Source organism: Tetrao urogallus (genome assembly GCF_951394365.1).
Source record: "Tetrao urogallus genome assembly, chromosome: 1".
Classification (NCBI taxonomy): Eukaryota; Metazoa; Chordata; class Aves; order Galliformes; family Phasianidae; genus Tetrao; species Tetrao urogallus.
Window position 1 is genome coordinate 165,135,555 of NC_136813.1, and position 144,179 is coordinate 165,279,733.

General features: G+C 37.0%; 1 protein-coding gene across 2 annotated transcripts; it reads right to left on the reverse strand.

Annotated features, from left to right (window-relative positions):
* Positions 1-12,599: 12,599 nt before the first annotated feature.
* On the reverse strand, positions 12,600-98,083 carry CNTN1 (contactin 1; the record flags this gene model as incomplete). 2 transcript variants are annotated; one of them, XM_079549502.1, is made up of 22 exons in its annotated part: positions 12,600-12,679; positions 26,115-26,271; positions 27,401-27,513; positions 28,740-28,926; positions 35,477-35,580; positions 39,125-39,359; positions 40,424-40,494; positions 43,986-44,135; positions 47,398-47,556; positions 51,382-51,502; positions 64,400-64,575; positions 67,179-67,306; positions 67,799-67,949; positions 69,607-69,724; positions 71,114-71,238; positions 72,657-72,838; positions 72,991-73,087; positions 74,324-74,530; positions 75,282-75,377; positions 78,748-78,920; positions 81,624-81,753; positions 97,981-98,083. In XM_079549502.1, 22 exons carry the CDS (start codon positions 98,033-98,035, stop codon positions 12,600-12,602), a joined length of 3,015 nt encoding a protein of 1,004 aa, XP_079405628.1. The 2 variants fall into 2 exon arrangements, with proteins under 2 accessions (XP_079405628.1, XP_079405627.1); XM_079549501.1 differs by having other exon boundaries at positions 81,624-81,771; positions 97,981-98,035.
* Positions 98,084-144,179: the final 46,096 nt, after the last annotated feature.

Genomic DNA, 144,179 nt, shown 5'->3' on the forward strand with positions numbered 1-144,179 from the left:
AGGAGAATGACTAAAGTAAGATCCCAAATGAGATATCAGATTGTTCTTTCATCTAGTTTTAAATAAATGAATACCTAAATCAATGTGAATGTTTATGTGTCTGGCTCCAATTAATAAGTACCCATCCTGTGCCCCAGGCTTCCTGACAAGCATCAGAATTAATAATTTTATACATGGAAGAATGGTAATCTTGTGGTTAAGTCAGAAAGTTGGTTTCAGTTCCTGGCTCTGCCATAGATTTCCTTTGTGACTCTGGGCAAGCCACTTAATCTCCTTGGCTGTGCACCTCAAAGGTATGTAGGAGCCTGATCCCACTAGTTAGGCGCCACTGATATCTTCAAAAAAACATTGCTCAGCTGTTACTTCAGCCAGTAGGTGTCTAATATATGTCAGTAGGCATAAACAGAAGGCTGCTGACATCATCCCACAGGCTAATGAGCCTCATAGAGGCCTTGTTCAAACTCCTGGGTCCCTGAAGCGTCACAGCAGTGAAAGCTGGCTCTTAGGTAATGGGACCCTGACGTGCAAAGGACATGCTTGCCTAGTTAGAAGGAAGGAGGCACTTTTGGCCGAGGAAAGCACTGTCTTTTCACAAGAACTTTGCCTCCTGTCAGCTTCTGGCTCAGCTGGAAGGTTATTTTCACATCCATCAGTTGTCTGGACCACTAATTCAATCCTGTACATTCCATTAGGTAGCAGGGAATGACAGTAGAGAAAAATATTCAGAGAAAGGACGGAGGGGACTGAAATCCTGATGACAATGTTGGCCCTGTCAGTACCCTGTTGAGTCACACATGGAGCTGAAGCTGGGATTTGCAGCTCCACAGAGCGCTTAAACAAAAAAAAAAAAAACAACAAAAAACACACCTTCATGACAGATTTGGAATGCATTCATTAACTAAGAGATAGGAAGATTCACTTATTCCCCTTGTCTGTCATTACTTGAGGAACATGTGGGGCACTTGGGCCCTGCTCATCTTTCCAGAGAGACTCCAGGACCTGGCTGGCAATGAATAAATGCAAACATGCTGTGAAAAGGAACAACCATAGGGAACTATCTCCACATTTTGCTGCTACTTTCCCAGATTTCTTTGGAGGAAGAGTTATGAAAGTTATGCTTTCAAGCTGTTGGGAGTTTTACACTTTGAGAACTGGATTTAAACGAGTCAATCTTGTTGTTCAGGTCTTTAGCATATGTGCTAAGCTCAGCTAGCTCTACTTCATCCAAAGAAAGAATAAAAAAAAATTTTACATGGCAGGATTGGGGTAAACAGAAAATATGGTGGTAAAATTAATGTTATTTAAGAAATTCTTCCAGCTCAAAACTTACTGTTAGATATCTTAAAACACTGCAAACAACCAAAGTGGTAGAGAAAATTGACTTTCCATACATGCTTTAATTCTTACCATAACAATATGTAGCTGCTAGATCATCACTTTTCTTAGGTATGGTTCATGAGATCTCCAAGCACAGCTCAAAGGCACTGAACTGCTATGATAAAAAGGTCTTGAGTAGGTGAAAATTATTTCCTGAAGTCAGTGTCCTTGTGGATGCGCAGAGTTGGTTCTGGTGCACACATCTGAGGGATAGTAGATCAGTGAGGAAACAACCTGGCACTTGTTTCTCCTCCTGCTGCAGGTGCAGACTTTCTTACTTTGTAGGCTCCTTTGCCTACAGAATTACTCAGCAAATCTCAGCTCTGCCTGGGAGGGCAAAAGCTTCCACAGCCCCGTAGGTCAGGCTCTGTGAGATTTCGACTGGGATCACAAGTCTCTTGACTGGATTTAATCAACCTGAAATGAAAGCCTGCTCTACAGAGTTCAGTGTAATTTCAGATACACCAAGATTTGACAAATGAACTCCCCTAACACTCATTACTGGATGGAAATCTAGTTCAGGGTGTTCCTACCCCTTCATATTACTGTGGAGTACAGCACTCACTGTGAATTAAATGAGAGCTTAGGAATTCCTTTCTAGCTTTTAAAGTTATTCAGCAGCACAGATTGTGACATGATGTAGCAAACAACAGAAGGCTAGAGATACATTGAAATATCACAATATTTAGAAAATAAGTATTTTAGAGAGGAAAGCAATTCTTCTATACCTCTGCTGCTGGCATCCTCCAGAAACAATCCTTCCAGATTGAGTCTGCAATATCATCAGTCATCATAGTCAGCACCTGCCATAAATACCTTTAGGCAGGATCAGATTTTCTGCTGTCCTGGATCCTATTTAAAATAGATAATATAGCAAAAATAAATATAAAAATGTATGCCATTTATCCGAATGACAACAAAGGTTGATCTCTTTGTCAGTTTATCTAGTGTACAGGAACTAGTTAAGTAAATAATGGATGTAGGCTTCACCAAGAAATGTATCTACCTGAGAGTGGAAGACTGACCTCAAAAAACTCTTAGACTATTATAGTCTGAAATGTTATTTTTCCTTCTCATTATCTCGTAGAGAACAGACTTTTATATAATGCATTTTCATTTAAAAACATGTATCCAGACGTTGGTCCACATGCTGTGGTTTAAAGGCCCATAAACAAGAAACACTTCATGAGCTTAGTCATTATTATACCTAATGATAATAATTTAGGAATATCTTATTAACATCTGGCAGTCATCAGCTTCTAATGAGTGGTAATTTTAATACATCCATTCCAGAAAATTAATTTTTGATGCTTAATGGCCTGAAGCATTAGCATCCATAACTGAAGGATTTTTTTTCAAAACATCTTAATTCCACATTTATTACTAGATTTCATGCTTATTGATTTTTTGTTTGTTTGTATTTTAAAATATGAATTACTTTCAATCTCTTATTGAATGTACACTTTATAAATAAAATCAATGGGGGCTTCCTGTTCTGAGTTAAAGAATGTCAGAAAGCCTTACAGATGGATACTTTACTGGGTATCTTTACAAATACACATAATGTTTTTTTTCATATGCCCCTAGTTAAGTGTACATTTGCATTATCTAGATTTTGCTAGCAGTTACAACACAGAAAAGCTTAATAACTGCATACTTGGAATAACTACTATTTAACCCCTTACATGGCTGTTTAAGCAAATTGAATGCAGACACTCTCAATTTTGGAACAGTACATAAAGTAGAACACAATGTTCACTTCTAGACCAGAGAAGAATTCACCTTGTAGTTAATAAAATCAATAGAAATAGCACAAACTGCTATGACTCAACAAATGCACTCAGCAGCTTGCTACAGGGCAGTTGAAATTTCAAAATGCCTACAGGTTCAAAAAGATAAATTATTTCTAATATGTGGCACTAGTAGTCTGGACGTAGTGGACTATTCCCATAGTCACTGAAGCAAGCCAGTGAAAATCATGAAGATGTCAAAACAACAGTAGGCATATTTAATAACATGATAAAAAGAACATGTGTATATTCTCACTGTTTTAAATGTTGAAGTGCATACAGAAAATGCAGAGCGACATTGTGAAAGACAAAGACAAAAAGACATTCACTGCACCATATTATATTGATAAACCTGTTCCATCCCTTCAGCTCATGAGTAAATCCATGAGGTGTGGGCACATTCTCTCACTGTATCTGCTTATTCTAGGCTGGGGTCTGCTCGTTGCTGACTTTTTGCAGCTCTATAATCTTTGATTTGTAGCAGTTTTTAATCATTTTGATGCAGAAAGTAATAAAACTTTCCAGAAGTACTTCATACTGCTTTCTCTATGGTTCCTAGCTTCACCGGCAGTAAGACACAATATAATGGAGATCTTTTTCCTTGTCTGTGATCACAATAGCATATTTGTGGAGACTTAGTATGGCAAGACTGCCTGCTTTTGCAGGTAGTGATAGCAGGAATAGAGATGTCACAGCCACAGCAGATCCCTGGATCCCTTACCAGCCACTTTGGCCCACTGCAAAGAAAAGTCCTTTCTGGACTGAGGGTGGCTCATTCTGCATTTTCTTCTTTGATCATTCCCAGTAGAGATTGGCTCTAGGAAAGAAGAGAAATCTTCAAAGGAAATAGATCTAGCCCGTTTTTGAACAGATCTGCAGAGTTTGCTGAGAGATGGCTATCTTGAGATATGCTCTTGCTTCCCACCTGCCACTCTTTCAAAGCCTCCTGCTCAGGTAAATCCATCTGCAATTAAAACGAGGAAACAAAACAAACCTCTCACAACAGATCCTGTTGCCTGAAATTGGCAAAGAACACTATCCCAGTGAAAAATTAATAGCTGTTAGGACAGGAATATGGAAATCAGAATCCACAGCACCACCTTTTAGAAATAAACATAGGGAGGGAAATGCTTCAAATGCTAATTACATATTTGTAATTTTAGCATAGGTTCTTCTAGTTTTCATGTTGTACATGTAGTTATAAAAGTATACTTTCTCATGAGATTTTTGCATCCTATATTTACTTGCACTTTTTAGAGGTCATAATTGGAGTTGGTTTGCTTTGAGTTTTGAGTTTATAAATTAATTCATGGTAAACATCACAGCTTCTGGCATAGCGTCAGTATGATTGTATTTTATAAGCAGTAATTCTCACAGTAAGTTCTAGCTCATTAATTTCTGAAAAGCTAATGCTGTCAACAACGCTTTGATTTTTAATGATATCATTAGAAATAATCTTTCTTCTTTACTGTTATTTCTCCAGTGGCACATTTCAGAGTACTGACTCTTCACTTTGGTTGCCCTGAGTTTCGTCTTTGCGAGGGTGGTTACAAAGTCTATTTCTCTTGAGCAGATGCCTCACGGGATTTTACTTGTGGTATCATAAAACTCAAGTATTTCACTGGTGTTTAAATTTTCCAGTATTTCGAGATCTTACTGCAGAAAATTGTGTGTTGTGCAGTTCTTATTTCTCACTTTTCTGAAAATGTTTGTCAGCAACAATATAATATAGAGTTACTACCTAAACTATCAAATTTTTTTGTCACTATACCGTTGGAAATAGATGCTTTTGAAGGAGGGATTTCCATGAATATTAGAATAATTCTTCTCCCATTGTAGAAAGTGATGGTCTTCACCAGGGAAATCTTGCTCGGTCAATAGTGGATGGATCCTATCTAGGCTCAGAGCAGAACACTGCTCTTAATGGAGAGCAATAGAAATGAGCAGAAGGTGCCCAGACTATCTGAGAGCTGAACAGCTCTTTGAGAAGTACCTAAACTGGCACACGTGGTTTTTGTAGTGGAGGTACCTGAGATGGGTTGCAGTAAAGTTGGCTATGCTGAGTAAATAATGAATGCAATAATCTGTTACCCAATGTGAAGCCAAATGTATTCTTTTTGCTGATTTTGCTATGCTGTATATTGGAATAAATGCTACTATCCCCCTATCTATCAGTTACACTATGAAATTAGAAGGGAAATTTTGTGTTAGTCACCACATAATGCAAAACACATAAAATTTTGCTTGAATTTCAGAGCACATGGTTTAAAATCCTTTAAGACAGCTGTGATTCTGATGCCAAGTCTTTTGAAACTACTGGATTATAACCTTATCCTCCAAATTCAATTCACATCTTTTGGAAGAAGCCTATGTAGTGCTTGAAAGAAATAAAAGTCACAGAGTTTTTATTTCTTTCTCATGTTAGAGTTTTTGGGGAAATTGAGTACCTCCAAAATCTCTTGAATACATAGCTAGTCTGTAAGTGACTGTTTTTCTTCAGAGATTGATCAGAGATTATATTTTTTGCCGACAGCTTTATACTATTGATGTTCAAATTCTTAGCTCTGATTTTCTTTTGAGAAATGGAAGAAAGAAGAAATGGAAGACAGAGGAAGAGAGAAAGAAGAAAAGGAGAAAAGAGAGAAAGAATGGAGACAGAAAAGAACAAAGAGAAAAAGATGAAGAAAGACAAAGAAACACAAAGGGAAAGTGTCTTAGTATTTTTGATCTTGAAAACGACTGTTTTAGTTTGCACTTGCCTGAGGTTTGTGCAGGAGTGAACATTGGTCAGAAGCCATCAGGTTATCACATCCCAGAAAGGATATTTTGAACCAAATAGGATAAGGAAATAAACTGTGTTAGCTAAGTTTATGCCCTCTGTGATCCCATGTTCCTGACACAATGAAGTTGTCTAGGTTGCTCAGTTTGCTGACTAAAAACAGATGAAGTTGGCCATCATGCTGTTTCTATTAAGAAAATCCAGTTTTTCTATGTTCTGGAATCAGTAAACTCCAAAGGTGAGTGTTATTGTGCTGCATATCAACATAGTTACTGAAATAAAGTATTTATGCTGTTTTCTAGGTCATTTTTATTAGCACATTTAGCTCCATATTGAGAGTTTGAACTAGTGATTCCTCCTTTGCTTAAACAGAACCATTCTCCCCTCTTTTCTCCTTTTCTACTGTCTATGTAATCACATCTGCAACACTACAGAAAGGTCAGTGCTGTAAGTTAATGATAGAAAACTCCGTTGAGCAGAACTGAATAGAATAATTTTGCCTACCTTTTTTTGGCTCTGTCAACCTGAAGTTTAAAAACGACCTCAAAAAACTGCTCAATTCTTTTGTTGTTATTGTTTGTTTACCTACCTGTACAAGGCTCACATTTACAGATCCAACCTTTTGCATCATTCCATCAGCTACTTTTTACTGGAAAGCAAACCAGAGAATGAGGTTGGCTGAAGATCCTTGGAATCTGGTGCCAGGAGATACATCATCTGGGCCTCAGCAGACATCTCGGAGGCCTGCAGTGGTAGTGTGGTGTTCTGGCAGGCAGAGGAGCTTCCTGGCAAATGGGCTGCTTTTTGACAGCTCATTGAGCTACAGGTCAATCCACAGAAAGTCTGTTATACATTAGAGTGTTCTGCCAGAATACAGTTAAACTATGATCTGTAATTAATTGCTTCAGAGTGTTGTCATTAAGGAGGTCTGACGGAAGCATATGCCTCAGTATTTATAGCAAAAGTCTTTCTGCACTGATGTAGTAGAGAAAGCTACATATGATTTCATTAATATTATTGGCTACGTGTGGACTCACAAGGCAAATGACAGCAGTTCAATTACAAGATTTAAGAGATGGATCAGCAAAGGTCTTGTCACACAGGGCCATGTCTTAAAGTCCTGTTCATGTCCCCGTACTGCTTTGAGGTTATACCATGCTCCATATGGTTGAACCATCACATTAACATGCTGACCCAGTCAGGATGCGTAAGCAGTTCAGTCAGGGGACAAAGCCTAACAAACTCAGTACCAGAGAGGAGCCCCAGGCAATACACTTACTAGTACAAAGCTGCTATGGCCACAGATACGTCATGTCCCTGCTACCGGCTCTGCAGAGAGGCTGATAGCAGGGAGCCACCTGAGCAAGATCAGTTCCTGAGTCTGAATGCCTCTGGAGACTGTGCTTTTCTACTTTCCTCCTGTGAGAATCAGAAGTGTACCTGCATGGGTAATCTGTATGCTGGGAGCAGGGCCTGTGCATTGGGGTTATGTGCTCCCCACCCTTTGCTGCCATCCATGCCTGCTGACACGGACAAGCTGCTGAACCCTACCAGCCATCTGTATAGTATGAGGCCCAGTCTTTGTATTCTTTGTCTACCTTTTTACCAGTGGCTGACCTTGCATGTTGTCATAGCACAGCTGAAGTTGGGTTTTCTTCTCCACCATTAGATAGCTAAGAATTAGATCTCTTTCACAGTGAGCAGGCATGTTTAGGGAAGTCATTTATTTATCCTATTTACTCATTCAGTACAGGATGAGATTTGAAGTGGGTGCAGAGAAGAGTTCTCTTTGGAAAACGTTATCTCCTACCATACTAGAGAAGGATGGAGAAGGAGAAGCCAAGTGGGTCTTTAATTCTCGTTTCTGCAGTCAATCCATTAGTGGTGTCCAGTAAAGGACACACTCCAGAGCATATGACACGGCTCCAGTTGGAGAGGTGTGCCTGTACAGTCTCTCCCAATCCTCTTGAGGCTTACCTCCTGATGGAAACCAGTCTTCAATGCAGTGCCTTTGCTGCCGTGCTGTTTAGTGCTTCCTCCTAGTGGGTGCAGAGTACTTCTAACAGACATTTTGCCAGTATAATTATTTTACTTTTATCACACAACACTAGCTAACCCTATGTCAGAACAGCTGCATGTATGCCAGAAATTAATCAAGAGAATAGATCATAGTCAAGGTAGTTGAAGTTAAGGCTTCTCATATGTCTTTTCAGACATCCTTTAGAGTGGAAGGAAAAGACAGTGCTGTTTGAGATACTTCATTGATGGCCTCAAGTTGTACCAGAGAAGGTTTAGGTTAGACATAAGGAAGAACTTTTCTCTCAGAGTGGTCAGGCACTGGAATGGCTGCCCAGGGAGGTGGTGGAGTCGCCGTCCCTGGCAGTGTTCAAGAGGCGTCTGGATGAGGAGCTATGAGATAGGGTTTAGTTTGTGGTAGCAGTGGTAATGGGAGGACGGTTGGACTAGATGATCTTACAGGTCATTTCCAACTTGTGATTCTACGATTCTATGATTTTTTGTCTTGCATTTATGTGGATTCTCATGCTTTCTATCATTTCTTCTGTTTTTGAAAATAGAAATACTGAAGTGACAAAGTAAAAGGAAACAGCGGCAGAAGAGCCACAGAAAATGAATAATCTGTGGAAGAAACAGAGAGGAACAAACTTTCTCTGATAATGTGATATATACAGGTGGTTCCCAAATAGTACCAATGTCCTAACATGGTGCAGAGATTCCACTGGATGATATATGTAAAGATGGACCATACACAAGTGCTGGAAGCTATAGAAATGCACACTGATGCCAACAGAATTTACTTAACTCATATTGTCATGATCCGAAAGACTGACATTTCAGTGATGTATTTAAATATACAGAATCTCCAAGCAAAAGCATTTGGAACATTTTCAAGATCTATACTGAAATGTATTCCCTAATGTCTGTCTTTTTTGTTTTAATTCCAATAGGAAATGTACTTTAATGTCATGCTGGGGCAGATTGAGACTGGAAGATCTGGTCTTCAGCCAGATATCTTCTATTTAAAGGCATATTTCTTATTACTTTCTGTAGCTAGAGGCCCCAAAGTCTGGAAACAAAGAAGTCTCACAAATAAAAACAAATTCATCTGGAAATTATGTTGACTAGAAATAATGAAACATTTTCTCTTATGGATGTATATTCTCTCCCCAAATCCTCCCCATGTTGCTGCAGCGATCTGTTTCCCTCTGTTACATTTAACTTCTACAATGCCATGTGTTCTGACTTCCTCCAGCATACGCTCACTCTGTGCTCACGCTCCGCAGGCCCTGGGCAAGGCAGGAGCAAAGCAAGCTGAGGTGTTTGCTGGCTGGGTGTCCAGAACAGGAAACACACTGACCTTGCTGCTGCCTGCTTGGTTGCAAATTTCTAATTTAAGTCTTCACTTTCTAATCAGGCTATGTATTTCTGTAGTATGAAGCTGTTTAATTCACCTGCCACTTTCCAATAGATTCAGAATTATTAGCAGGTAGTCAGAGAATAAAAAACTTAATTCTCTTAGAGACCAAGATAAAATACAAAACATACCAAATCAAACCTCTCATAATACCCCCTTCCCCAGCCTGATCTCTGTTGCAGTTGACAAGACAATCTTCAGGTGCAGGGCACAAAGGCCTTTTCCAACCAAAATGATTCCACGATTCTATGAAATGTATTCTGTCAACAGCTCTTCTCTTTTGGGATGTCTGAAGATAAATGAAACCAAGTTATGAAATATAATTGTGAGCTTCACCGACAGATAAACTTCTTTCATGCCACATTTGGTGCAGCTTAGGGTCTGAAAGTGATCCCTAATAGGCCAGCAGCCTCTCAGACTTTTGATGTAAGTAAGCCCTTGAAATTGTGATCATACAACGTATGAATCGGTACAGAGCTTAACACTTGGTTAACTTTTCCTCCCGAAAGCTCTGAAAAGTTCTCAGTCACGAAAATCTTTCAATCTACGCCACCTATAATCAAAGTGAAACAGCCACCCTTACCCCACAGAAGCTCTTTCAGTTCTGCTAAACTCATAAGAACGCAGGGAGGGATACAAAGGCTTTCATTCTAACCACATTCTTACTGCTACAGAGAACCGCATCATTATTGTGAAAGCAGAAAGCTCTAATTCAAAAGACAGTTATTATATCTTGAGTAACATTAATACATTTATTTAACTTTAATTTACTTTTCATTCATAAAAAGGACAAAGCACGGTCCTGCTCTATTCATTTGAAAAAGAAAAAAGAAGATAAAAAGTAACTAAAAAAACAGTTCAATATTCATCTGTATCAAATAATAGTAATATCAAGTTTCCTGAAATATAAAGAAACAACAAATATGTCTATCTATATAAACTTTAATTAAGAACCTTGCGTTTTAAAGCAGATGATACATTAGTTAGTTTTTCTTTACAGCAATTTGAAACTTCAGGTCCCAGTCGAATTTATACAATTATGTGAAACAATGAAAAACTTTGAACTATCTGATGAGTACGTGAGACCTACCTCATCTGTGCTGCTGATTTAAAAAAGGAAGTGGCTTTCTCTCCCAGGTCATTTTCATGCAAAAACTAACCAGTTTTGCTTTTTACACCATGTATTAGAAAAGTAAAAGGCAATCATGCATTTGGCAAAAGTTTTAGTTGTGGCTGTAGATTATATAAAAATGAGTCATACTGCAAAAGAACAAAACCAAATGAAATACAATAAAACACACTTCTTTTTGTACAGAAGGCTTACAGCATATTAGCTTCTCATGTATGAAGACAGATCATTTCTCTTTCAAATAATGATACAGTTTACGAAACAGAGTAGTGCTTGACACTTTGACATTCCTCTATAGGGAAGTTATCACTTTCACCTATTTAAAAAATTTTCATATTGTAACAAATAGTTAAAATTAAACTAAAACAGTATTATTGGTACTTCTTGATGAAGATTCTACACTTCTACATGTAAATATATAGTACAAAATTATACAAATTAAAGAAGGGGGTGAAAATCATTAATAGGCCTATTCTTGCTTCATGTAAATATTGTTATGGACCTCTACAGTATCAGTTCTAAAAAGATAAAATCTATTTCTAAGTAGCTAGCAAGGTTGTGCTAATAAAATATGATTCAAAGCTTATAATTCTTGAAGCATCAGACATTGCACTATTACTCGAGCCATCTGATTCAGTATCGCTGTGTTTCTTCAACATTCACACTCAAACTAATTCCCAGCATACCATGGAAAACATAAAGAACGTGTATTTCTTTAAAAACTTAAAAAAATAAAACAAACTCCAAAAAAAACCACTGAAACACGTTAGACACAGTCAGAACAAAAACATTCTCTATCTCTAATAGAATTCCCATTTTGCAAAGGTCATAGCAAACATTTAGTTTCAACTGACATTTGGGAGCTGACTTTCATGTATTAACACACAGTTGGACCATTCAGTTCTCTGTCAAACAGGGAAACAGTCCCAGAACTTTAAAACTCTTATTTACAACACTATGAATATTAGAATTATATCAAATTCTTGAAAAAGCATATAGTTCTCCCAAATGTACGCTTCACCACAGGAAGGTAACACCTGGCATCTGCAGCATAGAAATGTAAATATAATAATTTTTTAACTGTGCTACTCTGTTTGTGTCATTTACTGTATATCTATTTCTTTTTTTATATTTTAAATCTTTTTACTTTAAAAAATAACATAAGCATCCTACCATTTCATGGTCCATTTAGGTGATCTTAATACTATATCTTCAGTCTTCTATGTGTTATATTGCTACCTTAATAATAATAATAATACTAAATCAAAAGTGATATATTGTGCTGCTTCCCTGAACGCTGACATTTCACTCCTAAAATCGTCAACAATGACCGTAACAGAATTTTCAACAGAACTGTTTTAAGAAAAAAAATACAGTAAATCTAGTGTCAGTGAAGTACAGGTAAACTCCTTTGAGCTGAGCATACTATGAATGTCTCAGGTATTCTGAACATATTTAAAAGAAAATTTTTCTTGCCGTTGACATTTACTCCAAGTCCTTCAAATTGTATCCAATAGCCTCAAGAAATATAGCTGTGAAAATGAACAAAATGTTTTTGCTTTGACTGTCTCTCAAAAAACCAGTAATCCCAATGAATGATGATGGGGCCATTCAAAAATATGCAGTACACAAAACATATAGGATAGTACAGACAGACGTAGTACTCTTACATTTATCACATACAATCAACATTTCAATCTCTATTATATTTCACAATTTGTTATTCAAGTTAAAGCACCTACGTATGGTGATTTTACTTTCACTGTACAGCCTATGTTATTGGATTTTAACACTGTAACTTGCCCCATTGGACCGAATCATGCAACTGTCACAGATCAGCATAAGTGTTTTTATAAGGCATATTGGAACAAGTTAAAAATATTTCTTATCCTTTCAAAAGTTGATTTACTTAATGAAGGAGTTCCTGGATGCCTCAGTCCTTTTAAAGTCCATAGGAAATCGGTAGGGTAATTTATTTTAAAGTGTAATTTATTTGGCTTAGGATGGTGCCACAGGAATCAAGAGTTGCAGTCCTCCTCTTCAAAGGGAGTCCCTTGTGTTCAGGTGAGGACAAGGTAAATCCAGCTACATTCAGAATCCCGAGTAGGCAAGGACAGCGAGGGCCGGCAGCACCAGGCCCAGAAGCAGAGTCGGCACTCCAGCAGTGGCACCTGCACAGTGAACAGAGAACAACGTGATGTTGATTTTTCTTTAGCATTACTCAGAGTAGGGAAACAAAGCTGGATGTCAGCAAGAATGCAGGGTAAGAAGACTGGAAAACCAGCTGGCATATCTCAACACAGCTCCTACCTGTATGGATAATCTGAAACGGACAAAGAGACTTTCTACAGCACAGCAGAGGACTTGGTCTTTTGTTCTGCAAGAGTTGTTTATGCAGCGTGTTTATACAAGCAGCAAGGCCATTCAGAACACATCAGTGTATTTTGATTTGGATGGTCCAACAAGCCAGGAGGTTATAGCAGGAGGCAAAAGGTCAAAATAAATATTTAAGCATGTGAAAACAAAATTAATGGAGTCTTTGAAATGTGATGAAGCAAAGAGACACCTTTGGAAAAGTTAATGTTATTATGATCAGCAATAATCTGAGAGATGTCGAAGAGCCTGGTCCATTTGTTTACCTGCTTGATTACAAAGTCCAGATGGCTGGCTTCTAGCAGTGTGGCATTTACACATCTGTGTCTGTGCAAGTCACAAGGATCTTTCTAGAAAGACAGATCTGCAGGCTTTATGCGTCAGTCTAAGAAGTTTCTGTATCTTTTGTTCTCGAATATTCTGTTAATAAAGGGCTTTACTAATTAAAAGTCATCAAAATATGATAGTGAGTGTAAAAAAAACCATGATGATTTAAAGTGAGAATTTGACCAAATAAATTCTGGTAGGTTACCTTCAAGCATTTATTTCTTCCAGTATTTCCTACCCACAATCATAATGAGAAAGTAAGGAAACTAGACAGAAATGAAACTGACTGATAACAAAAAACTTTTTTCACGAAGTCAGCAGCCTGAGTACAAATCAGACAACTGCAGAGCTCACCAGTTCATTAGTTAATTGTGGATATACAAAAGCTGTATTTTTCAATTGTTTGTGGTTCCCACATACATAATTGCAGGAATGTTTGTTTGTTTGTTTGTTTGTTTATTTGATGGTGTTTTCATGATATGTCTCAACACAGTATGGGTTTGGCTTCTTTTTCATCAGTGACTATGATGCACTAAACATGTACTATTCGCAATTCCAGGACACAAGCTTTGCTCCATGAAGAAGTCTTCTAAGAATCATCACATGCAATCTTAATCTTTGTACTAGGCAGGGTTTTTCCTCTTTTCAGTCATTTAATGGAGACTTCAGCTGTAGTTCTCCATGTTCAGAGCACTATCTTCTTTTCTCCTTCAACTTCAAATAGCCCTCCGTCCAAATTCAGGCAGTTCTTTGGAAAGCCAGTTGAGAGCATATCTCAAGCTAAAGTGCTTCTTCTTCTTTCCTTCAACTCGCTTATTGCAGTACTTCCAACTCATTCCTGAATGTTGTCATAGTGGGAAGAATTATGTTCCACCATATATATATATAATACATGTGTATCACTGGAGCAAGTTGGGTCTAAAAACACCTTTAGCCAAAATCAAATGTGTGTCCTCTCCATCCCAGGAATGGAAGGAAGATGTTCCTATAGCTTGTCATACAGCAACTCATTTAACAGAAACAGGACCATGAGCTACTCGCAAACAGAAGGCTTGGCTTGTTTACAAGAGGCCTTAAGCAGTGAATTTTGAGTGCTATTAGAAAGGCAGATCTAAAAGGCAGTGTCTCCTGACTCATGGGGGTAGTTCTACACAGATCCCATCAGAGATTTGTCAGAAAACTGCCTCTGAGATGGAGCCAACTATTTCCCTTCCTGCTTCTGTCACAGGAGGAGGAAGCAAGCATTTTCACATCATCCTGGTTTCTCTGCTGTCCATCCAGGGACAAAGTCCACAGCATCTGCCACAAAATCAGAATTTCAGGTCTTTCCCCATATAACTTCTTTTCAACTTCAGCCATGTTCCTCTTATTCTGCTCCCTCTTTGTAAGTCTCTCACCCCATTCCTCTCGGCTCCGCTCCTCTCTCAAATGAAGGCGTTTGTGCTGCTCCACTCTCTTCTCTGTCCCCCATATTAAACTCCATCTGCTGCTTTCTCTTACTTCTGACCCCCTCAAAACTCTTCTCTGCTCCGACTTTTCCCCTTTCCCTTAGCACGGTGGGGTTCCTTTCTGTACAGCACAGTATAAGATAAAATTAAGGAAAATATTGAAAGGTTGCTTCGAAGTCCCCATAAATGGAGGAGATTTACACTTAAGATGTATACAAATGTATGTTCAGATATATTCTCATACATAACAAGTATATATTCTGACAATTGTGAAAAGTATAGGAGCATATTTATCTATACTTCTTAGTGATTTGTGAGGCACATCATTCTTTTTGTGTAGTCTTTATCCTCAAATATCAAAGTAGTAGCTTTTAATGAATGAGTTAATGGCCTTAGAAAACAAATTCTATATTATATGCTTAAGAATATCCACAAGAACATATTCTGCCTTTGTCAGAGTAGGAAAATGCAGTTGTAAAGACACAACTAAAGACATATTTTGAATGCTGCTGATTAAAGAAAACATGAGGAAAAAATGATGAGAAAATAAAAGGAAATTTCTATCTGCATGAAACTATTCTACAAAGAGAAAGCAATAATAAATCTTGTCCCATTACAGCCATTCCTTACAATGCATCAGACTAGCGGAACATTGTGAGCATAAATCCACGTTAAATTCATCTCCTGTTTTCATATATTTTTTTGTGTTATACTACCGACCCACGTGCCAGGAACATATTTTACTTGAATTACCATTCACCACTGCATGATGGCCTGTATTCTCCAGAAGCTCATAAACAGAAATCAGTGCACATTGTGCCCGAGTAACGATCACAGTTAATTCTGTGCAATAGAGTACTGCAGTTGTGATCTGCCAGTTTTAACAACCTCTCAAAAACTAGAGAAATGCCAGATAAAGACTTACAGAATGTGAAGAGATAAACATGTGGATTTAAATGAAAACAGAAGGGTTATTAAACTCCTCTTGAAGTCTAGCCAGGCATGAACAATTTAGCAATATAAAGCTTCATTCTCTCCTCAGTGCTACAACATTTATTCTGTTCTCCCAGTCAGCATCTTATGTATCCAGCACACATGCCATTGCAAGATACAGTCATGAAAGTAGAGGCCAAAATGAAATCACTGTCACATCACCTAATTACCACTCCAACCCATTATCTGTGGACATCAGATCAAGATTCCTCATTTCCTTCAAATAAACACACCATAAATTCTTTTTTTTCCCAACATCCCCAAACAAAAGAAGCCATGAAATCTTGTTTCTTGCTATATTCACATGAAAGCTTTACTACTGTCTGCTGTAGAGTTCCTATAGTTGCTATTTTTAAGCCAATGACTAAACTATCCACAGAAACATATGCCTTATTGAATACAATTTGCATTTGATGCATGAAATTATCATAACTTTTTCCTTCCTTCTTTTCTCAGCAGCCTTCTGGAATAGCTATCTCACGAACAGCTGCTTACCCGAGTAAATGAAGGGCACAATTGCTGGACAGGTTTGCGTCCAGCAAGAACTTTACCTACTACAGGAACTCCTGGTAAAGTCCTACTAATCCACAGCTTTCTATTTGTACTTTATATTCTTTGTTGCCAATTCAATCATGAGTCGAGAGTAAATTTTTTTATATTTCTGAATGGAGATTCCAAATCTTCAGCATATTGAACACTGTGCAACATGTTTTCCAATTATACTCAAAAGTAATGAAATTAATTTAAGGTCCAAATGAAAGAAGTTGAAACAATTCAGACTTCTGCGTATTTCCCAAAACTCTGCAATGACTTGTTATTAAAAACATGTCATAATTTTCTTTAAGTGTTACCTATCTTTAAGACAAGACATTTCTGGACCTTTTCCCAACATTAGTATCCTTTCCATATTGATTACAAAAAAAATGTAGAAGACAATTTAGAAATCTTACTTTCATCAGGTCTGCGAAACAGGAAATTAGTTCCTGATCATCTGTGAAACTGTCATATGTAAATAACTTCTCTTTCTCAGTGAGAAAGCATTTGCTCTGCCAACATACACAAATGTCAAGCTGTTCCTTGGCTGATCATGAACTGATCCTGTTGTAGCAAAACTCCTTCTTTGCTTTTGTTATCAAGAAATATTGTTGAAGAATTAATCTGTATTAAATTACATCAGTTTTCTTAGTTCCTGGGAACTGAACATTGCGGGGAATATCTACTTGAATGTTCTAGTTTGAGGAGTGTGATCTGAAGTATCTCAGCTGACCCACTTATTGGGCTTTATTTTGCACTGTGGAGCTGACTTAGACACACTGTGCAGGAACAGAAGAGACAGCATGCAAAGCAAAACCTGGCCTCAGCATACGTTGTGGAGCTGGATCCTCATTGTCAACTGTTTTTTTCTACTCATCCACCCTCTACTGTGCTGTACAAACCACTCAGGTAGACGCAGACTGACCATCTGAATGATACAGTAGATGCAACACATTTTCCTGACAAAACCTGTCATAAATTTATTACAAGTGAGTAAGGAAAACAGAATATTTCCTTATCAGAATTGAGATTTTATATGAATAATAATCAATTTAAGTTTATAGCAGAACAAAGTTTTACTCTTGTTATTTAATAAATGTATGTGCCTTTGCACCTATTTTCAAAAAATGGATTTTTTTTTTCTTGACAGAACTCCTATCTACTTTCCTGGAAACAATATGCTCCTTTTGGTCCAGTGCCCATGAAGCAATGTCCATCAGGGCTACCTGTTTCTATATTTCTCCTTTTTACTTTATGAAAGGTAAATGCAAAGCCTTCTCAAATTTTCTATCTCCTTGTTTGCAACTAAGCATGTTCACTTCTGTGGGAAATAACTGAGCCAACTGGAAAAATTATTTTTGGAAAAAGTATTTTTGCCTCCTCAGATTCTCTGAATACTGTTTGTTAGTTTCTTTAGCATCCCCTAGGCTCCATCAATATCTGTTTTGAGTGCATATTTACCCAGGCAGAACAGAAAAGTGGGAAGGGAGGAAATAAATTTTTTTTAGGTTAAACTACACAGCATAAAATAAGAGTTGATTTGTCATTCTGTGAACTGGTTTCTGAAAAGAAATATTACTTGTCTCAGCTGGAAATAGCATCTTCAAGAAGGGCTACTGCTACTAAGAAGAAATGGGAAATATCGGCAGACATGGTTTCAATTTTGCTATTCCTATTCATGGTAAATGGAAAATAATTGAACTAATTAAAATATGTTTATCTTGCATCGGTGACAACACTGCTCAGTCATAGTTCCAAATTTCCATTGTCTAGGATTACTTCTGTATAGGTATGAGGAAATTTTTTTTTCTTGTCTATGCCATAAACATTTCAAGAAAGGCTCCATAGAGTAATTCTGTGAAGTACAGTTTTGCAGCACAGTAGACATGTGATGGCAATAACGCTGCCTGTGCATTTCCCTGTGCTTAGTGCTGTGCTAATGTTTACTGCGTTGCTTTAGAACACTTTTAAACCTATTACAAGAACAAAAGAGACAGCATTAAAAACATGTTCAAAGGACTACTGATGGTCTGAGTGGTTTATTCACCCACTATTAGTTTGTCTTCTCCTACTTAAGAATCCGTAACAGAGCCAAACAAGCTTTTTGTTTTGTTCTGGCAACAGCACCTGGCTTGCTGGAAGCTGCATGGGCTACCTTTCTATTGACTCTGGCCCCGCTGGAGACGTGCACTGCCAAAATGACAAGATGCCTTAGACTCTGAGGAAAATGAGATAATATTCAGTTGGCAGACTATTATTAAATGTCAATAAATGTGAATTATTTCTCAGAATCTTCTTCCCCTTTACAGATTATCTTGCATGGATAGTTAATTAGAAGACCACACACAGTATTTTTAAAATGTACTTTTAAAGTGATATGCTCAACAAATAAGAGCAAGAGCAATCCGTGGAGGTCTGTCTGTGACCCAGATTTGTACTTTTTACCATTTTGTGAGATTCAGGCAAAGGCTTGTTATACCTTTCAGCATCTGCTCTCTCTTCACTTGTGAGCAATCACACCTGACAAACTGGCTTACAAGAAGCTCAAGCACTACTGCCAGACCAAGCAAGGCTGAATCATGTTTTCTGTTAAGAAGAGGTGTTCACTGCTGGAAATTGCCCGCTGAAGCAGCAGGAGGAGCTTGGAGCAAGTTTTAGTAGGTCATCCATGTAGAAAATCTCATCTGTGATTACAGAGATTGCCCGGTATGGCAAAACACTTGGCTGTGAATGTTCCGCACTGATATATTTTTCATGGCCTCAGAAATTATGGTTGATAACTTCTCAGAGGAAGTCAACTGTTTTCTCTGGCAGTCTCATTGACTCGGCCTAATTTTTCAGGAAAAAAAAAAGGGAGGCTAGAAAAGAAAGTTTAATCATAACCTAGAGAAGAATTTACAGCCACTTTTCTGGTTCTTCCGACTGGTCACTGGCTTGTCACACAGTACAACACGGGATGCCCTAGACTTCATGTCTTCTGATATCTGTCTTAAGAGACTCACTGTGGTTCTACATTGTCTTTTTCTGATTCAGTTTTTGGAATGCATACTGGAAGAACATTACATACCGTGAGAAAAATAAAATATACAGTCACAGCTATTTCTTCTCAGTGTGCATCATTTAAAGACCAAAAAGCACAGATTTGAAAAGGAAAAAAAAGAACATATATGTTAAGACTAATGTTTCTTAGATTCAAACTTCTGTGATGAATCCAGTCTCTAAAATCAAAGAACCAAAAGTTCACAGGTCAATCAAATTTTCATGCTGATTGAGAAAAAAAATTGTGACTGGCCTTCTTTCAGAATTTCTCAAATGATAAAGTTCTTACTTCAGTGACGCTATAGAAAAAAGCCACAAGCACCAAATTTGATACTCTGAACAACTCATTTGAATAGATATGAAAGATTCGTTTGAAATTTCCTACTTCGACAGCATTAATATTCCTCCTTCCCTTCCCCACTGGCTGAATATAACTGTTGTACAGGAACAGAAGACAAACAAGTACCTTGGTATCACTCTCACAAACCTTATTTATAGGACAAATCTATCTTCACCTCTCCATCTATTGCTTCTACGAAAAGGCTTTAGAATACGGTGAAAGTACAATATATGGCATTAACATTTAAAAGCAAGAACATTCTGACATTTTAATCCTTGAAGTATCCTGAAAATGGCACGGAGCATTTTAGTATGTAATAAGATGTACTATTAATAGATCTACAGAAAGAAGGCAAACATACACCAGTATTTCCCATATGGTCACTGTCATTAAAGATAATTCTAACTTAGCAAATAAGTGCTTTTATCTGTGCTTTATACCTGCAGTAACTAAAGTAAACAGAAAATCACCAATGGCTTTTCTCAGAGAGTCACTGGTTTATGTTCAGTTACAAGTAAGAGAGAGGTTTCATGCAAAAGTATGATACAGCAGATGTCTAATCTAGGAGCTCTGAATCACTCTCCTCACTAAATGAGAAGAAAAGTAGTTTGGTTAGGTTAGGTGCATACAACTGAGAGTTATGAGCATGCCACCACTTCATGGCACCCCTGAGATAATTTGTTAACCACTGAACTTAAAAATAATTTGAATAATGAACTTCTATTGCTACTACTAAAAATTAAAACGTGCAAGAATTGTCACAGCTAGAAACTATTCCCTTCTTCATTCCTTCATCCCTGTGATCACCTTTGAAATCCTGTCTAGATTATTAAGGGGAAAAAATAATGAGATGAGCCCTTCAAATATTACTTTAAACCACTCTAAAGATCACTTGCCTTCCTTTGATTTCTCAAAGCAATTAAAAATGCTGCATATAGTTCAGTAGTTAAATGTCCTACCAAGAGGTGAAATTAGAATATGCATTTGTGTTAAATTAAATCATTATGCATCAAAGGAATTACTCTATTAATCCAAAACATGCTTCTTAGCATTCAGTCTATGGGCTACGTGATTTTTTCTGCAGTGTTCTATTTATTGTGTTTCTACATTTAAAGAAGTGAGAGTTAAAATACATAATGAACATTCAGATTTCTTCCATCTTCCTCTAATGTTGAAGTGAATATACTATCAAGCATTTTGCTTCATTGTTGAATTGATGGTCCTATTGAAACAGTGTCTATCAAAAAGTTGCCAACTTTTTCAAAAAGGTATTTTTAACTGAATAGTGAGCCACAATTTATTTTTCTTTGTCTACTTAAACATCTTAGAAGTCAGTCATTGATTGGTGGATAACATCCAAGCTACTGAGAACAGTAAGGAGAGTATGTGAGGATTTGAAAAGAATAATCCTTTGTCTATCAACTAAATATTATTCAAGCATTTTGTAGTACACTTTCCTAAAGCTGGAAGCACAGGGTCAGATTTAATGAGCGATACCCAAGCCTTCGCCTCATTCAGGACACTGACTCCAACAGTGGTCTGTAACAGATGAAATGGAAAGAAAAATTCATTGCCTGCAGAGTACAGTTTTGGTCTCATATTCTTCCCCACATCTGTCATTCAGTAGTTCTTGAGTCAAGGTCTGGATATAGGGCATTAATTTAAACAAAGCAGTGACAGATGAGGTCTGTATTTATAACTCTGTCCTGTTCAGTCTCCTGGCACTGGAAGTTCCACAGTTTAATTCTGTGCCATGTAGAAGAGTATTATTTGGATAGCTTTCAACTTGCTGCCTGCTTTTACTGAGTACCTCCATCCACATACTATGAAGAAAAGTGAATGTTTTTCGAGTTTAGTTTTTCCCTACTGTGAATGATTACTTTACTAACTACCTTTAGTCTAGATGAAGATCCTTGCTTCACTTGCAGATTTCACCCCTTCCTTGAATTTCTTGATAGTTTTTCCGTATTTTTATTGAGTATCTTTTTCTTATCTTTAGAACTTTATCATCAGAAATCCAACTACAGTAACAGAGACTGCCATGTAACATACAGCCAGTCAGGGGCCTCTTTTCATAAGCATGCCTTATGATTTTTACCTGCTTTCTCCTGTTATTTTTCCTATGACTGCAACCAACTTTGCAACAGACAGACATTTTCAAATTATGATCAAGAGAGCTTGATTGTAATACATAAAAACTGAATGACCACCTGATTTGTTTGACACTAATGTGTGCAGCATACATTAATATCCCCTTTAAATCATAATTAAAAAAAAAAAAGATAAAATAATTAAAATGTTTGTGAGTTCCTATAGGTAAAAGTTTTCCATTTTGCTTTGAAAAAACTACTTACTTCAAAGTAAATATTTCTTCAGGATCATAAAACATGGCCTTGGCAAATAGAACTCATAAATACACATATGCACATATATATTTATATGTAAGCAGTGAAAGCAAAGCTATAATTTAGTTTAATTTTGTTTTCTTGCTGTAAGAATATGCAGTATGTAAGTTATTCTTTGTCTATGTCACTACTTAAAATGGGATATTAACCTTGTTTTAAATTTGAAGGTTATAAACGAAGGTGTTATCTTCGTTTTTTTTTCACAGTATTTTCTTAAACATGAAGTTACTCTCCTTCCTCATGGATGCAATGTTAAGATTTGAGAGCTTGCTTCTATTTTTCTTTTCTCTGGCATAAATTATCTGCACTGAGGCCAATGCAGTTACATAAGTGAAGTGAGAGAAGTACTGAGTATCCCATGGTTTTAGTTCTGACTTATTGCAAGATTGCTTTGATTACATTAAGACTAGTATTATGACAAAGCATTGCAATCCATAAAGCAAAAAAGAGACAAAAAACCACAATTTTCAGCCTTTAATGTATTTCAGAGAAAATAGATAAGCCTACGTTAGCCGTTGGAACAGCTTTATTTGGCCATACAAGTAGTGCCAATCATCAAATAGTTGTGGTACTTCAAGAATTATTTTTCAACTGCATGGCTCATGTATTTATTATAATGGGCTTGAAAAGTATCTGCAAACTCTAACTGTATGACAGGCACTGCTCAGTAAAATACAGTGGTTCACAACTAGTCTACAGATTGTAGCAATACGCCAAAACGCAGCTCAGCATATATGCAGTGAATGATTTTATGAAAAGAACTCACATTTCAAGATGCTCACAGAGCAGAAATGTGTGTGTGATGGCTACTTGCTAAATTTCCTTTACATCGTGCTCAGCTAAAATAGTGCATCCTTAGGAAGGTGACTGGATATAAGTGGGCAAAGGTGCTTTAGGATGTTTTGTCTCCTTTGTCAGCCTATGCCTAGCTTTTTAGTAAGAAAGAGAAAAACAAGGTTTGTGCCTTAAATAAGAAGCTAGAAATAACACGCAGTTCTAGTTTCTTTTATATTTGACTTTCAAATATAACTTCTGCTTGTTAAAATGTACTGTAGATTTCATACATAAGATCTCAGGGCTATCTAGGGCTCCTGAGCTAGATGTTCTTGTACACAATTCAGAAAGAGCTTAGAACTGCACATCTACAACACACTGACTATGCTGTAGCCTCCTAGCACAGAAATTTCAACCACACAAATCAAGGAAATGATTTTGGTTTGCAAAAAAGTGCAATTCAGATGCCTGAAATACTGGGCAAATGGTGCTTCTAAGGTCCTGCCTGGCCTCCAGTTGCTGATCCAGAAGACGTAAGGTCTCCTGTAAAACCTGTCATACCTGCCAGCATTACATGGACGTCTCTGCTAATCTAGGGCACGTCAAATGCCAGAAGCATTGCTTAAGCTGTTGAATGTTTAAATATCTGAATCACACCCTAGATGAAAACTGTTTATAATGGAAATATAGTTACCTAACTTGGTCAAATAAGGTAGATTACTTTGGATTTGATACCCAATGAATAGCAGGAAGACATAAATTTGGAAGAAACACAGGTTTTTTAGACACTCCTCTCTCTTCCGTGCATCCTTTCAGTTTGCTTAGGATGCGTTCAATCCTGGTCAGCATCCAGGCTATATTCAGTCCCTGCGCTTGCTGCTTAATTCTCCCCACTCTTACACAAGAAATTAATGTAGTTTGAAAATTCTGGAATCAGATGCCTAAAGGCAACGGTCTGCTCTAAATTACGTAAGATGCTTTATGCTTTGCTTTCTCTGTTGTTTACATCACTCTAAACATATAAGTTCCATTCTGGCCAGCTGACCACCAAAACATTTGTTTCTAGGAAACCTAACCTCCTTTTCAGGTTTCCAAGAAAAATCATCATCCCAGATAGCATGGGAACTTAAGGTCATTCAAACCAACTGTGCATAATCACAACCTTATATAAAATTACACATTAAGGAAATGCTACACAAATCAGGAAGGGACACTGTATATCCTGGAAAGCTAGGACTCTGGGAAGGATTTAAGGGTGGAGTTGGAAAACAATCTGAACACCATTTTATAGTCCAGTGCAGTGAAATAAACGACTAATGAAAGCCTTTCATAAATAATGCTGGGAGTAGTAAATGTAGGGAGCACCTCCTCAGACAGCAGTACATACAGTTGTAGCATTTATAGTCCTGAGGGAATTCTCAGAAGTCAAAGAAACGAAGAGCTGTCAAAATTCTTTAAGACCTGAAGAAAAGGCTATCACCGAGAAAGTCAAGGCACCGATTCCATTTAGCATCTGATCAGTTACTTGATTGATATGTATAGGTTGATCCAAAAGTGCTGCCTCCTACTTATTTCCATGAGATATAAAAAGCACAGTAATGCTATTTGACATTGCAAATTCTCACATACAAAACACTCTTTTTCAACATAGTCATTTCCATTACCCAGGCATTTTCATCAGCGATGAACAAGAGCTGGCATACTGAGCTCCTAAAAGTCTGTACCAGCAGAAGTGACCCACCATTGCTGTCACCACTGCTGAAATGCACCACTCATTGCTTCATTGTGTTCACAACTACTGGTTGGTCTCCAGAAACATTCAGCAAGTGTTGATGAATGTCAAGGAATGCCATTTTTTCTGCATGGGGGAATTCAGTGACACAACTTTGCTTAATTTGCCATTGTGTCAGACTGTCCCTCTGCTGCCATCTGTCGCACCGCAACAACATGTAATGAATATTGGTGGGAAGGTTCAGCCTCTACTGCCATACCACCACCTCTGCCTCTAACTTTGTGAGCCAACATAATAGGAGTCATTACTTTCAGAGCAGACCTTTTATATACGTATCGTAATCAAGGGGAATAACAGATATAATAAGATTTTTTGGTCTAGACAGAAGCTATAAAAGAAAGCAACGGGTGGATCTCAAAACCAGATAAAACTAGGGCAAAAAGTTGTCATCAGCGAAGGTGATTAATGACTGGAACCAACTCCCATGATTCTCCATCTCTAGATTCCATTTTACCAAGACTGGAGTAGATGCTTCATCCGAACGAGACTAGTGATATCCACGAGTTCACATTAGGTGATTTAAACTGTATATATTACTGAAAAGCAGCAAGTCAGAGATCCATTCTTTTCAGAATTGGCAGATTTTCTTGAAGTACACTCACAAGATAGCAGAGATGTTGCTTTTTTAAAAGACACAATAATGATTGCATTGATGGTGTGACAACAATATTGTTGTGTTTAAACAATACTATCCACAAAGTTCATTTTTTAATTAAAGAAAAAAAATAAAATAATACAGCACATGTTTAAATTATAATTGTGCGAAAACACTGTCTGAGTCCTTGATATCATTATATCAATTATCATTATTATCAAATATTATTATCAAATATCAATATATTATCAAATATCATTATATTTTCTGCTTTACACAAAGTGTGCTAAGACACTACTTAAACTGCAAAACTGGTAGGCAAGAGATGTACAGATCATGTCTGACCTTGTATTTAGAGTCAATAGTGAATATAAGATGAATCAGCCTGGCCACCCTCTTTATCAATCATCCAAACCACTCTGAAGTCGGACGTTTTGCATCTCTCATTTCTTTTTAATCTGTATGCGGTACAGCTTCTCCTCTACCTTGAGAAGTGGAACTCTTCTAGCAATTGGTTTGTGGACCACTGTGGACCACTCTTTTCTCAGTTGTCTTTCTCCTTGTTGTGACAGTTAACAGTGGAATGAGATGCAGAGATACCAGATACTAGGAACTACAGGATTATTGGAAGTTGACTTCTTGAGCCCTAGGCATGCACATGTATTATGCATGTGTAGTTATGCTTGCAGTAAACTATAGAAAGTGGCAGCATAACTGAAGGCACCTGTAGAAGCAGTGATATCTGGAAGATTGACAGTGCTTCCTGGACTGAGTTGGGACACTACTGAAGTGTCTTGTGTGCATTATCAGTCTTCAGGAAAACTTAAGATAAACCATAATTATCAGTGCAGTCACTTCTGAAGAGCTAGCTACCTCTCCAGTTTTGAGCATGAACGTAGTGGACATCTCTGGATAGTACACAAGAAGAAAGTGCTTACTCCAAGATTTCCAAGGAGTATTGGAAGGAAGGAAGAAGTTCTGCTCACCTGAAATTTTAATTTGAGCTACTTCTCCATCTCCTCCTTCACTGTGTGCTCGGACCTCAACAACATATTCACCATCACTGGGGACTGGGACCTCTATTGTGTGTTTTCCAGTTGAAAACAACTTGCCTTCATGTTGTCCATCTGGTCTATAAAGCACCTAGGAAAGCCAGAGCAAACATTTTTATTAAAATGCCACATTTCCACAAAAACATATATGTACAATGAGTGAATTAAAAGGTATTGGGTTTATGTGTGTATATATCTCAGAACTTAGCTGCATCTTTTAGTACATCTTTTAGTACCATCTTTTACCTTTTTATCTAGGGTGAATCTAGAAAAGACATTTCTTCATTCCTTTCTCTGTCATATAATTTACACCACCTTTTGAAAAATACTTTCAATTTTCTACATTCAGAATAAGTGTCTGAATGATGGAGGACAGGAATGGAGGGTGTCAAAGAGCACCAAATAAAAATTTCACTTCTCAGTTAGGTTTTTTAACATAAAATTGATTACCATTTTCATAAATTAAACAATTATTAATTTCAATATTAAATTTCAGTGCTGTTAAACTATTGCAAATATGACAGTGTATGTCTTGTGGGACCTTTAGAAAAGATCTCCACTTTCTCTAGAATTATCTCTGGAAAATATTTACACCAATTCCCAGGAATTAATTCAACTCCTCAAGGAAAAATTGTATGTGTGGAAATTAATACTGATTTTCCTACCACCAAGCAAGCAGCAAACTTAAACACAAAATTATTTTTGAAGCTTTTTGTACACTCTGTGGTTAGTATACACACTTGCTCTCATAGGCTAGGTGATAGTTTACTTCCCTTTTCCCTGACTGTAAAGAACTTGTGTTCTTTAACTGCAAGAACTTGAGTTCAGTTCTGCAACTGTAGCTCCCATGGAGTTAGGAGAGAAAGCTGGAGCAATGCAGCTGGTAAAGGGAGAAACTATTAAAGAAGTTTTTTGAAATATTGTTTAGCCTATAGTCTAAATTTATCATTTAATCATACTGGATATCGGGTTGCTACAGTCAGAGCAGATCTAAACATTACCATAATATGGGTGACTACCCACACTATTTTCTCATCATATTGACTAAGCCCATCAGCTCTGCCCTGTGTTTACTAGATGTTTGAGATCTCTGAGCCTGACACCTTCATCTTGAGCATGCAATTATGTTAAAGCTCACTTAGGTACTAAAATGCATTCCTGTTTAAAAATGCAGCTCATGTAGAATATGCATAGATAAAAATTGTTTTCACAGGTCATACTTTGTATCCTTCAACTGCAGACTCATTTGACATTGCCTTCACATGATCCCAGGTGATGATGTACCTTGAACCAGATCTTACAGAACTGATGATTCTTGGACGTTGGCTTGGAGCTGAAAAGCAACATATGCATTAATGTGCAAAGAACTGAGACTTACTTCACAAACCTTCAGTGAAACTTTCATGGATATGCAGAAACGTAAAAAGGGAAATTATATCTGATCTTCATATAGCTATGCAGTTTTCTTCTTTGAACTAAGTGCTGCAGCTTTGCCCAGGCAATTTTGTATGGCTTGTGCAGTGCCTGCTTTGTGGGTTTGTCCTTCTGTCAGAATGGAAGTGGCCAAAATTACCCTTCACTATGCTGCTGACCATGTGTGTTTGCTGGCATGCAAATATGTTCAGAACCTCCCTGAAATGTGGCTTAAGTCATATTTATTCATTGAAATTTAATATTTAATATTTAACCATTTAAAGGCAATTCTAAAGCATTTAACTCAATCAGAGAACCCCGCTGCAGAAGCTGTTAATCGTATTTCACACTGTAAATGTATAAAATATATTATTATTCAGCACAACCCTGCAGATCCAAGTTGCCCAGTACAGTATTTACTGACAGAAATCCTCAAACTGGTTGTACACATTTTTAGTGCACAGAAGTGTGTTATAAATACACAAGATATACTTCTTAATTGAACACTGCTAAGAATGTTCAGAGAGACCTGGAATATCATGTCCTGCTTTGGGTCCCCCAGTAAAAGAAAGACACCGATAATGTGCAGTGAGCTTAACACAGGGCCACTGACCTTGTAGGGAGCTGGAGTACCTGCCCTTTGATAGGAAGGTGAGAGAGACAGGCTTGTTCATTCTCAAGAAGAAGTTGCTTTCTTTGGAGCAAATTACGAGCAGCCTGTCTTCATTTATCAATAAGATTGAGCCAGGTTCTCTAAAGTGGTGCATGGCAGGAGGGATGAGTGACAAAAGACACACATTTGACTACAAGAGGCACAGACCAGATGCTAGGAAAAAGTTAGGCTGTAGAACAGGGTTCGCAGGGAGGGTCTTCATCCCCACAAGACCCAGCCCTGTGCATCCTGGTCTGAGCTTGCAGCTGGCCTTGCTTTGAGAAGGATGTAGGGGCTTCTGTGTCCTTTCCACCCTTAATTAATCTGTAAGTGTAAAACTAGTCGAATTTTTTGTACAGAGAATCAATACTACATAAAGGGAGAAGGTCTGATACATAAATGAGGAGCCAAGCTTGAAGAAATGATAGATGTGATACAACATGCAATAACGACGTACAGAACATTATAAATAACCTAATGCTCAATTTACTTACGTGCTTTCCTGGTAATAATGTCAACGGTTCTACTGGGAGGTCCATAGCCTGCACTATTGAAGGCAGACACATCTATGTGGTAGCGTGTATTAGGCTTCAAGTTTTCCAGTTTGGTCGAATACTCTTGATTGCTTACTTGTACCCTTTGTGCAGCTGCTTCTTTATCATGAGCAGCCCAGTAACGAATCTGTAAGCAAATTGAATAATTAAATTTAACATACTTTGTTATAAGGAAAGCTTATAAAATACCATGTATACATTTTGATACTTCATACTCTGGATGTTAAGTGAGCTAAAAGACATTTAACAGCAATTGCATGGAACTCCTTCTCCAGGCGAACTATAGTTGCCTATAAATGTATGTATTATGACAATTTTTCTCAGAGTGGATTACTTTGTTCTCAGATAAGTCATTAAAAGTCTGGGAAATGGATAATGCCTTTGCCAAATGAGGCTATTTTCTTGCTGTTTTGATGCTGAGCATTTTACTCAGAACTTTAATATTGTTCTCCTACACTAGAGGGTAGACTATGCTCTGCTATTGATTTCACAATACTGCGTGTAAACTCTCTAATAAATCTATTCCTTTTGTACTTCTCTCTAGAGAAATGAGAAGAATTCAGTCATCTGGTGTGCGAAAATCTAGGTGTGCGTACATAAACATTTTCTGAAGTTCTCTGGCTAAATTCAATGTGATTTCAGAGTACAATGTGGCATTTGTCAATGTAGTTGAGAAAGGACCTTTAAATGCTTAAAATAGAGGGAAAGCATCAATGTAAACCTGTCTTAAAATACAAAGTCAATTAACTGTACAGAGAAAATCTGTCAGTTTTTTCATGAAAATTGTTCATTTAACTTTAATTCATTACATATTTCTTAGAAAAATGAACTAGACCATACAACCTCCCTGACATTCTTGAACACAGTCCTAAATGCACAACTACGACATTTTTTTTTTTATTTTTTTTTTATGATTAAAAAGACTTATAAATCATCATCAATAAAGATTGGCTTAAAAAATAATGAGATCTGAACGGATATCTATTTCTTACCTGCTTTTCCATGAGCTACTTGCTCACCAGCTCTTCTTCTATTGGCCCTCAGACTTAAATGTTTTATCACATATTATGTAACTTTTTTTTTTTCCTTTGAGTAAAAAGCATTTTTTCAAGGACTGTAGTAGTATCATAAAGATATCTGAGTGGACAGCCTTTGCCCGGAGATGAATGAGAAATATATGCCCAATCAATTCTGCAAGCTTCTCCAGAATGCTGGTAACCTCTGTTTTGTGAACAGTTTCAAATTGGTCGGGGATGTTAACATTTCAGCTGGCATTTACTACACTCTTCAAATCAGAATTGGTTTGATGTGATTCTAATTAACAAACTGTTGTAGATAAACTTTTTGTTGAAAGCAATCAGTGGGGTGCCATTAGCTGCTGTGATTACTGTGATAACTGTGATTAAATCACGAGAGATTTTGTACTGGAGGACATTAGGTCTTTCTCTGTACCAAAGGCCAAACAAGTTTCTAGCTGTAGCAAAGGGATATCTGTGAAGTTCTAGACAGTCAAAAATGAATTAGCTACTAAGAGCAGCTTTATTGTAGATATCAAGTAGTTGCTGAAGACTTATTCATTCATTTTTTAGCATGTTCTACTGCCAATTATCTGCTTCATGTAAAGATGGCAAACACGTTATATGAGAAGCTTTTGTTAAACATTAGACATATAATGGAAGCTTTTGAATACCTTGGACTTGCAGAACTTTCTACTTTTTTACTGTTCACTTACACTACAGGAATATTACAGGCATAATATAATAGGTAATGTGCAGCATCAAATAAGACAAGTGAGAACAATGAATGAAAATGTAAATTACACTGACAGCATATTACATTTCAGGTAAAAATAATATAATTTTAAAATTAAACTAAATCTAAATCCCAAATACTATTGCTCTTGGCTGAAATGTCGTGGATTTAACTACTCCTACAATGTGAGTTGTATCTCTATAGTTGGATCATTGTAGCTACTCTTGTAAAATTTGAAATAAGACAACTCCCTTGAGAGCTAAGAAAAAGTACTGTCTTCTTTATTCCTACATTTCTCTTCTCACATATTATTTAAATACTTTAAAAGTCTTTTGAAATACTTAGGAATTTCCCTTTCACTCTCTTGCCTCTCTGGAAGTGGTATCCAGAATGCTGTGCCCCAGTGTTACAAGAATTCACATTTTCCCACTTTGCTCTCTTTTTTTATTTCAGAGCATGGACATGAATCTCAATCAATCTATTTTTTTCCCACTGCTCTGCATTTACCTTGCTAGGGTAGCCTATGGATCCTTAGAGGACAGAGAAGAATATTTAACTCCAACTCTAGAGGCTGTTGAAGGAATTAAGCCAAAACCAACAAAGGGTTCACACAGTGATCGGTGGGAAGAGAATGCTTCTGCCATTATGAATTAGCACAGCTGCCTGTGTTCAAAATTAGGGAAAAAAAACCCACTATCTTACTTTTTCTCTCTTTTAATTCAAATTTTAATATACTGAAATACGTCTGAAGATTTTTGTTAGTATCATGAAACAACATCTTTTATAGCATGGAAGCTTTACATAGGAGTAACAGAAAAGAGACATTCTATTCATAATAACAAAATGTTAATGACTCATTTCAGTGAGAGGATCAATAGCAACGAACAGAGATAGATGCTTTTAATAAAATAAACATCTGTTTCATAGAAGCAGAAGGAATCACATAGTGTCTGTGGTATTGCACGTCCCAAAGAGCTGTGGCTTTTAGCAGTATACTGCAAGAACTCATAAATCTCAAATTTTCTGTATGGATGGAGATAGTTTTCTTACTTTATCTCTCCTTTAAGTGTGAGCTGAAGACACTCCACTGTAATGGCAAAATGTATCAGCTCACACTCATCACTGCAATGGTAGTCATTCTGACAGTGTGCATTAGTGTCAAGAAAATCTGACTCCTCCTAGTGTGAAAAACATCATGTCACACGTGAAATACCTCCACATACATAACTCAGAATACTCTCACCTCTTAAACTCTAGCATTTAGGTCAGTTATGGCACCGTCAGTTAATAATAAAGACCAACGTGAAATTGAAAAAGTGTTTTGGTGAATGAGGGACTTTGTCAACAAGAGTTACAGCTAAGCACTAATTGAAAAATAAACATTGGAAAATTTATTTATGTATATACAGACAGAACCTTCTAGATATTTTCACTCTAATTTTATAAATCTGTGCCCATTTTACAGATGTGTGCCCTTTCCTCTACAACTTGTATCGCAACTTCAGAAAGGTAGTCTACAGCTTGAAGAGCCTTCTATTTTTCTGCGTTGTACAAATAGCTCCTACAGTAGTGATGAGGATAGCACTTCTGATCTTCAGGAGCACAGGACTTTCTTTCACCCCTACTGGCTTACCCTTTGCTGCTCTCCTCTCTGCTAGAACGATGGTGATAATTGTTCTAGAGAAAAAGATCTCAGTATGAGCATGCTATTGAACTCCATTATGCCTATTTGTCTGCTTATTAATGCATCAGATACAAACTTTTCTTCCCAGTCATGATGACTAGATTACTTTAGGGAAAGAGAACAAAAAAAGAGAAGAAACTCAAAATTTTAATACCACTGCTTATTGTACATATTCAAGCATTGAATTCATGCTGGATTTGTGAAAGTGTAGTAATTTGTTAGGAATCAGTGGACGAACCATCACTGTCAGCTCCAGCTGACAAAATAAGGCAACATCCCTTACATGCATATTCTGTGTAACATTCTGTTCCATCCGTTGCCAGGGTATTCCAACTTTCTTCAGAACTGCAGTTATCCTCTTTCCATCCCAGTAGTCCTATGTGCTTCTATTTTCCACTGCAATAATACTGACTTTTCCCTGTATCCTATTTTTTTCTGATGAACGAACACAGGCCCATCAGCCTGATCTCAATGCCTGGAAAGGTTATGGACCAACCTCATCTTCTATGACTGAGCTACCTGGCTGATGGATGAGGAAAAGGCTGTTGATCTAGTCTGCCTTGACTTCAGCAAAGCCTTCAATGCTGTTTCCCACAGTATTCTGGAGAAGCTGGCAGCCCGTGGCCTGGTACACACTTTGCTGGGTGAAGAACTGGCTGGATGGCCATACCCAGAGAGTGATGGTGAACGGATTTAAATACAACTGGTGTTTCCTAGGGGTTGGTATTGGAGCCTGTTCTGTTCAGTATCTTTATTGATGACCTGGAGGAGGGCACTACCTTCCGTAGGTTTGCAGATGACACCAAGCTGGCTGGAAGCGTCGATCTGCCTGGGGATATAAGGCCCTTAGAAAGATCTGGACAGGCTGGATTGCTGGGCTGAGGCCAATGGGATGAAGTTCAACAAGATCAAGTGCTGGATCCTGCACTTTGGTCAACACAGGCAACCCAGGCAATGCTACAGGCTTGGGGGAGAGTAGCTGGAAGATTGTGTGGAAGAAAGGGACTTGCAGGCAATGGCCAATACTCGGCTAAACATGAGGCAACAGTGTGCTCAGTTGGCCAAGAAGGCCAATGCATCCTGGCTTGTATCAGAAATAGGGTGGCCAGCAGGAACAGGGAGGTGATTTTCCCCCTGTACTCAGCTCTGGTGAGGCCACACCTTGAGTACTGTGTTCAGTTTTAGGCTCCTTGCTACAAGAAAGATATCAAGGCGCTGGAGTGTATCCAGAGAAAGGCAATGAAGCTGGTGAGGGGTCTGGAGCACAGGTCTTTTGGGGAGCAGCTGAGGGAGTTGGGATTGTTTAGTCTGGAGAAGAGGAGGCTCAAGGAAGATCTTACTGCTCTCTATAACTGTCTGAAAGGAGGATGTGGTTGCCCTCTTCTCCCGCATAACTAGTGGCAGGACAAGAGGGAATGGCCTCATGTTGCACCAGGGGAGATTAAGAATGGACATTAGGGAAAACTTATCCTCCAAAAGATGGTCAGGCAACAGAATGGGCTGCCCAGGGAGATGGTGGAATCACTGACTCTGGATGTGTTCAAGAAAAGTTTAGATGCTGTACTAAGGGACATGATTTAGTGGGGAAACATTGGTGGTAGGTGGGTGGTTGGACTGGATGATCTTGGAGGTCTTTTCCAGCCTTGGTGATTGTATCATTCTCTCTTCTTCCCCTGATGCTCCCTGTAAGAAACTTAGCTGGCTTTAGGTAAAAATAGTGCAAAATAAAAATGTGACCTAAAATACCTATGGGAATGTTCTCCCACCATCTTCTTCCCCCAGTCATCCTCAGCATCCCTCCATATGTCCTCCCCCCACCACACATTGCAATTTTAAACATCAACTGCCATCTTCTGTCACTAATGCAACCCCAAGCTTTCCAGCACACTTCCAGCCCCCTTTGCCACTGGTATCTCTGCATCCCTACAAGTTCCCTGGTGTGCATCTGCTCATTGTCTGTTCAGGTTATTCCCAGCACCAAGGCTTCTTGCTCACTTTCTGCATAGACAGTCCAACTTGGAAGTGCAACTCTGCTACATGGCTAGCAGAGTTGAGCTCTCAGATCTACGCTCTCCACCCTACTCTCATATTTGACTATGACTTTTTCTATTAGATTTTAGTCGTACAACTCATATGAAAAACCAAACCAGTGTGCTGTTTTAGTAAATTGAGAGTTGATGACGTCAGTGCCTTTATTTCAAATCTCAGTTTCCTGAGTTTGTAATTGTGCTTATAACTTTATGTGCGCATTCTGGAGAATCAACTATCTTCAATCCTTTTACATGGGACACTGTGCTAGTTCTTGCTGAGATCTTCACTAGGATCTGTGTCTTGTTACAATATCCTAAAAATATTACACATATCTCACGGAGAGATAAATCGATACAATGAAATACTGAAGCAAGTACTAGTATTTAAAAGAACATTTATTCATATATATTTCAGTCATGTAGACACATTCTATGAAGTTATCCTCTGTTCATTTTGGAACACAGAAGCTACCATCAAGCAGCTGATGACTTAAACATCAAAGCAAATCACTAATAATCTAGTGCCTTTTCTGGAATGCAGCCAAAGTAAGCCAGCTGAGTTCAACTGGCTATGCATGGATGATGTAAGAATTCCCCTGCCACATGGAAAGCTACACGGTCATTTCTAGTAGCAACCATCTTGTGGCTGTTATCATCTTTGTAAAAGGACATGAACAATTTTTACCAGTACTACCACTTACTTTTGGACCAGAAAAACATACCTTGAAGCTCCTTCTCATGTGAGGAATAGAAACCACGAACAAAACATTGCCTTGCACAATAGCACTGTACCTGTTCTACAGGATTATATGTGTATTTCACCATGTTCCATGTAATAAAGAACTTGTGGGAGAATTATATTAATAATTGCTGATACTTTAAATGGGTCATGAGTTACTTACAGTTTCATGTCTCTGTTGACAATTACGCCCTAAATTTAATTTCACTATGTTTTGAGAAGGTAAACATACTCATTTGATTACATAACATAAACAGACAGCATTATTTCGTGATATAACGATGACTTGCCAATGTCTTAGTAAGGAAGTACACAGCACCAAAAATAATCTCTTTCTTGGGATGTGAAATCTGGACAGCAAGCTTAAGACAAGTGAACCTAAGAGCTAGAATGTTACAATAGGAATTACCCTTGCATTTAACTATGGAAATTGAATTAATGAGAAAACGTGCAGTGCTGCAGCTATACTCACCTGATATCCTTCCACAGATTTCTCAGTAACATGATGCCAAGAAACAGAAATTTCAGAAGATGACAAAACTTTCACGCTCACATCTGTAGGTACCTCAGTTGGAGCTGGAAGATGGAACACATGTACAATATCTAATTTCATTTGGTGCTATTGTTAAACTCATCGTGTATTAGTCTTTAATCTGTTTTTACTTGCGTAAACTTTAAATTCAGTGATGATCTGTATGGGAAAGGACTATAAAAAAAAAAACAAAACAAAGCAACGTTTCTTTACTTGGCTGAGATTATGTATTTTCACGTTTCAAGAGATTCCCTCTGTGCAAATTAAAAACTGGTTTTGACAAAGAACTGAATGAAGCATCCAGTGATCATTTACTAAATTGGACAGCAGTTGACAGATTAAAACATATACATCTTCTTTTCTTTTTTTTTAAAGTATCTACACACAAATATTCCTATGTAAGTCACTTAGTCATGATGACACAAAGTTTTCATGAGACCAGATATTAAAGAGCTGACTGGTGGCACATATAAACTTAAACATATGTGTGAAATAATTTGAGAGTACCCTTCTATCAGCCATATTGATTTTGTTTTGTTTTTTTGGGATACCAGCCAAGTTAGAATACAGACCATAATAATGTGACATTTTTATTTAAGAAGGCTGTAGGTAAATTACAAAAAGCTGTTAATTTCACCATTGCTTGTATTTTAAATGAGGTAAGGAACTTCAAAAGCCTTAACTTAGCAATGTTTACAAAAGATAAAGTTTTTCAAGCTCAGAACAGCACTCTTTTGTGAATCTTTTGAAACAAGTTGCAACAGACAGGCATGGCAGCATGAGCTGAGGAAAGCTTTCATATACTTAATCTTCTAACTGGGCATCAAGTCAACTATGCATCAAAACAGCCACTGTTAAGAAAAAAATCAGCTACATCTCATATGAAAAGTATCCTAGGTAACAAAATAATCTTATATGCAAAGTTACCTTTTGTAATTGTCTTTCAGTGACTGTTAATAATGTAAATGCATAATTGAAAAAATGATGCATTATTACAAAATTGTTTTCACAATGACAGGCATTTAGATAAGCAAGAGGCCTGTGCACTCACTGCTAGCAGTTGTTACTCTCTACTAGCAATGGAAGGTATGACATGGAGCTGTCAGATATGGAACTTGGCTTAAAACATGTGGGAAAGCGGAAGTTCTCCAGTAACAAAATTTAATAAAGATGCTCATAATTATAACTAGACACACAGAGATATGTTACCAAACATACAGCTTAACAGAAATACTGTCACTGCGCATATGTATGTATGTATGTGTGTGTATGTATGCTTGTAAATATTAGTATGGAATATTGTATGACCATATTACTTTAAATACCTCTGCTGCCTTTGAGAAGTTGTAATTTCTGATAGTACAACTTGCTGATTCAGAGGTACAGAAGTACAGGTGGAATAAATGTGATCATCTAATCCTGTTCCAAATCAGTGTCAGAATCTTCATCATATTAATTACAGAATTTCCCAGAATGTTTCATATTGAAAATTTCCAACTGAAAGGGATTTTGCTGATACAATATTCTAAATAGTATTTCATCTGCTCATGATTATTTATGAGCTTGAAATTTACATCCCTATTTGGCATCAATGTTCTGCAAATGTTTGCAGTCTTTCCTGAGCCAAAAAGATGACATCGGCTGCTTTTCTCAAGACCTCTAATTCAGTAATTCTATCAATTAAAAAAAACCAAAACAACAACAATTGAATGTGCTTCCAGTAAATCCTCTTCACTAAAAAAAAGCTGTCATTGCACAAATATATAAATCCTAAATGTAACTTTATAAAGTTAAGGATGGGAGGCAGCAAGGGGACTCTGTACAATTTCAGAGGCAAGAACAGAATGCTTTTTGGATTAACTTTCTTTACTTCTGCTGGAAAATTCCTTCTAACCTGTTCTGCACTTCCTGTGTTTGGTATGTTCAGTAGTCAAGTCAGTTTTGCACAGCAGCTGTTAGCAGTACTGGTAAGGTTTACAGCAGCACAAATCTGACATTTTTTGTGCTTCTTGTGTTTGAAATCTATGAAAAGAAGTAGGTTCACTGAGCTTCTACTACATTTGCTGCCTATATCTGGGCATCACTTGTTCACAAATGTTTCTACCAATAAAGTGTCTGAACTTTGCTAAAATCTATGCTAGAACACCAGCAACCACCAAAATGATTTATTTATCTGGAAGCTGGCACTACTGCACATTTGCTTTTCTTCCACCTTTTGGAGCTACTAGACTCTGCTATGTCTCAGAACTTAAGAGAGCTATACAAACACATCCTATCCCTGACACAGATAGTATAATCCTAACATAAATACATGTGAGCTTATCAGTCCGCTGTCAATAAGGCCTCTGAGAAAGGATGGATATTGAAACATTACTTGGCAGTTGTGGCTTTTATTATACCATAGCAATTTATTAACTTATTTAGACAATTGCAAAAACAATCATAATTCGCTGCTGTTAAAGACAATATCCTAAGGTTTTTTTGTTTTGTTTTGTTTTGTTTTTTTAAAGGATTAATATTAATCTCTTCAGATAGCTGCGTGTTGCTAGCTTGAATCCTGAATTATCATATGAAACAAAAAGGACTACTTTATCTTTTCTCTGTGTGTGGGCGATTTGTGTGCAAAGTTCCCATTAGTGCTGATGGGAATCATGAACATAAATCTCCCATAAAGTACACAGAATAAAGAATAGACTTGGAAGTGTGAGAATGTGGCCTTGTTATCATAGCCCTCCTCTTTGCTCTTTCATCTAGATCTGCTGACTTTGTGAAAGAGGTTCTGTTCTACAGAAAGAAAAAAATGAGCAATGCTTTGGGTTTTGGCAGAAGTTAATAAGCTATACTTTTCTAAAAACAGGCTCGAGTGATTATGTTGTAATTAGGATACTGTATATATTTCTTCTGATTAAGGTAAACTTCTGGTGCTTACCCTCCTCTGCTGATTTTGAAAATGTCATTTAAACTTCAATCATAACAATCACAGCATGTGAAATAATTCCAGAAAGAATTAAGAAAACGATTTTAGTGAAATGCCAGAGGTTTTCATTAAATTATTCACTTGGTATCTCTAACATCCAAACAGCAATAAAGAATGTGACAAAGCTGACTTATATTAGCCTCTAAACATGCTGATAATGTAACTAAATAGAACTGAACTATCATTACTTCACAATTTTTAGGCTGAATACTAGAACAACAGACTTCAGTGTGGTCTATTAAGAATAAAAAAACCTATACACATGTCAATCACATGTATTAAGATCACATTGGCAGAACTGTTGGATAATGATGAAAATTTTTTAGATAATAAATATGAAGACAATGTATATATATCAATTTAATTATTAAATCTTCTAAGAAGTATGAAAAATCTTGAACACTTCTGCAGATTGCTCATTAAGACTGGAAGTATAACCAAGTAATCTCCAGCACTTAGAAAGTCCAACGTTATTGACTACGAACAGCAATTATTTGTGAGCTAAATACATTCTCCTTGCTGAAGGACAGTTGCTATACTAATTAGGGACCCTAATGCAGTGCTGATTAGAATCCACAGTGTAAACATTATCTGGATAAATTAGTACTCACCGTCTTGTGCTGAATAAATGACAGCAGTGAGACTGAATGGTCCATCCCCTTTGTTGTTAAAGGCTTTCACTTTTACTTGGTACTGGGTGGAAGGAGGCATTGATTCATCCTTGTGGACATAACGGCCAATTTCAGGATTAGTAACTGTAACTCTTCTCCATTCTTTCTCACCAAATGGCTTGAAAGCCACTATGTAACCAAAGTTATTGCCATAGTGGTATTCTCTTGACAAAGGCTAAAATGACAAAAGACAAAACACTGATTTTCATAGCTGATCAAACAAATGGATCACTAAAGAAAAGTAAATTATATGAAAATTATCATGTATTCTGAAAAAAATACTGATCTAAAGTTCAATTTTCATCTGATTTGCTTCTACTGTTTGCTCCCACCCTCTTTAAAAATAAGCACCACCTTCATTATGCAGGTCTGTAGTAGCACGCCTGCTGCTAATACATTTTAAGGTCTTATTCCTCCTCAAAACTCACTGCAAGACACATCAAGCTATTGCCTACAGAAAGAAACCAAGAATAACTGTGTATCACAACTGTTGTCAGCTTGATCTAGGAAAAAAACTCTTTCTTAAGGGATAAGCAAAGGAGGATATGAAACACATGCACTATGCAAATATCTGGGTATATGTACATATGCAGAGATTATTTCTGCAATACACACAGAGAAAATGTAAGTGTCTAGTTTAAATTACATTCATTTATGTAAAGCTTGTGATCAAGGAATCCTATCTGTCCTAATCTGAATTGATTTAGAGAGATGGACATATTCAAAGAATTATTAATCCTATCTCTTTTCACTGATGACAGGGTCCAGTTAGTTTAGGCTACCTACTCACCCAGCTACTATCTGGCAAAAGTTTAAGTGAAAATGACTTCCACTTTCAGCATGAACATTAAAGGTATTTCTTGAAACTGCAATTTATGCCCTATCACCAGGAATGCTGAAAAATATAAAATTACAGAAAACCGTCTGCTATAAAAATTTTTGCTTCATTTACCAAAGCTCTACATTCAGTGATTCCTCCTCTGCCCATGGAGCCTTAACCAAAACTATCAGCACGTATGCACAAAATAATGTCAGTAGCTCATCTGAAGGCTGACGAAAAGCATCCTTTCAAAACAGAATTTCTGCATTACTTCTTCACATCCTGTAAATCCCAGAGATGAAATTATCTTCTTTTGTGGTGAAGGATTTGGAACAGTACAGACCTTCCACGCATCTCAGGACCAACAAGGTCAGACCCATGGAAGTACACGCTTACTTTCATCTCAGTGCAATACCTACCATCCATGTTATTGTCAGCTCTCGATTGCTTCCACCTCCTCCTCCAACATCAGAAGGAGCCACATTAGGAGCTAGAAAAACAGAAGAGACAGGAAAAATAACTACAGAGTATGCAGTCAGTAAAAAGAAAGCAACAGTATGATTTTCTTTTCTCTTTACCAGTAAGTCCAATGAGCACATGTGGGCCACAAAATTAAAATAATGATAGTCTGTAGTAGCTGTCAGTCTGCGGTCTTGCCAAAACTAAAGTATAGCTACTGCTACAGGAAACTTGCCAGTTAAAACCATAGTTAGCAATCAATCATTCTTTTTAACCATACTCTCTATAAATATTTAATTTAATATCTAGAAGTGGAACACTACTCATAGGCTTCAACAGAAAGACAGCATATGGTTCTTGTGCTTCCTCAGATGCTGATATTCCAAGGGCTCAAGTACCCAGGGAATAAGCATGTACTTATGTTAACAGACTGTGCTTAGTTCCTATTCAATGGATGTACTATTTCAATGGATTTACTCACAATGTGTTACATCAATCCCACGAGTACACGTTTGAAGCACCTCCTTCCTAGTCCTATTCTAGTTCAGATGAATGGCAGATGTCTTCTTGATTGGCGTGGGTAGATATTCAGAACCAAAGCTGGCCTTAAGTAATTTAGTAATTGCATTTCACACTGTTCTGTGTGATGCAATAAAATCTGCTAATCTCTCACTGGTGCACAGTTGAGTGGTAAGGTAAGAAAGCCTCAAGGGTTCATTAAAAGTCATTCCTATATTTAATTTCTGTCAAACTCCCTGTATTTATAGTTCCATAAGACTCTGTCAGTACCTACATTTTCTTAACTACCTTAAACAGCTGAAAACTATTTTCTCTCTGGAATCCAGTATAGACATTTCTCCAAAATTTTTCTCTATAATGTCATACAGAAAACACCCAGCAAGAGCTGTCTAATTAATTCATGACATGTTTGCACTAAATATGACTATTTCATTGCTATTGTCTGTCGTGGTTTTGTATTTACTTGCTGTCTCTCAGTAAGGAGATGCACAGTACTGCTGGAAACAGCAAATGATGGTTAATGCACATATTGTGCATTAAATGAGCCTCAGGTGAACACGTATTAACTACATGCTCTAATGACATGGACACATTCGTTGTGTTAAAATACTCTTACATGATCAGGCATTTTCTCCTACAAATCAGTAAAGGTCACAGGAGAGAAAGAGGATAGTTCCTGAGTGGTCTCCCCCTGTTTAAATAAGATGTTTGCTGAGGTCTACTATTAGGATCACTTGGGAATAAACAGGAAAGCAGAAAAGAATTAATTATTTAGAAAGGAAAAAAATGTAAAAATAAATTCGAAATTTCATTTGGTGCACAGTTTATGTTATTTATTTCTGGCCTTCCAGAAAAAAAAAAAAATCAGTGGAGAATGAAGCCAAACATAAACTGAAGCTAAAATAGAATCATCAGCCTTTGATCAACTGAATTTCAAGAAGTCACTGCGAAATATGGGTGTTATTGACGAAGAATTCAGATTTTATTAAAAGATCTCCCAGCGCACAAACTCTTGGCATGCTAATTAAAATGTTATTGAAAGTAAAGTTATCTACAAGAAGAGAGACATCAGAACTGAAAAAGACATTGATAACTTTAGAGTTGAATGAACATTATCTGTCACACACAGTACAGCAGAGATGCACTACTCTGCTGCTGTTTCAGTGATGCAGCACTGTTTGTTGCTGTTTAACACAGAACAAATGTTAAAAATAATGGCGATGTATAGAAATGGGCTGTTTAGGAAACAAAATACTTAATTTATTCATTTTAAGATGAAAATGCACACACAGTCCTGTTCTGTAGCTCCCTGGAGGGTGATAACGCATCCCAAATGCTATTGTTGCTGCTTATGAAAATTCTAGCTTCTGCAAGGAAATGTTCTTGGGCATACAAGTTTATCAGCAAATAGTTACTGACTTATAAGCTCTTGTAGCATTGCAAGAAGTCTTCACTGATTCTTAAGATACTACACTAAAGTTTTGCTTTGTTTCACCACTGATGTCTATCAACATCCACCAAAGATGGCAATAGCTGTACATGGGAAATTGGACGACAGGCTAACAGACTGCATTCTGCAAAGCACTACATCCTGCTAAAATAGTGCAGCATTTGCAGTCATGAGGGCTGCATAAAGAGGCTCAAGCAAACTTCATGAGTGTGAATGTGGCACACTGCACTTTGCAGGACACTACCATGGTCACCTCCTGTGAGTGTTTCTTCTGAGCCCCGTGCCAGTCCTTAATCTTTCTGTCTCCTTCCTGAAATTTCAAAAATGGCTGCCGTGCACCCAGAATTACAAGGAGCACGTCCAGATTTCTCATTTAGACCCTTGGGCTGTGTTCAAATACAGCTGTAGAGTTAGAAAATACACAATATTACTAGTCAATTTTTTATGAAGCAATTTTCTTCTACTTTGAATGTTAAAATTCTGTGCACATTTTCTTTCCCTGACTGATTTAACTAATCTGTATTTTCTTTCTCCCTAAGCAACACAGTTCTTAAATGGACCAAATGTGGATCCTTATAAACAAATGCTTTCAAATTTGCAATGCAAATGCATTTTCAAGTGCTATCTAATAACAGCAATGACCTATCTGCTCTAATTGCAAAATTTAATTTTTTAATTTTGGTTTTGCATTTTTATTTTGTAATCACAAGCTATGGGACAAAGGCTTTTTAAAAATCATAAATATCTCAAGGTTGCACAAGAGTGCTAATATGCACTGAGGAGGATATACTGGTACACAGGCTTTGTTGGATAAAGCCATTTTGAAGTGATACATCACTTCCTAAAGCACTGCTGTTATCTCCTTTGTACAGTTCAAACAGAATGTATTATCTTGAATAATAACATATAATTCCTCATTCTCGAGAATCCATTTTAAAATGGGCCTGTCTGAACCTAGAGGGTGTCCTTAAATAGTTTAATAATTTTAACACAGAGCAAGTAGACTGCTACAGGCATTTGCTATGTCAAATAATGTCACATCTCTCATGCAGAATAAGAAGACACAAGACCAAACCTGACAGATAAATAGCATTATGTGGTAATACAAGCACCCTGTCATGCATCTTGTATTTAAAAATAAACCAAACAGCAGAAGGACATTTTCTTGTCAAAAACATGCATCTGTTTTCTTTTCTACTAAGCCATGAATCTCAATGTCAAGCAAGTGCATGTGTTTACCCAATCTCAATCACAGAAGTCTCTGAAAGCCTCTGAAAGTCTCTGAAAAATCACAGAGGGAGTCTCTGAAAAATACAGCATGCCTATTTCAAGAATGGAGACAAGTTTGCTGGTTTTATCACAGTGCTTCCTTCCTGCCTGCTTTAATTATAAGACATCTAGACAGTCTACTAAAATCTATAGTAGTTAGTGACTAAATTTTCTGAATTCGCTTCTGATAAAATCCTTAAAAAAAAAAAAAAGACAAAACACAATTAATAAAAATATGAAAATAAAAAGGACATTTAAAAAAATGACATTTTTTGTTTACATACGAGCGCCTTCAGTTCTGATCCTCTGGGATGGCATACTCGGTTCCCCTGTTCCCAAAGTGTTTGTTGCTATTATCCGGAACTCATATTCCATCCACGGAATTAAATCAATCACTCTAGCAGATTCCATGTTTCCTTCAATATCTGATGGCTCTAAAAGAGATCAGAAGTTGCTTTAGAAAATACCAATTTCAGAATGAGGTCTGTCAACAAAGAGGCTTTTAAATCCACAGAACCTGCCCCTAGTCTACAACCGCATATAGCCAGCTAAAGGAGCACCATATGATACAAAAGGGATACCTTATTTTACAGGGAGTACCCTGGCAATGGCTGGGAATTTGGAAGTTATAACATTATCTTAGATTCTAAAATAAACCATTATATATTTTTAAGTTTTAACTGGTTGTGAACTAGCAAAAGAAGTACATTTAATTATGTAGTTATCCTTATTAGTTACATATATTGGAGTTGCAGAATTTCATTTTATCTACAGAACAATACAAGGAGAAGTATGTAAAGCAAAAACAATACAATAAAAATTCATGATGTATGCAATAGCTAGGCAGGTGTAAATTTTGGGACTGATCAATTGAGGAAGAGTAGTTTATAAAATGCAATCATATTTTGGTGCACCTTACATGCGAGCATGTTGCAACCTGTGATGTAGTTCTGATTCAAGGCGGATAAGTGTCCTTATATAAGTCCTTTTTAGGATGTACTTTATCCAACTCATGACACTGTGTGTACAACTCATAGATAGTCAACACTCTACAGCTACAGAAAGACAGAGGATTTTCATTTCTTGCATGGGCCAAGAGATGCTTGTCAAACTAAAATCTTGGGTTCAGAGGGAGATGAGAAATGACATATTCTGCACTGGGAAAGTGGCAGGTTTGGAATTAAAATATGAGTGCAGTGGCTGCCAAAAAAAAAAAAAACAAAACATGAACTACAATGTAAGCATTGGATAGTATTGAATAGTGACAGAGCTTTCCACTACCAAATTATCATCACATTTTTCATTCCAAAGCATGGTCCTGAAGGAAAAAGGAAAACACTTTCTATCTCTTTCCATCTGTCAACCACCTTCCTCATCATTACTGAAATTACTTTTCTGTCCAGACAATAGAGCCATTGCAAACCTCCTATGGCATCCAATCCATAATAAAAATTTGTTACTCTTTCTTCTATGCTGCTTTCAATCCCTCCATTTAATCTTGCTGTGCCACAAATTCCCAAAATAACAATTAAAACTCAACACTATGAGAATTAATCCTTCCAAAATACTCTGATCTCCTCAAACTGAACAAGCAACATAAATGTAAACAACTTTTTACATAACCTATCCACATATATTTCCATACTGTCAAGCAGACAGTATTCTTTCAAAAAAAAACCCAAACAAATACACTTGGTATTATGAAACCTGAGATGAATTACTTGGCTTGTGAATAATGGTTGTAGCAATAATAATAACAACAAGATTTCCAAAGTGCAATGCCAAAGTATATTTTTTGTTTCACACATTGAAAGTTGACAGCATTAAATGACAGCCTAAATACTGATGAGAGATCAATTTGGACTGATCATTGTGTCTCCTTCTTACGAAAGTGAGCAGTGAACCAAACTGGGAGGAGCCCAGGAGTTAAGTAATACTGGCTGTGGTGCCAGCAATGGTTACTATGGTGATTTCAGCTAATCAAAAGTACTTTGTGTGGTTCTAAAGAAAAGCAATGAATTTGGAAACACTGCAATAGTCCATTTAAGCTTTTCAGAAATGAAACATTTCTATATTTCCTGCTAGCTTCTTAAAAAAGGAATTTAAGAAACCAGGTTTTTCTCTGCTCAAAGATGTGAGTCCCACTCAACATGTTACAAGACTGAAAGTCTGACTGTATGTCTCAACAACTGTTTCTCTAATCATACAAAGAACTTCAGAGATGCAGAGAAGTTCATCTCATCATGCCAATAACACTGCAAATAAAAAAATCTTCCTGAAAACTGAATTGAAGTGTCTGCTCTGAACTGGAGAGAGTGAAGGTCTGAATCCTGAACCTGGATGTCCTACGCAAATATTTTGAGTTCTAGTAACATGCAGCACAAAATGTGACAATATCAGAGATGTCATCTCCTCTTCATAAATTCTTAAATCTTCCCACAGCTTGGCTTCTCCCCAGATACATATCCTTTATTGAAAAGAAAACTACCAACTGGAAACAGAATACAATTTTAAGTGAAAAAAAGGGAGCCTGATCTAAATGGGTCCTCTGTATATTCACCAAAACAAGCAATTAATCAATTATTTGAACATTTCTAATTCTTACATTCATTTTAAAATTTCAAAAAAAAATTGTTCTAACAAAACAGTTAAACGAGGTACTGGAGTTAAGGAGGGACCTCCTAGTTCTATTTTCCAAGCTACTCAACCATAAGTTAGTCATATAGTAGTACTGGTTGTTGGAGGTAATTGTATACAACAGTGTTACATATTCCTCATGTTTTAGAAGAGAGAGATGATTTCAGGTTGCAGGTCTAGTAGTTCTGACTATGTACTCTAAAAAACTTCCACTAGGGTAACAGATCTTTTGAGGCAAACACATCAATGTTTATTTCTAAGATATATATATCTGTAATTTAAAAGGATAACTTAGTTGGAAGAAAATAACTGAAATTACCAATATTTTTAATACTAAGAAATTCTGAGTATCTGATACCCTAATTCCTATACCCTAAAAGAGCTAAAGTTGCAGTTTATTACAGTGGCCTAATGAATTATATTGGTAGGACAACTAAGTATACCTTGTAGCAATGCTATCCATCATAAAGCATTCAAATATAACAGTATTTTAATTTTTTTGCTACAATTTATCTATTTATGTTAAATTTTATAAGGAAATACTCTGAGTCAGCATGCCTGTATTCAGATAGGTGTTTCCTCAACTACAATCATGTGGCACACTGATGACATCCAGTGGTTAGAAGGATAATCTTAGCTGTTTTCTCTAGGAGTGCTGTTTTTGATGCAAATACCAACTGGTCTCTTCACAGAAAAAGTAGGCAATTTCAACCAATTTTCTGCATAAAATATTCAGAAATTAAGACATTCATTTATCATCCAAATTAACCTGAAATGTTGTTTTGCAATTCCAGAAGCAACAAGAAAAGAGAAAAAAAAAAAAGAAAAAAACTTTACCTGTTCTTGTTTGTAAATTTTGGTATTCACTTCAGGCTCTCCTAATGCTGGGAACAAAAATACTGACAACTGACGGGATAGTGCCTGGTCCCAAACTTTGAAGCAGACATTACTAGTATCCCTGGTTACTTTTCATTGTGACTATTTTCCAAGTAGCCAAGCTTCTTAACAATCAAAAATGTTGTAACCTATTTATTTTATTGTTTCTGGCATTATTCTTACCTGTTTTGGCATCTTTCCACTCTTCAGATAGGAAAGTTTTTGACTGGATAGTGTATTTAGAAATAGGGCTATGATTGTCTGTTCCACGACTCCAGGTAAGTGCTACAGCAGTGTCTCTAATTTCTTCTATTCTTATACCTCCTGGAGGGCCTGGAGGACCTGACGAAAAAAAGTAAATAATTACAGATTAATTACACAATACTATATGTCTATAGACATCTTTATATCTGTCTTGGCCCATCATCTTAACCCAAATCTGGTAAACCCACCACGAGATTTGAACTTCGTAAGGGCTAAGATAAATTGGGCAAAAGCAGAAGTAGTCACTGTTTCTCTGAAGTCCTCCCAAAACCTTCCCACAACAAGACTCTCGAACTGCATGCCATGCCACGATGTGGAATTCACTACATACAGTCATCCAAACAAAACTTAAAACTACTCATGTAAAACAAAGAAAAAAAAACCCTGAGCACCAGAAAAAAAAAAAACAAAAAAACATAAAGGTCACCAACAAAGAAGTACTAAACTGTCAAAAAGAGAAAATATTTGTCACAAAATTGCCTTTTTTTAGTAAATAACATGAAAATAATGATTTATTTTTCCTCAAAAGGTTGATACTTGAAAAGATGAATTTCAGAATTCTTAGCTGTACTGTACATTAGCTGTATATTATTCTGATGGGACAAGTGGAAATGTCTCCAAACTAAAAGAGGGGAGATAAGGATTGGTTATAAGAAAAAGTGTTTTTATGATAAGGGTAATGAAGAACAGGAACAGTGAGGTGGTGAAAGCTCTGTTCCTAGAGACATTCAAGGCGAGGTTGGAGCAGACCCTGAGTAATCTCATCTGGCTGTAGGTGTCCCTGTTCATTGCAGGGGAGTTGAACTAGATGACCTTTAAGGGTCACTTCTAACTCAAATGATTCTATGATACTATGTTTCGTGGAATGTTACTATCTTCCCAACATGCAGCTAAACCCTTTCAGAAAAAAAACTACTTGCCCTAAACAAGTTCACAGTCACATCTTGGTGAGTTTTACGTATTGTACACAATTTTTGCTCAAAGAAACCTATCAAAGTAGTCATTTTATAAAACAGAAATAATTCTCAATCCATATCTGCATTAAGTTAGTCAACTGTACTTTAGATCTGACAAGATACAATTCTGTTCCCAAAAACTTCCCTGTTTTTTCCAGGTATATAACTGAGCCTAATAAACGGTATTACATCCCTTCGTCAAATCGTATCTGGTTTATTTCTAAACAGTAACAACATGCAAAACCTCTGTAGTGAATGGCTGCATTTATCTATATGCATTTTGAACATCTCTATTTTTAGTACTACTCCTGTCATGCCTGCACTTCGTGTGGGTTATTTTTTCAGTGTAACTGTAGACTGTGCTTCGAAGGGAGGCTAAAATGTGCAAACCATGTGACTTTTATTACATAAACTAGAACACTATGAAGCAAGTGAATGATACAGGCCCACAAATATATGAGAGTTTGAAATCCCAACACTTAACAGTAATTCTGTAACTTGAAGCTGAGCAACTATTTACAAACATGGTCTACACAGATATTTTCATATTATTCTTTTCTTATAGACTGTTCTAGTTCTGTTACATGTTTTATATGATACACGTTTATATGATATGCCAATTGTGGAAAAACAGAAACTATGTATGAGAACTACTGAGAAGGAGTTTCAGATTCCACTTCCAGAGATAACAACATGCCAACGTGACTCAGGTAATTACTTAATAATCTGATTGAACAAGTCTCAGAGCACATTAAAAAACAAACAAACAAAACAACAAGAAATAACAGGACAAATTTATCTGCAGCATGTACAGGGAAACCACAGAAAACAGGAACGAAAACAACAATAAGAATGGAATGGAATTTCTACATCACATCTAAACACAAAGTGTGCCTAGCGTATCTTCAGCTCTCGAGCTCCTTACTTTTCCTATACAACTGAGGAAAAGTAATCAAGTTAAATGAACCGGAACAAAGAAGAGTATGGAAAGGTTCATCAGTGCTTAAGTCTTTTTTTCCTGCCTTCTTTGAAAAAGATTTCTTACAGCTTGTCATCTCACTGTCAAAGTTTCTGAAAACAGCCTGTGCTTGGAAGCACCAATGGCAAACTGCTCCCTCAGGAAAGCTAAGCCATGACATAAGTGTAACCACTGGGTAGGCTATGCCTTCAGTGAGGAATACAGCCCTGTAGGATCAGAATGTGGTGGGCAGAGCTAGGTGGTAGTAAGGCAGTCCTGGGCACCACAGGCAAAATGCATCAGGTGCATCCAGGTGACAAGCTGCAGCCAAGAGGTCCATCCAGGAGAGAAGGTACCCAAAGCACAGGTCAGAAGTCCATTCAGGAGGCAGGGCCAGAGACAGTGCTGGAATCAGCACATTTGTAATGTAGCTGAAAGCTGGGCTAGGACTGAGCTTAAACTGGGCAGCTGGGTCCTTGTACAGTATACACACATGGGTGTTCTGGATAGAATAGATCACGGCCAGCAAGCCCTGCTGGTATACTCAGAGGTCTCACAGCGTGGTCTTCTGCACACTACTATCAGTTCTCCTGAACCCAACTCAAATTTGAATGCTTTAATGTCACGAAGGACAGATCATATGAACTGTCCTGTGCAAAGACAAAATATCTTGCTTGCATGAACAGTGCCTATAGTTTACTGTTTCACTGATGAGGTGCTCTGGAACCAAATTTTGCTCTTGCCTCTTACTATCAATACAGTGAAATTATAATGTTACTTCTGCAATATATCATAAAAAATACAAACTTGTAAAGTCTTCCACTGAGAAAAACAGCAGTGAAAAGTGCTTAGCACTAAGTAGGACTGCGATCATGATGTTAAAACCTGAACATTAAGCATAAAATGAATGCTGATACCTTCCAAAAATATGCTAAGAGTTATGATTCTATATATGATTACTACATTGAGAGAACCAAAAGATTGACAAGGCAGCTTAATTCCCATTTTATTTTCTAAAAGGAATTGCTTACAGAATACTAAGGCACAAAACCAAACCCTTCTCATCACAGTTCTCTGAAATTAATTCTGAAATTTCACCTACATCAAATTTGCTTTGACATTTCATCCGAAACTGATGGCATTTCACTGGCTGTTAAGACTCAGTGAAAAATATTAAAACCATAACCTCAGCAGATGACAGAAACAGAATTAAGGCACAAGTTACACTTCAATTATTAGACAGATGTATAATAAAACTAGAATGTACAACATGATAGCAATGCAGATCCAAGTACATGTTATATATTCTTTGAATTGAGAGCATTACAGAGCATTAGTACTTTGGAATATATTATTCCTGGAGGCATAAAACAGTAAAATGCCCAAAGACACAAATTAACTCATGCTGTTGTAAACCACACATTGTAATGTATCTTGTAGCATACAAACCAGAGGAGTATGCAGTGTTTTCATACTGCAGTAAAACTTACAGAGAGAAGAATGATTCAACAATGGAGTGATTATCTTAACCTCAATGTCATTATTGCTGTCATTTGAAAACTAGCAATCCTTTAAAAATGTAGGCCTAGTGTTACACAAAACTGTACAATCAATAAAGCATGATAATAGAAATGGCTTCTTTAAATTATTATACAGTAATTATATTGAAATGATACAGTCAACTCTGATACTTAGTAATAAACACCAAATCAAACTACTTAAAATGTACTTCAACAGAAAGAAAGTATGCATAGTAAAAAAACCTTTATTGATTTTCAGGAAAACAGATAAGTATCTGAACCTCTAGAACAGGATCAGTATACTGATAAGAACTCAGGGACTTCACATGTTCATGTAATTCTCATTTTAATTACAGTTATTTCTGAATGAGAAATAAAATACTCTGAACAGCCAGAAACACCCTACTTTTCTAGATGAAAAACAGCAGAACAAAACAGCAACATTTCTCGTTTACACAGAGAACCTTACCTCTTACAACAAGGTCAGCTGAAGCTGAAGAGTTGTCAACAATTGTCTGGGCAGTGCATGTGTATCTTCCAGCATGCCGCAGCTGAACATTTTTAATGAGCAGCTCACCATTGGATTTAATCTGTTAAAAAGAGTACTTAATGAAGCTAGTAAACATCCCTGCGTAACTGATACCATCTACACACACCTCCCCATTGATATACAGGTATACAGTAGTAGTTATTTCCAAAAAGTGCTTATTTTGAGATCACTCTCAAAGGTATTTTTGATTCATGAGACAACTCCTTTAAATGCCCTGTGTTTCTTGAAGAGATGCTTGCTCTTTACCATATATGAAAAAAAACATGATGCAAGAGAGTAGATATTTCTTCACAAGCTGGCATTGTTCATTTTCTACTATTTTAAGCCTTTTTTTTTCATAAACAGCAATCAGACAATTCATCTATACAATTATTTCCTAATTATGCATGTTTGTATGATAACAGTTTCATGGAGACCTGTTAACAGATCAGAATGCTGCTTGGCTGTTCTTTTACAGACCTAAAACAGCATGAAGATTTGTATCTCAGGCAGGTTACAATCTAGGCCTGGCTACAGCTCCCACCTCACTGTGGTCTGATATAGCCATCCCTGAAAGGCCAGCCGCCATCCCCACCTGTCCTTGGCCTGGCATTCTCTCTATAGACTTGTTCTGCTCCTGGGCTGGGCCTGGCCCTGGCTACTGGACTTGCTCCACCTGGGATGAGTAAGGGCCAGCCACTACAGAGAGCATCAGAAACTCCAGGGAAGCAATCTTCCATTCAGGAGGCTCACAGACTCATCATCATCATCACTGTCATCATGACCACAGACCTTAATCCTTTCCCCGCACTTCACCAATGCAAGGCTAACAATATCTAATTTCGGATTCATGATTTCCCACTCAAAGGCCATTTGCTTTAAATTGGCAATCAATAAGCAAACACAAAGATCTGACAATGAGCAGTAACTGTTAATAAAGAAACTCACTCCTCTTTGGACCTCTCAAGTTCCTACAAGCACAACATTTCATTACAAAAAGCCTCTTCTGCTGTGGCATTATCTAAGTGTATACCACTTAATTCCTAGCATGCCTTCCATGCACAATTTTAGCCTATGTCAAAAGGAGCCCCAGCCAACACGTAGGCATCTAGTACACAAGAAATCCTTGGAAATGTAGTCTCCTACATACAGTGTTGGGAGAGCATAAAATTTAGCAAATTTGAACTTCCTTCAAAAGTTGTCCTCAGAGCCAGATAAAAGGCACTGGTCTGTATTCTTCTGTGACATAAGCATACCTGTACAGTTAAAATGGGAATTCATGTTAGCACACTTTGCTATGTAAGAGTTTGGTGTCTAATCCAAGCCCCAAAGCTCACTTTCCATTCACATTGCCAAATTATCTACCAGCAGCCATTGCTGACATATGCATCATTCTCTGTATACATACCACACTTTTTTAACTGTCATACTTCTGGACATCTTCAATCTTTTCCCTTCTAATTTCTCTTTATATTATATAAGAACATTCAAAAAAAGTCTAAACCTCAGATAGCTTTACACAATGCTTTGGAAATCTTGCTATTTTGAATTCACTTTTTAAAACCTTCAGTTGATGTAGCTAGATATATATATATAAGGAAAATACTGACTGCTTTTTATCTGTTTAATAGAAAATTTATTCTGTTTTTTTTTTTGCTTTTTTTTCTTGCGGGGAGGGAGGAGAAGGTGAAGGGGGAGAGTGTCTCCACCTAGCAAGTTTACAGAGGAAGTACTACTCCCATCTTCACAGATTTAAAATCTGCTGGTTCTAATCAAATATAGCATAAGAGTTTATAATGGCTAGGTATTTCTGCATGGTGTCTTTAAATTTCAGTCAGAATTTCCAGGCTTTTAGTACATAAAACATAAAGTGAATAAAATTCTACAGAAATACAGAACGTGCTCTTATAAATAAGAACAATTAACTAAGAGGAACATTTTATAGTAGGTGTCATCATTAACTGCAGTCACATAAAAGAAAGTGATGGGATTCAGTATTATATAGCAAAGACTGCAGTATAAAATCAACTTCTCATTCCGGAGAGTCTAATACAAAGATGAAGTCCTTTGTAACTTAATTGCTGTATTACACATAATGTAGCTCATTCAGTAAAGCTACTGAGTAGCTTTTTTTAACGTACATGCTAAAAAAATACAGAAAGTCAGTTCCAATAAATTAAATGAACAACAACAACAAAAAAATCTTAGCAAAGATTATTATTAGTGCAAGTAAATAGCAATCCATATATATAGTCTTTCCAAAACTTCTGCAGTTCTCCTAGCAGCTTAACGCTTCACGACCATGTGGCATTTGGACCACAAGTAATCTCTATTAGCCTCTTGTTTTTAGGAAAAAGTTCTCCAGTTGGGGTGAAACTGACTAACCTACAAATTACACATTCTGAAAAAAAACTACATGTAGTGTGCCAGGAGCTAACCTTCTTGATGTCTGAATCATTAGATCAAGAGGTGCATTATGAGCTCACAAGAAATTAAAAGCCACCATTTTGTACACTTAGAAAAAAGTCCAGCTGTAGAGATAGCCTGTGTACCTGCTTTGTATATTTAAGACAAGGGTTCCTAATTGTGCCCTCATGTTATCCTTACTGCAAGAGGACTATTCTCCTCCTCTGCTCTGCTCTGGTGACACCATATCTGGATACTTTGTCCAATTCTGGGCTTCTCAGTTCAAGAAAGACAGGAATCTCCTGGAGAGAGTTCAGTGGAGAGCCACAAAAATGATATAGGGCCTGGAGCATCTTCTGTATGAGGAAAAGCTGAGACACCTGAGGCATGGCTTAGAGGGGATATTATCAACGCTTATAGATATGTAAAGGGCAGGTGTCAAGAGAATGGGGTCAGGCTCTCTTCACTGGTGCCCAGCAACAGGACAAGGGGCAATGGGCACAAACTGGAACACAGGAAGTTCCATCTAAATATGAGAAAAAACTTCTTTGCTTTGAGATTTGTAGAGCACTGGCACAGGCTGCCCAGAGAGGTTGTGGAGTCTCCTTTTCTGGAAATATTTTAAGCCCACCTGGACGCTTTCCTGTGTAATGTGCAGCAGGGAACCTGCTTTAGCAGAGGGTTGGACTAGATGATTTCCAGAGGTCCTTTCCAACCCCTATGATTGTGTGCAAAGGATGCCTACTTGTTTTAATGGATAGCTTTGGCAAACTCCCATTTATTCACTCTTTCTTCATTAATCAAATATGTTTGAATACTGAATTATTATTTCTTCATGAACTTTTTCTCTTACTATAGGAATCTTCAGGGAAATTCATTCATTTAATTTTTGCAGAGCTACAGGTGACATGAGTTGTTTTAACTACCCCTATGAGAAGGAGCTGAAGCTGAGAGAGAATGGTATTTAAAATGTCCATTCACAATAAATGACCCATAAGTTGAGTAAATGGAAAATGGATGTCTTGAAAATGTGATAAATTCTCACAGCAAATTTAAAACCCTTGCTGAGGGGTTTAAAACCCTTGTCTGATGATATAAAGAGTTAAAATTTCTTAATGTATCATGTGAAGAAGTTCTCTCAAATCCCCACATAAATACATTTTAAGTTTTAATCATTCTGCAGGAAATGAAAAGAAAAATAGGAAAAGAAATGAGAAGATGAAAAGGGGAAAGGAAAAAGGAAGAGGAAGAAGGAAAAGAAGAAATGAGAGGAAAAGGAAAAAGAAAGAAAAAGAAAGAAATAAAAGCCATATTTGTATGGAAATTCAATAAAAAGTGTTTAAGTGATCTGGGGAAAATATGTAGTCACACTATCAGATGGCTATAATGCTCACTGTCTCATGCTATCTGTGATAGTACCACAAGCTGAAGGAAGTATTTCTGTCTTAGGACATTTCTCTGAATCCACTAGACATGCACCTGTAGAACAAGGAGCATAACAGAGACCACAATATATACCACAGTTACCCTGAATGGAAAACACATTTTATATTAAGAAATACAATTATATATATGATTAAAAATAAACATTTCTAATAATTTGCTTATCCCTAAAAAAAAAAAACAAACCCAAAACAGATTAGTAGGTTAAATCACAAGTTTATGCACATGCTAATCTTAGAGGTATTTCAGAAAAACAAACAAGTACATATACACAAAATATATCTGATTGCTTTCATGAAAGTAGAAATGTTAGAAAAGATGAACAGATGGTTTTATGCCACACAAAATTGGAATGGGCAACATTGTGTTTTCGTAATTCACTCCAGATTGTTCAGAAATCTCATTTTGCTACAAAAAAAAAAAAAAGGAAACCAAAACACTGCAATCCTGAAACCTTCAAAAAAGAATTCAGATGCAAAACAGTAAGTAAAAATGCTGAACGCTTAGGCATAAGAACTAGTGTTATTATTATAACTGGACAGTCCTAGTGAACAACAAAGATTTTAACACAATTTGAAGTATCACAGTCTGTCATTACTGTCACTGAATTTTGATGTTTTGGAGAAATGAAATAAAGCTATGTCATCCAGTTTATGTTTCCTGACTGAAAATGAGGGGAAAAAAAAAAAAGAAAAAGTAGAAGTTAATTATTTTCCAAAAGCTCTGAAACTAGAAGCAAGTTCAGAGTATATATTTAGAGGAGATTAAAATAGTCAGATAAAACCGTCCTTTTCCTACACAAGATAGGTCAGGAACGGAAGCATTTCTGGATAAGTGCTCCTTGCCCTCAGTTAATTCATGAGAATTGCAGGGGGATTACCTTCAAGGACAGCATCCTGTGAAAATCTGTGGGGATTACTGTGTAAATGAGCGCCGGCTAGCTGCCTGACTAAACACATGTAAGCATATTTGTATGTAGTGGGCTACACAGTGCTGTCAACTGAAGAAAAGTAATTAGGAGTATCAGTACCAACGTGGGAGTAGAGAAGGGCAGCTACCTACTGCTCTGAGTTCCAAAAATGGTAACAAACAAATGGTGTAAACTCTGACCTCTTGAGTTTCCAGTTTGTGGTTGGGTTTTTACGTTGTTTTGGCCTTGTTGTTCAGTTTTTAATAGAAGAGACAAACGATCCTCTATTCTAGTTCTCTGCTATAAGCTTGTAGTTTATTAACACTAAATGTCATCCTAAGAAGAACACTACAGTCCGTGAGTCTCTTATCATCGCTTACACTTTGATCTACATATAAACATATGAAAGTTTGTCCAATAAGTTTTACAAAAACTGCACAAACCTAGAAGTCTCTTAATCTCATTTCTACTTCATAAAAATGATTACAATTTCTTAAGTCTTAGTACTCACTAATTTGTATTTTAGCAAATAAGTTAAAATATTTTGTTGCATTTACTAATGATTTGCCCACATACATCCGTTAACAATAATTTCCCCTCTGGGAACCTGATCTTAAAATTCAAATGATGAAAACCAAATGGAAAAATGTAATGTAGTTTAAACATTATCAGCCTATAAATATGGTATTGTACCCTGTTGGTTCAGAAGCTCTCTTGAATAAAGATTTTATATAGTTGGTGATAAAGCTTTTCATGCACCAGAAGAAGCCCAAGTTCTTGGCGGTAAACGAAGAGCTTACAAAGCAAATAAAGAGTATGGGCATCAGCAGATTCTGTCCACAAATTAGATATGAATGCACTGTATGTTTTCATTGAAAAACCTCAGCATGGCTGAGCTCAAAAATGCCTTCCTTAATACACAGAAAACTGAATCACAGACTGGAAATTGTGATAGCAGTACTCAGGGATGTTCCAAGTGTATCTGTGGTTTACCACTCAGACATTTACCAAGTTTCAACCAAGACTTTCATCACACAAACCCTATGTTTATGCTTTAATATTGATGTCAAAAATAGTGCTGTATGCTCTATGTCTGAGATCCACTGTTCCTTTTTGACAGTCACCTTTGCCTGTGCACATAATTACTAAAAGTCTACAGAACATAACCCTACATGACTGAAAATCATTTATAGGAGCCTACTCTTTTGACTTCGGTCATGACCTCAGCAAGAATGGAGGACTTTATGTTACTATGAAGCTGACAGTCCCTCTGTAATAACAAAATTATATAAGAATCTGGTATGCAGAGATGGAGAATTCCCAAAATCTGAACTTTAGATGTGTTTCAATGCACAGCGGGAATACAATGATAGAACAGTTAGTAAGAGGTAACTTGGAAGAGATGAGAGTTTTGGAGATTACTTTTTCCAAAGCTAGCAATAACTTAAATATTTTTTCTAAAATCTATACCTAAATCTATGAACTTTAAAAATGTTCATCTGAAATGTTCTGTTCCTGTCAGGAGAGGATCTGCTACCTGTTAGATAAAAGTACGTAATACAGAAAATCCAACAGCTGTTGATGAATGCTTATGTAAATATGATTATGGCTGTTTTCCTGATATGGAGATAACAGATTATATGGGGACAAAAACATCAATGCAGTTCCAGTGTCTTTTTCATGTTCATGGAAGATCTTATCTCACTTTGTTTTATAAGCCAAATCTGGCAAAAAAATAGATGGCTAAATAAAATAATCAGCAGGATAATGATGACAGAGCCATTCCCGATAAAGAACCTCTTCCTTCAGTGAACTATACTTATATGTAAAGGAAGTACAGTGCTAATTCTACCTCTGAAATGTGGACTGGGAAATACTTCCAACACACACATTATTCTTTCCCATTCAGCACACTGTTGTGAATGCCTCAGGATACTTTGCTTTGTACCAGTACTCCTGTGGTAACATGCCCCATTATTTTACCTCTAAGAGGAAAAAGAAAAGTCTATATACTTGTTGACTTGTACTCATGGCTCATAGCTATGGCTGACAACGAAAATTCACAATCAACTACCAACTATATTTCTATGTGCAGTACTTAACCCGTGAGACTTTTTCAACTCCTGTTTAACTTAAGCAGAATCATAGAATGGTTTCAGTTGAAAGGGATCTCTAGTTCCATGCTCCTGCTGTGGGCTGTTTGCTACCCAGGCTGCCCAGCGTTTCGTCCAATCTGGCCTTGAACATCTCCAGGGATGGAGCATCCACAGCTTCTCTGGGAAGCCTGTGCCAGTGTTTCATAATCATCTGAGGAATTTCCTCCCAACATCTAATCTAAATCTTCCCTCTTATTTTAAAACTAAACATCTGCTATGTGATCTTATCAAGGTGAAGAAATATAAAAAAGTGACCTTACTATCATATATTGTGCATTTGACATGGGACAATAATGTGGTAACAATTGTGTAATATATCCAATATAAATTTGGATATAAGTAAAAAGACCTTTACAGTGAGGGTGATGAGGCACTGGGGCAGGTTTCCTATAGAAGTGGAAGCCTTGTCTCTGGAGACATTCAAGGCAAGACTGGTCCATGCCCTGGGCAACCTGATCTAGCTGTGGTGTCCCTGTTCACTGCAGGGGAGTTGGATTAGATGATCTTTAAAGGTCCCTCCCCACTCTAAGGATTATATGACTGTAATACCCGATAGACACAGCTGGATATTAGACAAGATCTGATGCTGTTTACAGGCTCCTACTACCTTATGTTACTATAGTCTTATATCCTGATGCTAATATAGACTTTTCTCCACAGATTCTTTTTTTTGGCAGAATTATCTAGACATTTTACATGGATTTGGGCAGTTTGTGAGGACTCACCATCATCTAAGATTCTTTTTTTTTTTAATTCTAGAACAGTAGTTGACATATAATGATCCCCTTAAATAGGCTACATTTCTGTAAACTGTTTAACATTTAGTGCTGGAAACAGCACTGTGGATTAATAATAGGCTTCCTCAATGCCTTCTGTCAGAGCTAACTGCTCGTTGGCTTCACCCTCAGCACTATGTTTTCTGCTTTCCTACCCTTCCTTACTTTTAACCACTGGCTCCATCCATCTCATTCCATGCACTACATTACTATTAAGATTTTTTTCCCCAAATCTGGAGAAAATATTTGACTTCAAACTCACTCATGTCCAAAGTGTCTCCCCGCTGCATTAAGACACTGGTAATAATAGGTTCAGACAGTGCCTTCAGAGAGTTCTGGGACTTTTATTCAGAAAAATCAGGAGCTCAGATGATTTGGTTGGCCATGCTTTATGAACAACCATCTACTCCCCCAGTATATTTAGCAAACTGTACTGATTGAGCTCACTATGTCTCTGACTTCCAGGTTTTGTTCCAGTCCATACCAAGCTTCTTAGTCCCTGTTAGCAGGTAACTGAGCTTCCCTATCCAAATATTTTTCTCAAATTCTTCAGTTCTCCTCCTGAATTTTCTATTGATTTTCTGTCATATAGCTGTGGTTAGACTCAACAGTCTGCAAGGAGGATTACCAGTGAAAAAAAATTAAATGAAAATCTTTTTATCTTTTTTGCTGCAGTACAGGAGGGATTTATAAAGTAAAACTGTCTAGTCAGTAATCTGTTGAGCAGGAACATACATTAATGCATTTTTATCTATTATGCCCAAGCAGGGAGTCACCATTCTCAGCAAATTGTAACTCAGAAAAACTAAGCAGCTATTATGCTATATTCATCTAATAGGATTTTTACAGTCCAACTTAATCTGTGTGGTTTACAAAAATGTCTAGGAGAACTTTCCTTTTTGGTAAATGTCTTCAATCTAGAATTCATCTCGACAGTTTTACACATCAATAGTGTGGATGTTGGTATCTGATCTAACCACTTTTTGCAGTGAAGGCAAAGAAACAGGCCCTTTTGTGTGTGATTTACCTTAATATAAAGTAGCTGGCCACACTTCTTCAGAGTACTATAAATGTGTTCTTCAAAGACTGTAAAGCTTTCTGCACTTTGAAGAGGAGTAAGGTAAGATGAATAATATTTGCACAAGTGGAAAAAGACACCAGTAACTTTTGAGAATACAGTGAAGTCCAGTCCATACTGTTGCAGTTATGCACAGACAGGTTAGATTCAGAAGCGACTTCAAAAGCAAAGAGAGCCTGAGGTACAAGCCCTGCAAGTTCTGCACCAGACACATATGGTCAACTTTCTGCCATGTCTTTGCAAACACGGGAGAGCACAATGCAGAGGCCTGACTTCAGAGTCAGCATGGATTCAGCAGATCTTAATTCCTACTCAGTAGCAGTCATGACAATGAGGTGTGTCAGCACCAACTCATCCCATGCTCCTCATTCAGTAAGAGCTTTTTGCTTGATTGCAATGCCACTTGATTACAATGCCCACCACCTAAGAACTGGGCCTGGGATCTCCTGATAAAGGTTCAGTAAAAGAAATTCAATCATTAAAGATCCTGGTAAGGTAAAGAACTCCTAAGAGAAGAAAAGGGAAAGCTAAGGAAAGAGAAAGGGAGAGTTAAACTATGCAGTTCTTCTTCCTTATTATCTATACAAATGAACTAACATGTTCTGAAAGTGTATTAAAAATACAATGATACAACTTCACTTTCACATTTTAAAGAGAATGTTCCGTAACAAACTAAAAATCAAAACAATTTGTTTGGGTAGTGTACATTATTTTTCAGTATATTTTAAAAGTAGGTTCTTTCAATCTTTAAACATACGTGGCAAAAAGCAGATCCATAAATAACAAATGACCAGACATCAGATGTTTCCTGATTACTTGAAGCACTACATCTGTAGTGCTTTAAAGGATGTGTTAATGTCTACTTCCTCAATTAAATAACAAACATGAAGTGAAAAGCAAGTAATTTAATAACAAGATTTTGAAGAAAGCATTTGATTCTTTGAAAGTTAACCAATTAGTATATGTACTTTTCATTTCAAATATCACTGTTACAATCAGTCATGTGAAATCAAAACAGCACTGACAAACATTCTTTTGATTAATCAGTCTTAGTACTAATGTAATGCAAATTACTTATGCCTTCAGTAAATGGTGTCATTACCAAAGTTTCCATTTAAAGAAAAAAAGACTTATGCAGGTATTTACATGAATTTCATTAGTATGTCACAATGTTTATGTGATGACAATATCAAAATTATTTTGAGAACTGAAATCAGTTTTATCAAGCTGATCTGCATGTCACCACGGATTATTAGCAATGTTCTCAGGAAGACAGATTAGGATCAGCAAGAAATGATAAGCATAGACATGCATTACATGTCCATTGATTGCAATGTTCATGATGGAATATTGTTTCTTTCATGTTTGAGAAGAGTTGTGTGGCAATACAAGAGTTAGAGCTGTTGTGCCTAATGCACAGCAGCTCATGCCTTTCCACCAGAGAAAGCCTGAGCAAACCTGCCACCCAGTGACTTCAGCTGAGAATTACCAGAGGTACATTAGCAGTAGACCAGAGGAAATCCCTTTGCTCACATTTGAAGGGGAATAAAAAGCACCTTTCTGTTAGAAAATTATACATGAAACACAGTTTAATGCTTAGAGTGCATATTCCCCTTAATTACATCCTACATAAACGTTTATACTGTGCCCCTTCCTTTTTCTTTCTTTCTTTTTTTTTTAAATTCTCCTATATTATTAATTCCTGAATCCTGAAATAACTACATAACTGTACTATAGACATCAAATGCAATCCTACTGCCTCTCTATCCTGAGCGATGAAGACTGAGTTGCCTTTGGAAGAGAAACAGAAATGATTTGCACTTGCTTTGCATTTGAAAGCACAGAAGTAAGGCCAGGGAAAGCTAAAAAAAATGTTTTGATTATTTATATCAGTACTGATGAAGTGCAAAAGGAACACAAAGTAAGAAGTATCCCTCAGGGAAAATGGAGTTACACTTTGACAAATAAATGGATGTTTGGTTCTAACTTACTTAACTGTCTAAATGAATTAAGAGTTAGTCACACCTCAGCTACTTCTGTATCCCATGAAGTACATATCTCTATAATCTATTGAAAGACACAAGTTACTTCTAGCACAACATCTACATGAAGTGAATGACTCCCCTCTTTCTCTCTCCAGACCATAGAAACAAAATAGGCTAATTTGTTTTTAAAAATCAATAACCTCAGAGAAGTATTTAAGATATTGTAGAGATAGTCAGAATTTAGGATCAGAGATCCAGGACCACTGTCTGTATCTGAAAGATGAGACTGTAAGTCTAAATGTGAAGTTAAACTGCAGAAAGAATTACGCTCTGCACACTTGCTGAAGCATGCATTTAGCCCCAGACTCATTCACTTGAAGCATTTTGATAGAAAGTGCCCTAACATTGGGATTACATTTCAGAATAGAATTCCTAAATATATGTATTTATATATTTATTTTCCTTCTACGTTCACTGCTAAGGGGAAAACGCAGAAGTGTATGTCAAGGGCAGAAAATTTTTGTTAAACACCTGATAAACAGATGAAGAAAGTTTGGGGTCTTGGGTTACGTATGTTGCATTACAGTCCTCTGGTAAAGACACTTTCACCTTTCCTCCACAAATCATTGCTTCATCTACTACTTTTGTCAGATTTGCTGTTTAGTGGAACACAACTTCTTTCTGTCATTTCTGATAAGTGACTAAAAAAAAAAGAAGGATCAAACCAGGAGTGGTTACTTTTACACAGAATATACTGAGATAAGGCTTTACGCTTTGAGCTCTTATTTTGACTGTCACTTGGGCTCATTCTTGCCTTCAGCTGAGGGAAAGCGAATGCTATTAGAAGGTGACCCAAGCATCTTCACCTATGTGGGAATACAAAACTTACCAAAAGTGTGACATAACAGCCACATGCAGGAATTTTTTGGATAAGAAAAGCTGGTGTAAATCTACGTAGTTTGTAATTTGTGAAGCAACACAAAATACGTTTTTCTACTTGCTTAGTACCATGTTAATAAGTTTGGGGAGTTAATAAATTAATTAAGTTAATAAATTTTTGGGGAGTTAGTTGCAGAAAAGACTTTGTATCTTTGAGTTTCAATATTTTTCATCTGGCCTTAGCATAGCTACACTGGCTTTTTGGACAAAGACTTGTTCTTTCACTGATAGAGAACAAGGTGACTTCCTAGGGATGTCTACAACTTCGCAAATGAGTGGGCTAAGGTAACACTGAGCCTTTCAAGAACTGGTTTGTTCCAAATTAGAATAAAATAGTTATGCCTGAAATATCTTCTCACGTGGACATAAATAGATATTGAAAAACAACAACATAAAAAGAATCTCTTCTTCAATGAAAGATCAAGTAACATTGCTGTTCTAGGACTCTGCAGGAGGGATGTTACAAGGTAGGTAATTTCGAAGATACTGACATTAGAAGCATTGCTAACAGCCTTTTCATATCTCCAGCTTCTCTTAGGAGCATGAAAAGAATATGTGTCAAAATTTGAATATTTTTATATCACTTAAACTTAAGCAACTTAAATAAATACACTTTTGGCAACCAGTCTAAGGTTGTTGTTGAATAATACAATTAATCACTAGAAAGGATTTCTGCTCAAGGTATTAATTTTGAATAAGCCTGACGGAAGACTGTAAAGAAATATCCATACATGCAAACACAAAAGCTTTGTAATTCCTCTTCATATGTGCCAAAATGAGCGTCTTTGTATTAACTTGTTTAGACTTCACACAAACTCTTCTTGCTCGGTGTTTACAGACTGCTTGACTCCTACCCACCACCTGGCCCAGTCTTGTGCCAAATTCCAGAAACATTGAGGAGAAAAACATGGGCAAGTTAAAATGAATGCATGTGTATGCTTTTTCAAGACAATCTGCACCTTTGCTTACTAACAGGTAAGTACTACTTACCAGCTACATTCACTATTTATCAGGCTGGGATGTAAGTGAAGTTCCGAAATACTTATGTCAATTTGGGTATCTGAATTCATGTACCTATCTGCAAGTGTCTACATGTCTAGAAGGTGTCGAAATTGTAATTTCATGCTATGTTCTTAGCTTATTGTATTTTTACAGACTTGGACACACAACAGAAAAAGTAAAACAGCTATTCAGAATAAAATAAAAATTAAAAAAAAAAAAAAAACAGGCTTTCACAAACTAAATAAGGATCAAAAGTATCTTACCATTACATTCCTTTCATAATGTTCGTGCTCTTTCTCAAAATCTATTACAAAACCATTTAGGGACCAAATAAATGTCAGGTCTAATGTGGGATCATGGGATGCAATGCATTGCATGGTAGCATTCTCTCCAACGGTGACATCAACATTCAGTGGTGCTAAAGTAATCCTTGTAGCTTCTGTGAAGTTAACAGAAACATGGAAAATTCCAATAAATATTTATCCAAATGCAAACTCAGCTCCATAACTGTTTGATTAACTACGAAACTACTCCCTCCACTCTATTTCACATTATTCATGCAACTATTCTTGACAGAACCACATTAAACAGAACAAAGGAAAACGACAACCGAAATGCCTCATACACATTTAGCTGCCCTTTGAAAATGGCTGTTTCAGACTCTGAATCATATTATTAACTATGCAAAGCTATTTTTATACACTGACTACTTCCGGTAGAAAGAAGATACGTAACAAATCCTATGCAATTAGTGTTGAACTTCTTGTTTAAATTACAGAATTTCTTAAGGTTTAAAAGATATCTCTTTTAACAAATCAAAATTTCTATTCAATTGTCAGTCTGAGTCAGAATTCCATTACAGCATCACAGAAAGATCTTAATTTATCTGCTGAGAAACAACATAAGGGATGTGTAACAAACTATGGAAATAGCTATGTGTGGAAAGAAAAAGAATACAAGAAAAGGAAGTAAGCTGTACACCTCCCAGAAACACGTCTATCATTACAGAAACAGAAAATGGCAAGAGAGTTCAAGATGACTGCTAGAGATCTTGATACATGTGCCAAATTCATATAGTAAATTAACAAAGTTCTGAAAGGGACTCACTGGATCTCTGATACACTCCTTTTCTCTAGAAAATGGTCATAAAATGAAAAGACATGGAACATCATCCCTGGAGGCATTCAAGGTCTGGCTGCATAGATCCCGGATTGGCCTGATCTAGTGGGTGGCAACCCTGTCCATGGCAGGGGGGTGGAACTAGGTGATCTTCAAGGTCACTTCCAATCTAAGCCATTCTATGATTCTATGACTTATTCCCCATATCATGACATGTAATATCTTTCCCACAAACATAGAGTGTACCAAAACTGGGAAGATGACAACGATAAAGCTATTGCCCCTAGTTAAGATCCAAATTTCTGTGTGCTTCAAAGGACCCCGCCACACACAAAACAGAAATGAGTCCAACAAACATAATTCTTGTCATTCTGATGAGGAGAAAACTTCCCACATTCTACTCTATTAATCCAAAACGTGTTTAATACTGATACTAAAAGGATGGCACAACTACTCCATATTTCAGAAACGAGTACCATGGTGCACTGGAGCAACTTAAGATCTGATCTCTAAAGTCCTAGCTATGGACTTGTTTTAGGATACACAATATTTTCTAATGTTATGCCTGTTCAGTCTTTGATTCTAACACCAGTGAATTTCTAAATGTTTATGTTAAGGACTATTAATCTAAGAAGTTGCTACAAAGCAGTGAACAAACAGCATGTGGAAAAGGTCATCAAACTGTACAGTGTCTGTCAGCTTCACTTTAACTATTTAATTTCCTGTAGTTACAAGCAATGTCTGAAAAATTTTATGGGGCATACGAAGTGCTGCAGAATGTCATTTTCAAAGCATTCTTTGTCAACTCTCATCATTGACCACAATGTGAAAGTAATTTTAAAATATGTTATCTGACCATCTTCTTTCTGCTGTGATGCAAGGGAGGAACCTTAGCCTTTTGAAATTCCTTTTCAGATGAATCAGAGCAGAATACTCCAAGCCTGGAAATTTCTTTATAACTAGTTTGTACCATATGAATGTCTGTGGCTTAAGTGTTCTGCTGTGCAGATTTATTATGCAAATGTTCATGCTGATTTTAGAAGATATGACTGAGACTAATACCAAGATGTAAAATACAGAAGACGATAAAAAGTAACTGCAAACACGAAACATACTTGATTAATCAAAATAAAATCTTACAATACCGTCTCATTTGGTGCAATAAATCACCTAGAAAAAATGATTTAATTTGATCTGAAGATACAGACTAAAGCATAAGTCAGTGCATCAATATTGTGGTATTAAGCTTCCACACGTAGCATGATTTTTGAAACAGACAGACATTAAGGAAGTAAACAACTCTTCTATTGTCAGTGAGACTTGGTAGACATAGCTGTTCATGAATGTCATCTTTTTGTTTGTATCCTACAGGTACTTGACGTCAGAATTTAAAATAGTTAGGGGTATCAATATTCAATCAGTAAAAACTAACGCCTCTAAGTGAAGGGAATTTAGTAATGCAACCCTATGTCTACATGCTCCTATTTCACAAATTAAATCTGAATTTATTTAACTGCAATGCACTCTCAGGCTTGCTCACCTCAAAAAAAAAAAAAAAGGGAAGAAGAAAGAATGAAAGATGGTCAATAAGAATCCCATTTCTCTTTTCCGGCCATGGTCCTCCATCCATTTTTGAGCTAAGTCACCATGATCTTGAAAGAGTTCATCACAGTATGCCACTTTAATGGATCAGATTTAAGAATTCCCGAAAACTGATGTGCAATCTCTGAACGGGTGAACATGTACCCAGTTTCTACTGAGCAATACATTTTAAAAGCCACAATTTATTGTTTAAAGACTCATTAATCTAGAAAGGAAAGATAAGCAATGGCTTGCAAAAGTATTGCAATGCTGTGAGTGAAAAATAGTGATTTTGAACAGGGGAATTTACCCAGAACAAGCGTATGCAATGTAGAGGTTTACCTGTCATTTCCAGAACACCAGTGCTATTAGCTTTTCCTCGGTTATTTTCGGCAAAACAGGTGTAGCGGCCTTCATCCAACTTTGTGACATTGATAATTTCTAGGCTCCCATCATCCCAAATACGTATGCTATTGAAAGTGTAAATATTAAAGCAAGAGAAATTTGGCATTTAGACCAGAAAGAAATACTTGCAGTTGGAACTGCATTAAGCTGAAAGATACCAGAAAAATATCTTGTAATCTCATGCCTGACTGCTACATATATAAACACTCCTATAGTCCAAAAATATCTAAATAGATTGAGGCAGGACTAGATGCCTTATATTGCTGGAGCAAGAGGTTCTACTTTCATTTACTAGTGGTCATTCAAATATTTTTCTTACAGTTTTGTGATACAATTCAATTTTGAAACGTGAACAGCACCAACCACACTGGCTAAAGCTGCATGCCATGCATGCCCTGCCAGCTCTTTGGACCCACAGTGCCTGGTGTATCACTTCCCTGAAATTATACAGTCTCCTGCCAATGATCTCTGCAAAAATAAGAACTAGCTTGCATGATAAATAAAAACATAAGGCAGCATTTTAAGTTTCATAGTGTCCACTAGCAGTCAATACTAACCGGCTCCCATTTACAAGCAATTCTGTTCCTTTGCTCCAGGAGAATTTTGGCTTAGGAGCAGCTTTAGGTTTGCATTCAATGATTACACGCCCCCCTTTAGCTGCTAGGATTTTCTTCTTCATAGGGTTCAGTTCAAAAGTAGGAGGTGAAGCTGAAAACAAAATTTAACACGAGTACTGCTGTTAGCGACTTTTCTGAGGAACGCAATTTGTTTGCAACAGTAAAATGAAGGTAAGTAACAGAAATATTGAATTGTACACAAATGTCCAATATTCAGACCAGTGAGAAAAATATTAATGATACAGAGATGTGATGAGAACCTGACAGCGATCTAAAAGAAATAGCAAAAATCATTTAGATCTAATAATGCGTTAGAGCAGAAGTTTATTTTTGTTCACTTCTGAACTTCCATCTAAGCTTAATCTAACAAGATCAAAGTCAACTGAAATCAATAGAAAGCTACTTCTTTTCAAAGGCCTTTTGATCAGTCCTAATAAAACTTAGATTCCTAGAGCTATACCTAGCTCTAGCTACCTATACCTATATATAATACCTATATAATACCTATAGCTACTTCTATAAGAAGTAGCTCACTCCATCAGACTTTCAAATAGCACATTGTTTTTACTTTTCAGCGGTTCTAAGCCCCTACCTAAAAACTTAAAGGTTGTTCCCTTTTCTTTGCAGCTTTCTCTTGGACCAGCTATCCTTAGGCGTGCTCTTACATGTACAACAGTGATGAACTGCAAGCACCACACTAACATACCTTAGATCAGAGCTGTGCTTACTAATTCTCTCTTTATTTATAATAAAATAGGAGAGAAATACTTCAAGTTACTTTGTATTTCAGTGCACTATCACTGTTAACCATGTCAGCAAATCCATGCATAGCTGGGGAAATACAGCTATTAGTAAATTAGGGCAGTACAAAGTCTGCTTAAACACCGACATCTTATCAATCAGTATGTTCGAAAATGCTCTTGCAGAAAAGTGCTCCTTTCTGGGTAATCCAGTCTGGTACTGAGTACATGGCAATGGAAGAACAGCAAAGGACAAAGTATTGTGAAATGTGTTGGAAATCAAAAGCAGTTTAACTATTGGGAAAATCTGGATACAAATGCGAGACATAAAGAACCCAAGGTAACTGCTCCAGGGAAATTTACTATGAAAACCATGCCAAATAGCCGGTACACCTGCTCTAAGGGCAACACTAAGAAGGTAAGAAATTATTTTAGGCCTGTGTACTCTGGATCTGAAAGTTTAGCTTTCTACTACAGAACACTGCTTTGGAAAATACAGAGGATTAATAACTATCCTGCCATCAAGTAAGACAGCTATACTGTGCACAAAAATTGCAACTGGTCCCAATGGGCCACAAAAGGCAAAACCAAAGGCAAGAGTAAAGAGAAAGTGTTACAAAGGCCTGGTGCCTGGCAACACGGCTTCATAAAAAAGCAAATTTCGCCCAACAGAGGATTGAATATAGGTGAGTAAAAAAGAAAACACTTATCAACGTGTTTTGCAAACTTGACCAAGTAGTCAACAACTCCATGCACTAAGTATAACTTCTGTATTATCATTTCCTCTGCATGGTAACAGCAGGCAAACATCAGAAAAAGTGCAGTAAACATTCTCCATAAATTAGTAGCTTAGTTGTTCCTGCTGTTGTCAAAATCCAGCTAAAGAGCTCAAATAATCCCCATCTCACCTAGATTCAGGGAGGGTTCATTCCTTCATCCTCACAGTACTTTGTTATCAAACAATGCCTTCAAATAAAACTGCTGTATAGGGCAAATGATCTCACTCACCCACAATCTTCAGTTCAGCATTTGCATAAATAATTCCATGTGTGTTTTCTGCTATACATTGATACATGCCAGCATCTTCAAAGGTCAGGCTTTGAATTCGTAGTTCACCTTTCCGGAACTGAAACATAAAATCAGCGAAACAATATGTTCCTCAAATATGCTGAAGAATTCCCATCCACCTCTCCATTTCTTAATTTTTTTCTTTTTTTTTCAGTAACTGTTCAGAAGAGATTACTTCATGTAACACTACGGCACTGTCAAGATTTTAAAAAATCTGTTACATTCCCACAATATAAGTCAATTGGAGTGCATGAAGTAGCGGAGAATTAAAATAATATTTATATAAAAAAAGGACTCATATTCTTTGTACTGGTTTATTTGAAAACATCAATTTTCTACAAGGAATATTTGTTTTGTGCTAAGTAAAATACATAGTTAAAAATTATCTGATTTAGAATCAAGATACATTATCAAAGCAATTTAAATATTTTTGCTATTTTCCTCTTGGAAATCATCTCACAGCACTAACACACAACATAATCTCTTGGTGCATTACTGGAGAATTACATGCTTTCTGAAATCTAGCATGTAAATTGTCAGTGAAAGTCAAGTTCAGTGGGGACTATCAAGTAATTTGCTTGTAAAATAACTTGTTCGTGCAGAAGCTAGAAAACAACATTGTTTTTCTCTAATTTAAGCCATCTCCATATGGCACATCATGAAATTCCTGTTCTCCTTCGAATCCACATTTTTCTATGCAGACAAAACAACTCTGCCTTCTCATTTTCTTTTGTTTGCACAGCATCACTGCATTTCCACAAATGCAGTCTTGTATTGCGCCCTCTTCTACTCTACAGTACAAGCAAGGGATTTAAGTACATTTCTGAAATATCTGGCCAGAAAATCTACTCTGTTAAAAAAATAAATCAGAGTAATAAACTTCAGTTATCAAATAGTACTCATTTAAACTTCACATCATCTGCAAGAACGGAACTTTGCAACAACAAAAAAAACAGTGAAAAGTTACATTGTAAGAACACCACTGATCATTTTTAAATGATTCTTTCTTCTTGTCTGCACTGACTCCATTCTTACTCTTTCTTTCTTTCTTTTTTTTTTTTTTTAAAGATGCCATCATGTTTAATGTGATAAAAAAGGATGATTTTTGGAGAGAGGCTGATAACATTTCTCATCCAGAAAGGAGTAAAAAACCAGCAGTTTCTTATAATGTCCTGGAGAAAAAAGGAAAAATTCACTCCCAGACATGTAATCAAAAGACAAGGTCAGAATTCAGAGCTGAATATTAAATAGTGGGAAAAAATGTAATTCAAAACTTATGAAAAGACTGACATAAAACTAGAAAAAATAGACTTTAATCACTAGCACAGGGGGAATCAGCAGATCTTTGTATACTTATAATTCAATTTCTTTTGCCCTTTAATAATGCGTGCTTCAAAAAATCATTTCTATCCGATAGCCTATCAATCTTGTGTTACAATAAACTTACCGAGACTCCATTCTTCAACCACCTAATTGTTGGAATAGGCTTGCCTGTAGCTACACATGGCCAGTAGAGATCACTGCCTATATCCTTCTCTGTGTCGTTGATATGTTCTACCCACTCTGGAGAGGCTGAAGAATAAAAACAAAACAAAACACAATATCTTGTAAATATAGATGTGTACTTAGGTAGCATTACAATCTATTAATTCCATGATACTTAACCCGGATAGGCACTGAAAGGGCATCCAAGAAAAACATTCTTTTGGTTCAGAAAATATACTTAATAATATTGAAATATCCTTGCATTTTTGGCTTTGCCAAGTAAATTAATTAATTTATTATGCTAATGTATGTCAATCAGTACAATCTTCTCATGCCAATTCTCATTTATTCCAGAAAGTTCGTGAGTTTAACTGAGGATCTTAACTCAGAAGATGCTCTTTATTGCCAGTGAAATGAGACTGAAATATTCTCAAGGTAGTTCAGATATTATGTATAATCTCAAGCCATAGATTTACAGCATGAGTCTTAGTCAAGGAGTTTAGCTACTTGAAATGATTCCACTACAGCAGTAAGTGCTTTTTGGTTTGTCCTTCATTCAAATGCATGAATGGAAGGGACAGAGGCTGAAGGAATGAAATGACTGTAGCTAATATAAGACAGAGCTAAGATACTGTCATGGCTGTATGATTTTTGGTTATTGGTATTGGTATTGGGAGTTAAAGTGTTAAAGCTCCAGTTCTGGGCACCTGTCTGGAAGAGAAGAAGAACTACAGACCCCGGGGGGCTCTGCAGTCAGAGAGGAGATACAACCCCTGGCAAGGTCACCTGATGAGCTCTTCTTCGTCAGGTCTCTTCCCCGCTCTCAACCAGACTGCACATCTCACCTCACTGTTACGGTGAGGCCTATCCACCTTTCAGACACTTTCTTTATATTTATTAGCTTTGATTCTAATTATACTGCATTATAATGTGTTATCTTGCATTCCGATGTCATATTTAGTAAATTAGTTCGTTTCTCCTCAGGTCGTTGCTGCTGTATTTAATTATGTTGGGGCTCCCTGTTTCCCTTTTCCGGAGGTGCAGATTTTGCAAAATCCCTCTGCCCCGCTACTCACGGACCCGGGCCGAACCAGCCCCCAAACCACTGACAGACATAAAAGACAAAACGCAGAAAAAAAGAAGGTGTAACAAATTTGTCTATTTTTCTTTCTGGTAGTTCTTTCATTTCAACTATTATCAATCACTTACTTAATTTTCATTGTGCATATTCCATTATGCACATATACATTAATACTAACAAATAATGCTATCAAAATGAATATAGATCTACCATAACCAGGCAAACTGAGCTGCTGTTAATAATTAATTCATGAATGCTACACTTGATATTCAATGTACGGATTTTGATTTTGTTTTATTAACTCAAATAGCAGTGTGCCAGGATGATGCAATGAGTCCACACTGACATCGAGCTTGAAAACACAGCTACTTCCAATATAAGTAAAAGCAATATAAATAAAGAAGAATATTTTTTTTCTACCTACCTTGCACATAAACTCTTGCTTGATGTTTATCTTTTCCTTTATAGTTTTCAGCTTCGCACTCATAAAGTCCTTCATCTTCATACTGAATATTAAAGATCTTAAGAACTGCCCCAGACATGCTTATCTCAGCAGTAGCTGGCATAGGTTCAAGGTATTTACTCCATCTGAGTTCAGGAACCGGACTTGAAAAGGTACAGTAAAGAACAAATCAGCATGTTCTAGAAGTGGCTGTTAAATTGCAGACTACAAAAAAGTATTTGATGATGAAACATATTTTATTTTCCTGAATTATGAAAGCAAACAGTGCTCTACAGTATCTTTAGAACACACTTACTTTCCAAGAGCAAAACACTCCAGTGTCACATTTTGCCCCAGGAGAGCATACGTGTCCTTGAACTTCACCTTGATATCAGCAGGATACACTTTGGCACCTAACATGAAAACAAGAGATTCTCAGAAGAGGTGTGGTGGGAAAAAATACAGCTATTAAAACTTCCACAGTTCAAGAAAATCCATTGTAATCCAGACAAAATCCTTCTTTACAGTGCATATAGCCTGGCTATTTGTGAAATCTGATTTAGCACAGAACTTGCAGAATTGAGGCAGGATTGTTTTATTCAGCAAACAGTTATGTCTGGACACTAATGCTTAACATTTCTTTACAACACAATATTTCAACAAAACTCATTTATTAGCATTTAAATTGTGATGATGCCTTGTGTAGGAGTAGAAAGAAAAAGCCTGAGCCTTTATTTTCTACAGATTCTTTCAGTGAATGGAATATTTAGAATTACTGTGAATTTAAGCTCTATAGTCTCTTACTAATGGTATGAAGGGAGCTACAAAGAGGAAATCTACAGCTGAACCAGGGTACAAGTATGTAATACAATCAGATCTACCTAGTGCAATCTCTGTGATACTCCTTACATAGTTCTATGTGAAGATTACAGTTTGAGTTTCCGGTATGGAAAATTTGGACAAAGATCACTGATTTGTAATCACCCAAATTTGATCTCTTCACTGCAATAAAGGAAATCTAACAAATAGAAGGGGCACTGAAATCCTGATGATTAGTTCATGAGTCTCTGGTGACTGTCTGAAGTTGCAGAAAGGAATCTGATTACCGTGCAGAAAATATGCAGATTTAGGAAATGGCAGAGAACAGTCTAGTAACAAAACTAAAAAGGTATCTCAGGGGATTGTCTGGTGACATACAGAGTCCTTGGACAGGGTATTTCAACAGAGTAAAAGGAATTGCTATTTTCAAGAAGACGACAAATATCTGAAACTTTCTATTAAATTCTACACAAAATTTCTGCTTTCCAGTCACAACCTTTTGAACCAATGCCAAGACCACAGATGATATTTAAGATTTTTAGATGAATACAGAGATTTATCAGATAAAAGAGATGAGAAAAACTCTGTTCTAAATGATATGAAAGGAATGTTGTGAATGAATCCAGGGAGATTTCCTTCACAGAGTTCTCATTGTGGATGGCAATGATTTGGACCCTCTCTATATGTGGAAAACTAAGGAACAGATGTGCAATAGGCATTAGGACTTGCCATTTAATTCTTCTTACAAGAGATTAAAACATTTATGAATGAGTGAAGTTGAAATACAAACAGAATGTAGTATGTAGAAAGTATTTCCAATAAATACTTACGATCGGCCTGTGGAATAAGTGGAATAAATTTACTGAATACGCTCTTTGTTATTGAAGGGCTGGACACAAAACATGAATAATTGCCCTTATCTGATGCTTCTACATTTGCAATGTAGAGATTGCCATTCGTCTGAGACACAAACCGTCGTCTGTCCAAAGCAATGAATACTGGGAATTCATTTAGAAGCCAGCGATAACTGAGATCATCTGGAGGAAAATATTTTCTAGTTAATATTAAAAAAAAACCAAAACAATAATAATAGTGTCAGCTACATAAACCACGGAACACCCACTGCAGATGAATTGCTTCACTTTGAGTTCCAGCTTACACATAACTTATAGAAGAAAGATAGCTATGAAAGAGAGAATATGCAGATCTCAGTAGCCAGTCAGCTATCGGTACTGGATATCAGAATGCTGCTTCCCTGAGTGCAGATTACTGTGCACCTGCTTCTCTTTAAAACAAGCCTTTCCACTGGAGCTAGAGTGAGGTGGAGAGGAGATGTGAAGCTGTATCTTGCCCAGATCCAACTGTGGAACTGGGAAGCCCTTGTCAGACTTGTGATTTGGAAAAAAGCCTTTAGAATATTTTAACTGGAGTATGTTGTGGTGAGTTCATTAGGTGGAATGAAGCTGCAGCAGCAAGTCTGGGATGACACAATGACATAGAGACATAATCGGATCTTCTAAATGGCAGGTCAGGCCCACCTTCCATTATCCAGATTAGTTTGAGTAATGTTATTTGTAATAACAAAAACTACCTGAAAATTCAACCTTGTCCTTTACTTACATTCAATCGCAAATATATATTCAAGATCAAAATCAAATCTAAAGAGAAATTCTCAAGCTCTGTAAGAGTTACTGTTTAATTAAACATAAAGGAAACTTCTAGAATTAAATATTATTTTTGTCTTCTACTGTTATGCATCAGAAAATGAAGCACTTAGGGCTCAATTACCTGGGTAGTGGTAAGGAGGCTCACAAAGAAGCACTGCTCCAACACCTTCTCGTACTTTAACCTCATAGTGTTCCTCTGGTGGAAAAGGATCCAGATCTAGTATAGAAGAGGGTGGGGGAGGAAAACTGTGGGCTTTTCACTACAAAAAAAATTATTTTTTAAAGTATTTTCATTCCGTAGAAATAAACATAGAAATACAACAATATCTTGCATACAGGTGTCTGTGGACCGATTATGACAAGTTTGCTCATTTTAACCCTGCCATTATCAAGTGCAAAAATTTTTTACAGTATTTTAGTCATTATAACTACAAATTCCGAGGAGAAAAAAGAAACACCTCTACATCAGGAAGCACAGTGAACTTGTAATACTGGAGTCCTGCTTCAAATACTGATGCAGCGTAAATAACACATCAGGAACAGTGAAATGCAGAGTTTCTAAATGCAATATTTTATCATAGATATCATCTAAGCAAACATTATTTAGATTATTTCAACTTTCTTAAGTGGCTTTTCTACTAAATTCCTAAGAATGACTCTGATATCGAACTAAAATTTCTGTTCAAAAGCATTCACCCAGAAATAAAAAAAAGCTACAAAGCTATGTATAAAAAAAGATTAAGTAGAAAACAGCGACTATTCACAAATATAATTGCAATGTATAGTTAGATAGACCCACTAAACACTTGACAGGTCTCTTCCAAAGCCAATCACAGCTTTCAGACCTCAACAGCTACAAGAATCAAGGAAGAAAATGACATAACACTTTGCCAAATGCATGGAGAAAACCTTAGGGAGAGTTATGTGAACTTCTATGGAAATACACCTTTTCCAGTTTCTTAATTACTAGTTTTTCTTCTATTGAAACTGATTAGAAGATAAAATAACCTTTCCAGTGACTATCTGAATCTTTACATTAGATAATGCATGAAATACTAAGCCATTCTAAGGACTTCTGGTTACTATTAAATATAATTTTGTCATGTGTCTTAGCGCAATGTCTTCTGTCCCCCACACGTGGCTCCCAATTAATTTGGAATATCAGTCTTTGATAAAGAAGAAATTGAACCTTTAAAGGTCCCTTTCAACTCTAAGGACTCTATGTTTGGAATATCACTCTTTGATAGAGAAGAAATTGAACCTTTAAAGGTCCCTTTCAACTCTAAGGACTCTATGATTCTACATATTGACTAATCTCCTGCAAACATCTACTTCCCTCATCAACGACCTTTTCATCATCTCGTAAACGTGACACTGTTCACTTCTACTTTAATTGTAAAAGATTGGCTTTTACGATCTGCTACAGAAACAGGAAAAATTTCAAAATGATGAACAACTGAAAGAAATTGTTTGCTATTTTAGTACTCCCTTGTATTTGGAGAGCGTAGGGCTTGAGAAAAGGAAAAACTACGGCTGCTTTTCATTTTCAGATTATATTTTAAGTCTAGAAACTAATTTGTGCAGTGTTCTTTGACTAACCTTTGAAACTTTAGGACAGTCACCACCACAGATTTAATGACAGTGGATAGGATAGGAAATTTGTATATGTAAAACGTTTGTATTTTAGTACTAAAATAGAACAATCTATGCCAGGTGCAGGAATGCCATACAATTATTAAGATGTAATTTGTATACCTTCTTCCCACTTATGAACTGCTCTGTACTCTGATTGGGTCTTGATGTCTTTTTTGCATAAGCACTACTTGGTTATTACTCAATAATTATAATAAGCATGATTCCATGAACTCTTAATTTGAAGACATTCATTTTTAGCTAGAATGAAAGAATTAGCATAATCACTGCACTCTCAGAGGCATACAGCTAACAGCTAGTGAGTATGGAAATTTCTCTCCATTGTTGCAATTGCAGCTTCCCTACTATGAAACTGCTGCATTTTACGTTTATGAGACTGTTTTCCAATAAGTGCCATTGTATTTCAGCTTCTAATTTTGCACAGCGCTCACAAAAAAAGCCACTAAATATTCCTGGAGGATACAATTCCCATGTAGATATGCTACAACAGCAAAAAGATATTTGGGTGGTTTTGAAGCACTGCTGCTAAAAATAATTATTTTCTTCTTGGAGGCCAATCCAGATCTACTAAAGACAGTGCTCCCAGACGGGTTAATTGACATGAAGTTTACAAGAGTGTGACTTTTGCTCCACAGTGTCAGCAGACTTGACAGTAAGACAAAAATAATAGGTCTCGATCATAACATATAGTCAAGATTTTCTTGAACTCTTCAAAAAATGGTTTGTTCCATTTTCCAATCAGCTTATGCACAAGCTAAAGAACAAAAAAATCTACTTAAGGTCATTTCCTGTGACTTTAGTAATTTTGTATTCAATTATTTTGGAACTATCACAGTGATTATCAAAGGAAGTATTTTTTACAGATGATCATAAAAAGGAGAAAGGAAGATACACAACTACCAGTTTTTTAAACCTGTCTGGGTTACCTCTCTCTAGTGGAGGTGACATAAATATTCAGTTTAAAGGATATTTGCTGGCTGTATTCAGTGGTAGAGGTACATGGAGCTCAACAAAGCACGCATCAAAGGTGCCAGTCCTGAACGAGTAGGATAAAAGATAAAACATAAACTGATGCTAAAATAACTATTTACTACTCCTGAGTTTCCTTGAGATATGAAGCACCACAGTATTACAATTTGTGGCAGAAAACAGAACTTCTCAGTTCATCTCCAATGTTAAACATTTAGCAGTTAAACTGTTCTGCTGAAGGGCACTCAGGGTGTTGTGAATGGCCACCAGGTAAGAGTGAGATCATTTTTGTGTTCTGATGAAAAATTATTTCCAGTAAAAGAAAAAGTACTTTAAGGCAAAATAAAATAAAAATCCCAAACTGTCCTCAGTCAGTAAAATTTTCCATTAGTCTTCATGTAGTACTTCAGTCTCTTATACAGCATGCATTTGATAGCAGTGTACGTCTGCACATATGCATGAGTTCATGACTGCAGCTCATGTCTGCCTGAAGTTGACAGAAAAGTCCTCTGGCAGGGCCTTCCCACAGCCCAGCAGTCAGGGAGCATGCCTTGTAACAAGTGCCATGCCCTCCTCCTGCAGGCATCCCACTTGTGCTTTCACCACAGCGTTGCCTGATCACCACTTGTCACTACTGATGTCCTTCTTCAGTGACTATTTCTCCTTTGGTTCTACCACAATTTAAACTGTTTGAGCATTATTATTCCCAACCTGGCTCTGTTGTGAGTTGGTTCAATTAATAACTTAATTCACCGAGAAAGTTGGAATGACAGCTGAATGCTAAGCAACATAAAATCCTTACAAAACTTAATCTGTGTTATTCTCAGCTTGTTCTCCTTTTTATTTTTTTTTAATAGAATAATACAGCTACAGCACATATAAGCAGAAGACACTGCAGTGTAAAATCACCGGACATTTAAAGCTACCCACAAGGCTTCCAGGTTTTGACATAAACATTGGCTTACATCCAAAACTCAGAGTGGCTTCACTGCTTCTGACAGTTCCAAAGATATTCGATACTACACAGACATATTTTCCAGCATCCCTTGATTTCTCTGGATTACTGATAACAAGTCTGCCTCCTACCATACTGTAGCGATCCTTTGTTAAATCAATATCCCAGTTGTTGAGTTTCCACCTATTAAAAAAAACAAAAAAAGGCAGATGTAAGATTTGGCTCCAAAAACAAACTGAGTAAGCAAAGTAAGTAATCATGATCTGAAAATTAATTCATGTACTGTGATAAACTATACAGAAGTTCATAACACAATATTATGTTTGTTTAAAGCTTTTCTTCTGCAAAAGCCACAGATTTTATGAACATTATAGGTGTTTTAAACATAAGAGTCTCAGATGTTTCAGCCTTCTCAGAGATGGGATGTACATTAAAACTCAATCCAGGTAGTACAGAATGCTTGAACTGACTGCCAGTGAGCTAGCTAGTAATCAGGCATTGGAATCATAAACATGAGCTAGCTAGCAATCAGGCACTGGAATCATAAACATATCATCAGATAGCTTTTGAAGGCCAAGCAGGCTAAGCAAATGTTCTTCCATGTCTTTGAAGTGAGATTTTGAAGAGAATTTTTTTGCAAAATTGCAGTAGGAAATGAAAATGTTTAGTAAAGCCTAAACTGCCAGCGAAGTCAGTGCAATGACAATGGCACGACTGATTTAAGAGCTGCTTCCTACATTCAGAAAATTGCCAGAACTCCCATTTTAGTCCTTGTAAAACTCTACAGTGCGTTTCCTGAACTGCTGTAACTTCACAAACTATGAGAGGAGCTATCAATGAAGTCTGGCCCTCCTTACTATGTCCACCAGGGGGGGCACATAACCTTCTTCGAAAGGAAATACACCCTTTCTGAGCACAAAAAGGAAAGATGCAACTCAAATACATTTAATAATTATAAAAGTCTTGCAGTGTAAGTCAGATTTTTGTACCAAGCTAAAGACAGGCATTGCTTTTTCAGATTGAGAGTACATACATTGTTTCTTCCTGATTAAAATGTTTAATCAAAAATACAAAACAATCATTTGTAAGGTGAAATCAGAATTGTCGTAGAAGAAAGTAATAATAGAAGTGGCACTACCACCACCACCAACAAAAGAAATAAAGAAGTAAAGAAAGAAAGAAAGAAAAGAAACAGGAAGGAAGGCAAAGCAAGGAAACAAAAGGCAGGATTTACAACCTGCAATAAATACTATTTAGCTTTTATAGGATCTTAGGGGAATCCTTGAGATATATTACATGTCTGTATTATGAATAATAACCATTTTGTCCAGAAATATCTAGGAATAATTGTCAGGAGCACTGCTTATGCTGCATTGAATGAGATCAGAAAAGCACGGCATTAAATGTGCAGCTGGGAGGTGTAAGAATAAAAACAAAACATGGAAAATTGCTTTCTTCTGAATGTATTAATTTAAAAATCAAAACAACTGTATTCACATGGATAGTTTCACTGGGTTCTGTTGGACTTCTCACATGGATAGCGTATATCATTCACGAAAATGCATCAGGGGAGGGTCAGGTTGGGTATCAGGAAAAAGGTCTTCACCAGAGAGTTCTCAGACACTGGAACACGCTGCCCAGGGCAGTAGTCACAGCACCAAAGCTGCAAGGGTTTCAATTCTGCATGATCTGCTCTGGAGCCAGAATCTGGGAGTCAGTGATCTTCCCAGGTCTCCTGCAACATCCATTCTATGTATTATGCTATGGTTCTAGATGGAAGAGCACTACAGATGCAAGATAATGTTTCCAGAGTGACTTTATTCCATTAATGAAGAACCCTCAAATTTAGGCAGAGCTTATAATCATTCTCTATATGCTATGCTGTTTACATTTGCAGGCAGGATGTAGTAGGCTGGGTGAACTGAATGTGATGGCTATGTATATTCTGAATCTGAATCTCCACTCTGCTACATGGCTTCCAGACCCTTCCAAGCACAGGGAGAACAAAGAAGTGAAATAGCAAAATGCCATGTGGAAAAAACTTACGCTATCAGAGCTAGAGATGAGATTCAAAAGCAGTATTATAGTCACCTTCACTCTCAGGTAGATCTGTATAAGTAGATAGCAATCTTAACTGTGTTTTTCTGTCTTAGAAGACTGAGTTAATTCCAGGAAGACAAATATTGGTGCAGATCACAGGATAATTTAATGAAATGGAAATAGTTTGCTGACAAGAAATTGTATCTGCCCTTAGTTTGATCTACCCATGACTAGATTGTAAACTAGTCAGAATAATGATAATCATAAGCACATTTTGCTATACATACAGAGAAGGTAATAGACAATAAACTCACATGGATGCCCTGAAATCTCACAATGAAAAATAACTGCTCTGTTACTAAAAGTATACTTGTCACGAAACAGGTTATATGTGTGAATCTCTTACATTCATGAGCATCTCTATACAACATGGTGGTGGCAGAAGCAATGTAAGATATTCAGGCTCAGTACCTTTCTTCAGTCCTTCTTTCAGAGTAAAATGGGATCAAAAAGATATTTTGATCTAAGAAGAACAAGAACTTGAACCTCAGCCACTCCTAACCTAAGGCAGAAAGCCTCTGAAGTGTTTCTTTAAAGTCACTTTTTCATCTTTTGAGTCTGGATCAGCATTCTTTTCAAAAGCCAAAACCATCTAACACAACAGGAATGCAGTATTTTCAAAAACTATCTAGACATTTCAGTGACTTTAATCCAGGTTGATTCTTACCCCAAATCAGCAAGTCTACCATTTTTTTCCTGATAAGACAATCATTTAACATCAAAACCTGAACAATTCATTGAGTAAAATACACAATCAGATGTAACAATCAAAATAAGAGAGGTTACTTGTAAGTAGGAAAAGGAACAGCTCGAGCCCTGCAGTTCATTGAAACTTGTCCATCTGAAGATTCTTCTGGATAGATGGTATCAATTGGTTGCTCCTCAAAAACGGGTCCATAACCTTTGTTTCCTTCCTCTGAAAAATGGGTAGAGTCTGAAAATTAATCAATTCTTTGTTAGTAGCTGAACTGAACAGGAATTTACAACAGACCTACTGTATTCAAAATGTGAATACAGCTAAATAGCAAGCCCAGCAAAATCAAGTTTCATTTGCATCAGGAAAACTAGAACAGTATGGATAATAGTGCTGACCTTCCTTCACTGTCCTCTGAAAGTGAGAGTAGTTTAAACCACATTCCTGTATAACTACCTTCTTTGCATTCTCTGCTGACATGATAAATTATTTTTCACAGCTTATGCGAGAATTGACGAAGATAATTATGAATTGAAGATATGCCCTTCAGAAATGCAGGTAAGACCACCTTATCTCACAGAGGTTAACAAATTCTCATAAAATAGGTCCAGGTACAAAACCACAGTTTAAATATTAATCGTTCATTATCTTACAACCTAAACAGCTCCAGTTGTCCCATGTATTCAGAAATAATCTTTATAGCACTATACAAATAAAAACTAATACTGGAGATCACTGTTGAGAATTGCATTGTTTCCAACAATGCATGGAAGCTCATGTATGTATGTATATATGTTAACGCTCTTCCCACTAAAATAAAATAAAATAAAAGGAAGTCTCACGCTTAAAATAATTTACATTTGTCAAAACAAGCAGTTAAAAGTGAACTGAAAATCAAACAGGTTTGGAAGCAAACTATTTTTTTTTTAATCTTTATCCTCCATTTGCTGATGCTGTTACAATGGTTGCAGGTTTGGCTTCTCCCTGCTGCATTCCCTTCTCCTTCATCTCTTCCAAATGCATAAGGTGGCTGTTCTTTGAGTCTGCAATAGCAAGACTAGGAGAAAAGGTGGAAAAGCCTGGGGAAATTTTGCTTGGTAAATCCACGATGTAACTGTGCTTTTTTTGTTGTTGTTATTGTTTACTTCTGCTTTTATTTTTCTGTGAAAGTGGCAAATATGCCAATAGTACATGTCCGCTACCAGGTTCGCTTTCCACTCATGTTTAGACCTTTGTCAAATCCTAGAGACGCCTTCTGGAAGATGATGACAAAAACCTTGTAAGATTAAGGAACCAAATGTCATTTTCCTATAATGATCTTTAGAACTGATTGAATATTGTTAGCTTAAAAATTTCCCAAATCAGTTATTAAGGACGGAGAAACCCTACCATTTTGCAGTAGTATCTGTGTAGTGTATACAAAATGCAATATGTCTTGTAATTTAAAAATGTAATGCAGCAGATGAAAGTCCCTAAATAAAATTACGATTCTGTACTTATCCCCTTAAAATTCTTACCTCTGTTTTAAAACTTTTTGGAAGAAATTAGGCAGTTCTTATAAAATGTAAAATAGAAGGTAGAGTTTACCTATATAACTAAGCAATCAAATTGTCAGTATTAAAATATCATATATGCATTTAACAATCCTAATGTAAGTACTTCATTGTTTCTAAAATCCACATTCATAGATACACATTTTACAGAACTAGGAGAAAATTGTTTACAAGAAGATAAACATTGACTTCACTTTCCAGTTCAAGTTTGAGTGAAAATAATCACTAATTCCCTTGGGCACAGGAACAGATCCAAAAGGCACTCCTACGCTGTGATAGTCAGGCAACTTCATTTTTGAAATGAATTCATATAATGAGAAGATAAGTCTTTAAAAGAATGAAAGCAATCGGAAAGAAGAGCTTTTGAAAAATGGCCTTCTTTCCTTGATATTTTAGAGCACAACACTACAAAAAGATCTATGTATTACTAGATCAAAAGAAGACCATTCAGACTGCAAAGGCAGAAACAGCGTATTTGCTCAGAGCCTTGAATGACTGAGCCACAGCCCTGACAGCACTTTCTGTGCAGACCTTAAGTATGAATATAGAATAACAATGGCCTCTAGCAGGGAACAGTCATATCAAATGCAGCTGACTGTTTCCACCTTAGGACTCAAATGATGTTACAGACCATTTAGGCATTTCATGGCATGCATTTTTAATGCTACCAACACTGTTAATTATACTGAGTGAATGTCTGTTTCTTACACCTATTAAATATGCTTTATAATGGCACTTCTGCTGCAATCTATTATGAATTGAGTTTCAGACGTCTGGCTGAGTGAAATAAGATGAGCAGACTACATGTCAGGTGGGACAACCAATAAGCCCTTCATCTGAGTTCGGTCAAAAGCTGAATGCAGACCAGTAATATGCAAGTAGCACTGGGGAGAAAAAGGAAAAGAAAGGGTTTGTGAAAAGAACAGCAACAAATTTTCACACTTTAGTGGAGAAACATGACTATGTGATGGTATTTGGGGACTGAAGAAGTGCACACAAAGAGGATGAGAAAAGATTAGTTGACTGACATTGTGCTTACAAGAGAGAGGGCAGAAGTAGAAGCAGAGACAAGAAAAAGGAAATGGCTGCACTAGATAAACAAGATGAGAAGCAAATTGTCTCTGTTCAGGTCCTGCTTTAGAACAAGAGAATGGACTACGTGACTTCTCAAGGACACTTATTGCCCTATTTTCTGAGCACATTTATTCTGATTTATATTTCAAATTAGAGCAAAAGATGTCATTCAGTTCTCACTATCCAAGGCATTGTTCAGTGAATTCTGCAAACGTGAATCCGAATTTTCAACAGGGTTAAGAAATACTTAGTATACTGTCTCGGTGAAGGGCAAGAAAAAAAACTACCCAATGCATTAGATCATGGATCCTGTGTAAGTAACAATGCTGCTGGATGGCGGCCCTTTAACATACCTCCAAGCAGTACTTTCCAGCTGCCATTTTCCCTCTAGCCCTTTCTGCAACATTCCTTATGCTCAACTGACTACTGAAGAAGCTGATAAAATTAAAGGGAGTGGACATCTATTTATTTCTAGCTTTCTGGGTTCCGTTCCGGGTCATTTCTTGCCCTTATATGTACCCACTGCAGATTGAAAGAAGGATGAGTGTGGATGGGGAAAAGTATGGGCACTTGACTTTGAGATTTGAGAATCATGAGCCTGAGAAGACTCAAGGTAAGAGCATCCCAGAGATGAAGCTTGGTTTAGTTTGAGAAAGGGAGGATGCAAGTGTTGGGCCTGTGGTTGTTTTGTGGGAGTGATAAAATGGTCTTGGGCTGCCTTTATATTAGCATAACGAAAAAAAATAAGAGGCATAACTACAGAACTGCTTAGGATACAAGAGGGAAGGAAACCAGAGGAAAAGAGAGGAAATAGACAAAAAGGTATTTATCAGGTACTAGGAAAACACTGGCCTGTGTAGAAATCAAAATACAGACACAATTTATAGGCAGAAATGAGGGCAGTGTTAAGATAAGTTTAAGAAAAGTGTAGGAAAAGTGTAGGAAATTCTCATTGCATAGGAAAGAGTGAGCAGAGCTAGCTTGCACACAAATGTACCAGTGCAGAATTCAGCTTCTTTCTTCTTAACTTCTCCTTCACACAGTTCTTTAGAACAGTATCTGAAAAAGATTGTTCTGAACAAATACTGTTTTAATAGCTAAATTGTTGTATTAATTCAGAAAAATTCTTATCAGTGAATTTTTTTTTTTTGTTTGTTTGTTTGGTATTATCCTCCTTAAGACAAAGCATTTTATTGTTATTTCTAATTAGCTAGATTTTCCATGTCTGTTCCAGATCTGATGCAAGATGTGCATACTACTCATATTCAGAGCAACGTCCCTTTCATTTTTCCCATGTTTGACTTTCCCAAATACATGAATTTTAATCTTTTTAAAAACAGCAAATAACTCACTTTTTCTTTTATTACAAAATTCATTTAAAAGGATGACTGATTACCTGGTGTTTCCATGTGATCTAGGTAGATCCTACCAAACCTAGCACACTGAATTATCCCAAAAGATGCATTTTTGACTGATTCTAAAAACTGCACATGTGAGGCTTCATAATTTTTAGCATTTCTATTCCATTACGTAAGCCTGAAGTATGAAAACTTTTTTAAAATATCTAAATTTTAGTACCTGAAGATCTTCAAGTTTCTAATTTTACTGAAAGTTCATATGTTAGATCTGTGTTTCATCTTCTGATGTTTTACCTGTCTCTTGAGTCTTTCCTCTTATTAGCCTGAAATACTGAAGTAAAAAAATACATCAAAAGCATTCATGCACAACCACTCATCTTGTTCCCATATCCAATGGAAGCCCTTAAACATAAAGGTAATATTTACATTCCACATAGCATTATGAAACTATGCTAACTTGCTATCATAGACATTATATAATCTTGGACTCAAACCATCAATTTCAGTGGGTTGGAGTTCTAAGCAAGTAATTTTTCTGTTGAGAGAGACCATCCAAATCTCTTTCAGGTAAGACAGTTTATTATCAGCTACTTCAGCCTTTCAAGGATCCAATTCTGAAAATCCATTTTGCTCATAGATTAAGGATAACCATATAAGAATTCTATGATTCCATGATTCTACAATGTCATGAAGCAAAGCTCCTTATAATTATAGAAATTACTGTGAACACAGTCAGACAAGAAAGTTAATATATATAGTTAATTAAAAACCATTGTAAAGTTGTTTATTTCACAGAAGAAAACGGCAGTTCATGGGCTTATTTTTTTTCCAGTACAGAAAAGTAAATAAAGCATAATTGTTTACTTTTGTCTTATCCATTTTCAGATAAAGATTGCTCACATCATTCTTATTTTTAGGGAGTATTTTACAAGCTGTGTGGTGAGGAATATAAAATGCTTCAAAAGGCATTCTTATAGATAGTCTGGGTTTGCAGTGCACCTGTATCTCAAGTCTTAATGAGATGATAGCGAGGAGAGATAAAGTTTAATAAATGAAGAGATAGCAAGAATAGGTATCCTTTCATCTTTCTTTCTTACTTAGCCTATTTTCTTGTGTACGGTAGTAAATTCAGAGTGAGACTCTTGACACTGTGGGATTTATCTCATGTAATTTTAAAAGTTAGTGATTTCATTCAAAATAGTCATGTATCAGCTCTCTTTTGAGGGCTTTGACGAGTACTTCAAGCAGGTAATTAATCCATCCCCTCTTTATGAACCACATAGAAAGATGAAATTCGTATAATGTACTGAGCTCATAGAAAGTTAAAACAAAGTCATATGAATTTTTCCAGAGTCTGGTTTTATTAATTCAACTGTGAAATGTGACCTGCAGTCTCCCAGGTGAGGCTACTGGCACCAAACCCAAAATGAAAGCCTTCTCCTGGAGCTCCCACACCTGATAAGGGGCCTGTTTTTATATAATTAGTTTCACTTGTCTTGCAGCAGCATAAATAAACCTCAGTGGAAGGTCAGGGAGCACACTGATATTGCACCAAGAAAAAAGTCCTTACCCTAAAGAGATTGTTCTGCCGCTCCAGTGCAGCACCAGAAGTGCAACTGTGCTTTCTGTTTCTTATTTGCTCTGCAGGGCTCAGACACCCAAAGAACATGGGGAGGTCAAGCATGAAGAGTTAACATTGTCCTCACACCGTCACATGTTCTAAGATATAACAGTGTATCTGTTCCTCCTTAGCAAAATTTAATAATAATGATTTCTCCTGGAAGCCACATAAAAATTATTTTTTCCACAAACCTTACACAGAAATGTATTGAAACAGTCTCAATATATACAGGAACGTAAATTCAGATATATAACAGATTCTTATAACAGATAATTTACCAAATACTTTATCAGACCCTAATGTTCCTTTTTTTGTGTGAACAGTACCTCTGAGTATCACTTACTGCCAGCACAGTCACTGCATTTGGATCTCTAACTAACACATTTTGAAGCATAGCTTTAATCTATGAAGTCCCTGGGGGTAAAATTACTGTCAGTCAGGGTATCTGCCTCCGTGGGACTGAGAGTGTAGGAAGTCCATAGGGCTTTCCTAAAACTATTTCTAATGAAGAATTTAGTTTCTGGATTAAATAGGACACTAGATATGACAAAAGAGCTTCAGTGAAGCTGAAGAGAGAAGTTCAGCAACTTTCTATTTTAAAATTTAAACCAGAAAAAAAGAGGAAACTTGCCGTACACAATCTTTTCTTCCTTTTGCAGACTAGAGGGGACTGCACTGCTTCACGTTGTGCTCTGTGAAAGCTGCTTCAGCATATCAGGCTCTGTTTGTCAATCAGAGAGATGTAACTGCCTGAATTCTAACCCAGGGAATGAGAGAGAGATGGGCCCAGGCTACCGCTGCCCTGAAGCACAGGTACGGTAATGGACAGAATTTAGTACCTTCAGTTAGGCACAACATTGAGAGATCCCAGAAATCTGAAGTCTGCCAAGCACAAGCCAGTTTTCTATACACAAACAATTTCTCCACAGAAATATAGTGTCTGTGACAACCTGCTGCAGCAACCTCATCATGCTTCACAGGTCTGAGCAAATTGCAACCCTCAGCATCTGGCACAGCAGCTGGCACAAAGGGCCCCACACCTGCTGTGCTACTGCGCTTAACGGAGTCAGACTCCCCACCAACAATTTTTAACAACTCATTCTAGGTTCAATCATTTTTTTCTTCTCTGCCAGTCCCACACTTGGATAGTTTCAGAGATTTAGCAGCTTTCTGATGAGATGAGAATTAGCCTCTGGCGCATTGTCTTCCATGGCAGCTAAAGGAACAAGCTCAAGTACAGCAGACTGCCTGCAGTTAAGCAGCCTCGGGTTTTCGTTGATACTTTTAGCAAGGGGAATCATAGGGATGATAAAAATAAAACACAAGGAGTATCAAAAAGCTGATGGTCTTAATAATGACTTCTGTTTCACACGGAAGAAAATCTGGAAAATGGGAAATGAAGACACTCTGCATCTATGTTTAGATGCAGAGCCCGTAATAATATCATCTTACTTGATTTAACATTGAACAGCCACCATCATTCAAATTATCTGTTTTTTTTTCCCTCTTCGAGACAGTTGCCACATGAATGCAGGAAGCTACTTTCTATCTGATAGTTCACTTTGGAGGGAATCCAAAATGGATAATTCCTGAAATTTTTCTTTGTTCAGTAACTAATTTGTACAGGCTTCTGCCTGCCCAAGCAATATACCCATTCTCACATTCTGTGCCATCAATTCTCTGCTCAATTTGAATACAAAAAAAGTAGAAAACAGAAAATTCCCAATATATACTGAAATTTTACTGTTACTCTTCTGTAATGATTTCCTTGCATGTCTCTCATTCAAAGAGAGGCCAATAAATCATGTTAAACATCTGTTTACCTTCATGTCTTCTTGCAATTAGTATGATAATAAGCAAATAATGTTATAAATTAACATTTTATCTCTTTTGTAATTTGATAAATCTGTGAAAGATTACAAGTACGTCTTCATTTTCCACATTTTTTTACAAGATATGCCTTTTCACGTTGTCTTTACAGGGCAGTTATAATCTATATTTAATGCAGAAAGTTCATTGAGGAGTAAAAATGTATTTTTTAAACTTCATCCTTGTTTACAGAATTATTTATGCTTTATCTTTCTGGAATGTACAAAAGCGACCCACATTTCCCTTTAGAACAGAACTGTCATGGGTGATGTACAGTATCATTACACAACTTTTAAAAATGTTATGCATTTAAACTGATTAATCAGAAATGGTGGATATGTAGCTATGTGGATATTAAATGGGAAAATACACTAAAGGTGACATTAAATATAAGATTAAGTCACTTCACCCAAATGACTCTCATTCTGTAACAGCAAGATATTTTTAATGGATGTCCATTTGTATATTTGCCTCAGTTGCTCTAGCATATCTTGAATCTTGCTAAATCCTTAAATTAAAACACACACACACACACAAAAAAAAAAAAAACAAAAACAGAGAAGTAACTGGTCCTTAAGAGGAAACAGTCAATTAAGCAAAATGGAGCATGCGTTCACTTAACTGTATTTAGGGCACTCAGGCTCCTGGAAATGCTCCCAGATCTGACACCACTGAAAAGGTGATTTACTCAGTAAGAACAACTTGCATGTCAAACAGGAAAAGATTAGTGAGTACAGTAACTTATGTAAAATAAACTAACAAAGGAAATGATAGATTGCTGAAATGCAGTGAAAGGCTGGTAGTAAAACATGCGGTGCTATAAATAACTATGAATGCTTATGTTCAGAAACTACAGTGCAAGTATCCTAAGGCCCTAATCCTGCAAACACTCTTGCAAATGCTTTTCTTTACTGCAATTGTATAATACAAAAATCTCAGACTCCAAGACCAGAAAACCCAAATTCAATGTACTAGAAGGCACTGCTAAAAAATAAAGGGATAAAGATTTGAATAATGCTTTTCAAGATTTACAGATTGCATGCTAGAGCAAACAAGCTATCATTTTGCTTTATAAAAGCAGAGATGTAAAAAAATATATATGGATTTTTCCTTCATAAATATCTGTGCATAAAACATTTCATTTCAAAGGTAATTGTAAAGAAGGTTGGCAGGTAGTTTTTTGATGGATAAATGCCTAATAATTCAATTAGGTCAGGAGAATATATTTTCAATAAAGGATGGTAACAGTTTTATTAATGGATAAGAGCTTCTTCTGGAAACATTAAGATCTTTAAGATTATCTTTAGAAAGGGTAAAATGATATATTGTTTGCTTAAGGCAAATAACAATGAGACAGCACTGAAAGTTCATTAAAAGTCTCATATTATTTCAGGCACCTGATTCATCACAAAACTTAAGAACATAAGTAGATCCAATTAAACAAGATTACTTTTGAATGCAATGTTAAGCACGTACTCAAGTCCTGTGCTGGATGAAAATCAACTTGATTCTAAAAACACCAAAAAACGTGATGTAGCAATAACAAATCACAGTAAAAAGTTTTCAGGAAGTCAGTGTCAGAAAGAAGCTATACTGTGTGAAATTGCGTTGTTCCCACTTCTAGCCATCATAAAATTATTTTCAATACCATTTTATTTTGTCACTCCACTGAGGATCTTCTGCTCCTGCTTCATGTACTCTTCTCTATTTCTCTGTCATTTACCATTGCTAAGTGTGTCTGCTTGAGACAGACATTCAGTATCACTATCATCAGTATTGATCTATCTGGCATTGTTGTATCCTGTTACATATTTTCACATGAGAGAGGGACAAAGATCTGTTGACACAGCACATGGCCAGATTAACCTTGAGTGTTAACAGCTACTGAACAGAAGAACCATGGACTCATTAATTACCTCAACTATCACTTACTCATCAAGTTCTACATCATCACTGAAAGCTTGGAAACCGTATGATATTTAGAAGCATATTCCATACTGTTTTCAATGTCACAGAAAAGAGCACCTACTAGTACACAAGAAGCCCACAAGTGCTTGGGTCCAAGCTGATCTGCAAATCAGACAAAATATCTGTACCATGCTAGCAGGAAGGCAAACAAAGCACTTTCAGGTTTCGGATCATTATGATCACAAAGTACATTGTGATTATTTATCTACAAATGTCAAAAACCCTGCAGTAGCATTAAATGGTTTTCTAAGACCCAAACATGGAGATGGCAGACATGATAAATCAGTATTAAGTGCATTTGTCCATTTCATATTTTATGAAAAAAAAAAACCCACCCTATAACTGTCTTTAGGATTGTGAATAACACCATCTTACATGGCTGAAAGTTTTAAATTATGTAGATTTCAACTCAGTTCATAACACATATTTGAACCTACTGCTATATTAAAAATCCAAGCTTTATATATTCTAAGGTTTGTGGTGGGATAAGTTATACTTAGCCTTTATGGGAAGCTAATATGCTGAGGCAATAACATGCTAATGTCAAAAAAACTCATGATGAAGCATTTAATCATCTAGAAAGAAGACTCTGTTATGCTGATGGAGGCACCAGTGTTAGCCAGAAAAATGTTAGAGGAACATCAATCACCAAGAGCCAGCCAGAACTCAAAACAGAAAAAGTAACCACTCAAATAGTCTCACTTCATACTAGACTAAATTGTCTTGGGGAAGGCTACCTCTACTTATTTGGACTGAAAAGGTAGGAGAATCACTTCCATCTTTTAACCTTCTCACGCACACTGTCTGAGACTGGCTATGAACGTATTGTGTCAAATCAACATAAGACAATCTACAACACTTTGTGGGCAGTTTTACATTCAAATGCATTTCTTTGGAGCTGTTTGCTTTCAAGTAGGGAGGCCCAGGAATTTTTTCTGGCTGAAGACTTGGCCTGGGAGCAAATTTTTCCAGATTGATACAGGAGACTGGGAGATGATACCACTGGAAGATGATGCCATCCTGTGAAGGCAAGACACAAGCTGGTGTCTCCCTGCTTTCTCTTATCTCTGCTGATTAAAATTTGCAAGATCTAGAACTGGATTACTGGACCATTAAGTAAGAGTATGTATGTTTATCATTAGTCTTCAACCGACCACCACAACCTTGGACGACTCAACACTACCAAAGATCAGGACCCTCTGACACCAAGACATCCCTGAATTGAAGAGATGAGAACTACTCTGCTTTGCTGTGTTTATCTATCTGTCTGTTTCTCTTTCCCCATTTTTTCTTTTCTCTTTCATTTTTTTGTTCTTTCACTCATTGAAGTAGCTGTTGCCTAATATTGTCTCAGAACTTTTAGCATATAAGTAACTCCTTGGCCAAAGTACTCTTACCTGTAACACTAATCATTATTAGCAAATTAGCCAATATTACTTCAAAGTAGTGTCTCAATTGTTGGTAGGGTGCTCTCAGTATACTGATTTATATTGTTTCTCTGAGTCTTGGATGATTCTTGTCAGCACCCCCTGCTGACAAGGGGAGGCGAGACTCCAGAGATAGCAAATGATTCAGCTTCTTTGAAACCCACTGAGTAAGACAAGATACATGCCAACAAAGTCCTTCATGAACCATGTAGCTTATTACGTAGTTTCACTTTTATAACAAGTTCCTAGTATAAAATACGCCAACTCTTCTAAAAGCAATTTTATCCACTTATGCCTAAGAATGAAAAGGTGAAGTTTGCTTCTTAGAGTTTGCCAATATGAAATTATTATAGTACTTTTCAGCATACACACACTTGCCTATTACATGAATCCTCCTCAGAAACGTAAGGACTATTTCAAAAGTTACTTAAGGGCCTAACAACTTGATCTTGTGGGAAAGACAATACTCAGCAAATTAAAAATTAATTTAGAGTGTGTTATTATTCTGCATAATCTCCCCACACAAGTGCATATGAAATATCAGCAACATAGTCAGAAATTCAGCATGCTGTTTAATGGCATCCTCATTTATACATCACAGTAACTGTCCTGTACTGAGAAGCCCTGTGTCATACTGACTTTCAGGCTTATAGCTTTCACTGAAATGATTTTCGAAAACAAGGCATTAGGTTCCATAAATAATGGAAGTGGTTTTGACACTTTTACCCTTGGACTATCAATTCATTTTGCACAAATGAAAATAGTTCCTAGAATGGCAGGGTGCCTTTTGAGCCCTGATCTGACCCAAAATCAAATATTACCAGACTCTGCAATATGAAACTCAAGGTAAAAAGTACATCAGTTTGATCAGAATGAAAAAAAAAATAAAGGAAAGGAGTAATATTTTTTCTATTTGATTCTTCTTACAGCCAAATGTAATCCAGTACTCACTAATCACACACAGAAAAAAAAAAAAAAAAAAAAAAAAAAAAAAGCCTTTTGCAGTTATTAGTTAGCTTTTTGTTGCTGAAACAGACTCTTAATTCTTTTGGCCCAAGGTTATTCTCCCAAGTGAAGATACAATATGATTCACTGATTTATATGGGATAAGATAGATGAAAGAAATGCCTGAAAACCAAACTCAGCAATAGTATATGAATTTAATAGGAAGTCAATGGCAATGGAGAAGTATGTTGGAGATGTCAGAGGAAAGAGAAGTAGAGTCAAATATTATTTGTAATAGGCGTGAAATAACTTTTTTGGCAGTGGATTGACATCCATCTTGATGTTCCCTGAGGAGTGATTCACTGCTCTCATTTGCCTTGTGCTGCTCAAAGTGCACTCTGAAAAGCAACCCTTATTATAACTGACTGTTATATCACTAAGTGAAAGACCAAATTACTTACAGCTTTTTCATCAGCTTTCATCTGCAAGGCTACATTTCAAGCACTAATTTACCTGGAAAATAAATACTGCTCCTGTCTCATGGCAGATGATTTCTGCCTAAGCTCCCAATACACTGATTTGTGTAATGTTTTCTTCCCTTCATTTAAGTAGCTTCACATTCCCCTCTAATGGAAAATGGCTAGTCATTGTTAATTTTTAACTTCTGCCCCTGATTACCATAAAACAGAAGTGGCTAAAAGTTTGGGTTTTTATTGCAGAGAAAACTCCAAAATTCTAAAAACCATATATTTTACTTTTGGAAAAAAAGGAGAGGGGAGGGGAGGGGAGTGGAGGGGAGGGGAGGGGAAAGGGAAAGGGAAAGGGAAAGGGAAAGGGAAAGGGAAAGGGAAAGGGAAAGGGAAAGGGAAAGGGAAAGGGAAAGGGAAAGGGAAAGGGAAAGGGAGAGGGAGAGGGAAAGGGAGAGGGAAAGGGAAAGGGAAAGGGAAAGGGAAAGGGAAAGGGAAAGGGAAAGGGAAAGGGAAAGGGAAAGGGAAAGGGAAAGGGAAAACCTTTGTAAATTTCCTGTAATAGGAAGAAGACCTGTTTGGAAAAGAAAAAAAGAAAAAAAGCAAACAGATAACAATTCTTGACACATAGAGTGAGAAAATCACTGTGACCCTTGCAGGCCTAATTCTGAAAATCTCAAGTCAACATAACATTCAGTTTTTCAGTTTCCTGCCTTCTTTTTTTCCAGGTACTTCCAGTACATATTTATGGAGGCTCACAAAGTTTAATCCAAAGCACAAAGTCTCAGTACTTTTAGGCTTTTTGGCAGCTATCTTTGAACCTAAGACAGACCAGATGGTCGTACACCTGGAAGGACACTGGTTCTGAAAGCTATTGTATTTCTGGCTCCAGAGCAGATCTTATACTACATCTTAGGAGCCATGGGTTGCAGAAACCCCGACCGGTGGCGCTGGTTGTGAACTGGTTTGCCCAAGGGAACTTAGTTTGTAGAAGCCCCTTAGAACTGTGGATCCAGTATTACAGAAGGCAACTTGAGCAAAATACACTTCCCATGAAACCCCGTGTTTACTTAAAAAATGTTGAAGCAAAGTTTTTAAAATCGTGCTTTCAAAATCTGTTCCCCGCTAACTTCTCTCTTCAATATCATCTCTGGCTTCTTTGGTTGCTATATGAGAACTCATGGTCTTTACTCATAAAACATTCTCAATTTCCACATTCTCTGTTACTATTTACATTTACAGCATTCCTCTTTATAGCATCCCATGTCGAAGAATACTTCCTAAAACTCAATCCGATCATTCTAATCATGCTCCCTCTTTTCCACAGTATCTTTCATCTTTTAACCATGCTGTGAACACTCTCAAGCAAGCCTTTTTATGTCTGCAGCTAAGCACTTAGTGGTCTTTATGACATTTTCATTGCCAAAAGATATACCGAAAATGAAAATTGGCTACGGCTAATTACCAGCAACTCTAGCACTCATGCGAAATGAGAAACTCTTTAGCGAGATTCAAGTGCTAGGGCAGAGCAAAGACTGCAAAGATTCAGATATAATCTAAAACGGCTCTAAAATGACCAAATGATAGAAACAGACTTCTTAATTCAAATGGCTATTCAATTAGGAATGCAAAATAAAGCTTGATTGTGTGTGTGCTACCCAGCTTTGTAATAATACACTAGGGATAATGAACTCCGACTGTAAAACACTACGAATTCTTCGCGTTGGTAGACTGTGCCATAATTTTTTACTCTTGAAATAAGTCTTAAATTTGGCTTTTGATTAAAATTCATGCAAGTCCTGAACTTATTCCTTACCAGAAGTCAGGAATTTCGTTTGAACTTGAAGATCCTTATAAAACCAGCTCTATTATAACTTACCCACATTCAAAACCCTTCACACCACTGGCTCCTAATCAACTCACCTGAACCTAACACAGCCAACTATCATCAAATGAAAGATAAACTAAATATTGCTATAAATCTATCAATGCATACTACATACAATATCGTTATACTCAACTTCATTCTTTTAATGTCAGTTACTCTGAAAGTACTGCCTCCTACTTATTTCAATAGAAACTACAACAAATACAAAGAGTACAGGACTATTTGACATAGCAAATTTGCAGCTACAAAACACTATTTTTCAACACAACCACCACCATTAGCTGTGCATTTTCACCACTGATGAACAAGAGCCTGCATGCTGTGCGCCTCAAAGTTCATGTTAGTGGAGATGACCCACTGCTGAAATGCATCGCCCACAGTGTCATTTTGCTCACATCAACTCTTTGACCTCTAGAAACATTCAGACATTCCACATTAGATGTTGATTTATCAGTCTGTCCCTCTGCTGTAGTCTGTTGTGCAGCAACAAAATGTAAGATAATACTGGCAGGAAGTTTTAGTCTCTACTGCCACACCACCAAAATCTGCATCTGATGTTGTGGGACAACATAATAAAACAGAGGGCCTTATTTTGGGATCAGATCTTGCTATTGACATTCATAGAATACCACACTCTAATGTCAATCTGAGGCACTTGCAATGTGCCAAAATCTCTGGGCACAACTGCAATGTACGTAATACACAAGTAATAGCATTAATTGTTAGCTGGTTATTAATAGCTGCCCATGAAGGAATTAAATGGATTTCATTTTGCCAGTAGTTGACTCATAGAACTTTTTTTTTTTTTTTAACCAACCAATATTTAGCCCTTGCTTGTCTCCTACAGTTGATGTTTCTGTGTAATATGTACGGAATCAGATGTAATGTTACTGATGGTAGCTGACAGCCTTTTTTCAAAAAAAGTCCAGTATTAAAGCAGTGAAATTGATTTTTTTTTCTGGTACCATCAGCAATTCCCTTATCTTAACAAAGACAAGGCCCTTAAATACATAAAAAATACAATGTAAGAGATTACAATATTTTAAAGGTCTTGATTTTTATTATGTGTCAGTATGTCCTCTAATAAATTCAGACATGGAGTAAAGAACGAAGTTTAATGCTTCGTAGAATAAAATAGTGTTCCTTTAAATTAAAAAGTACTCGTGAACTGTTTGGAGTAGCTTCCTATGGGTGGTGAACTTATAGCACAATATTAATCATATTTTCAGACTCAATAATATCATCTCACAGCAGTGATATTGAGGTGATGCCTGAAATGGTGGGCCAGACTGAGCAAGAACATGAACTGCTAAGTTTGCTGGAAGACTAAATAACTACATAAGGAATCCCCAAAAAACGTCTTATTGTAAATGCAGTAAAACTAATGTTCATTAACTTCTTCCTCAAAGCAGGGACTAACTTACTGCCTACACTGATACAGGTTAGAAAATAACCACACAGTTCACACAAATATTTGTACTTCTCAAACCTTTTTATATGCACAGTCTAATTATTCTGCTTTTTACATGCTGAGATCTTAATTCATGCAGTCCATACATAAGCAAAATGTTCTCTTTCTTGAGCTCTATACTGGCAACCCAATTCATGACCGCAACTAAAAACCAGCATTCATTTAAGTTGGCAAGAATGTTTGAAACAGGCTTTACCAATCTCAGAGATGTTTGAAAAGGGTAATGAGAAATAAATTTTAATACTGAATTTTAGCTTTCCAAAGAGCTCTTCTATCTTTTAGAACTGAACCAAAATTTGAGTTGCAAAAATCTCTGTAATTTCAGATATAGGAAATATGGTTCCTGCAAATTTAAACAGCCACATCTACGTTTATGAAAAGTTCTACTATTTATAATTTTCAATCAAAGTTAGTATATATAGCATTGCTCCACTGTATTATGAAACCTACCACAATGTCCTAATTCTAATTTTGTGAATTTTAGACGGTGACAATATTAGAGAATTCTGTGTTTATTATGTCTTCTCATGGGCATTTTTCCATTCTTCTAATAATCTGGATTATCTGTGCACAAAAAGATAGTTGATACAGTTTTATAACCTTGGATGAAACTAGAGGAAATAACTGGTTCAGTATACTGAGTGGGAATAGCCAAGAACAATTTTGAAGTCCAGATCTGCATTTAGTACACTTCCCTACTCATACTTACTCACATTTATTAATTAACTGTACTGACACCATACAAAAAGCAAAACTGACCTTGGAATGCACAAAACTGAAGACAGTTAAATGGATTAACACATCTTACCTGACACACAGAAGATGAAACAGAGTGTAACAAGATGACTGATGAAGAACCTCATGGTTATTTTCGATTCAGAGATTATCTCAAAAGGAATTCTGCCTCGCAACACGAGTATTCAGAGAACCACAACCACCTGATTAGAGAGAAAGAAAAAGGAGTGAATAATTCTGACATAAAGCTTTATCTAATATCATTTATGGGAATTTAAATTCCCATACTATCTGTCTAAACTGAATACTTATGAGTTAATATAGTACAGAGACTTTTGAATAATTAATGTACTGCTGAATTTTCTACATTAAATTAATGATCTCTTTTATTCAGTCAGCACACTCCTTAAAAGTCCACACAATACTCAGGCCTTCTGGTGGTAATAAGTTGTATAGCAACTATCAGTACTGAACATTCTCTTTTATATCCATCTTCCTAAATCAAAACTATGCTTTGGATTGGATCTAGATCATTTATAGATTTCAGATTACTAGAAATACTAATATTATGCAGCTTGTACCATTCTATCCTCCCTGATCTCAGTAAACACTACACAGTAATTAACAATTTTAAAGTCTACAAGAAAATTACAGTGAAACCAAAGCACATGAACCTTCTTCAGGGCTAATTATTTTGGCTGCTATATAATTCCTTAAAAAGTTGTAGCACACAAGCAATGATCCTATGGAAAAGCAGTATTAGTTTTTATGTGTTTCCTGAACATAATGATTACTGGAATGTTATATTTAAAGTTTTCTTTTCTCCCTATGAGAGAAATTCTGCCTCAGCATATATTAAAGTGAAGTTAATGCAACACGTAGTAGCTTCTTTTGAATATTCTGAGATTGTTAGTTACTTGAATGCTTTACTTCTATGACACATTTTGCTCTTCTCAATCAGTGTTTTGCTAGACTCTTCCTTCTGGTTGGTGGCTTTGTCTATTTCTTTAGGGCACTGCATCAGCATTTTTGCAGTGTATAATTTCCTGTCTTCTTTAATGGGTTTTTTGCCACGCTTTCATAAAAACAGCTTTTATATGCATCACATCTTGTTCATACCTCTTTCTGTCTCCTCTTGATTGGCTCTACTGTAGCACTGGTTAAGCTATGACCTTCACACAAAGCACCATTTCCATCGCTAACAGAATATTACTCTATCTTGGGCATGTGGTGATCTTATCTGCTCTATGCAGTTCATAAATTTTGTTACTATTTTCATTACACAAATTTGCTCATAGGTGCTTAAATACCCTTCAGGAATATGCATCCTAGGAGATGTGCATGTTCAAAAGGCCTTTTCACTTCCAGCGGGATGCAGACTTGATGCTTCTGTTTCCCAGAGTTCCATAACAGGTATAAATGACTGACCACAGCTTTTGCCTTTCATCTAGACTCTCCATCTTCCCAGGTCAAAGTTTTTACTGTACTGTTCTTTTTTTCCACAACATTACTTTAGATCTTGTTTGAAAACTGCTCAGTTTCCCTCCTTAAACATCCAAAAACAGGCAGTTTTCAATATCAAATCACAAGTAATAACATACCTAAATCTGTAGGTATGCTTGGGATAAATCGTGCTGTGATTACTAGCAAGTCTCTGAGCTACTGCTCGATATGCCTGCCTCAGTTCCTTGTCTCGTGTCTCTTCCTGAGGCAACCAAGAATACATTTCAACTAGCAGGGCTTTTCACTTGTCCCTTGTTCCTTGCCTTGAAAAACCTCCAAAACCCTTGGGGCTCCTGTTTTACTATCATCCAGGGCTGCCCATTTCTCCTCCCTAACTCTACCTTATGACTCCCAGATTTTTCTCTGGCAGCCAGAGATGCAGTCAGGTCAGTAACAGCAATCTCAGCTGCCTCTTCTAGAGTGCACCTACATTCACATTTCTGTTCAAACTTAGTAAAAAAATGCAAGAAAGGTTTGTATCTAGTGTGCTCCAGCTGCTAATGTGTATCCCATCCACAGCACCAATAAAGAGCATATTTGAACTAAGACTTTCAAAACATGTGCGATCAATCAGTGGGCCCACAGCATCAACTTTTGCTCTGCACTCTGAGTGTGCTGGCTGTTAGCTAATAGCTGTTGCCTCCTTTACTCATTTTCATCAGTAATCACTAGAAGCTCTCTGAGCAAAGTTAGTTTCCATTTTTCTTGCCAAACCACTCATGCATACAGAGTTTCAAATAATGCCGAAAAGGCATTTACTCGAACATGTCTCAAAAGGTTGGGAGAGCCTTCCCTAAAGAGAGTAACATAGGATGTTTTATTAAGCTCACAGTGTAGGAAAACAGCAGGAAATACAAAGAGATAATCTTTCTGAGTCAGAAATTATGGAAGCTTCAGGCTTTTTCCTAAATCTTTATCAACCAACCAGCTCAAAACTGTACCAGTTGCTGTAATCCTGAAAATCTTGTTTGCTGATCGTTCTTTTCATGCAACACTCAAAAGACATGAACAGGGTTCCCAAGAACTGGGATTGATTTGGAAACATTCCCTTGAAAAGGGCTCTTAATTTGATAACAAATGCAAATGCATCCTGTAGCTGAATCCAAGTGTCATAACTTAACAGGAGAGAAATTGTTTCTCTCCTGCTTCTCTTAGCTCTGAAATTTCTTAGATTTCAGCACTGGAGTTTGCTCTGGCAGCTAAAGGATATTCACTGCCATCTCAGCCAGCTGCTTTAAATGGTGGAGCTATGGTCTGCTGTGTCTCTGCAATGCCTCAAAAAGACAGAGGTAGGTTACATCAACAGATGATTTTGTACACTTGTCCAGTATTCAGATCCTGACTATCAAGCTTCTTTTGGTATGACACTGCCTCTCCTGCAACATTTATTTCAAAGACAGGAATTAAATTGCACAGTCATTCTGAAATAACGCACATAATTAAGCAGCAATGAAACAGTAACTCTGTTGGGAACAATAATAATTACACAGTAACTCAGGGTCATAATAACTGTGTTCAAATGCATCGATAGATGAAACTGTTAAGAGCAAATGTTTGCTCTCTCTCTGACATTGCAGACACTGCAAAAAGCAGATCCCTCCCCCCTCTCTTTTGCAGAATTCGGGTTCTTTCTGGAATATTACTTTGTTCTTCAGCACTCTGAAAATTTCTTCCTGTTGGCTTGGAAAATGTAATTTGAACACTGGTTCAAATTACAGTAAATAAAAATCGTGTCAGTAAATGCTATAAATACCTCATTTTATTCAGATACAGAAATATCCTCCCTGCCAGGATTAAAATCCTTTCCTTGCTCGCACTTATTTCAGCTGAGTGGGTTCTGTCTATGCAGCACATCTCTCCTGATTTATCTCAGGTTGCAGACAAGAAGTGAGGCTGCTCCACATGGCTGTGGTGAATTCGGGCAGCAGTGCCTGCTATTAGATGAGACAGCACGGGGGTTATCTTCTGCACGTTTGAAGCAGCGTGACTGTAAGTGATGGCACCGCCCAGCCGACTGAGTGTGAGTCCGGGCATATTGGAGGCAGCAGCTCTCCCACCGGGGGCAGCTCCGTGGGCTGCAATGCTCATGCAGTGTCATCCTCTGTCTTTTTAACTTTACAGCTCTCATCCTTTTTTTCCTTGCAGAGAGATAAGGATATTGCCGCCTTGTTAAAAATAATTCCCTAACAAAAGAACGATCATTAGTACAACTCACTTTGCTCCCTGTAAAAACAGAGTGATCACATGTTGGGATCTATGCCTTTTCATCTGCACAGTGTACTGTCCTCTTCTTCTTTCCTAACAACAAAGCATCACAATTTCAGCAAATGAAGAACACACTTTAAAAATGCTCGAGTCACTCCAAAAGTAATGCCTCCTATTTTATTTCCATGGGAATTACAACAGGTACAAAGAGCATAAATTCTCAGCTACAAAATGCTATTCTCTGGTACAGTCACCACCAATTAGTGTACATTTCCACCAGCAACAAACAAGAACCTGCATGCTCCACTCGTAGAAGTCTGCACCAGTGAAGGTGACCCACTGTCACTGCTGTCACTGCAGACATACAACACCTACTGCCCCACTGTGCTCACATCCACTGCTTGGTCTCCATAAACATTCAGCAAACAACAATGAATGGCAATGGGTGCAATTTTTTCTACATGGAGGAACTCAGTGATGCACCTTTGTTTCATCCACACTTCCATCTCAGGCACCATTTTGTCAGACTGCCCCTCTGCTGCCAGCTGGTGCGTGGCAACAAAAATGAGACACGATATCATTGGGAAGGCTCAACATCTACTGCCACATCAACATGCACCTTTGTTGTAATGGGCCAACACCATAAAATAGGAGGCACTACTTTTGAAGCAGCTCTCATGCTGCTTCGCAATGAGCAAGCACTTAGCTGCAACTGCACCCAATTGAATTACTATATAATGCTTATTAGCACATTTGAATCCCTTTTGACTGTTTTGTTTCCCAAAACACAACTACAGGTCTTTGCCTTTCTAGATTCAAGAAATCTCCTTCTGGTGATCTGTCTGGAGTGCAGTCCTCTCAGAGACAGTGGGAAAAACCTGGGACACTGGCTGCTTAATAGAAAATGTGTTCAATTTTGAGCATGGGGACCTCCCAGAACTGCTTTGGAAGCTTTTTAGTGTCTCAGGATGCTTCATTATGATCAGGGTGCTCGCTCGCTTGCTCGCTATGATCGTCTTGCTCGCTCAAGACAAAAGGAAAGAGCTGCCTCTCTACATTACCAGATACAAAGATTCCTTAATCTCTCATAAATCCCTTCAGGAAAATGTCTAAATTTTCTTCCATATTCTCTGTGGCTTTCTTTAGATCTTCACTGAATACCTTTTGACTTCATTAAGAAACAAAAGACACTTGCTTCACAGCTATGAAATCACCAGGTTTACAACACTTCTCTACTTAATGTGAACCTGTAGATGAACTCATAACCTAGACACAAAAGTGAAGGGAAAAGAGTAGGTAAACAAGTCAGTTAAATAAAGATTATACGATCTAAAGCAGTATCAATAAATTGCATAAACTGCCAGAAATAAATGGTGGGACATACAAAAGGAAAAAAAGTCTGCAGTGGAAATCAGAGCAACAGTGTGGATGCATAAGGAGTGAAGAGGAAGCAAAGAAAGACAACTCAGCATTAGAGAGGGGAGGGAAATTGCTAAGATCTATATGTGAAGCACGGGACAATGGGAGCAACAAAATTCCCCAAAGGGGCAGTCAGAAATAAGGAAAGAAAGGAAAAGGGACAGAGGTGTAGGTAGGTGAATATAGATGAGGGTAAGTCTGCACTATCCACAGCAAGAGACCAAAGGACTGAAGGAACTGAATTGAAACAGATGGGGAAGTTTATCTGTGATTTATCAAACTAGACTAGCACACAGTAAAAACAGAGGAGCTGGGAAAACAAACAAACAACAGAGAATCAGAAAAATAACTATAAGGATGAAGAAAGTGGAAGAAGAAGGATAGACAAGTTGTGCACATCAATAAAGCTCAACTTTTACCATAATGGGATCTCCCCTTCATGAAGCTTTCAGCATGGGAGCAGCACGATTGCCACAGCAGCTCCCAACGTCTGTTCAAGGCTCCCTTTTAGAATCTCCGAGTACAGAACTGATGGAGAGGGGCCACACAAATGTGCTTAGGAGTTCTGGATTGGTACGCTTAGCTACAAGAGGTAAATCAAGACTCTTGTTGCAGTCCTCATTTCCTGCTGTATTATTATAATTATACACATTCAAGTTTTAGAATTAGTAGAGGTTCTATCCAGATTAGACTATAAATAGATACAATAATCTAGAGGAAATCTCTGTTTCTCCACCCTTTTTCAAAACATGAATATATATAATTGCAATAATTCTCTAGTAAATTAACATAGTGGAAAGTTATAATCAAAGCTTTTTAGAAGCGACACAATACTTCAACCTAATCAGTATTTTCTATTTGTTTTTATTTCAGGCTTTTTTAGTGATTTTAGTAAGCATCTAACTGCTTGTTATGTTGATTTTCTTAGAATAGGTTGCATTTTTTTTTTGCTACAAAGACTAAATCATCATAAGTCTTAATACTTGCTCAGTATTTTGAATTATCAATAAACATCTGAAGTTAAAGAAAATAACGATGCGCATTAGAAATTACTTACTGTCATCTTCTACTATTTTAATCCTTGCAATTTAATTTTGTGATCAATCTGTTTTTTGAATTTTATTTAAGACGGTGACATAAGAAAGCACATGACATCTTTTTCAAAAGCCTGTAATCCCCAACCCCCAACCTTTAATTCTGAAAACAATATGTTAGCCACCAGTGTTTACTATTGTTGTCTATTACCAGGCAAGGCAAATATCTTCCCGCCACACAAATTAATCTCACTACAGTGCTCTGGGATCACTGTTAAGTAAACTTTCAAGTCAGCCCCACTCATATAGCACTGCTAAGTCTACAAAGGATTTTCAGTGATAGCTGGCTGTCTCTGAAAAATCAGAGTGGCTTTAATTCCTTTTGCAAGGAATTTTTTACAAAGGCTTGTATATAAACATTCATTTTCTTCTGATCAGCCTTGATTTCTATAATTATGTTCTTTTTTTGCCATATCTGTCCAAGTGGAAATGCAAGTTCAAATTCCTACCTTTCAAAACATATCCTACTCCCCGCAGTAGTGACCACTGGCCCAAACAGTCAGCCATCAACAGTGATGCTCCCAATACTTTCTATGCTACTCTTTTTTTTAAGAGTATAGCAATTTTTTTCATATCACATGAATGAAAGCCAGCAAAGAAGCTCATCAATGTGACGGCCCATAAATAAGATGTTCTTGAACAGAACGTACACTTTCAAGCACAATATGAAATAACATAACACTGAGCTGGAGCAAAGAGCAGTCTAACAGCACCCACTCCCAATTCATTTTCTATTGTTTACAGGTGCTATATAAATAACTAAATAGTTCAGTTCTTCCACAAATACTTATAAAGCTGCTCTTATTGCCTTCCTTTTGACTGAAACTCTCAAACCTTAGGCTTAAAAGAACAAACATCCTGGTTCATGATTGACAACACAGTTACTCTTTTTGTACATTTCTAGACCAATCTTTCTTTGGCACAAAGAAGATAATAAATTCCTTCTATAGACATGTTTTGAGCCATTGCACTTGAAAGTCATAGCACCTATTCCACAATGCAAGAACACATAATGCCTAAGAAGAAACAAAAATGTGTTATTAGTACTACATTCAGAATATTGCTACAAAATATAAAAGGTACTACAGACCTGAACACCAACTTTCTTGCTACAAGAGTCTGTTTTACATTGCAATTTTCTAATGCATTATTTTTTTTCACAAGTAGAAAAACATGCTGGTAGTTAATCACACTGTGAATGTCACCCTCCTGCTTCTTTTATATTTGCACATCTAAGGTTCCAGATTTCAAGACTCAGTGACTTCTTCAGTCAGTTGCTCAGTAGGTACTTTGTTTTTTGGTTAAGCAATTAAGGAGCCCTATGGAATTTTCCTTTGCTTGACTACTGCATCATTTTCTTTTCTTTTTTTCTTTTTTCTTTTTTTCCACAGTTTGTTTTGGCTTTCTGTTATTTTGTCCTCTCAGACAGCTCACACCACTAATGAGATTCACTATGTTTCTTATTTGCATTCACAGATTCTTTATAAATCAAGATTCTTCTCCCTGCAAGGGTTTTACAGTGGCCACACGCCTATCTCATCTTGCAGTCAATCAATGACTGCAGTATGAAGGGTCAGTTAGTGCAGAGTTACCTTTCTCAAGCTGTTGAGCTGTGGAAAGGTTTTGCTTTGAAATATCTTCAGATAACGTAGTACTGCTCACAGGTACTCAAACACTCCTTAATCATCATGTCAGTAGCAAAGGGCTTGGCAGCCAGTCCTCCAAGCCTCTATTCACATGTTTTGCTCTATCAGCAACTGCCTATTCTTTCTTCTAAAGTAATAAATAAGAAAAAAGATCATTTACTGTTGCTATAATTCACAGGAATCACTCACACTTTTCTGAAAGCATCCTGTAAGGGATGCTGCTTAAAGACTGCCAGGTAGAGAACGTCAGCAAACCAAAATCAATGAACAAACTCCAGCAAAACACAGAGCATCATGCAAAGCATACTGCTCTGTTTCTATCATAGAATGGTCTGGGATGGAAGCAACCTTGGAGATCATTTTGTTCCAATCCCCATGCCATGGTCAAGGACACTTCCCACCAGACCAGATTCTGAAGGCCCCTATCCCGGAGGTGTTTAAGGCCAGGCTGGCCTAAACACCAATTGCTTTGAAACCTCAGAATATCATCTTGAAATTAAATCTCAGGTATATTAGATCAATTTCTAAGAAAAAAACATTTGATGTTTCAAAAAATTTAATGAAATTATGAAAATCTTTATAGCACTTTTCCATCTGATTTTCATATTTTTCTGAACTTAGCAATACTTTGTATTTCATTGCTAAATGAAGATATGGGAATTAATCACGTGTATTCAACAGGTCCATAGCAGATGTATTTATATTTATAAAAATATAACAGTTTTCTTCATGGAATCTGTAACTTAAGACACTGTATGATGTACTTCTTATAGCATAGCCAAAGACAAGCTCGGTGGGAGATTTCATCTTCAAGCTACATGTTTCCTAGCAACTCTCTTTAAATTGGAGTAGCTTTTTTTAAAAATATACATCAATCACTTGCAACTGTTGAAAATGCTTAAAACGTCTCTTTCATCCTGTGAATAAACAATTTGAATCAGACTAGCAGCTGCAAACAGTAGAAAAAAGGAAAGTCAATTCCATGTTTACTAGAATTTGCTAGTACATTTTGGAATACCACATCATTTATGCCTAGTGGTTTAAGACTGCACATTTCATAACAGCTATGGTGAGATCCATGGTCATTTTTTACACAACTGCCATATACCATTTCAAAGACTTTCTATGTTTTAAAGACTGTACTTTACAAATTCTTATTTATGAGGTAGACTTTATTGTATCCCAAACATTTCAGAAGACAAATTACTTTTAGCATATGTATAATTATCAGCAATAAAAGCATTGTTTCCACAATCCCCAGATGAGTGTGGTTTTTTGAGAAAGCTTAGTTCATCCTCTGCTGATCAGTTGATACTCTTCATACATATATTCCCCATCAATGGTAACACACTCTCAGAGGCACACAGAATATACAGAAATATCTCTTAATTCTCTGACAGCTGGAGAAATGCACTGACACATACCATTGAATGGCCTTTGGATGAATTCTAGAGTCAAAACCACAGTATCAAAGAAACACCAGAAATGAGATCTTCCCATGTTAATAAGGCAGAACGCTGATGTCATGATGTCATGATGGATAAAACCTTTTTTTAAGCTCACTGAAAACTTGAAATCTTGCTCAAAAGAAACATCAAACCTTGAGCCATAAAGCTACAGTTTTAAAGGCTCATCACCACAAATGCAGAAACAAAAAGAACCAATGCAAGGCATGGAAACCCAGATCCCATCAGCTGCCAGCTCCTTCCAGAGCTACAGTAGCCATGTACTAGCCTGAAACTCAACAAGGACTACAGCAGAGGCTCTCCAGAAGACCTCACAGATCTCAGTGAGAGACCAAGGCAAGAAACTGGTGCAGGAAAATAAAGGCATACCGGTATAAATTGGTCTGGCTATGTGTAAACAGTGGGCTGGTGAGTAGGCTTGTCTGGCTATGCTCTGCCCTGATCAGCAGTGTGTGCCCTGTCTTCTTATTAAATTTCATCTGTATCTGTTTTCCTAGTGAGAGCTCTCTGTTGTGTGTGCATGTATGTATGAAGTGAAAGTGGAGTAGGACCGTGAGCCCAAAGGGCCAGGCGTCCATGGGGAGAGCACATGGAGAGACTTGTGTGTGAGAGGGGCCCAAGCAGCGGCCACTGAAGAAGGGGCCATGGGACACTGCAGAACCTGGAGTACATAAATACGGTGTGAGTGCAGACGTCACAGAGTAATCACCAACAGACCGTCAAGTCCAGAGCACTGCTTAACGCCTGACCTACTGAAGTATCTACAAATATTTAAGTGTCAGATGAACACATATAGCAAAATCACCATGGGCATTCCTACGTTTGCAAGACTGAAAGCCTAGAAATCTGCATTTCAAAGATCTTCTCCCAAGTTTCATAATGTTGTGACAAAAACTGCATTTTGATATGTAGATAAATATAGATTAAGCAAGTCAGCCACAAGAAAGACATTTATTTTGGTTATCAAAGTCACATTAATAAGTAATTCTGATTCCAATGGACTAATTTCAAATAATTACATATACTTTAGATGATAATTATTCTGTTGAATGTAACATACGAGTGTATTCTTTCATAGATGAAATTCTAGAATGGCAATATGCCAAGAAATCAAAATAACCTTCTCATTTAAAAGGAGCTGACTGCAAAGGAGACAAAACATTTTGCAGCAACTCCACTTTGTTCCAAGCAACAAAATAGAATAATCACAGGTCTCCACTAAACAACCACCCCTGCAGTTCCTGCACATCTACTGTTCTAATCACCAAAAGCCAGGTCACTATTACGGATTCTGGTACCTTAGGTGATACGTTAGTACATCTGAAAAATGAGAATATCCACACACTTAAAAAAAATAAATCATTGTAAGTGTTTTAATTTATTAACTTTTACACATATTCTTCTGTACTTCCCTTTAACCTTTCACCCTGGCCTCCTCCCCCGTCTTTTCAAGTTTTCTTAAATGCCCCAAAGGTTCAGTTGAACTATTTCAACTGCTGAGGTACTTTTCATTTTAAATTTATCTGTAAAGACAAAGATGGACAACTTAAATTAGGAGAACAGACAATATAATATATAGAATAACCAATATCAGAAATTGAAATAATATTACCTCCGTGGGCATCTCTGTGCTTTCATACTGATGGAGATACAACGATAACATAGTCCAGCATGCCTTATTAATCATTTTATAAGGCAATATGAAGGATGCTACTATTTATAACTGATAAATGAAGGATGCTACTATTTATAACTGATAACCAAAAACTGCTGTGCATCACATTCTGTGGTCTGTTAATGCATCTGTCAAATGAATCATTATGGCAACACATACATGGTCATTTGGTCTACTTCTAAAAATAATACAATGAATCTTTTTTTTTTTTTTATAATGTACAAAACTGGCATTATAATTTGCCTTATGTTCTAAAATGTTCTGAGAACCCAGGAAACACATTTTTTTGACGAGAAAATTTTCTAATTCTTATTAGAGTACCAAAAACATGAAAAAAAATCTTCTAAAATGGGAAATACATTTAGCTCTTTGCCTGCAAAATATTTTATATTCAAATTCACTGAGAATTTTGCAGTACATTTTTAAATATCGCATTTTTTCTTCTCTTTAACACAAGCAATTTTTGATAGCTTCTGTGTTGGTTGTCCCTAAGAAAAGGAACTGAATATTCCTTCTCTAAGATATTAAAATTTGATGATAAGTCAGTATGGCTTGCTATCTTAATCAAGAGATGGCATTGTACATTACTGTTTCAGATTCAGCGGTTTATTTTAATGCTGCAATCTGGCTTTTCTTTTATAGCAATCACAGAAATGGCGCTGGCAATTTTAAAGAGCTGAAAGTCGTGAGCTGCCACAGGATCTAATGCTTAAACATTTGCAGATCATTCTCTGGATTCTGAAACAGAAGCAAGACATCGAGGAGTGACAGGAGCAGGCAGTCCCTTGTCAGTTAGTAAGGCACGTGGGGAATGAAGAAATTAGGCACGTCGGTACAAAGGAAAACTTAAGGACTATGACATCAGGAAGAATTTTTGAGTGATCACTTTATCTCTCAAAGTTATTCCTTTCCAAAACTAACTCCAGCTTTACACCTCCTTGATTGGATTCAATGACATGAAAAATGTTGAAAGCTAAATGACTGAGAGAGAACTTGTGTTAGGTGTTTTGTGGGAATAAATCTTAGGTGATTTTCATGGAATGATGAAGTTCAGAAGACAGGCAGCAACCATTTCAGAAACCAGCAGAACTCCTCACAGCAGAGCACACACCACAGACAGCTTTAAGATCTACCTTGATAACCAAGCTTCCTTTTTTTTCCACCTATACTACAGCACTGAAGTGAATATTTGCTAGCTGTAGCAGCTTGCAGTACTCTTCTTGAGCAGAGCATTCAATAGTTTGTAACCTGAAGTCTATGGACGTTTTTTATGGATGGAAAAGAATAAATAACAAGCCAAGCATGAGCAATGTACTGAAATATTACGTACCTGAATTTCCCTCTTTGTTGTATATGAGAATTGAATAAACTGAATTTCTCCCATTTAACATGGGCAAAATCCACTCTGTGTGAAACTACTGTAGCATGGCCAAGAATGGATTTATTGGTACAGTGAAAGAAAACATCTCTGCTACCTATATTTGTCTCTGCTATATTTGTCACTTGAGATTGCAGACAAAAAGATTATATAAGGCAACACTGCTTCTTCTAGTAAATTATATGAAGAATGTACTTCATACTTGCCTACATGTCTTACAAAAAGGAAAGCAATCAGACTGAAGAGAAAAATCAAAGTAAGCAGATTTTCTTTCCTTTATCACTGATCTTCCTCTGTCTTGATGAGTGTTTTGTGGCATACAGCTTGAAGAAACCAGTTACGAAAGTACAAGATTACTACTGACAAAAGAACATAGTGCTCTTTCTATAACATACAGTGAGTCAGATGTTTCCATTAAGTGTTTGCATTTTCTACCACCATTACTTTATGCTTCACGGCGCTTATAAACATTATTTCTTCTAGAATATCATTAGTATTTTTATTAAAAATGGTTGCACTTAGTGATTTGTATTTATCCAAAAGAAGCATGTGTCTACAATGAAAACCAAATGAATTCAAATTAAATAGAGAGATAAATTGTCAGATGATAGTGTTGGTGACCAATATCAACAGTTCTGGGTCTCTATTATGTTCTGAAATAAATGTGACTCATCTTACGTCTCATAAATTTCATGTAAATTACCTAACACAACTAAAATTTAAAAACAAAACAATCTACTAAATTAACTAAGAGCAAGGCAATATATTTGCAAATCAAAGCTACATACACAAGCTAGTATCATCATTAGGCTGGATGTATTGAATTAGATAAGTGTTCACCTTGCCATCACATTTTCAAGTAACCAATTCTTTCAAATTCTCAGAGGGATTATCTGGAAGTGATTTTCTGCTGTAATGAAACAATTTAATGAATCTGACTCAAAATAACTGATTCTTTATCTGGAAGATGGCTCTATAGGGTTATTTACTGCTTAAATCACAAACTTTCTACTGATTTTGTAGATTTCAATTTATTTTTCATTTTTTGTGTGGTATATAACCCTTTGCTCTTCCTAAATCCCAACAGACATATGACAGACCTTAAAAGAACGCACAGGTAAAGAAAGTCTGACAGCTCTTGTTAGCATCTTACAGCAGGCACTGCAGAAGTTTTCTTCAATTCAAGAAGACACATCAAAGAGTTATCTTTGTGAGATCATATTTTAGGGTCACTTTAACATAGGAAAATTCTTTTCTGATGTCCTTCCTTTCAGAACTTTACTGACATCCATTCCAACAGGCAGACACATGACTGTACTCTTGAATTAAAGATTAGAAATGTTGAGCATTTCCCACCTAGTAAAACTAATGGAAGAAAATACAAATTACATTTCATGGGATGTTTTTGACATGTTCAGCTTGATAATACATGTTATTTGGAACTAAATGCAAAATCACTACTGTTACATTTGCAGATGAAAAACCACGAGTTAAAAAAAAATAACAGTAAGGAAAAATTGCTCACAGTCTCCAACATGGCTTAGAAAAACACAGCATTCAGTGCAGTAAGGAATAAATTATTGAGGTCATAGAACAGACCAGGCACACTGTGGACAACAGCAACTCTGAAAAGCAAGCATCTGAAAAGCAAAAGGGGATACAGTGGACAAGCAATTTACCTTGGGTTTCCAGGACAGTGCTGTGGCTAAAGGAATAGTGTGCACTGCAGGTATCAAAAAACTAAGAAATGCAGTTATCATGGGAACTATCATGGTCCTTAGATGGAGCTGGCATAACTCATATTGAACATTGTAAATAATCCTAAAACTTGATTTTTTTTAGTCTCTTTTAATTAAAATTAAAGTGGAGAAGTGTAAAATATACATACATATATAAAAGAAAAGGTGAAAATGCCTTATGTCAAACCCTTTTCTTGTTCGGTCTGTCTGGCATACCAAACTGGTAACTGAGAATATCCTGATTACATAATATAAATTTGGACTGAAAATACTTGATACAAACCAGTCCATCAATCTATCAGAGAAAGGCACAGTAAAAAAGAAAAAAAAAATGCTGGAAATTGAGGGACTGGATGTGTGGTGAAATTTTAACAAAGAGTACCGTGACATTCCCAGTTCTCGAGGTCTTCAAATAGATGCTAAATTCTCTCTTGCAAAGCACATTCCAGCACAGCATAAAATACTGGACTAAGTGCTGAGGCAGCTGGTATTTACTGATGTATCTCTGAGTTCTCACAATCTTCCAGGAACTGGAGCTACAATAAGAAACCAGATGATGATGTGCTGGCACAGTGCTTCCCTAGAGGGGATCCTATGTTTTCAGACTGGCAGGCCTTGTTTTTCATTCCAGAAGTCAGAATCTCATCTTTTTCTAAAGGTTCAATGACTCAGACACTTGTCTCTTTAATGTATAAAAGTCACATTTTGAGATCCATTACTACTACATCTTATAGCGCCTTTAAGTGCTTTCACCATTAGGCCACATACTAAATTGCTTGGCTCCAGAGAAGTTCGAAGCAGATTATTTTTAGTAAGCAGCATTTTTGATTGCTCCTAACAAGCAAAAAAACCTCCAACCTGCTTCATGTTTGAAAACTTCAAACAGTGGAAACTGCAAACAATACCAAAAGAACAGACTGTAAAAAATACTGTTTTATATAACTGCACCAGCAACAAAAAGTCTCTTTATGAACTATCTTAAAAGAAGTCCAATTCACATAGTAATAAACTAACCACATGAAAAAGATCTTTATAACCTGCAGCCATTCAGCACTCCATCAGTAGCAAGATTAAAACAGATTTCAAGGTATATTGGCTTGCTTCTCTCTTATAAAACATAACCTACAGTAAATTTTAAGTTTACGCAATAGACCATACGTCAAACAGCTTATTGTCCAATAGTTCTGTAGTAAAAATAATTGAAGCATCCAGATAAATAAGTTCTCTGTTCCCACAGATGCCAATTCATTTATTATCAAATCCCCAAATTCCAGAGTTTAATTATAGAATGATAAACATGCTCTAATATTATGCTCTAGTATCTGTTTTGCTTTGTATACATAAGATGGACAAGTAACTGAGTAGACCTGCCCCTATGTGCACACACAGTTGCACACACACACACACAGCCTTGTCCTAGAAGTGAAAAACCTTCACAACCAGCAGAGGCTTTGATTACGCAGAAATCCAGCTCAGTTTCGGCTCTGCCACATTTATTTCATTGTTGTGGGTTGACTTTTTTCTTTTTTTTTTTTCTTTTTTTTTTTTTCCAGAATGAACACTTGATGAGAAAAGATGGTATTTTTACTGTCAGAGTGACACTGAGCACTGGAACAGGCTGCCCAGAGATGATGTGCAGATTTCTACTCTGGAGATATTCGAGACCCATCTGATCGCCTCCCTGTGCAACCTGATGAACGGAACGTGCTTAAGCAGCAGGTTGTACAAGAACATCTCTTGAGGTCCCTTCTAACCCCTGTGATTCTAGTGTCCTAGCAGCATTCTGGGCAATGATACTGATTTTGTAACAAAATGTGTAAAATTCAGTGAGAACATGGTGAAAGCTTAAAGAAAAAAATCAACCTCATATAGAGATTTCTGTGTAGCCCATAGGTAGATTAGAATATATAACATTTTTTGTAAACATTAGCTGAGTAGAGTCCCTTTGAGACAGCCAAAGAGACTGAGTAAAAATTGTAGAGTTAAAAGGAGAAATTTTGCTTTCAGATGTGTTTGCAGCTCCCACTACAGTCTAAAGAAATTATGCATGTAACTGACAGGATAATTAGGCGTAAAGTAGACATTAATTAATTCATTTGGCATTAACAACAGGTACTCATTTTTGATAGTTCACATAAGGCTGGGGAGCTCCCAGATTCTCAGAACTGGGCAAGTTACATTAGCTAACAGTTCTGACTATAAGTTACGAAGACAGAAATTATCAGACAGACCAGACATACCTTACGACGGAGATGAACTGAAAACCCCAGAAACTGTTACTTTCAGTATCCTTCCATTCTGTTGTAACTATTCAGTGTTAGGGAAGGAACTATTCATTTCCTTAAACATGTTTTTAAAAACCCTGTGGCATAAATTTGGTTCTGTGAAATGCAGTTAATGAACTGTGCACAATGATTTTCTGTTAGATCTTAGCTTTCCCTATTATTTAATTGGCAATTAGCTCAACATACCACATTGCGTGCACTGCTGATGTTACCAGGTAACCAGGACAGAAAGTACTTTTTCTGAAAGGAGTAAAAGGGTATATGACATTCCATCACTGGAAGGGCTGTCTGAAAATCCATCTCTACCGGCACTTGGCAAAGACTAATGAAGGCGAACAGATCACGAAAACAGCCTCAATAGGGAATACCCTGCCAAAGGTTGTAGTGATGCACGAAAGGAGTGGACTGAAAAAAGCTTAAAAAATGACCACAGCATTCTTCTGATTTCTTGGCTCTAGACTACTTAAAACTTTACAGCTTTTACTCTTATTATTTCTACTCCCTTTAAATTAGTATTTATAGGTGATGTAATCGTTCATATTTGCAGTGTTTCTAGTGGCAGTATAACAAGAGAGAATAAAAAAAGAAAGGACCAGCATGTTGGCTGTTTCTTCTTTTTCCGTATAAATAAGACTATTATGTCTTCAGACCATAACCAGAATTCTCAGCCAAGTCAGTCTGAGCGAATCTTGGATTTAAAAAATGTGCCTGGAGAAGCTGCCAGATTTACCTCTCTGTTATTATACCTTCTGCATAAGGACATACAGCTTTAAAGTGGAAGCAATGCAGCACTGAATTAAGACTATGTGCTATCTGGTACAATTTTAACATTGGTTTTTAAAATCATTTTAAAGAGAATTCTGTGGGATTGGAAATGCTATTTCAATGATATCTCATGAGTTAGAAGACAGCAGCTTATTTTAAGCACTGCATGGACTTGGGCTTTTTTTTTCTTTTTTCTTTTCCCAGGTAAAGAATTAAAGGGAACAGTCTGTCCTAATGTCTCAAAGTAGATTAGAGTAACAGATGTATATAACTACTGTGCATCCCTGTAGTGATGCAGCTGCTGCTTTTGTGTTACTAATGGATCCTTCTGTTGTCAGACAAGGAATTTCCAGTCTTTTTTCAACAGGTGGCAGGCAAAAATAAATTGTGAATACTTGAGTTGGCCTAACAGGGAGCTGATTACCATTTCAGCTGAACAGCAACACTTGAAAAGACAAGACAGAAGAAATATGACAGAAAATGTCAGAATGATGACAGAAAACTAACAAATTTGGACAAAAAGGAAAAATGGACTCAATGTTGAAGATAAGAGAAGCCTCAAAATAAAACTAGGATAGCCTTCTCATAGTTGTTGCATCTTCCTTTCTTTTCTTTTGCATTTGTTGGAAGTAAATGCAAAGAGCACGTTCTGTGGATTTGGTCCATTGGTCTTTTCTGGTATCTTAACAAAATACACTTTGCCTCTGGCAAGTTATTCAAATTCAGTATGTCAGTGAGCTGGGTTTTAATGGCACGCTGCTTCTTATTCAGCTGGAATTATTGGCATGAACATGGAAGAAAACAATGGTGGAAGAGGAAAGGAGATAAAGGGAAGGTTGAGTCATCCCTCCAGTTGCCTGCAAGAGGGAAGACTACTGGTCTGAGGAAGCAGGGTGCAAAGAAAAAAAGGGATAAACATGGATTTGGCTCAATAATATGCTGCCTACCATATCAAACTGGATTAGATACAGCCTATTTTCTATTAAGATTTCTCCAGCCTTTTTTCACACTGCCTTGAGCCGAATGAGAGAGTTGACTCTTGCTGTTCCATAATTGTGGTTTTGGTAGAAGGATACAGCATTAGAGCAATATCACAGTTCTGAAAGTGAACCTCAGCATATGGTATTCCCCAATCTGGAGATTGTTCATAAACTGCCCCTCACTACCTCTACTGGGAGAACAAAGACAGGCAGATGACAAAGATGTCCAGATGCAATTCTTTTATGTGCAACATAACATTTAGAACAAACTTAATGACTGTATGAATAGCAGTTCTAATGGAACACCACCATTTTTTCCTTCAGAGTTCTCAGAAAACACAGTAGTCCATATGGTGTTATTTGTTTTGCAATTTACAGCAAAGACACTTGATTTGAAGTGATCTATATGTAACAATGTAGTGGGAGGAAATATAACTGAAAATCACCACTTTTTAGTTAAATACTTATCTTCTTGCAATGCATATAAAATCTGAGCCCTTTGGGAACTGGAATGAGTGATGCCACTTGAGGCTAGCATATGCAAGAGGCAGATAATAGACAACACACTGGTTGACTTCTCTGGATCCCATACTTAATCCTGCATCACAGTGAGTTTCCTACCTCTGCAGATGATGGTAAATAAAAGGAGATTTGGGGATTCGTAACGCAAATACCTTCTATCAGGAGAGAGTAGTTTATATTGCCCAGAAGCAGATCCTCAAGCAACTTTAAATGTTCACAGCTCCCTACATGTCTGGTATACTGCTCGGTACTGCGTGGAACTCTACAGGCTTTTATAAAAATATACCAACAGAAATAAAATACAATAAACTCCCTGTCTCAAAGTGCTTTTGGAAAGATCCCCCCAAGACCCCATTTAATTTCAGGTAAAAAGAAGAGGTTACATTAGTGCTCTTTAGCACAAGAAACATAGAATATATGAGATACAGAACATCCTTGGAGTGTTTCTGTCTGCTGTCTAGAACTATTTATGCAGAAAATTACTAGAGATAAACAACAAGAGTTCGTATCGAAACAGTTCATGAAAGCAAGAACAGCCTCCCCCCCCCAAAAAAAAAAAAAAGAGAGAGAGAGGAAGAGTGAGAGATGGAGGGAACAAGATTGTTCTTCTGCTTGCCAGGTACCACAAAAATGTTTCCTTCACGCTCACCCTCCAGGAGGTCTCAGCACTTCCTGAACCGCTTGCCATGCCAGGTAATGCTACCACAAAGCCCTGCTCTCCAGTTCCTGGCTATGAGACAAACATTTGGAGTCTCTGTCACATTCCTTTCCTTTTCTGCCACCTGTTCTCACATCTGTTCTTAGCCTACAGCAAATGCTGACCTGCTACACCAGCCTCTGGCTAGAAAATCTGATAAAAATTGATCTTTGTAAAAGCACTGCCTTTCTTTTTGATTAGTTGCCTGTGAAAATTAGTTTTTAAAATCATGCAGCTTTCATGTGAGCTCAATGTCTATTCAAGAGTTTCTTCCTCCTGAAAAACTTCTATCTTCCTGGCCCACCTCAAACAAATTTGGTGGAAGTCTGCAGGATGTACACAAGTTAATTTTCTAGAAGTGTCATGAAAATATCTACTTAGGCACAGGCAATGGGTCTTGTAAGTACTACCAGTAAAGGAAAGGCAGAAATTGCACGCAAGCATTCCAAAAAATCTTCACAAGAGCTCACTCAAGAATGTTTCAGCCATTTGAAAGCCTGTTTATGGCTGGCACTTCACCACAGAACAGGTAATGTAGCAAGGCAGCATACAGTAAACCACATTTCACAAACTCTTCTTCGCACAGAACTACTTGTTCACTTTATATCATAGGGTAGTTAGTTTGAAAATTAAATACTGTTTCACTACTGGACTGGACCCAACTGCATGCTAGGTTGATACCTGTTCACTACAGAAGAAATTACAGGAAATTTATCCAAAAATATAAAAAATTGCTTTGAATTTACCTCACAAAAGTATATATACACAGATACTAATTACATATTTAAACTCTACTTTAATTTGCATTACTAGATGCTTTTAGCCAAGTCTAAATTAATCATGTAGAGTTTGAAGTAGAACTTTCGTTTCTTGGGGTTCTCAGCAGAAAACTATGCATATTTCTTCTGAATGTAGTTATCACTTAAACAAAGTATTTCTTATGCCATTTTATATTTTCAGTGAGATCCTCTATCCCAGAAAAAGTGCACTGAAGATTGAAACAGTATTTTAAAGGCAGTACTGACTTACTTCTTAAAACATAGGCATATGTTCCTACAAACAAGCACAGATGGGCAGATAAGAAAAGGATTTGTGTGTTAGTGTATGAAATGTGAGTGGGCTATTGTGACAGTCTGTGTGTAAAAAGGGATGATAAGGAGTTCACGTGTGTGTCCATGCAGGGAAGTGGTCTACACAAAGGGCAGTGGTGGAGAGGATGCTTGATGGCCCCTCCTTGGTTCCTGGCAGAGCAGCCTGCTCCTGCAGGTCTGGACCTATTGCTTCATCTCCCTCTAAAGGTAGACAAAAGGCTGTGCTTGTACACGGGGGAAAGGCAACTCAGAACAGAAAATTTTTGGAGGCCATAATAATTTACATCCCATACGAGGTAATTCACAGCCATTCCAAATTAATGGCATCCAACAGTTTAGAACATTTAGGATGGTATTTTTTGAAGAAAACTGGCTAATTCTCACATGGAGGGAATGATACCATTCTGTGCATGTCTTCAGGAAATGAAATGAAATGAAGAGTTTAAAACCTTGCTGTGCGCTGTGTCCAGCAAGAGGTTTATTACTGTTCACTGCCAGCCAAACTTCAAATTCCATTAGCAAAGCCAAAGGCAAACTCCACGGCAATCATTTAGACATTATCCCTGCTTTTGTAACCTGGTGGCAAGCTTCCTGTGTCATGAAAGCAGCTGGGGACTGCACAGTTCTAAATGCCTCACTGCCAACATCGTTTGTCCCAGTTTCTGTATTATAAAGCAAAATAAAGCAGACACGCATACTTTATATCTTAGCTTTCTGCACTGGGATCATGGTTAAAAGCCCATTTTAACCTACCAACCATTAATGTGTGAAAAAGACTTTCATCACAAAATTTTTAAAAGTAGATTTTGAATCCATCGCTTAAGGTTATCTACTGCTAGTCTGTAAAACATTCTGTGATACCTCTGAACTGCCTGCAACATATACATATATAATAAAACATTCCCTGGAAAATATGTTTTGCTTATTTAATTCCCAATTCACTTGCAAAATTCCATCATTATATTTGACAATGGAAGTCTTATAAATAATGTTTTTTCTCACAGAGCATGCTGAACTATTCTATTCTTACAAGTCTGAATATCTCAAGAGAAAACAATGGCGAGGAGAAGACTCTACCCTATTTTTATGATTTTTTTTGCCAAGTATCCAAATTTCATTACGCTACAGACACTGATAGAAAGTATTCAGATACGTTCCAACTATTTATGTCTTCCATACTTGCAAGTATTAAAACAACACTTGTTCTTAATAAGCATCGCATTTTAAAGCATTTCAAATATCTGTAGTACTTAGCTCAAGGAAAAACGTGCATCCATATTGACATTCTCTCAAGAACAAATGATTCATTCAATGGTCCTTGCTCCTAAAGTTAACATTTTCAGCATGACCTAGGCTGACTGAAAATCTTCATACTGTTTTTTTCTATGTTTTGTTTCAAAATGTCATGTCATTTTAAAAATTCTGCTATAGTCCCTGTCTGGAAAACTACAAATTCAGCACTCATGTTTCTGCTTCTTGCAGTTCTCTGCAGCAGCAGCAACACTGTGACCCTTATTTGACACCATATCAGACCTGTTTAGCATTAAGATTGGGCCAACTGCTTTAATAGGAAGAATCTTTTTTTAGTAGCGAAGAAATAAAAAGAAATCTCTTTCTGTATGCTGGTTGAAGGTCATTTAGTTCTCTCTTGCACCTCTAACTTTCCCTGGACGCTCACTCTGTATTGAAGGACCTCCCACACACACTTTCTTTTAAATCTGTCAGAAGAGCAAGTGCTTCTTTTGCAAAAGCATGATAAAGAGGTTCATCTTTAAAATTTAAAACACAGTGTCATCGTGAGATTAATTCAGAACTCTTCCAATTTCACGCAGCGTACAAGGCACGTAATTCCCCAAACATAAACTGCCTTAGGACACATATATCTTTCTTCAATACAATGAAAGTTTGAAGGATTCACTTGAACCCACAAAATGCCTCACAATGCAAGTTGTAACTTTTCAGGGATAAGTTAAAATTCTGTTCAGCATCACCAATAGCATTACAAATGCCAAAACAGACTCAAAACGAGTAAAACAAAAAACACACTGGTGATGGAAGCCAGATTCTACAGTCTGTTTTGTTCTGGTCTCCAGTAATAAAAGAGATGAAATATTTCCTTAGCCCACCACCAGCACAAGCTCCAGGATGAAGAAACAAGATGTACCCTATTGTAGCTGCCAAGCCCTAACAGGCCTGTGCCTGCTTTAAATACTTAACCTCAAGAGGACCAGTTCTCACTGTTCTGCCAGGAACCGATTGCGGCAGCCATGAGCCAACACAGGACTTCATCATGAAAGGGCATTTTCTAAAGGAAGAAAGCACAAGGCATTCAAGGTGAGAGAAGAAATGCCTTTTACACTTATTGCAGCGCAACCTAGCACTTTCCATGAGGAACAGAGTTCTGATGCCTTTACAGCCCACTTCTCCATGATATGGTGATTGCTTTTTTTTTTCTGGGATATTAAGAGCAAGTTGATCAGACATTTCAGTAACGTTTACATTTATCCAATTTGCTCCGTTGAGTTGTTTGATGATGGCTTAAGTCTGCCCCTGTCAAGCATCTACAGTTTGATGGACCTGCAGGCCCCCTTATCAAGGAGATCATCTGTATTTAAAGGCACTGTAAGTATGAAGAGGAAACCTATGAAATGTGCTAGGCAGTGAGACAAACCAAGGTTCTGAGTGGCTCAGACATAGAAGAGAGGACAGCAGTGGCAATTCTGCCCTAATTTCATCTTATCATCTGGAGAAACCAGTGAGAAAGTGTGCTAGCTACTGTGGTCAACAACATCAAATAACTGCAGTGGTGTTTTCTGGGATGGAACTCTTTCATGTCTATGGTACAGACTACAGAACTGCTTTAAATAGTAACATATGTCAATAGGTAACTAAAAGAATCTCTAATCTTTTCATACTTCAGGTTTTTTTTCCCTCAGTTACTTAGAACTGTTCACATTTGGACTTTTATTTTATTATCACTGGTGCAGCTAGATGTAATTGGCACCTTACAGTGATCTTTATGCATAATCATTTAGACTGAATTTGGACACTGAGTCATGGCTAAATTGATCCAGAGTTTTGTTCATTTACGCTGGAGGATGAACAGTTCCAGAAGTGGAGTATAGAGTCCATTCCTACTTTTATTTTCAGTATTAGTGTCATTGCACAGCAACATCCAATAACATATTCATGTATTCTTGTAAATAATTGTGGTGGAAACAGTAATTTCAGCAGAGTGTAAGTGTTAGGCAATTACCTCTTTTTAGTGTGGAGAAGTACTTGAAAATGTTAAAGAGAGATGAGACAGAAGATTAGTGAAAGGTATTTCAATAATTAGATGCTATAAAATGGAAATTTCTTTAAAGGTCAGTGTGGAAAAAAATATATGCCATAAAACCTGTACATACAGAATATTACTTAAATTTCACAGACTGCATATGACATCTCTTTTCCTCTTTGCTGAAGATAAACTGCTTAAAGTGATGAGAGACAGACTGCAAATGTCGTAACTTCTCCCGGTAGCTCTGGGAATACATGCACTCCTCACTCATAAAGACAACCTGAATCTTTGTAATTCCAAATAAAATGTGATTTTTCCTGAAGTTGGCTCAATCCAAAAAGAGACTGAACTATTCCTACCAGACTGCAACTTTCAGTGACGCTCATAACCTGATATTTCATTCCAGTGGGTGCCAGTAGTAGTTACAGATCTTCAGCACCTTTTAAAATGTAGTCCTTAAATTACAGTCACTGTAAGTGATCAGATTGTTTTCATTTTAGTATGTTTCTGTATGCAAATTTTCTTTTTATGTTTTGTACCTTTAATTTTTTTTTTTTTAGATCTGTGAAATTTCCAGAAAGAATGAATAAACTCTTAATCTCCATTTGTGTATAAAAGAACCCAGCTTTTTTTTTTTCCACCATTCTCCAATTCATACACAAAAGTGCTAATCCTGGAAACAGTCAAACAAAAACTATGAAAATTAAACCAGCTTGTCTTTGTGCTGCAGAGCAGATAAGCCGCCTACATGTAAGTTTTGAAGGTGTAGCAATTTAGTGGAAACCACAATGGAAGAATGAATTTAGGATTGGTTGGGAGCCAGCTCTTTGAAAGGGTAGATAACAGCAGGACAAGGGGAAATGGTTTCAAATTGAAGGAGGGAAAATTTAGGTTGGATATCAGGGGGAAGTTCCTTACTATGAGAGTGGTGAGGTGCTGGAACAGGCTGCACAGAGAGGTTGTGAATGTCCTGTCCCTGGAGGTGTTCAAAGCCAGGTTAGATGGGGCCCTGGGCAGCCTGGTCTAGTATTAAATGGGGAGGTTGGTGGCCCTAACTGCAGCAGGTGGGTTGGAGCTTGATGATCCTTGAGGTCCCTTCCAGCCCTATGATTCTATGATTGAAAAGGAGAAAAACTTCCAGAATTAGAATTCTTACAGTGATTACAAAGATATTTCTTTTGCCCTTGGCCTGGAACACGTCTGTCTCCTGTCAGCTAGATATTAGAGTAATAATGTTTGTGATGAATTCATCTATTAGAATTTGGAACATGTTTTAAGTAGAGAAAAGTTTCGGTAAGATTTCCTAACTTTTTTTAATTTCACACATTTTATCTGACACATGCTTCATATGCAATGAAATATTACAATTTTGCGTAACCGACACAGAAATACAAACTATGTTACATTAAATCAGTGAAATCAGGTTCTCAGCTGTACAGTGCAATCATACATATAAAGGGCTAATAAAAGGAAATCAGCACAAAAGAAGAAAACTTTTTGAAGGCAAAAAGTTTTAAAAATTGCTCTTTCAGATGATGCTAAGATCACTCCAGGCATCTTTCCTGCAAGGTTGTAACAGAGTAGTATGTGAAACCTTGATATATATTTCATCAACAAAGATATTTAGCTTATATTTTCCTTCGATTTCTTTTTTCTTTGCCAACAGTTTCCTCCACTAAATGAATGTGTTACTGTGAAGACAACTGAATCTAACTGAACTAACAGAAATAACAACACTAACTGTTGGATAGTTTAGAAACTTACCTAACTTGGCACAGAGCCTTAGTTTGTGGTTTTTTTTAAACCTGAAGTTCCCTTAGTCAGGGAATGTGCGTTCCGTTTCATTAAGAAATACGTAGGACATTTGTTAAACCTATAATTGTGCCATGAGCAATAAACAGAGCCCAAAGCACTTGCTACAGAAGCTGTAATATCCTAGAGCACACCGTAGCTATTTATAGGTTTTACAGACTCAGTGAAAAATAGCTGCATTATTTTAAAATAACTCTTCCAAAAAAAAATGAATTGTTTGAAAATGCAATGAAAACAGTTTCTGATGCTAAACGCGTTTTTGTTTTGCTTTTACAAACTAATTAAGTTAATGATGGGGAAATCACTCTTTACTGGAATATTTTTTGAGTACATCTTTTTTTACAGATGCATAATCTAGAAGTAAAAGTCTTTTCTCTGAAGCATATCCTGCAGCGCTGATATGCCGAACTTAAGAGCAGAGTCACTGAAGGCACATCCTTCAGTGGTTGGAGGACAGAGACATGTCTATCCAGGAAACAGCCCAGCTTACCAAAGAACTGAACCTCTTAGTAGGTACGACTGTCTTCTTTCACTTGCTCCTTCCTAAAAGAGCACAGCAGAACTTACACAGGGACAGGGATCTCTTGGAAAGAGTCCAGTGGAGGGCCACGAAGATGGTGAAGGGCCTGGAGCATCTCTCCTATGAAGAAAGGCTGAGTGAACTGGGTCTGTTCAGCCTTGAGAAAAGAAGACTGAGAGGGGACCTGATCCAGATCTATAAATATCGAAGGTGTGGGGGGCAGAATGGTGAGGCCGGACTCTTTTCAGTGGTGAGTGGAGACAGGACAAGGGGAAACGGCTGGAAACTGCAGCATAGGAAGTTCCGCACAAACATGCGCAAGAACTTCTTTACAGTGAGGTGACGGAGCACTGGAACAGGCTGCCCAGGGAGGTGGTGGAGTCTCCTTCTCTGGAGATGTTCAAGACCTGCCTGGATGCCTACCTGTGCGACCTGCTGTAGGGAACCTGCTTTGGCAGGGGGGTTGGACTCGATGATCTCTGGAGGTTCCTTCCAACCCTTACAATTCTGTGATTCTGTGATTCTGTGATACACTGAGATCATGAACCTCACTCAGATGTCTGGTCTGTTGTGAAGAACCTGTCATGTGGCTCTTAACAATGCTATATTAATGATAGGATTTGCATCTTCCATTCCTTTATTGGAACACACATGCAAACAGTAAGAGAGAGAGCTTACAAAAACATATTTATCATTTAGTGACAGGGCCTGTTTTTATGCTTCACCTTCTACAATACTTAGTGCATTTTTACATAGCTTCAGCAACACCCACTGAATAGCCTCAGAAAAAATGCCATTCAACAAAATCATCATGTTGAAAAACAGAAATAAAGCTATGGCATTTAACTTTGCAGACCTGGCCTATTTCTGAATGTCTCAGAAAGATTATACCCCAGGGAAAAGGCAAATTCCCCATAATTTCCCTTTTTTGTTATGTTCTGGGTTTTTTTGATTTTTTTTTTGTATGAAAAATTCTCTGAAAAACAATATTCTCAGACATACTGCTACAAGCAAACAGACCTAAAACTAAATTACTAAGAATCTAACATTTAAATTTGCTCTCATTTGCTTCAGTAATAGGAAAGAACAACCTCACAACTGCTAGAATTATTTCTGAAAAAGTATGCATTTAAAAATAAGTCAGTCCTTCTAATTGCTCTAATATACCTAGAGGGCAGATAAATGCCAGACAGGTGTTATTGCCATGAATATATCTTCTAGTATTTATGAGAATTAACATTCTTACTGCATTTGTCTTGTGCTAACACTGATACTACCAAGAGACAAAATTGAGCACAACCTGTTAAAAACGTGAAGAGAAATTTAAGATAGGAAGAACACTTTGTAACAAGCTGAGATTTAAGATTTCTATTATGTATTATTTTAGTTGCTACAAATCTCAGATTTTATTTTTTTCCCACCAGGTGTTAAAAATGAAACAAAGGGGAAGGATATGAGGTTTCAACTTTTGTTGTCAACACTACAAATAAACATGAATTCGTCCCTAATAAGCACTGCAGGAAGTCAACTATAGAATCTTAATTATCCTAGATTCTTTTCCTAAAGCATACAGTTGGTAAACTCAAGCAGATTCCAGAACACTTTATCTATTAGATATCATGCAGAGCCACAAAGAAGGCAATGCCAGCTGGAGGGCATTCATTGAACCTCACTGTCAAGGCAGTAATAAAAGAAATCCTACTAAAGTCCTGCTAAAATGAAAACAATAAAACATACATAAGCTGAATTAGGTTAGGAAGTAAAACAATCCTGAGATGCCAACTTCAAATGGCTGAGTATTCAAGGTCTTTGGATTACCTATGAGTTAAGAGATTAGGGACTGCCTAAGTGGATGTGGTTGCTGCATGTCACTGCTGCTTGAACAAAAAGCCACTGTGCAAACATTTATCAGGCTTCACAGCTCGGAAATGGCACTACTGTGAATTACAATCACCCTCATGTTGACACCCTTCTTTAGCTTGCTCTTCAGTTTTATCACCTGTCCAACTTACTTCACAGGTTGAAATAGTTCAGTAAGCATCAATTACATTTAAAGAAGTGAAGGAATAAACTATAATTATACAGCTACTAGCCACTACAACTATCCCAATATATTTTGTTTTCTTTTATAGTAGGCATATTGGGCCTCACAAAATTAAAGTCAGCTTACTTGTGTCTACTCATCATAGAGTTGAACATTTCACTATTGAATGTTATCATCATGTTTTATCATAGCATGAGTTTATTGGCCAGGTAAAATGGCATACACACACCACAAACCTAAGTATCACGTTTCTGCAATACATGTGTTCAAACAGCTAAGGCTGGAAATCACCAACATTCAAGCTGTCATGTTGCTTCAGAATTCAGTCATGATAGAACCTACTGTCACCTAACAGGGATATAGCTAAAACAAAAGTGATGCATTTATATCGTTTGGAATATTTACTTTAGTCCAGTGGCAGATCTGGAAAGAAGAGAAAAAGCAGCCTCGCTATACTGAAGCATTCTTCTCTACTGAAGGAAGATCTGTGAAAAAAAAAAAAACAAACCAAGAAACCAGCAAAGCAATGAATACCTGAGATCTGCATGAGGCCTCTGCCCATGCATGGAAGGTAGCAGTTCCATGGCAAGTATTCACTCTTCCTAAATTCTCTTCTTGTGGATTGAGACATGTTGAAGTGAAAAAACAAACAGAAAAACCCAACTAGAGAAACAAAAGGTTGGTTTCAATAGTGGAACAAGGCTACCAAAGGATCCCTGAGATGTATTTGCTGTTCATCATAATCATAGATGGAATGGCAACAAAAAGAATCCTAAGATGACAAAGACCACTGAAGATACAAGACTTTTCATGGCAGCAAGATCAAAGCTATTGCTGAAGAGTTACAGAAGGATATCATGGTACCAAGTAACTGAAGGTAAAATAGTAAAGCAACATTTAAAAAAAAAAAAAAAAAAAAAAGTGATGAACATTGGAAAAAAATAATTGTATATACAGAAAAATGCAGACTAAATCAATCGCTGCTATTCAAAATCTGCTTTAGTACAAATATATTCTCTGAAAATAACACTTCAGTTTTCAGCAGTGGTCAAAAAGTCAACATCTTGCATCACGTTGTTGTGGCTGCAATACATTCTAGATAAATGCAATGGCACTTCCAAAACAAGTGATACATCATATAGGTGGAATAAACTAACCACCTTTCAGACTCTCCAACTCTCCTTTTGAGAGCAGTAGCAGTCTTCAAAACTACAAGCTGCTACCAGTCATTTTCAGTTCAACTATGTCATGCAGTCAAACCAAGGTGAGCAGATAGGGGGCTGTAAGTGCGCTGACTAATGGACAGCTTTAAATGCTGCTCCCATTGTCCAAGCAATCCCTCAGCTTTGTTAAGCTCCTGCTTAGGAAGAAATTCCCCTCACGCAAAACATCTGCTGGCAGTGGAACCAGACTGGGCACAAATGCAAAGTTTTGTGGCCACCTTCAAAAACAACAAAAAAAAAAGTCCTTCACACAAGAACCATAAAAACTCAAGTATCTGCACAGCCAAAATGTGATAGCAACACCTGGTCATTGGTTGGAAAAAACACCTTAAAAAAGACCTTCTCTAATGTCTCAGCATCTACCAGATGTCCTCTGAAGACAAACCTTAGAATAAAAACTCATTAAGTAAATGCCTTGGACTCAACGTGATCATTAGTTTTTTGAGCTATATTAAATTCCCAGCTTGATCATAGCAAATTCCATTCCACTTTTAAAGCAATAATTTACATAGCAACCAGTGATCTCATCACTTTTTGTTTTTCTTTTCTAATAGTCCCACCTTGCACCACAGATGGGAGCTATTTTTCTCAGTCAGTATGATTAAACACCAAAGTTGAATTCAAAACAACCATTCCCAGCTTGCATTTAGCCTCTAAGATTGATGTTTCTAAAATAGGGATAATAAGGAGTTGATGATAGAAAAAAATTGTTATGCTTCCTGGTAAGTCTGTTCTGTGCCCACCTTACTTATACAATTTTCACTATGGCCACTCATTCTGAAAAAGAAGAAAAAAAAACACAACCAGAAATTATATAGATGAAAGGGAAAGAGAACTAAAGGTATGGAAACATCTTCCACACAAGTAATGCACTCTTCGTGCATGTACTTGTGCCTGTACTCTTTGTTTCGTAAAAGAGGTAGCTGATAACCTTAGGAAGTCCATCATCTTTGAAATGATGTGGAGAAAATGAGAATGCTTATTTACTATTTATTGTAATCATAGAATGGCTTAGGTTGGAAGGGACCTTAAAGACCATCTAGTTTCAACCATCTTGTTATTTCTGGACACTGGACAGAACATGCTATGCAATGCATCCTCTCTCTACCTATAGCTCACAATCCTTCAGGTTTTTGTCAGATGGATGACAGGCTACAGGTCAACTCAGCATGCAGAGAAAGAGACAGATTGTTAAGACTGTAGTGACACTAGCTTCTGAATCCTCAGTTAGAAAATGGTTGCTCCAATTTCTGTAACCTCGATGTTCTTTTGGATTTATTTGTTTTCTACTTCAACAAGAGAACAGCTATTGCTCATTGAAGCCTCAGCAAGGTCACTTGCTGCAGACTGCAAGATGAAAACTAGCTGCAATTAGTGGATGTCAGCAGAAGCAATCATTCTCCTCACTTGAGCAACTGAGTTGTTGCTTTCAATTACATGTATTTAGCTTTTCCCTTTCAAATGTAAATGCCTACATACAATAATTACATCTCATCCTATATCCAAAAAAGGAGAGAAAAAAAATAAATGATAACGTTTTTATTCTTTTTCACTTAAGTTTTATGCTTTTAATTCCACTGGCATTACAATTAATAGTTTTAAATACTTTTTAAATAACTTTTCCCTAGTATTTTAGAAATACTGATGAAAAAACTCTGTGGTTTTGAAAAAAACTTCTCAAAACCTACTTTATTGCGTGTGGACTCAAATAACTTGAGACTCACAATTAAAAGTACTAAGTAACACATTATACTTCATTTATGTGTATCGTGTCAAATAAATTTAAGATAATAAATTAAGACAAATAAATTAAAAAATATTCTTTTGTATAAATTTAATAGTCAAGACACAGCTGAAACATGCCATGAGATACTTCCTTTTAAACACTTGTTTTAAAAGTCCTTATGAATTCTATATTCTTTTTCAGCCATTAACGTTACATTTAGTAACACTGAATTAATTAAGAATTAACACACAGTATGTAAAAGTATAATTTTTCTTCAAAATAGTAACAAATTCAGATATTTATGCACGTTATGAGAAAAAGCAGTAATTTTTTCTTATAAAAATTATTTACTCTTTATGAAATGGTAACTCAAAACTACAAACATATTCTTGTAATTTTTTAGATATGCCATATATGTCCCTGAAATTTGTTCTGTGATATATCAGTGAAGATAGTGAAGATCAGTTGTAATTTTAAACAAGAAATCATGCCTCCCAGCTCTGCTGGAGTCCTTTGAAGGAGCCAACAAGAATCAACTCAGTGCTCATTAACAGCGGGAAAAAAACCCACTAAGTACTACTCAGAAACACAGAATGCACCAGCAAATGTCATTATACCATTTTCTAGAAGCCTGATGTCCCCCTCCAGAGCCCTGTGAACAAGCCTGCTCTTTTCATTCCCTTCCTCTTGAAGATGCTGTAGGCGAAAAGGAATCAGTGCCACAATCTGGGTGTGCATCTGACAGGGAGAATAAGAACAGGCATGAGGCTCTGGTACCCCCACAAGTGGTGCTCTGGGCATTCTATTCTCAGCTAGCTCTTGTGTTGTGCCAAGACTGAGTATTCACTGCTGTCAGGGCCTCCTTCAGTCCAGGGTTTGGCTCTGTAAGAAGTCTGGTTGCACGACCACAGATCAGGTTTATTCAACCAAAACATCGTGAAGGTGTGAAACTCTGTGTGCCCTGAAGTTATGTGTGATAAGAGAAGTAAAAGTAATGTAATGGTTGAGAAGATAAAAGACAACAGCTCAGTGGCACCAGAGGAAAAGTAAAAGTAATGATATTGAAAGATTAAAGCCCCAAGACAAAAAGCAGGAATGAGAAGATGGCAACTCAGCTAAATCAAAGATCTGTCTGATACAAATAAGGAGGAGGGCTAATCACTTCCCTGCATGGCTGACGCATACACAGAACAGTAGGACACACAGAATAGAGTGGTAGCTCAAACATTTGTAGTCCTATATACTGTATATATGAAATAACACTTTATATTCTTCAGTTGCATCATCACAGAGTCTCTTGATGACAAGGTCGTACTGTCCCAGGGACAGGTTTCATGTACAACAAAGATGCCCGCGGAGCACAAGTTCCAGTTTAGCCTCAATTTACAGAATTGTGTGAATTGGAAGGGACCTTTAAAAATCATCTAGTCCAACTCCCCTGTAATGAACAGGGACACCTACAGCTAGATCAGATTGCTCAGAGACCAATCCAGCTTGACCCTGAATGTCTCCAACTTCAGAGCACCCGCTGTCTCTCTGAACAACCAGCTCCAGAGTCTTAACACTCTTACTGTAAAAAACTTTCTCCTTTTATCCAATCTAAATCTCCTCTCTTTTACTTTGAAACCATTTCCCTTTGCCCTATCACAACAGACCCTGCTAAAATGTCTGTCCCCTTCCTTCTTATAGCCCCCTTTACATACTGAAAGACTGCCACCAGGTCTCTTCTCCAGACTTCTCTTCTCTGGCTGAACAGCCCCAGCTCCCTCAGCTGTCCTCACAGGGGAAGTGTTCCACTCTTTCTATCATTTTTGTGGGCCTCTTCTGGACATGCTCCAACAGGTCCATGTCTCTCCAGTACTGATGAATTCACACCTGGATGCAGTTCTCTAGGTGAGGTCTCACCAGAGCAGAGTAGAGGGGAAGGATCACCTCCCTCAACTTGCTGGCCACCCTTCTTTTCATGCAGCCAAATCAGAAGAAATTTAGATGCAATAGAAGAAAAAATTTAGTTTGCACATTTCCAGCAGTTTTACAATAAAAGGGGAAAAATTGGCAATCTGTATCAAAAACTCACTCTGTATAAGCAACAGGTGTTCCATGGATCTTACCACTAATTATGTAACGATATTATTTTATAAATAAATTCCCAAACAATTACACAAACTTGCAATACAAAATCCTATTCAGTTCAAAGATGGTAGATGTGATTCAGGAATTCCCAAGGAACAAATTGCTGAGGACAGATTATTGTAGGAGTATATTATGCTGCCTTTTCCCTCTTTTTACACACTTTCCTCGGTATGTGCTTTGAAATTCCCAGAGACAAAACACCAGTCCAGATGGACCATTCACAAAACTGTACGTGAAACTTGTTTGTATTCAGAATTTTGCTTATGTGTGTTTTCACCATTTACAGATTAGTAAATCTTACACGCACGCCCCTTTGCATACCTAAGAAATAAGCAGCAGTATTTTGACATCTTTGTCTCTCCTCTTCCTATGGCAAAATAAGACTTCTTTTTGAAAGCTTATTTGATTTTACTTTGTCATATTACTTACTCGGATGGTTTTGCTCAAGTACTGCATAAATGTTAGCTACTGAAATATATATGTTTTAAAAAGTTGTTTATACAGAGTAAACACTCAACACGTCAATGTCAGGCAAAGTTAGGATAACTGGGCATCTCTGTTTAGCCACTACCATGGTGGAATACATTTCTCTTTCTTGACAACTCAAGAACTGTCTTCCAGAGACAATTTCAACACAGAATATTTTTATATTCTCCCACTGGTCAGACTGTGCTGCAGTTACAAAAATAACTTAATACTATACACACTTCTGAATTCATCATAGCTTTAGATTTCTAGCATTGTCATAATGTCAGGTGTTGAGCATGCTTTTCATCTCAAGAATTCTGTCCTGTTACAGGATTTTTAAAGTTTGATTAGATTAACTCTCTGGAAAAGGAACTATCAGGCAGAGAACAGCAGGGCCATGGAGTCCACCAGGGAACTTGGAGCACTTCTGCATTAAAATAGGAATAATGACAGTTGCATACAGTGTCTCATATAGTGCCTTGCACTGTGAAGCAATTGCAATTATTCTTTAGTTGCAAAGAAGCTGATTTCAAGGTGCACAGTATGCCCTTGATTAAGGCATACCTTCAGTATACTTCTTACAATGAAATTAGGCATGTATAGACAACATCTTTTTAAGATGAGTCTTTTGCCTGTTGGAGGAAGAAAAAACAAGAAAGCTGTTCGCTCAGGTAATTTCAAAGCCAGGAAGCCTTTGAAATAAAAATGAAAAACATGATTATATTTTTCTTAACCAGGACATTGGAAGTCATTTGCTCGGAGAAGAACACACCCTTTGTCAACTTCAAATCTATTCTTCCACCCATAGATTCAGCACTCTGACGTATTTTTTAAGGAAAAGATATGGTAAGTTTTTTCAGTTTCCTGATTGTCAAAGAAGGACAAATTTATTTCAGCTCTGAATACACCAGAGGCAAAGACATTTTCATTAAAAGGAATTCATGAAATGAAACACGAAGGGGCTGGCAAGGTAGGAATGCTTTGCTGCCCAAGCACAGAGCTCGTGAAGGATGCAGCATCAAGTGTAGCTTGTGATTCACATTGTTGTAAACATGGGTTCTTAAAAATAAGTTTAAAATTCACAAACAGTTTTAGATGTAAAAATGACTTGTATTTAAAAATGTCATGCATCTACATCTCCTGTTGGAGCTGACTGGAACTAGCTTGCCAGCATTTTAGAATGCTTGATCATATTTATTTAATTTACAGAGTTCAAAGGGCAATAATAGAGTACCAGGAAATTTTCTTGTTTATTTTAGTTCCATATACAATCTCACATACACTATTTCAATCTCTAAAAGTCTGAAGGTGACAGAGTAAACTCATTTACATCAGAGACATCTATTTTGTATTTACCACTTCTTTCTTCTGTGATTCTCTGTGTGTGATTGCCCATCAGTTTTCTAACATTGCCTCATACTTTACCGTGTGGTTTTGGCAATGTTAGATTTGTGTGTAACACAGAAAATGAATGTTTAAGTTATAATTTTAAAGTAGGTATAATTTTGAATTATTTAAGTTCCGTAACATTTTAATTCCCCCAAGTTTTAACATCAAGAATCTGCATAGATTAGTCTCATGAGCAATTTATAACCCATCCTGTCTGCAATTCTGAGAATAATATATCGATGCACTCCATAATTTGAGACCAGAGAGGAAAACATCTTCCTCTGAACATGCATATAATTATTTGAGGCTCTGTCAGTGCTGGCAGTAGTATAAATCTGCAGTTTTGTGATGCAGTAGCTCTGGATTTGAGCCTAGAGCACCTACACAGGGTATGAGAATAAGAGCAAGAGCTTGAAATGCACTAATCACATAGATGCTGCAGTCTGGCTACATCACATTCATTGACCAGCATCCCTGGGTACCAAAAGGCTTGAACTTGGAGACCCACTTGATTTGATTACCACTACAATGAGGGAGAGCAACTCAGCTGGAGCTCTACTTCTTGTTCTTACTATTGCCTATTTCTAGGCCATTTGTTGATGCGCGGTGTAGACATGCCCTAAATACTTAATGTCTGAGCACCCGCTAATATTCATAGAAAACAGATGGATTGGAGGAGGTTTGAAATGCCTGAAGCTCGATTTTTGGCCTCATCCTGCTCTTGTATGGAGCATCTGGCAGCTGTATCATAATGTTTTCATTTGTTTTGCATCAAATTTCTCTTTGCTCCCACCCTATCCATTTCTTTTTCATATTCTTCTTGCGACTCTGCACATGTGTAGTGTCTGTTGTATCTATGAGTCCCTACCAGCTGGATGCAGCCTATCACAATATTTATAAGTGTGTGGTCCAGATAGATTGTTTAAGCAGTACTCTTAAGGACAGATGATTCTGTTACCCTTTTCAATACTAGAACTTGCTACAGAAATAATCTTAAAGGTTTTTTAAAACTTTTTTTACTCATGAATTAAAGTACAACAAAGGTTTTGGATTTTGCTTTTTCAATGTGGCCCTGAATTTAGTTGATGTAGTTAAAAAAACACTTCTACACACTGCTCCGTTTTGTGTAAGACATTAAAATAATTTAGTCCCTAATGACTGCATTCCTGCATCTCCAGAGAATTTTATAGCTCATGAAGTTTCTTTTAAAAAGTCAAATAAATCTGAGAATGGTTCATTAAAAATTAATATAGAAAATGAATACAAAGACCATAAACTCTTTATATATAGAGAGAGATAGATAATAAACACACTTCAGAAAAACAACTCTAGAACACTATAAAAATTTAAAACAGAGATCTGTTATCCAATTCTGATTCAATGGTTATTTGTTATTTGAAGATTGATTAGTATAGTAGCTTGCTTTTCTGTCAGAAATGTACATTTCTACTAATGTTTACGTAGGCATATAATTTACCACAAAAAAGCCTTTTTTGACTCCAGAAATGTAAGGTTTCTAGAACCAGCATCAAAAATGAAATTCTTTAAAAATAAATACATGTAAGAAAACACTGAATTTCATTCTTATTCTTTTCCCTAAGTTATTTTAAAAACTGAAACAAACGTAGGGTAAGTTCCATCTATGCCCTGCAGTTTATTCCTCAAAGTCTTCCCCTGCAACCTCTTCCAGTCCTCCCAGTTCAGATACTTCTCTAATTTAAGAAAATAAAAAATTGAATCATTTCCTCTCTGCATTCCTCTTATTCTAAGTAAATTCTAATAACAAATAGCTGAAAGATGGAAATAAATAAAAATTATTTCCTTTCTTCTTTCAGAATTCAGGTCCTTGTACCAAATATGACAGTTGCCTCTGCAGTCATAACATGATGTAATTTTGCCATGGCCTGGTCATGCCAGGAATCCTGATAACCTGAGATATTTTACTAAAGAGTCATGTCAATCCCACTGCCACTCAGATGATGTTGATTCTGCATCCCACAGAAAAACAATCAAGATGTTTCCTATTGCCTGATTTCCTGTCCCCACTCACTTTATGCTTGTCCAGCTTTCAAGACCATCAGAGCTGAGTTAATTCTATATAAATCTGGAACTGTTTTCTCTTAAGAAGGCTGTGCAATAAAACTTGGAGTTTTAGAAGAAGCTGCTTAGCATCACAAAACAAAGGGATCAATCAAAGGATGATTTCTTTAAGTTTAATGGATGAATTACAGTAGTAGTTGTGAAAGCCAAGCACTGGGAAACAATAGCACTGAGCTAGCCTTGGACAGAAATATTCAGAAGGTTGAGGTATGCTAACTGAAGTGGAAAAAGGACAGTGCTGTCTTAGTCGAGGTCTTGGTACAAAAGATGGACTAGCCTGCTTAGTTCTGTAGGAATGAAACAGAGAAGACTTTAAGACTAACCTAGACTTCAGAGCCTCTGGAGGAATCAGTCACCCAAGGGACTTTAACTCTTCTCCAGCTCAGGCACGAGAGGCCACTTTCTGCTTGCAGTTCTGGGTCTCAGCACAGAGTACAAAGCAAAATATTGCAGAGAGGGCTCCACCAGAGCCCTCAGGTTTTGGCTCAATCGTCACTAAATGTGCTTGGTAAGATTTCAAAGCCATGAGACACCCAGTAGGCTCAACAAACCTCTTCACTGGGGGTCACACCTACCTTGTCACTGGGGTCAGCTGAATCTCAATGGAAACAGCTTAACAGTCCCTTGAGATGATTTACTGACATCCACTCAGATTAGATCTAACAAATGCTCTATCTAACATTACCACCTTGAAGATACTTTATTGATCTGACATTACCATTGAACATTTCACCACAGCTCTCAGATCAACCCTGTACCAGGAGAGTAATGGGCAAAAGTCAGTCTGGTCCCTGCTTATCCTCTGAGTAAATGACTCTACAAGGCCCAAGACCTGTGATAATGAATTGCAAAGGCAAGAAGAGATGCTAGTCTTATACTGGTAAAACTCTGGAGACTTCAACTGAGCTACTTCTGATCTGGACAATAAAGGTGGGAATGAAAGTTTTACAACTTTTCTTAACAGAAATCTTTAAAGATTTTTTCTCTGTAATAAATTCCCCAGGAGGCTCCAATGTGCCTATAAACAGACAGGGGAAAAAGGATGAGGAAAGGATTTGAAGGAAGTCTCAGTCACCAAACTTGTCATGGTGTATCACACTCCGGTGAAAACAGTATGAATATATTGAACCCCTATGCATCCTGCACATGTGTACCACTGCGGCAATGGGCATGTCTGGGGGCAACCTTATTATATCTGAGAGAAGAAGCAGAAGGAAAGACCTGAGCTGGTGTCTAGCATGTTACATTTTTGGAGTCTCTCATTTAATGTGCAGTGGCAGTAAAAAAAAATTTGAAGAATCCTCCTGAGCATGCAATAAAAGGCAACCAGGTGATGAAATGTGCACAAGCACTTGATGAGAAGAGGGGTGATTGCTAGAAATGGTTAATCATTTAAAAAGACAAAAACAAATTGTCATTCAATTTGAAACATTTCTGAACTGACAAAGGAAGCAATGAAAAATGCCTACTTTTACGCCATTTTTCCTTATAAACTACTACTCTAATCAAATCGTTACTCAGAATTTCAAGTTAAATTTTCAAGGGAACACGAATTAAAAAAAAATAACGTGAAGGTGTCTTGTAGTTTTGACCACTCAAAAAGCATACAAAGGTTTATCACATGTTAAGAGAAAGAACAAACAAGACTTTAATCCCATCACATTTCAGAGTCTCTAATGGTTTCTGACCCTGCTCATGTTCCCTGACTCACTCACTGAACTGATCACTGGACACATCTAGCAGCCAGCTGTGACTACACAGCACATCTCAAGAAGCCTGCAAGCTGTAATACTGGCCTGCGGCTACTGGGTGGAAATCAACAGATTCAGTATAATTTTCATTTTTTTTTCAAAGTAATATTCACTTAAGAGAAGACAGAAAACCAGTACATGTCCAAACTTTAAAATTCTATCCTAACTTTCAAGCTTTCAATTCTGTCTAAAAAACTTTGTCTCAGTATGTCACACAAAGAAATCATCTCTTTCCTTATTCTGCAATGCCTTTAACTTACTCCTTTGCCTTTTGGTTTCCCACGCTGCATTTTAATGTGGGGTTTATATATTCCATCAGGTATGTTCCAGCACAGACATCACTGCAGAAATCTCTCTAAATAATTAGGCACAGTGAGTGGCTTATCTGCTGTCATTGCCAGCTGAGGTCTGTGCAGCCAGAAACAGTGACAAAGACATACAGAATATCCACAGACACATTTCTGACATCTTCCACTGCTGAAGAAATTCATTACAGTCACGGACACTGTTAGCATCTCATCTTCAGGGAACTCGTAACCAAGGCTCAAAAGCTGCTGCTTACAAAAAATAGAATAATGTTCTCAAGGAATTTATATTTATTAAAAAAAAAGACAAACGTGGGAGAAAGGTAGCAGCACTGTTATTTCCACATTAAACACAGTAAACTCAGATACAATAAGATTCTTCGCCTTTTTTATTTGGTCTTGCAAAGCTTTTTCATTGTACTTACTCCACATGACATTGCCAGTCTGCACAGCCACATGGCAGCTACAGCAAATAATGTAGTTTGCAGCAGCAGGCAACTGGATTAGCAATGTGTCTAGTTTCACTGGTGGTAACATCTTGTAACCTCATTTTGCAGGCAGTTTGAGTACCACTGGTATTAATTACTCCAGGTAACTGCTCCATCAGTTTTGCCTGAAAATTCATTTAACAGAAGTGAAAGGTTTGGATGCACACAAAAATCAGGCTAAGGGAAAGGGAAACTACAAATAGAAATTACAAGTCTGTATTGTTTTTTCCAAGGTCATGAAAAGGACCATGGCAGAAGCAAGAATACAACATCCTGTTTCTGCATCCTATCTTACCTACACCGCAAACATTCCACAATAACACAGCTCAACAAATGAGTTATTATTGCAAAATAGAAACATCTATATAAGCCTTGTTTGTATACGCTTTTAACAGGCTAAGAAGGAATAAACACGGCAAGCATAGAAACGTATAACATACATTTATTTTTCTCACTTTTTTCCGGCCTCTATTATAAGTATCTGGCTGTATAAGAAATTCTATAATTCATGACAAGATGCACAGCAAAAGAAGGAAAACAAAGTCACTTGTGAAGCCTCTGCAGTTGCAGCAGAGATACAATAAAAAGGGAAGAGCTCTTAAGAGTCACCTTGAAAACTACTGAGGCACAGCATTCATCTTCACAGCAGGGAACAAAGAGGAAACACATTACAGCATCTAAAATACACAGTGGTAGTTAAGAGAAAGAAGTTTCTCTGTGGAAGCACATATTTTAGTTTATAAATTCTTTCATCCTAACACCTTCCCTACTTGGGTAAGTTTTGACATGATTGCCTATACTCCCATCAGGCTGAAAAAGAGAACATATTACAAGCACAGAGATGAGTGCCACGAAAATACTTTTACGAGCATTTGAAGAGATAAAACATTTCAAAAAGAGATGAGAGAAATTCCTGGTGGACACGTTAATTAGTGGCTCTTAAACACGTACCAGCTTGCTCCATGGCAGGACATCAGAACACAGCTGAAGGCTGGTACCTTGGAAGGTAAAGCAAGGCAAGCATTTGTTGTGAGACCCTGCTCAAGGCAGGACGCTTGACTAGGCACAGTTCACCATAGTTTCTTTATGACCTTCCGTTATGGCACTCTATAACTGCACTGGATCTGCCTTCATTCCAGTTATCACACCTGACATGCCAGCGCTGGCTCCTCATACATGCACCTGACCAGTTTCTGTAAAATAATGAATCTCTTTTTTTTCTCAACAAAAATCCATTAAAAAAAAATTCTTCATGGTTTGGACGGCTACCAAGACATCAATGGATTTTCTGGTTGTTATTGCTGTTTCTCAGACAAAGAACAGGTTAAAGGTTTATATTTTATGCCAGATGGTACCAACTATCTGACAAGTACTCCTCCTTTAATGTGCTAGCTCATTACGGATCGCAGTTCAGGTGAAAATTAATGTAGTCTTTTTCATTTTTAAATGTGTCCCAAGTGGAGAACCATAGTAGCAGATGTTTGACAGAGTGGGGGAAAGAAAGGGGAATTTCCATCTCCTTAGTATGCTATGCTTGATAAAGCTTTTTTATGGTTCCTTGAGTATGTATAAATATTTTATTTCCATGTGCACGTGTGTGAGTGTATGTCTGTACCAATTTGTATTGGTTTATTTCATCTGACCTTCTAAAAACACATAAGTCTAAAATATTTAAATTCTTAAAATTATTTAAAAATCTATAAGATTATAGCAAAGTGTGTCCAACAAAAAGATGAACATTGCAATGCTACAGGATTAGTAACAGAAGGTATGATTCCTCTGAAGATGGAGCCATTGCCATGGTCAGCGATAGAAACCTGTAGGATTGCAGTCTTGGCTCATGGCATAACCCAGAAAATCCTGAGGGGTCTGGCAGAGACCCAGCAGCCTGTGATGAGCTGCATATGGACATCTAGAGTGTCCAGAGCCTTCACTACTGCACATGACAGCTTCTTAGCTGCCTGTCACGCAGCTGGCACAACCTGCACATTGAAATCTGAGAATGAAAAGGTACAGGTTAAGACCACGGTACCTCCCATCTTCTCAGGCAGCCCAAGGGAAGGATATTAAAACCCTACTCTTTCCCCAGAAAATCCTTTTCTTCGACAAATTTGGATTCTGGGGATTTCCTCTATCAGGGATAATATCTTCCTGCTTTTGATGGTTTTCTCTTCTATGAATTCATCCTGTCACTTTTTTTCCGCCCATGTGAGAACATTTTGCACTTATACATCCTGCAGCAATAAGACCAGCAGTTTAACCATTCATTACGTTCTTTTACTCTGAATCTTTTCTCACAAAAGAATAAGGGAGCTTCAAATGAAATCTCTATAGGAAATGGTGAGCTGTCATCCCAATTCACCTTCTGCATGCCCTTCTTAACTCTACAGAGCTCTATTATATCTTTATCCCCACTCCACTAAAACATTTCTTTCCAAGGCTGGAGACACTTTACATCTACACTATGTTTTAAGAGTCTGGATAATACATTTCACAAGAAAACTCTTCCAGTTTTCTATTTCCTGCGATGTCATATCAGGCTTTTTTTTTTTCAACATTACAGAGAACTCATCAGGCTAGATACAAATGCAGAAAATGATACACGATGAATCAAGCATATATTTCTTTTTGGTGCTTGCCATATGTAAGCAGATGGCCACTGAAACATTCTAAAAGCAGAATGAATGCTTTATATGGGGAAAACTCAGGAGGAAAGTGCTACAGTGCATGAGAACCAGAAACAGTCATCCAGCCAATGCACCCACTCCAGAACACCAAATGTCCACTAAGATACTAACATTATGTCTCTTTTTTCTTTGGTAAAAGGTACATATAGGAATGCTCTGTTGCTTCTAGATGGGAAACAAACAAATCTGGAAGACTCATCAAAGAACAGCTGAAAAAGGCTGAAATCAGTGTGTCTCCACGTTATGAAGCTGTGTTATGAGTTGAAGCCACTTTTGCCAGTGCCATCAGATTACAGACATGTTTTTTAGCAGTTTGCTCTGATGTCCCACAGTCCTGCCATTACTGACAATATTACACAGTATTTTCGTTGAAGGGGTGTAAATATTGACAATTGATTAACTTTCCCATCAGGATGAGAACCTGTTATCTTATGCTTAGTGAATTTATCAATAAACTGCAATTTTACATAGTAGATGAGAAAATCCTTGGGAGGCCAAAAATAGACTGAATGCTAAATTTATCTTTCTGCATTTTTCCACACTCTTTACCATCGAAATCATGACAAGAAAATAAACAAGACACTGCCAAATATCATTTATCAAGGTATCAATTAGCTAAGTCTAACTTATATGATGGGAAACCTACGTGTAGATTCCAGGGCACTTCTGCAAGCAAGAAGGAAGGGAGAAGTCAGTAATGCTCTTACTGCAGTGTTGAAGCTGCCCAACAAGAGAATGACGTGCTCAAAAGCTCAAGTGTCGAAATGTCTGGGAGTGAAAGAACCCAGTACTGATGCCATGCAGTGTTTCGATGCTGAACTGAAGTAAGACTGTTTCACCCCTGAGACAGGAAGACAGAGAGTAATGGGAGCCAGGCTGCTTTCCAGCTAACTGGCACGTTACAAGGATGACAGGATATTTAAAGCCAGAAACTCTTGCAGCACCTCTGCTATTTAAAGAAAGATATATGGACAGCTTTTGTGTAGATTTCCTTCTCCTCCATGCCCTTCCTAATGTTTTAGGAGACCATTCTCCTGGACTAGAGATGATTCTTGGGCTGACTGGAACTTGAGAAATGGAAAAAAAAGGAAAGAAGGAAGGAGAAAAGAACAATTCACCAGGGAGCAGACATCTTTTTTTTTTTTTCCTGGAAACTTAGCTTTGCTGAAGCACATTTCCATTCCCGCATTAGGACGGACAGAAGCCTCAACCAATTAAGTGGAACCAGACCCAGAAATACCCTGCTGAAAAGCAATGATTGCTTCAGTGAGTTATGGGGAAGAAATACCACCAAGCGTATTTCACACACTCTTTGCTTGCATAAATACCTTGTTGCAAGGTGGTCTAGTATTGCACATATTTAGGCACAAAGATAAGCAATAACTAATAAGCATTTCTCTAAAACTAGCAGCATTTATATCCTCTTCCTTCTTCAGGTCCTTTTCAATTGCATCTTTCAAAACGGGTAAAGGAACAGGTAGGAAATAAACTGGCTTGGCTCTAAATTTGAAGCTCTAAAATCTAAGTAATAGACCAACTTTATTTCCATTGTAGCATACATTTTTTTGGCAAAAGATAAAGTATTTATACCTAGTCAGCAAAAGTATTAGTTTATTCTGAAACAGTAGCAAAACAGTATTACTTGTTTTCCAGCACAGCTTTCTCTGGTTAAGCTTGAGTATGAAACCAGCAGTGAGAAAAATTGCAGAAGTAATTCTACAGATAAATCCATAAATCAATGCTACATTACCATCACAACCTCAACAGTCAGAACTTCGAGCTCTTATGTGGTAAAATAAATAAATAAATAAATATTCAGGAATCTGAAACACAAATTTGGACCAAGTTATGTGTGGGCACAACTTTGTGACACTGCCAACAAGTGAGCAAATGGCAGAAAGAGAAAAACTTATGCACTTTTTTAATGAATACAGTAATGACTCACAGGATCAGATCACTTGTCCTTCTCCTCATTTTGCCATGTACTGGCTGAGGAGATTTTAAAAAAGAGAAGGTTTAAAAAGCTAGCGGGGGATTTCTTTGGGTTCCAAGATATTAAAAGCATTTATTTATGCAAGTGAACATCAGAAATTCTCTTGATGTCCAAGAGATATCCTACATAATTCTCAATGTATGGCATTACAGCAGGTAAGAAAAGACATTAGCAACTACAGTGTTGGGAGTAGCAGACCATATGAAGTTCTTGAGGTGTGCTTAATTCATAAACAGTTCAGGTATAGCTCCCATGCACAGCTAAAGGATTCTACTGACAATGTAGTTGCTGGATTACCTGAAATCTTAGCTATGGGAGAAATCAAACAACTGGTTGGTTTGAGGCTGCCAGTGCCAGTTTATAATGAGCCCCAAGAACTCTTGTACAGAGAAGCAGAGGAGTTTGCATTTCTATGGTATTATTTCAATTCATATTGAACTTCTCTTTGAAGCTAATAGTTCATGTGAGATTTAATAATCATATATGGCATGATTGCTTGGGCTGCTTAGCCAAATAACAATTTATATAAATACGATTCTACATAACCAAATATTTATCAGCAGCATCAGATCTTAGTCAATCCTATCAGTAAGTTGTTTTACTCCTCATTTGGGATCATATGTTATTATGAGAAGATGGTAAAGTTATGAATAAATGGGCCTCACTATATTTCAAGATGAAAAGGCTCCTTATGAGAGCTCCAAACCCTATGTCAAAGTGAATAGTCCTCCAGACACTCCAAACAGGCCATACTCTGGCAGGATCCTATGGAGTCTGGAGAAGCTCTTAATTTTCTTGTCAATGTTTTTCCTTCTCCATCCCATACAATCCTCTTCTATCCCACTGAAAGTCACTGCAGAAACAATGTCGATGGAAATTTCTGTTGATTTCATTCCCATTAAATTGTGCATGAATATAGCAGAAAGGCCTCAGCTCGAGTCACTATAAGAAACAAGTTTCCTCAAGGAAGTATGAAAAGTAAAAACAAGAAGCAACACCACTCTCTCCTGTCTGGCAGTTCTGCCAGTCACAGCCCCTGGCTGTTGTCCTGCTAAATTTCAGCTTTCAGTGAGACTTCTCATGCCCATCTCTGATGTTTTCCCATCAAAGACAAAAAGGGAACAGCACGCTCTATCCCAGGAGGACAAAGACTGGCCAGATTTGTGACTGCTATGCAGTCATTCCCTATGGCTACGAAATCCTTGTCACCCACCAAGAACAATTTCAAAAGAGCCCAGTCTTTGAAATACAGAAACTTATATCAACAGCATGTTCAGGAAGAGTTTGGCTCCAGCCCCAATACAAAAGATGACATACATTGGTCCCTAAAAACAGCTGAACCTCCCTTCCAGATCTTAGGTTACAATTTGGCACTGGTCAGATATAAGTTGCTCAAATCTGTAAAGTGCTTTTTGATGATGGTCTGTCTCTAACCATGAGCTCATTATTTTGCTGGTCTACTCACTTAACCAGTCTCAGTTACAGAGATTTCAGTGTTTTCCTATAAAGAAATACGGTCTACATTTTCCCAAAGCAATGCTGGGCTATCCAAGTAATCACCATCACCATCACCATCACCATCATCACTGCAACTAGATATGTACACTTAATAACACAGTTCTTCGTTTCTATTGGTTAATTCAATCAGATTTTACATTTCATTTCTATATCACTTTCCAGTCAGGAACAACTAAAATGCAGTCATGACACAAAAATGTCAACTAATGATATTCATGTGATTTCAAGAGCATTAACAAGATGTTTCGAGATTGCTTGATGTTTCAATAAGGAAACAAACAAATAGCACAAGGATCATCTCATCCTGCAATGGGGTGCAAGAGGAACAGCCTTTTAGATAATGTATAAGGTCATCTTCCCCTTCCTCTTT